Source organism: Lygodium microphyllum, chromosome 14, assembly GCF_053477565.2.
Source record: "Lygodium microphyllum isolate KBCC chromosome 14, Lygodium_microphyllum_v1.1.10, whole genome shotgun sequence".
Lineage (NCBI taxonomy): Eukaryota > Viridiplantae > Streptophyta > Polypodiopsida > Schizaeales > Lygodiaceae > Lygodium > Lygodium microphyllum.
In genome coordinates, this window is record NC_141148.1 from 3,944,973 (window position 1) to 4,089,151 (window position 144,179).

The window sequence follows — 144,179 nt, forward strand, 5'->3', positions numbered from 1 at the left end:
TGGACAAACTACAATGAGGGTAATAGAAGATGAATCTACCATATTGTAGTCCTCTCAAGAATAAGAACTGAGAATGAGTTTGAAAACAAAATTGAGAATGTAGGCTCAAACTAGCCAAGGGATATGGTTCAAACAATGATAATCTACAAGCCTACGACTTAAGACAATCACGGTCATAAACTTTCCCATAGTTTATTAGTTTGAGAATATAGAGGAAGAAGCAACAAGATTTACATAGCCATTGTCACATCCATAGATCCTCAACCTTGTTTGAAAGATCACTAGAAGTGAATAGAGGAATACCAATGGATGGTTTCGATTGACTTTTAGTGTCATCACTATTTGTGTTTGCTTAGAGCATTGGTATTTCTTAAAGGGAAGTAGAAACCAGGAGGAAGAAGCTTGGCAGTGAGAGCTATGGCGGATGGAGAGCAAGAGCAAGAGAGAGAGAGAAACTCTAAGTGGGAACTGCAACAACCACAATGTGTGGCCGAGCCTTCATTTATTCAAACTATCACTAAAAGAATAAAGAATAAGTGATTGTGACAGGCGCCCGCCACCTATAGTGTGCAGTGGCGGGTACTGTCAGTGTAGTAAAGTGTAGTAATACACGGGCGGCTAGGCGGAGGTGCCTTTACCCCTAACAACCTCCCACTTAAAGGCCAATCTGCCCTAGTGAGAGAGAAAAAGAAAAGAAAAGACAGTATAACATGTACACATGTATAATAGGATGAGAAAAAAGACATAATCTCATCCAACGCCCATCAATCTCTTGAGGGAAGGCAAAGTGCTCTGTAGTGAGGCTCTTCGTGAGCAAGTCTGCAGGATTTTTCTTAGTCGGAATCTTGACAAGGTCAACAGACCTGTCCTCAACGACCTTGCGAATGAAGTGATACCTCATCTCAATATGTTTCGTCTTTTCATGGAAGACCGGATTCTTGGCCAACTGAATGGCACTCATAGAATCCGAATGCAGTGTAGGCATAGCATCTGTCATACCAAGGTCTGCAATCAAACAGCCTAACCAGATAGCCTCCTTGCAAGCCTCTGTGGCTGCAATATACTCAACCTCTATAGTAGAAAGAGCCGTACACTTCTGCGCCCTGGACATCCAAGAGATAGCCCCTCCAGCATAAGTGAACACATAGCCAGAAGTGGACTTCCTACTATCCACATGTCCTGCATAATTAGAGTCAGTGTACCCCACGACTTCTGTATCTTGGTTGCCATAGCAAATACACATATCTAATGTGCCCTTCAAGTACCTCATGATACCCTTCACGGCATCCCAATGTTTCTTACCAGGTGTAGCTATATAACGTGCCACAACCCCAACTGCAAAAGCAATATCTGGACAAGTGGCTATCATGGCATACATAAGACTGGCCACAGTTGATGCATAGGGAATCTTGGCCATCTCGGCCCTCTACTCATCTATCAGCGGACAATCGGCCTGTGAAACCTTCACATGAGAAGGTAATGGACAACCAATAGGCTTAACATCCTGCATATGGAAGCGCTCAAGGACTTTATGAATGTACTTCCTCTGTGACACATAGAGTAGTCCTTGAGATCAGAATGCCTCACATCCAAAGACACGCAAATGATCATAAGAGGGGGGCTTGCCTGCCCATACCTCCTCTGCGACCTGAAAGTCAATGCCATTGCTAGGTGAACTGTTAATGAGATGCACTACAGTAGTAACTGCCTCATCCCAAAATTGTTGCGGTAAGATAGCCTAGCTAAGCATGCTACGGACCCTTTCCTGAATGGTCCTATTCATGCATTCAGCCATACCATTTTGGGGAGGGGTGTAAGGGGCGGTCAGCTGACGCTTAATACCCCACTCATCACAAAACTTCTCAAAAGCACGTGATACATGCTTACCCCCATTATCTGACCTTGGGCATTTCAGCCTATTCCCAGACTAGTTCTCTGCTAATGCAAGCCAATGCTGAAATGTGTCTAAGACATTGGATTTTATTTTATGGGATAAGCCCAAACCTTACATGAGTAATCATCTATGAAAGTAACAAAATACTTTGCCCCACCTAGTGATTGACAAGGCATGGGCCCACATACATCTGAGTGCACAAGAGCCTAGGGCTCACCCATGCGTTTCTTACCATACTTTTTATGCGTATTCCTAGTCTGCCTACCATACAAACAATGATCACAAGAATCAAAAGGCGAAGAGTTAAAAGGCGGAAGATACTGCAAAGCACGCAGCATTTTCATTCCTTTAAGGAACATATGCCCCAAATGAGCATGCCAAAGGGATACATGGGGGATAGAACCCACATACAAAACATGATTCAAGGTAGCTCCAGATACAAGTAAGGGATAAAGGCTGCCAGACTTGGCATCTCTTGCAAGCACAAGCCTGCCATGAGTAATCTTCCATGTAGAGTCTCCAAAAGACACAAAATACCCTACATCATTAAGCTGTCCAGTTGAGATAAGGCTGCGAGTCAACACAGGTACGTGGCGTACATCATGCAAAACAAAAGAACTGCCAGAAAGAAATTGCAGCCTAACATCTCCAATGCCCATAATGTCAAGAGACATGTCATCACCAAGACACATAGAACCAGAGATGGTACGATAGATATGAAACCAATCTCTACAGGGTGTCACATGAAATGACGCACCCGAATCCAAAAGCCAACACTGCGCATACATAGAATGTGTCTCAAAAGCCTGTAAGACATTGCATGAAGAAGTTGCAAGTATGTAATCCTCATCTGAATCAGTGGCCTCCATGACATTAACCTCTTTTATCTTCATGCTGGACTTTGTAGGTACAATATTGTGCTCAGAAGACTTTTTCTGCACTTTTTCTTTTCCCTTTTCCTTGCACTTATCATCACGCATCTTATGGCATTGCGATCTAATATGTCCTGCTTGCCCACAATAATGACAAGTAAGATCAGACTTCCATCCACGAGACTTATTGTGGCCACGTGACTTTGACCTGGACTTTTGAGAGTCCTTGCCCTTATGATCATTATCATGCATGCCATGTCTGCCACCTCTAACAGTCAATGCATGTGAAGAGCGGGAAGCATCATTGTTTTTCCTGTTGATTTCCTCTATCAATAAAGCACTCTCAACATCTTTGATTTTCAGCCCATCAAGCTTGTTCGTGCATATGGCAGTATGGAAGACATCCCATGATTCAGGCAAGGTGCCAAGCAGAAACAACGGGCGCAAGTTGTCTTTGAACTCAATACCCTGTGAGAACATATTCTTCATGATAGGGATGTCCCCTGCTTCAAGCGAAGGTTCATTAACTACTTTAGCCAATACATCTGTGACGTAGGACTCTGCTGCGTATAAAGCTCCTAAATCTTTTCCCATAAGTCCCATGCACTCTGATTCTCATCTTCAACAACATTATGATGGACCTCTTCTGAGAGTGACAAGATGATGGTAGACTTGCATAACTCATCAACTTCCATCCAAATATCAGCATCTATATCCTCGGGTTTAGCACCCTTGAAACGCAATGGTTTAATCTGCAACTTCTGCATCAAAACCTGCCATATCTAGGACTTCCAATACCCATAGTTGGTACCATCCAACTTGGCAATGTTAAATAGAGCTGTGTCTTTAAAATGACTAGCCATATTGTCCCAAATCAAAGCAAAAAAGTAAAATTGCAGGTTGTTATAATTAGCAGAAAATGCACTAAAACCACTGCTAAAATTGGCTGAAAGAGTAGATATCACCAAGAGAACCACCTATCCACCAAATATGACCAAGATAACATCAAACAGTAAGCATTACCCTCATACAAGTGCTCGAAATCTGTATATTTCAGCTTGCTGGAATAAATTACAACAGTATGTAAAACTGTCCCAAAGTGAAGCAATCACTGATACATATGTCACTACAGTTGCCAAGTAGCAAGATACATCCAACAGTGAGTGTCAAGGGGCAAGAAGGTACCAAGAACTGTCAAACCAATAACCTGTCAAGCAAGATACATCTCATAGCTCTAGAAGTCATGCATGTAATGGGTCTTGGGGTAAGAGAAGAGACCAAGCACAAGCACAACTGATAGAGTAAGAAGCTCAATGCATAACCATCCAAGATGTATACAAAACTGACAAACCTGTGAGATAGAGATAGGTGCATGTCCCAATAGGCGTATCAAATCAGCCCACTACGGACTAACTGCAGATATAAAGCTCTCAAGAGAGCAAATGCATGTAATTGTCCCACAAGCTCAAGCTCAAGTGTAAGTAAAACTCTGTGTACATCCAAATATGCCAAGAGGCTCCCACTGGAAGTAAAGTCAGATGCAAATAGAGCAAGCAACACTCAAATACATCGAGTGCATAGCATCAGACATTCCAAATCCCAGTAGGGTACATTCAGAGCATAAGTCCCAAGCTATCTCACAAGCAGCCGGCCTTCCTTTATTCAAATTGTCACTAAAAGAATAAAGAATAAGTGACTATGATGGGCACCTGCCACCTGCAATGTGCAGTGGTGGGTATTGTCAGTGTAGTAAAGTGTAGTCATACATATGCGGCTAGGCAGAGGCGCCTTTACCCCCAACAATTTCCATCAGTATACCCATCACTACATTGACCTAAATAGTGACACATATATCAACACAACTACCAATGTCTTGTGATGCAAATAACGATAGCATATTGTGGGAAAAAAGGTTTGAATGTAGAGCATGGAACTTTTGCATTGTGAGACGAGCATGATTAAGAAAAGAGAGAGGGAGAGAGTATGAACGAAAGGAAGGGAGGTTGAGAGAGAGAGAGGGGGGGATGCCATCTACAAAAGAGGAGGAGACAACCAAGAAAAAGAGGTAGAGAAGGAGGGAAGCCACAAAGAAGAAGAGGAAGAAGATCGTGAATGAGGTCTTATTCGAGCTTTGAGGTAAGTTTATCCTTTGTTTTTTCCTTTTCTTCTCTTTCCTCTTTGTTTTTCTTTATGGAGGGATGCATAGAGAGAGATAAAGAGGGAGAGGGAGGGAGAGAAGAAGGGAGGTGGAGAGAGAGGGAGAGAAAAAGGGAGATAGGGGGAAGAGGGGGGATATATAGGGAGAGAGAAATATAGAGAGGGAGAGGGAAATAAAGAGAAATAGAGAGAGGGAGGGAGAGACAAAAATAAAGAGAGGAAGGAAGGAAGAGAGAGAAATGGAGACAGGGAGGGAGAAATAGAGAGAGAGAGAGAGGGGGCGGAGGGAGGGGTGGAGAGATATAGAGGTAGAGAGAGGAAATGGATGGAGAGGGAGGGAGGGAGAGAGAAATAGAGAGGGAGGTAAAGATTAGCAAAAGGAAAGGGATAGAAAGAGGAAGAGGAAAGGGATAGAGAGGTCAAGAGAGAAAAGGGATAGAGATGGAGAGGGAGAGAGAGATAGAGAGACGAAGCTAGAGAGATAGAGAGGGAAGGGATAGAGAGGGGAAGAGAAAGAGAGAGAGGGAGGGAGGGATAGAGAGGTAGAGAGAGAAGTGAGAGGGAGAGGGAGGGGAAAATGGAAATAGGGAGAGAGAAATAGAGAGGGAAAGGGAAAGGGAGGGATAAATAGAGGGGGAGGGGTAGAGAGGAAGAGAGAAATAGAGGTAGAGGTAGAGACATGGAGAGAGAGAGAGAGAGAGAGAGAGAGAGAGAGAGAGAGAGAGAGAGAGAGAGTGTGTGTGTGTGTGTGTGTGTGATGCACGTGCACTTGTTCTCACTCAACACGGTACAGAAAGGTAACACGATATGTGAGAGCTAGGTTGGTATACTCTTGTATTATTCAATCAAAGGACTACACCTTTGTGATGCCACGCATAAGAGGGTTCACCACATTGGGTATAGGGAATCACATGTAGATTGGAAACCAAGTAAGGCTCAAAGTCATTACTACTCCCTATATAGGTGTTTCTGATAGAAACATCATGGTATAGCTACAAAGCCCTTACACTCACCCTCGCTTATTGGGTTGCTTTCCTCAGCAATCCAAGGGTAGAGGTTATTTGACTCATCCTGAGTCTTAACACAAATTCTACTAACAAGCTAGCCAATGTCTACTGGTCTAGGACTTGAGACATTAGCGAGGTCTTAATGTAGCTTTTACTATCAGACTGGTCAGTGTCTGCCGCACTAGGATTTGGGTGTCTTAACACAACTTTTTCTAGCAAGTTGGTCAATGTTGTCTCGCCTATCTAGACTTGTTTGGGGTCTTTGGTTTATTCAAGCTACCATGCAAGTCCACCCTTGACCTAATTACATATGAGGAGTGGAGGTGTTACTAGGCCTATGATGAATTCCATTTGGATTACTCAAGGGGTATTGGAAGAATTGGTGGGATTCTCCTTGAGCTAGATGGCAAAGGCCTTTGCCACGTTCTCACTTTTTCCAAGTGGATTCCTTGAGAGGGCATTGTTTCCACTTAGTGAGGTACTTAGGGTACCCTTTGTGTTCCTAGCGCCAAAGGAATGCTTCTACTTTGAAGGGGCCATTGGAATGAAGAAGTGGTACCTGGGAAGTTGCACCTCAGTTTTCGGAATTGTCAATGCTAGGAAGCCGTGTTTCACCTTCGGGTGGTGGTTTTGTGCCACTGGGAAGATGCATCATGTCTTTAGATATTGGTTGGTGTCCGGGTCGCCATGTCGAGGTCGTCACAGCGGCGATTGACATGACATGGTCGACACGATGGGGGTCGGTGATGTGGGGCGCTGCGATGTGGGGCGACATGATGTGGGTCATTTTGGCACGATTTCTTTGGGGCACTAGATCTCCTCTCTTGCTTCCCTGAGCACTTCTTCACTTTGAGCAAGAGTTTCTCTGATACCAAGTGTGATGCAGCTACACTCGTTCACTCACTCAACATGGCACAGAAAGGTAACACGATTTGTGAAAGCAAGGTATACTCTTGTATTATTCAATCAAAGAATGGTACAACATAGGCACATCCTAGATCTACACCCTCATAACGCCGCACATAAGAGGATTCACCACTGGGTATAGGGAATCACATGTAGAGTGGAAACCAAGCAAGGCTCAGAGTCGCTACTACTCCCTATATAGGTGTTTCTAGTAGCAACGCCATGGTATAACTACAAAGCCCTTATAGAGGGAGAGGGAGAGGGAAATAGAGGGATGGGTAGAGAGGGGTAGAGAGGGAGAGTAGAGAAATAGAGAGAGAGGGGGGAAAGAGCATGTCAATGGAAACCTTATGCTCCTTGGGTCTTATCTACTAAAGATGAGTACATAGTGAAGCAAATCGTTAGGTCTCTCTGTATGTCGATGGGTATGATGCGTTCTCTCAAGTTCACATTTCCTAAAGATGACCAACTAATAGGACTAAAATCCCATGATTGACACAATATATGCCAAGTTTGTTTCGATTGTGATAGTCATTGACTTGATGAAATAAATTTGTATTTCTTATTTTGCATCGATCTATAGTATATAATGCATTAAATTACTGGTAGGGGTTGTCTCACTTCAGAGATATGTTATCTGACTTGTGAAACTTAGTACAATGGAACTTGCAAAAGGAGATAAGGGCATCCTCAATTGAATTTGCAAGGCAAGGAGAAATGGAGATAATTTGTCTCTTTTGAGAAGTATTTACACACAAGCATGCTCATGATACAGACCCACCCCTTAGTACATATTGTGGATGAAGTGAAGATTGCAAGAAAGGTCCATACCTAGTAGATGTTCTTTTTGGATTACTTCATGAAAACCATAAAAGGATTTGTGTAAAAATGGGCTCGTCCACCAAAGAGTAGCATGGTTGAAGGTTCACTAGTGTTGGAGACAATGGTACACATTTTAGAGTGGTTGTAGATGGTGGATTTATATCATAAGATGCTATGGACGCTTGATAACAATAGACTAACTAGAGATGTGATAGTTGGAAATGGGATAGAGAAGAGGATGGATGGAGCCATGGAGAAGAAGGTGATATGTTTTTGTATGTTACACCATGTATCCATGGAGAAGTGGTTAAATAAGTACAAGCCTGCTAGAAGGCAAAAAGAGGTAGCACAATAGAAATTTTAGTATATATACATCAACGCCTTGTTCGATAACCCAAGGGCATGGAGGAGTTGTCATGGTTCATGATTGCAAGGTGGTCATATGATGCCCTGATGACACCTTCATATGAAGGGGAGGAAGTCACTAGGGAGGAGTGGGAGTTTTCGAGGAAATGCAGTCCAAAGGTAAACTCGTGCTTTTATCATTGTTGTAACTAGCAACTGTATGCGATAACTAGCCTAGAAGTTTCAATGTACAATCTAAAGTCTACAACACGGTGTAGTTGCATGGGCTACATTTTCAAGTGGAGCACATCGACAAATAGTGCTAGCAATGGATTATGGTGTCATGGCAAAGTTTGAGCAAGAAAGTCAATAGTGGGCCACAGATTTGAATGAGTGGACTTTATGGAGTATTTTGGCAACCTACAAAGCATAATTTCAATAGATTATCATAGCTTTTTCATAATCATATTTGATGTACAATGGTTTAAAGTGGTGTTGGAAAGAGCACAGGCAATCATCAATGAGGGTCGTTCATGTTAATGATGCGGGATCTAGAGCATGACAAAGGCGATAGCTATGGAGGATGGAAGATAAAGACACAACTCATGTTGACATGACAATGTAGATAAGTGTTACACAAGTGAATTAGGTTTCAAGATTGAGACTTGAACTCATAAACACAATCTTGTGTATGGACAACAATGACACAGACACTTGACATAAGAGACAAGTACTATTGCATTATCATCATATAAAAGTGATAGTTCAAGTACATCATTATATAGAGTTCTTTGGTAGCACTTAATATCCACTATGCATATGGGATTTTGTCTCTCTTCCTAGAATGGACTGCATCTTCCTAGCCTAGCTGTCCTATACAAAGGGACTAGAGTAGGTGTGATTGCAAGTATCTCAACACCCCTCCTCAATCACAACCAAAAGTACAAAGTGTGTAGAGGCTTTAGTAAAAGCAACACCTGCAAAGTGTGGACACACCATAAACATGGCAAAACACCAGAGGCTGTCGCAGAAAAGGCTAAGTATGGGTACCACAAACATGATGGACATCCAGAGGCTGTAGCAGGGGCCTTACAAAGCGTATAGAGATTGTAGTACAAGGATAACTGAGGAGTTTTACAAGTTTATGTTTGAGACATTAGGACTAGAAAACACAAAACTAAAAAAGTTTATCTGAATAGAAGGACTGATGAGGTTTGTCCTTATCCTGGTGGTCTTCTTCTTCTTCTTTTTCCTTTGCTCCATTTTCTTATTCTTCTTGGACTGCAAGTAGATATGCCTTTTGGGATCTCTTTCTTGCATGGCAGAACTTCTCGGTGTGTCCGGTCCTTTTGTAAAAGTCACAGAAGAGCTGATCCTTCTTGCCTTTGTACCTGTTGCCAACATATAATGCATGCTCATCTCTAGAGGTACTTGGTTCTTCCTTAGTTTTTAGCTTCTTTTCCTCTTCTAACAGTGATGCTTGGATATCAACAAGTTCAGGATTTGGCATGCTGATTAAAGTTGTCGATACATTATTATATTCAGGAGGCAAACTCTTAAGTAGAACACCGATGCAAACATCTTCTTCCATTTTAATGTTGATTCCTGCAAGTTGGGTTAGAAGTCCTTCCATGTAATTTAGATGTGTGGCAAGTGATGTGCTGGACTTCATTTCAAGCCTGAAAAACTCAATCAAGAGACCATACTTTGATGATTTAGACTGTGCACCGAACAAGGTGTCAAGTCTCTTCCATGTATCCTGTGAGGTCTCACAGCTATCCACATGGTGGATATAGTTGTCATCTAGCTCCAATTTGATAATGGCCTAGGCTTTGTCATCATTCTTTTGCCAAGTAGCTGCAAGGTCCGCATCCCGAGGTTTCTTCTCTTTGCCATTTGTGATGGCCCAGAGACCCTTCTTCATCAAGATGAGCTTGATGCGGGTTTGCTAGGTGTGAAACCCAAATCCCTTGAACCGAGCTGTCGGTGAGTCTTTTCCCATGCTGGAGAGCTGGAGCAATAGCAAATCAGTTCCAAGATTCTCAGATTTTACAAGTGAAAGAGTAGATTACAATGTGTCAAGAGACACAAGTAATGGTAGTGTGAAAAACACACTATGTCTGACTTGATGTTGAGCTTGAATCTTCCTGTTCGGGTCTTCGATCCTTTGTCGATCTTTCCAGGTCCTTCCCCTCCTTGATTTGATGTTGGGGCAATAGATCAGAGTGGCATGGGTTGCTCCAGGTGGCAGGAGAGAGAAAATGATGAGGTTTTTGAGACAATAGGTGGAGGTGTTGGTTGTAATTGATGCCTTTGGAAACCGTGGACTTCCTCTCCTCCCTGTTTTGGGGGTGGTTCTAGGGGGTGTCACAGAGATACATATGTTGTGATCCCACGACTAGTTGCTACTCCTTACTCTTGTCCAGTTCTAGAGAGAGTGGCTATGGTGCATGTTGTGGAGACATCGCTGTAGTGTTTACCTCCTATCAATTGAGTGAACACTTGTCACCTCCCAAATTTACTACGCCTATAGACACTTCCACTCCTATGATGCAAGGTTTGCTCAAGAGTTTGTGGGTGGTACTCTAATAGATACCACCCTTGTAGGTACACCAAATATACAAGGGTTTTCTAGTTATTGCAAGGAGTGTAGTTGCATGTGGGAGAGGGTGCATCTTTTATGCATAACCATGTCCCAAAACCCTCTAAAAGCTTGCTTAACAAAGCTTGCTCAAAGTCTGTATGTAGTGTGACCTACACTTGATGATTGGAGAGCTTGAGGGAAAGATAAGCAACAAGATGGCCTAAGTTAGAAGGCTCTTGAAAGAAAATTGTGTAGAGTTGGTGGGTAAAGGACATTAACTAGCATAAGCAAACAAATTATGTGGCTTCCTAGAATCAAGTGCAATAAACATAACCTGTGGCACCATAAAATCACTTTTGATAAGTTCAAATGTGTCTTTTTCTCTCCAGTAGGGCTCACCTTCACCATCATGAAAGTTTAAAGAGCACTAATACCTCTAAAAAGTAAAAGCACAAGATAAGTAGAAAACATGTGATTTTATTTGATGTTAAAAGACCATGTAGGCATGAAAAGAGACTACAAGGTAAATGGCATGTGCCCCTTTATTTGGGGCTCCCCTTTAATTGTGCCCCTTTAAGCTTGTTGATCATGTCATGCATGAGTGTTGTGAATAAACTCATCCCTAGATTCATGAGTTTTTGCATCATTAAGGTACCACATAGTACCCCATATGAGTAGTCTAGCCTACCCGTATTGCTTGGGCTCAAGACCTCGTGAAACTCAAACACTAGTTTTGACCAATTGGCCTACACATTCATTAGTTTTCACCCATTGGTCTACACATTTATTAGTGTATATACTTGGACTCATGAGTTTATAAACTTGTGCCTAGGCTCATGGGTTTAAAAAGCCCATGTACATACGTGTGTATGTAGGCCTACAATGTACATATGAGAGAGAGAGAGAGAGAGAGAGAGAGAGAGAGAGAGAGAGAGAAACTTGTGCATGGGCTCATGGGTTTTTTACCCATGTAGATACGTGTGTATGTAGGCCTACAATGTACGTATGAGAGAGAGAGAGAGAGAGAGAGAGAGTTTTTTCCTAGAAAGCTGGGGCCTTCAAGGACTCACATACACGAAAGGACATTCTTCCAAACGAGAAGAGCATTGTGGAGTTGCTTATTACCCAGTATGCAAGGTTCTCTCTCCAGGATCAAGAGGGAGAAATGTTGGAATTTGTTGAAGCACTCTCCCTATCAAGCGTGAGCAGGGTGCATGATTTCGAGTATTCAGAGAATCATCGACTTTGGATGTCACATTCATGGTTACACAAAGTCTGAGGATTTTTGAGGACCTCTTCGACTAGAAATGCTGAGGAGGATTGCACAGTGGGGCTAAGAAGAGGTAGCCCTGTTGTTTGGAAGACCATTAACTGTCAGAGACAACGTCTTTGCTTTGTTATAGTAGAAGATTTAGGCATCACATCCAGGAGACACAGAAGGAAGTAGAGCTTCCATAAAGAGATATGGCGCTTGGATATGCTGAAAAGCTTTCTTACAGAGAAGACATTGGAAAAGTGGGCATGCCCGAACTTTTTGATTCTGCACATGACCTTCAAGTGAAGGTGAGCTCCTTTATGTATGCATATCTTTAATAGCTCCTAGTATCTTTGGGGTCTCTGCAGGTGCCTTTTTAGGCTTCTCTTTATGCCTTCTAGAAGAGTCACTTGTGTGATTTTGTGGCGTTGAGATCACGGAGTGGTTGAGATTCTGTTGTTCATTTCTCACCAATGTGGGATTTGTTTGCCCTTTCCAAAAGAGGCTTACTTCTGGGAAATGGAGGAGCTCCTTTACTCTTTAGGAATCTCCCAAACGATTCATTTTGATTGCTAGATGTGAAGGGCAACTGGATTTGGATAGTGGTTAGCTTATTTCTGATGCTTCTGCATAAAGTTTGAGCCGCCAGGGATCATTGTTGGCTTGATATCTTGATTTCATTTGACCCTTAGTTCTGAGGGAATTTTATTTTAGCATAGTCTAACCACTAAGTAGTTCTGCAATACTTTCATTCTATCTGTGGCTCGTTGCTAAGACATTTTGTTTTCTTGCAGATGGAAGAGCTTGCACATTTAATCAAATCTGTATGTTGACCTTCAATTTAATTCAAGTGTTTTCTGTCATTTTTATTGGTACTCAGACCCTTCAGTTATATGACCACTGCGTCTTTCATGTATATCACAGAGTCAACATCTAGTTGCATTCACAGGAGCAGGGATTTCAACATCATGTGGCATCCCAGATTTTCGTGGCCCCAAAGGGGTGTGGACACTTCAGGTTGGGAAACAACTATCTTGCTATTAAGGATCTCACCATTTTTGGTCCCTGTCCTTATTTTGTTTCTCTTTCAGCATGAAGGAAAACCAATTCCAAAAGCAGACTTGCCATTCCATCAGGCTCGACCAGGCCTTACTCACATGGCTTTAGTGGCACTGCAACGGGCTGGCATTCTGAAATTTGTGATCAGTCAGGTTTTTGCAGTGGACTCCCTTCTAAAAATAGTTTAATCAAGATCATAAGATCTTGGTAAAGTAGGATGATCTAAATGCAATATCTTTCCTATGGTTGCCCATCAAAACAGTTGTACTAGAAAGAAAGTCACTTTTAAAGGATCTTCTAGTTAAGTTTTCTGGTTTTTGTTGTGGTCTTATGCATTGTTTTGCACTGAAGGAAAAAGTTTAATGAAACTTTAGTAACTGTGCAGATAAAATTAAATAGTTTATTTTGTGTGATCGATGCAATAATGTGTACACCTACAAGTGAGCTACAGCTGAGCAATCTCTAACCCTATCTGCACGATCATATAGATGAGAGCAGTCAATTAATACAAAACTGAGGTATGAATTTGAAATCAAGGCACCAGACCAAGGGTGTCACAATGGATTGCCCAAAGACCTACCATGGTTGCAGAGGTGATGGATATCTTCTTTCGAGTAGCCCAATTTAATGGGTCCTAGCTTTTCCTTTGTTTTGCTTTTGAAGACAATATATGAACAACAATACCTATAATCATGAGGTAATCTTTATATGAGCAATGATAATACTAGACAAGGTAATGATGAGGTATATCTGCCATGGAACTGAAAAAGTTTGAATGTTCAATTGCATGTGGTGCCCATATGGTGGATCCAAGTTGACCTCTCTTTGAAGAGGTAGAAGGGGGGTATGCTCATACCATGCAAGGGTTTTTACCTTGGAGGAAGCCTACACTCCTAGATTTTGATCCCTTTTAAGGGCTGTATTTCTCCTAACATGATGCAAATGCATGGGAGATGCAAAGGATAATGCAAGGTGTCATGTAAAACAATATGAGATGCAAAATGCAATGGTGCCACTTGAGTAGTGACCTTATGGGGAATCAATCACTTGCCCTTATGCCCTTTTACAATTATGATAATCAAGATGTGAACAAATAATGATGCAAACATGTAAGTAGAAAGATAGTGACCAAAATCCTATAATACCAAAGAATGAGCTGCTCCCTCTCACCATCGAAAGGTAGAATAGAGAGCTATGGGAACCCCTCTTTTCGTCATACTAATGTTGAAAGGGAGGGTGGATTGAAACCAATCTGATGTTTAAGGTGGTCGAATATCGATCTGTTGATTAGCTTCATCAAAATGCAACCGTAGTTTTTGAATGAAGGCACGAACTCAAGATGAATATTGCCCTGCTCCACCTGCTCTCATTAGTGAGATGGTAGTGGACACCAACACGCTTTCTCCAGCTTAAAACAGCCCTAAAACATGCTTATTAAACTTTCATTTAACTACCAAATTTTCCTAGAGTGTCTGTGTCGCATAAGCTAAACCCTAATTTGGAAGGATCCACTTCTATAAATAGGAGATTGCCCTTCCACTCAGCCCATCTCATCATTGTAGGTCCTCCATTAGCTGGTGCCTTCTCCCCTCTTCTATCTACACTTGTCTTTGGTGGATACTCAGTTTGTGGTGCTGCCAACCTGGCTCTAGCTCGCTCTTGCTGATTAGTCATCTTCAGCTTAGACACTTGCACTTGTAGTTGGTGACTCATTTTAGTGTATCTACACAGTCTTCCAGCCATCGCCATCAGACCTCGGGCCTCTAGATACCTGCATTTGCTGCACACAGCATCTCTATTGCTTGTTGGCGTAGCTCTCAGCAGTCATGAGTCTGCCAAGGAGAGCTTGAATGCCATGTTTTGCAGTTCCAATTGTCACCGTCATCTTCGTGATAATTTACAACCTTCTCCCACTGTTTCCAAGCTGCCATTGCTGTGTGTAGCCTAACCCAGACATACAAATCTGATTTGTAGTTGATCATCACATTCGGAGATTGCGTGTTGGTGTTCAGGATCTGTATAGAGTACGACATAGTCTCCAGCTTCTCTCTTTGTTCTAGTCCTTCAAAGACGTGGGAGTTCGAGGTTTTGTATTTACTCTGCATAGTATGTTACTACATTGAGCATTGCATTATTCATTATTCATTCTTCTTCCATATTCATTGTCTCTAAGTTACTTTTCACCTCTAAGTTCTATTATCACTCTCTGCTTTGTTGTACATTTATGTTTATTTTTTGTGTTCAAGTATTTCTTTATACGTGCTCATACATGCATGCTCATTGAAAAAGTGCATATTGAATCAATGCCGTTCAAACCAACGCTCAATGCTACAAATGAGAAGTAATGAATGCATTGAAGATAGTGTCTAACCTAGCTATAGTGCTCTATGCAATGGTGCAACACAAAGATTCCTTGATTAAAAATGAAAGTCCTTTTCATTTAATCCTCACCTCTTATAAAAAAAGAAACGATTGCGCTCCACTGCACCATCTCAAAGCCCACAAGTACTCTCATGAAAAATTGGTTGTTTGATGATGACTGGAATGTTCCAGCCCTAGAAAGTGCTGTAGATCAGGTCTCTTTGCTGTCCCTAATGGCTAAACTACTCTCTCTCAGCCAGTCTTAGATCAGTCCCAAACACCCCAAATGGGATAAAAATAGCCCAACATGATAGATATGTTGGAAGAAGAAGAGCATAGCTAAGAGAGATGGAAGTCGAGCAGGAGTGAGCGAGAGAGAGTGTGACGGTTGGGGAGGGAGTGAGCAGAGTGAAAGTACGATTTTGTTAGAGTGTACCAATATTGTGTTGGTACACAAAGAATAAAATGTATTTATACTTAGGGCATGTAAAGGGTGCATTCACATGTACAATGTGCATGTACTATACACGTGGGGTTTAAACCGGGCCTTTATCCCAACAACCTCCCACTTAAAGGTCCAATGTGAACCTCTAGCTAACCAACTCCCAGTAGTCGTATGCAATGCTCGTGTTGAGCTTTGCTTAGACTTTTAGTGAGGACATCTGCAGGGTTGTCTTGTGTTTTAATCTTGGTCAATGTGAGTTGACCATTTTCCAAAATCTGTCTGATGAAATGATATCCCACATCTATATGCTTTGTGCGTGAATGATACATGGCATTCTTAGCCAGATACACAACACTCTGGCTATCACATCCCAAAATTGCAGCACCCATAGACATGACGAGATCTTTTGCAAGTCTGCTCAACCATATAGCTTCCTTAGAAGCTTCAGTGGTTGATATATATTTAGCTTCAGTGGTACTTAGTGCAACGATGTTCTGCAACTTGGAACACCAAGAAACAACTCCACTAGTAAGTGTGAAGACATACCCACTGGTGGACCTAAGAGTGTCCAAGTCACCTGCCATGTCTGCATCATAGTAACCCTGCAAACTAAGTGCACCTTGGCCATAGCAAATACTTTTTCTTTGTGTACCCTTAAGGTATTCAAGAATACACTTGATAGCCTCCCAATGTGCTTTGCGAGGATTTGACATAAACTTGCTAACAACTCCCACTACATGAGCAATGTCTAGACGAGTAGCAACCATAGCATACATAAGAGAGCCACAAGCTGATGCATAAGGAACTCCCTTTATAGTATTTGCTTCCATGTCATCTTTTGGGCTGTTGGCTTTGCTAAGCTTGAAATAAGGAGTTAAGGGTACCCCAAAAGGCTTAGCTTCAGCCATGTTAAATTTGTCCAGTACCTTTCCAATGTACTTTTCTTGAGATAAAAACAACAATTTTTGCATTCTATCTCTACGAATCCTCATGCCCAAAATATGCTCTGCATTCCCTAAATCTTTCATGGAAAAGACTGATTTCAGCTAATTTTTGAGAGCAACCAAGCTAGTCTTTCTTTTCCTAGCTAGTAACATATCATCCACATACAAAACAAGTATGATGGGGCTACCATCTGTATCCTTTTTCATGTACAAGCAATGATTTGCATGGCTGCGTGTAAACTCATGAGATAGCATAAAGGTGTTAAACTTTTTGTACCACTGCCGTGGTGCTTGCTTCAGCCCATACAGGCTGCGTTTTAGCTTACACACCGTTTGCTCTTTTCCAGGAACTACAAAGCCCTCAGGCCGTTTGATGTAGATTTCCTCATCAATGTCACCATGCAAGAAAGCTGTTTTTACATCCATTTTTATAGCTCTAAGTCTGAAACAGTAGTGAGAGCAAAAAGCACCCGTAGAGTGGTCATCTTCACAACAGGTGGAAAAATCTCTTGGAAGTCAATCCCTTCCGTTTGTGCATACCCTTTGGCAACTAGCCTTGCCTTGTACTTGGGTTTCCCATCAACTGTCTTTACTTTGTACACCCATTGGTTTGGAAGTGGCTTCCTTCCCTTGGGCAACGACATAAGATTCCAAGTATCATTTGCATATGGAGATTTAATCTCTTATTGCATAGCAAGCTCCCACTTATTGTTGAACTCACATGACTTGGCCTCTTTGTATGTAAGAGGCTCACCCTCATCTGTAAGCATCACATAATGCAAGGAGGGGTCAAACCTATGTGGTTCCCTTCTTACGTGTGTAGACCTGCGTACCCAATGATCAACATTTTCAGGAACTGGGTCTACATTTGGAGGTATATTATTTTCAGCATTTATTGGTTCTTGTAATCCATTTTCAGCATGCTGTTCATGCTGTGCAACACCTTCATTTTCATTTTCAGCACCTGCATTTTCAAAATCAGCAAGCCTATCTTGTTGTTCATGACCTCCTTGTGCTCCTATTTGCTGTCCATCATCATCTAGCTCCAAAATAACCAACTGATCATCAGTTTCAACCTCTGGTACAGCACCATGAGGCTCATTTTTTGAAGTAATAGGTGGTTGCAAACTCTGAAATTTCATCTTTTTCATATTTTCATTAGAGGCTAAAGTACCTTTCCAGCAATTTTGCCTCATTAAACACAGCATTACAGTTGCGAATAATTTTCTTGGACTGAGGTAACTACACTCTGTAGCCAAATTCACCCTTATCACCATAGCCCATGAAAATGCATTTGGTGGATTTTGGGTCAAGTTTGTTTCTCAGCTCATCCCTAACATGCACAAAAGCATCACAGTCAAATATGCGTAAATGGTCATGTGAGGCTGATTTGCGAGACCAAACCTCCTCAGGGATGCCATTATTTAAGGACTTGTTTGGAGAGCGGTTGCAAATGTGAACCGCGGTGTTGAGTGCCTCTCCCCAAAATGCATGAGGGAGATTAGCAATGGACAGCATGCACTGCACTCTTTCACATAAAGTCCTATTATATCTTTCAGCCACCCATTTGAAGAAGGGCTTTAAGGGGCTGGAAGCTCCCTCTTAATACCATGCAAGTCATAAAAGGACTTGAATTCAATTGATGTGAACTCACCCCCGTTATCAGTTCTCAAGCATTTCAGCTTTCTACCTGTCTGAGTGGTCACAAATGCATGAAAAGTTTTAAAAACAGCAAACACTTCACTTTTCTTTTTCAGCAAGTACACCCAAATCTTCTTGGAATAGTCATCAATAAAGGAGACAAAATATGCAGCACCACCCAACGATTTCACGGGCATACTACATACATCAGAATGCACTGAGTCCAAGACATTGGACTTATGAGAGACACCAGAGTAAAGTGAATTTTTTATTTGCTTTCCAAACTGACACTCATTACAAAAATCAACTTTAGAGCCTTTTCCATCAATCCTCTTCAGAGAGGTAAGGACATCAAGTCCTTTTTGACTCATATGGCCTAATCTCTTATGCCATAACTCCAAGTGGCTGCAAATTTCAGTAACTGCAAGAAACTTGCCATTCAAGGCTTTACAGTGCAAACAATACAAAGTGCCCTTCTTGGTTCCTTTTGCAATCAGCATGGAACCCTTTTTTACTTTCCACAAACCACCATCAAACAATGTGGTGTAGCCATGCAAGTCAAGTTGACCAACGGATAGTAAACTCTTTTTAATGCTAGACACATATCGGACATCTTTCAACACAAGCTCTTGACCATTGTCTAAAGACAAGTGTAGAGTGCCAATCCCATCAATGCTGCAAGCATGGCTATTTCCAAGATACACCTTTCCATAACGGCCTGCATTGAATATAGTAAAACACTCCAAGCAAGGAGTTACATGGAAAGAGATACCAGAGTCTACAATCCAAGTCTAAGTGATACCATCATCAACAACTGACAAGAGTGCATCAATGACATTAGCCTTGGTAATCTGCATATCCTGCATATGACATACAAGGGCATCATAATCAGCTGCACATTATACATCAGTCTTTGTATTTGAAAGCTTCTCTATGACACACTAGAGGCCACATTGGCCTTTTCTTTGCCTTTGTTTGTCTCCGATGCATGTGCCTTTTCTTGCTTCTTCTTTTTATCTCTTGCATTCTTCTTTCTCTCTTGTTCCTTCTTGTAATACTTGCAATGAGGTTTCTTGTGGCCCTTTTGACCACAATGATAGCAAGTAATGTCACTCTTTTCCTTTTCTTTGCTCTTGCTCCTGTTTCTGTGTCTTGCATTTGCATTTTTCTTTTCAGCCCTGCCTCTTACATTGTAAGCTGAGTTGCTGCCTTCTCTACTAGACATACGTCTAATTTCTTCATTCAAGATAGAACCCCTCACCCCATCATATGAGAGATTGGGGTTATTGTTGAGTGAAACCACCAAGGTCCCCCAAGAGTTAGGCAATGTCATGATCAAAAAGATCGCTCTCAACTTATCTCATCAAAGTTCAAATTTGCATCTTTGAGCTGATTTAAAATCCCTATAAATGTACTTAAGTGCTCAATTGCAAGCTTTGACTCATCCAGCCGCATATTCACCAACTTGTGCATTAAATGCATCTGATTAACAGGTGTGGTGATCTCATAAGTAGTTTTCGGCTTCTCCCATATTGCATAACCTGTATCTAAACCCTTAATGTCTGTCAGAATGTCATCAGTGACACCCATCTTTATGTAAGCCACAACCTTTTTATTCACTCTGGCCCAATCTGCATCAGACACTAGTGCGGGTTTATCTTCCTGCAAAGCATCCTCACAATCCTTTAGGAACAAAATGCCTTGCATATGGTCTTTCCAAAGGTCAAAGCCATGACTATCAAACCGTTTGATTTCCATCAAACTCTTGATGTCTGAATTGGAAGAGGTTGCAGCCATTTTATCACGAACACAAGAGTAAATGCACTAAATTGTAGAAGCACAAGCTGAACCGGCAAAATACACTGCTATTCTTCTCAACCAGAAGTAAATCTTTGCTGTTTGTACATGAACCAACCACCACACGGGCAAAGAATATAGAAATTTACCAAATTCTGCGCAAATCCCCAAAATTTCAAGTCCAAAATTGCACAAATGTCAGCCAACTGACCCAGCTGAGCAAAACTTTCCCAATACATGAAAAGCCCCAAATTTCTGGGATCCAATGTCAAGAAATTTTACTCAAAAGAGTGAAATTCTGACAAATTTGGCAAAATCCCCAATTTAATTAAGGTCACCGCTCACAATGTTTGCAATTTCTAACTCGAAAATCACTTACAGATATGAATGATGTCAAATCTGGGAAAAGCCCCAAATTTTAGGCTCGATTTTGCACAAATTTGTGGCCCGTGCTCCAACACATGAACCCCCCTGTCAAAGGGAAGCAATTCAAAAAGGATTTGAAAGGAAATAAAGGTTTTAGCTTTAAAAAAAAGGATTTATAGAATGACGGGGGGGGGGGGGGGGGGGTCTGTTGACTCTGCCCCATCACGTCTGCCGGCGTCGCCTGCTTGTCGCCTGTTATGCGACCGCTATGCCTGCCCGCCTTTATGCTGGTTCCCGTTGTTGTCGACGACTGCTGCCTGGCCCCCCCTGTGTGTCGCTGTTGGACTCGTCGCAAACAGTCTGTCAGTCCTGTGGACACAGCTCATGCGACGCCTACTGTGCTGCCGTCGCCTGCTCTTGCTGCTACACGCCTGCTGCCAATTGCTGCACGCCTGCTATTGCAGGCCTAGCAGCCGTCGCCTGGATCTCGTGAAGTGTATAGAGTCTTGGCTCTGATACTAGTTGTTGGAAGAAGAATAGCACATTTGAGAGAGATGGAAGTCGAACAGGAGTGAGTGTGACGGTTGGAGAGGGAGTGAGCAGAGTGAAAGTATGATTCGGTTAGAGTGTACCAACAATGTGTTGGTACGCAAAGAATAAAATGTATTTATACTTGGGGCACGTAAAGGATGCATTCACATGTACAATGTGCATGTACTATACACACGGAGGGTTTAAACCGGGCCTTTATCCCAACAAGATACACTTGCATGCAGCCCAAAATGATTCCAAACTTGACATTTGGTAAATTTCCATTTTCATTGGGGCCTCCACATGCAAAAACGAGTTCCATAGCCCTTTCGCCCTGCCTTGATTAAAATAACATTAAGGGCTGCCCAATGTTAAGAGGATATGAAATTTTATTGCATTGCTTAGCATTTAATTAAAAGTTAAATCAAATGTGCTAATGTGACTTGCATATGTGAGGTGCAAGTTAATTATTTAAGAGTGTGGGACCAAGGATCTCGAGATATCAGTTGGGGGCCTAGACCAATTTATTGGCCACTAATGTGAGTGGTGACATTAGAGACTAGGTATTAATTAATTAATTAATTAATTCTAGTCTAGGGGTCAATAACTGCTCAAGGACATTGGGAGACAAAGTGTCCTAGCCAATTTAATTATTGGCTGTGGAATTATTTTTTTGGGCACTAGAATAATTGTTAAATTATTTTTTAGAATTAATATTCTGAAAATTAATTTAATAAGTTGGGTAATGCTGGAAAATGGGATTAAAAGGTTGCCACTTGGCAAAACTTGCCCATGCAAGTGGGAAAGGCGTTTTTGCTGTTGAGAGAGAGAGAGAGAGAGTCATCCCAGCCATTACGAAAAAAAAAAAAGAGTCATCCCAGCCTTGTGCAAGCTGAGAGAGACAGACATAAGACTGCCATAGTTGTTACAATAGTTGATAGGCCATTTCTAGCCAATAAGAGATCTTCCAAGAGCAGGTGACATGCCTTGAAGTGACTACAACAGTAGGTGACAGCAGTTTGAGGGTTGTTTCAGCCAAACAACATCGTATTCGGTGTGTTCCATCAGTTGAGACAGCTTTCATGGCTATCTAAATAGGGCACCAACAGATTTCTTCCATTATCTCATGATGGAAGTTTGAAAATTCTCTCTTTGACATTCTCTCTCATCCTACAGCAATCTCTCAACTCCTCTCTATATTTAATAGTAGTCTGAGACAGAGAAGACTGCCTAGTGAGATAGACAGAAGACTGCCATAGTTGCTACAATAGTTGATAGGCCATTTCTAGCCAATAAGAGATCCTCCAAGAGCAGGTGACATGCCTTGAAGAGACTACAATAGTAGGTGACAGCAGTTTGAGGGTTGTTTCAGCCAAACAACATCGTATTCGGTGTGTTCCATCAGTTGAGATAGCTTTCATGGCTATCTAAATAGGGCACCGACAGAGTTCTTTCATTTTCTCACGATGGAAGTTTGAAAATTCTCCCTTTGACATTCTCTCTCATCCTATAGCCATCTCTCAACTCCTCTTAGTATTTTATAGTAGTCTAAGATATCAGAGGTGGAGAATATTGGAAAATCTTTGCTAAACCCTATTTATAGTAGAAATCTTGGTTTGACAACCACCTTGGGATGTGTGCTCAAAATTAAGGGCCTAGGACTTGAATTCCAGCAGTCGAAATTAAAGTATTTTAGGAAGATTTAAGAGGTCAAAGGTTGGCTGGTTTCACCCAATCTCAATTTGAAATTCCTAACCTCTTTGAACTTGAAGGTCTTGAAACTTTTCACAAACCTTAGTTAGATACATGGAATCATTTAAATCTCTAACCCACATGATACCAAAAGTCATTTCCAGGGGGAAATTTAATATCCATGGCTAAGATATGTCCTAGGAACCCCATTAGCACATGTCCATAACAACTTTTGTCGATGTCTCCTGTCGTTGCCCAGGCTAAGTATATCTGCCACTGTGACATGCATTGAACTTAATCTCATATGTACACGTGACATGTGTACAACTTATGTGTCACAATAGAAGTATTCAAAGACCATCAAGTTAAAAATTCACATCCTTGTGATACCCCTGATTATCCGGAGATTGTCACTTTGATATGTTAGAAGAACGGAGCGGCCTTGTTCATCGTGAGCTTATCTATATGTTTTTAATAGGGCTTCTATTGAAAGACCTTGCATGACCATTTTGGCACCCTTGTTGTAGGTGCCTTTGTTTTACCCACATTGTTCAAAAAGGATCGACTAGATGACACCAACTCCTCCCTTTGGTATATTGATTACTTTGATCAATGGGCTTTTGATACTACCTTGATATCTCGCCTAGTGGAGGATCCCCATATTGGTTCTTTTGTTGACTTGGCAGCTCTTTGGGATCAGCTCAACTCTTAAGTGTGATCCCCATATTGGTTCTTTTGTTGACCAGGCATCTCTAGGGATTAGCTCAACTCTCACGTGTGATCTTTTCTCTTTACGAGCCTTTTGAATTCAGCACTTATTCATGTTTGTAGGATTTGGATCACAAATAGAGGTTTGGGCAAAGTTGTGTTCTCATTACAAGCTTAAGATCTTTGCCCACCACATCTTCATGGAGAAGAAGCTTTGAATGCTATCCATTGATGACTCTCCTTCTATTAGGGATCACATCTACAAAATGAAGGAATTATGCAATGAGGTTGCATTCCTTGGTTGGACAATATCATCCAATGGTATTGCTATGATTTTCATCTCTCATTTTTCATTTCCAACATGTGATGTCTTCTATACTAGTTTACTCACCTCTAGAGTTCGAGACGCTATTCTTCAGGAGGAGCTTGCTCTACTTGTTTTGGAATATGATGTGCAACACAAGGAGATTGAATCCTATGGATCTAGCTTGACCAAAGCATTTACTATAGGTTTGGGAGGGGGCAACAAGAAGGACAAGAAAGGTAAGAAGAAGGAGCAGAATGGCACGAAGGATGACAAGCAAGGGAAGCCTAAGTGCCCACACTATGGGATAGGCACCCACCCTATTGAGAAGTGTTGGAAAAAGTATCCCCACTTGAAGCACGATATCAAGGATGGAGCCAAGGATTCAAAGGATACATTGGCCATGACTATCGAGTTTGTCTTTGTTCATTTGTTTGAGGTGGAGGATACCACATTTACTTCTTCCTCTTCCAAGAAGCTAGGGCTTGTGGATAGTGGTGCTCATTCCACATGATCTATCGTCAAGATTTGCTTTGGGACCTCTGTGCTAGAGGGGCTACCATCACCTTTGGTGACAACTCTTCTGTGTTAGTTTGAGGAGCAAGAACCATTCCCCTTCTACTAGATTGCCATGACTCTTTAGCAAAATTCCTTTATGTTCTTGATTTTGGATTTTATCATTTGTTTGTTCATAGTTTGACCCAGCTAGGGACCTGCATAGTTTTCACATAGGATGCAGTAACCATCACAATTAGATTTAGATGCCTACACTTCTACACATATCCCCTGACAGCTTTGTTATCTGCTTGAGATATATGGATGAACACCTGTCTCATGGGGTACGATATGCTATGGACAGCTCTGTACATGCTCACACCAGCTATGGATCGAGACAGCTAGAAACGACATAGACTCCCCCCCTTGAAGGACAAGATTTGCTAGCTTTGTCAGATTGGCCAGAGAAAGAGGAGCACATTTATGCAGATGTTCAGTGTATTATGAGATCAGAGGGCGCTCCCATTGCTTGTGTAGAGAGGGATTTGGGCCACTATCTAGGGTGATGGATTTCCAGATTAGAGATGTTACGAGCTCTTCTTACTGGAGCTAATCGTCTCAGAGAGCACCTCTTATGGAATCAGGAGGAGAGATAGGGAGCCACACACTAGCATACACTCGTAGAGTTCTATAGAGCATCGACTACTCCCTCCACTATAGAGCCCTGATCTGATTGATTGGTTGCCCCTCCACAGGGACCACCCTAGACACATGCACAAAGAGATGTAAAGCTCGTTGTCCATGCCCCCGTAGGAGGCATCATTTGCAGGTATAGAGGATATTGCATTGTCATCGGGGGACCATAACCCGCCGCTTCAGCTTCTCTATGTTAGATAGACCCAAGAGAGATATCTTGGGATGAGAGTGCCTCTTGAGCGTTCCACATTGTATCTAGCTTAGACATCATTTTGTACTCATCAACGATGTATTGTTTGTTGTTTATTTTCCCTTTAGTTAGTCATAGCATTAGATGACAACTATTTTGGGACTTGGGGAAAAATCCCTGACTTTTCAGATGTAACATTTTGGTCTCATAGGCCGATTTGGCCTTTTGTAGACGTTAATACAACTTTCTTCTCTTTTTTTTTGTAAAAGGTAATTATATTAATTACGAAAAAAATACAAGATTACTTGATTACAAGATACATGACGACAATCCAAGCCATCATGTGAAGAGGTTCTAAGAACTACAAGTTACAATGTCATGGCAAGGATGGGGAGGAAATTGCCATATGCCAGGGACGGAAGTCCTCCGTAGAGAGCAAATCAGAACGATGGAGAAGAGCTAACTGCCAATACAAGAGGCCCTTAAGCCTCACAATATGCCGCTGAACATTAGAGGCGGAGTCAAACAGAAAAGCATTCCGAATAGTCCAGTTATGCCAACAGCCCCAGTATCGAAGAAAGTGATACATGAGCTTCATATGTGGCTGGGCGGGCGTAGGGTATTTGGGCTGGCCAAAAACCCAATCAAAGGGGCGCAGGGTGATACCAACCACCCCTCGCCAAACAGCCGACAAAAATAACCAGACTTTCTGAGCGACGGGGCAAGAAATAAATCGGTGGCGGGCGGATTCCATAGTAGTGGTGCAAAAGAAACAGGTGCCATTGGAGATTCGTCGCTTGGAAAGAGCCGAAGCAAGCGGAAGACCCCCAATCATCACTCTCCAAAGAAAGACTTTATATTTAAAGGGTGTCTTGTTCAACCAGCCCTCCATCACAGTTGCCCTCCACCATGACCGGGATTTACGCAATCCCCATAAAGCATTCGCTTTAGTAACTAGCCATTGATGATCTTTAATTAGAAGATGATACACTTGGTTAGCAGAAGCTTTGCTCAAATTCAGCCGGCCTTGTAGGTCCCAATCCTGCCAGGGATGATCCGAAGCAAGAGCAGGAAAGGGTTGTCTGCTCCGGAGCACCGTCAAAAGCTGTTCCCATAAAGGCCTATATCCACGAGGGATCCTGAAAAGCCTCCTAGCTGTACAAAACGATATAAGCACATTGCGACTGGCAAGGGTGGCATCCGCAATCGAAGACAAGCCCAAACGTGCCATCCGGTTGAATTGTGGTCTAAGCTCATGTTTACCTTCCCACGAAAGTAAACGCGAGACTGCCAGTAATTCCAATTGAAAAGAGTTAGTAGCCAAGCGATTCTCCATTGGATGCCACTGAGCCTTTTGAAGGACGTGTTTCCAGGAACATGCCAAATGAGTAAGCAGCGATGAAGAAGAACTGGAGAACCGCGAATCAGCATTAAGAACATGCCACCAAGAACTTTGGATTTGGGTATTGCCATGCAGAAGCCCATGGCCCTCAAGGAAATAATGGGCTATAGCGACCCACGGATGATGATCCGAGCACATGGCGCGGAAAAGCGACCAACGAAGTGCCTGCATGTGAGTTTGGGCATCTAAAATAGCTCCGCCACCCATGCGTTTGGGGGTGCACGCATGCGACCACGAGATCCAGGAAATACCTGCATGCAATGAGTCCTTCTTCCATAGCATGAAGCGAATAGACTGAGTAAGAGCATTCAGAGTCGTAGTAGTCCAGGGCAACAATGGCAAGAAATATGTGAGCATTGGCAACATAATTATCTGGGCTACTTTGAGGCGAACATGGAAGGGCTAGGCCTGAGACTTCCAATACATAAACTTAGCCACCATTTTCTGAGAAATCCACTGCAGAAGCTGCTTTGGAGGAACATCAACACCCAAAGGGTATCCAAGATGCCTGACAATGGAGCCACGAGGAATAACCAGACCCTGCCAGTCCAAGGACTGCAAATCCGACTCCGTGCAGCTTAGAAGGGCTGATTTGAGGGCATTGATACGAAGGCCTGACGCCTGATCAAAGAGACCCCAAACATCCAATGCTGTTCGAAGGTTATCCTTGTCCGCACGCAAAATCATAAAGGTATCATCTGCCAGGGATTGGCTAATGAAGTGCTGTCCTGTAGGAAGCGACAGTCCGGCCAACTGAGAAGAGGCGGCCTTATGTGATAACATGGAAAGAACTGGATGTGTCGCAAGGGCAAAGAATAAAGGGCTCAAAGGGCACCCTTGTCTGACAGAACGGGCAAGGACAAATGGCTCAGTAACACCTCCGTTCAGGATGACTCGCGAAGACGCCGCAGCACTAATGGTGTAGATCAGACGAGACATCCGAGCACCAAAGCCCATAGCAGACATAAGTTCAGCAACGAAAGACCAGTCCAGATAGTCAAAAGCCTTTTCCAGGTCCAGTTGAATCAGTACCACCTCCTGATTAGAATGCCTGGCATAATCAATGGCCAATTGGGCATTCAAAACATTGTGTAGAATATTTCGGCCCTTAATGAAACCATACTGGAGAGAGTGCACAAGGGCAGGGAGATGCTTATGGAGCCGATTCGCCATTACTTTGGAAAAGATTTTGTACATTGAACCCATCAAAGAAATTGGGCGCCACTGTGTCAACTTAGATGGCGAAGGAACTTTTGGAAGCAGTTTAATAAGGCCTTGTTTCCATGAAGGAGGCATGATCCCCGTTTCCCACACCTGCTGAAACAAAGCCTGCAATGGTTTCGCTAGTTGGGTAGCGAAAGCTTCAAAGAACTCATTGGTGAGACCATCCCAACCTGGACTTTTATCGTTGGGCAAGTGGAACAAGACGTCCATAACCTCTGCCTCACCAATATCTGACTCCAGAGTAGCTTGCATGTCCTGCGGAAGCTAATTGCGGACCAGGTCATAAAAAACCGAACGGGCCTGAGTAATTTGGGCTGAAGGTGGAGAAGTGGAACCGAGAAGGTCACGGAAATAATTCCTGCACATATGCACAATAGTCTGTGGATCCAGGATGAGGTGGCCTGCTGTATCCTTGAGTCTGGTCAGATTCTCTCGAGCAGGAGAAGCATGGAGAGCTCGAAAGAACTTATGGGTCTGACATGCACTATCTTGCAAAGTCTCTGTCAGATGTTGCAATTTGGCCTGCTGATACGATTTTAACTAAAATTCTTTAATAAGATCGGCCACCCGCATGGCCAGTGCAAGCAGAAATGCATCATCCGGAGTCTGCTGGTAGAACCAAAACCAGCAGGTCCGCCGCTGCCTGTTGACGGCGCCGACAAAGAGAGGCATGATAGATCCCATACTACCGAGCAACCCGCTGCACATTAGAGAGCAATCTTTCAAATGACGCAGTGCCCTGAGAGGAAAAGTCCAAGAAGAATCTGTCAAGCAATTGCTACATATAGCCCTGAAAAATTGCATGCTTCAAGTAGCACGAGTTGAAACGCAAAGGGAGTCTCTCCAGAAATTGCTGGAAAGGGGCAATGGGTTGTGCAAGTAACTCGAACTGCAGAGGGAAATGGTCCGACAAGGCATATTGCTGCAGCACTTTTATTTCGAGCATCTTAGGCAGAAAATCATCATTCTGCATGATATATATACGGTCCAACCGTGACCATGTTGTTGCATACTGGGGCGAATGGAAAGTAAATCCTGTAGAAGACGGGTGTAGCCAGGACCAGAGATCTTGCTTAAGAACAGCAAGAGCCAACTCATGCCACATACGACTTTCCGGCGCATCCATTACCGAGTGCTCCGATGTGGACTGGGAAGAATCAACACACATATTGAAATCTCCCATGAAGAAGCCCCGTCGGCCAAGTGACAAGGAAGTCTGCAAAGTCTGCCAAAGTTCCCGGCGAGATAACGAATCATTCGGAGCATAGAGGCCAAGTAACCATAAGATTTCCCCTTCGAATAAAATTTCAATCACCAAAAAGCGGCCATGAACATCATTTTTAATAAGAACAGGCTAATATTTGGCATGTACAATCATGAGCACACCCGAATAATGCATGGCCTGTGTTCCTGCATAGAACAAACGAAAGCCATGGCAATCCACAACTTTTCCGGTGTCACCGTGACTCTTGTGCTCAACAGCGCACAGGACATCCCACTGATTCTCATACAATGCAGTCCACATGGCATGTTGCTTGTGTCGAGAACAAATTCCTCACACATTCCACGTGGCTATTTTCATGTGTATGCAAAACACAATCAGGTACGAGGCACAGCTTGCCTCGATTTGACTTTGTCGGCGAGAATGTCCAGGACTCCCTCATCCAAGAAATCTGCCAACACCGCAAAAGAGTTCTGAGGACCAGATTTGGAAGTAGACGGCATATCTGCTTGCTTGGGGTTGGAACGTGGATAATGACGGTCCCACGGGGTAATGACGTTGCCTCTGGTATCAAAAGCCAGCTTTGCAGGTGGATCCTTTAGACGATCCGAAGACATTTTCTTGGCGGGCTGAGGACGGGGGGCGGAGGAAACCATAGCAGGAGCAGAGCGCTCGGAAGACAACATTTCCTTCCTACGCATATATGTACGCATGGAATCTTGTGAGGTAGTAGGCACAGTACTCTCCATGCCAGCAACAATCTTGTTGCCTTTTTTTGCACGTACTTCAATCCAATCAGTGGCACGGGAATCCAGACCCGAAACCTTTTGTTTCCCTTTGGCCAGAACTTGGGGCGGGTGGATAGTATCCAGCGACGGAGCATCACACACCATATCTTCCATGGGTGGAGCAACATGGCCCGCATCTGAAATGTGTTGCTGCTCTGGGCATTCGGCCATAAAGTGCCCCAACTGTCCACAGGAAAAGCAATGGCCTGCAAAATTGCCCCATTTCAAACGAAAGTGTAACGGATGCATGCCAGAGCAATTGAGGCGTAACCATGCAGGCCTTTTCCGTGTAGTATCCCATAACATGCACAAGCGGTTGCAATTCACAGCCCTGAGACTGGGAGGGACCAGAACCGTGCCCACAGCGGCCATAGCATCCTTCAATAGCGGCCAATAAACAACCGGACAATTTTCCACTTCTACCCACACAGGGCATTCACGTTGCAGGAGGCGCTGAAAATCTGCCATCGGGCGCCATGGAACCACATGAACCAACCGACGATCAAAAAACAAAGGCAGTTTAGACAGGAGAGCAGCACGGTGCGTCTCAGTTTTCAAGAGGACCTCAAAAAAACCTCGGGACCCAACAAAAATCTCTTCAACACATTCCCCTTGGAGCAGACTCTGCAGCCATTGGCGAATACGGGAAAGCAGCGGGATTCGACCAGTGAAGAAGAGTATCATAGCGCGATCATAAAACACCGAAAAGGAGCGTAGGACAGTTTTGGGGTTGACGGTAGCTTCCAGAACATCGTCAGGTGCAGAGTCAGAGAAGGCTTCTTGGTTATGTTGAACATATTCGCCAAGCAGAGTGTTGGGAAATTCCAGCAGATGCTCCCAGTCCACCTCCTGAGAGTCCACAGAATCCGAAGCAACCTGGGCATAGGAACGATCCTGAATAACACCTATCTCTTCCGAGGTATGCTTGGTACGTTTACCCGCAGGCTGAATGTCAGGACCCGGGGGCATCTCTTCAGTGCACGGGACCATATCCTCCGGTTCCTCAGCATCAGAATCCGGGCCAAGTGCTGCCACCGTTTGGTCTATGAAATCCAGATCCAAACCAGCCATCTTGTATGACGAGCTGATCGCGAAGGAGGACTGACGCACAGTGCAGATCACTGTCGGCTGAGTTAGAAATATGCACCCCTGTAAGCTGGTTTTGCACACAGCGGAGGACGACCCTCAGGACGTCACACGAACAGGTTGCAGGCGTTAAAAGTCTGGGGCGACCACCACGGTGGCTGACTGGCAAGGGCAGCGTCTCCCAGGCGTCGACGGGGCCACAACCACCCTGATGCAGCGGAAACGAGCACAGGCAGCGCAGGTGAGCGGTCGTCAGGCGAGCCGGATCCGACAGGCACAGGCAAACAGGGGCGGGACAGGCGGACAAGCTCACGGCGTCGACGGTGCGCACTGTCAGGGTGCGCAGGTCAGGCGAGGGCAGGACTAGGCTACGTGGCGACGTGGCAACCTGGGTCGTGGGCGACGGGGCGCGCAGGCGACGTGGCAGTCAAGCGACGGGGCGCGCAGGCGACAGGGCGCGCAGGCGAGGGGCCAGTCAGGCGACGGGGCGCGACGAGGCCCTCAGACGACGGGGCGCGCAGACACGCAGACGTGCAGGCGACGGGGCACGCTCCATCGTTCCGACATCGCGTCTCTCTCTCTCTAGCCTCTCTCTCTCTCTCTCTAAACTTTCTTCTCTCTCTCTCTCTCTCTGTTTTTTCAGGTCACCATGGTTGAAAGCAAGGAAAGTGTGGCAATTCGTCACTGAGCTGAAGACATTGAAGAATGGACAGCATACTATGCAATACAGATATTGTCTCCACAGATGGAATGGTGGCCCCACTCATATGTGTGCCCACATCTTGGGGTTGGTTGTTTGCATTAACAACTTGCAAACCTGTCAGATTTTGTAATCAGCCAAAGTGAGGATGAGATGCTTAGATTGGAATGATTCAGAGGGATGGATGTTGTATGATGGTTCTAAGATGATCACTTCCAAAAATTGCTAATCAGAATGCCCTGATTGCCACGCCATCACTCCAATTGTGAGTTGCCGCATTTTCACTTTCCGAGCACTTTTCTGCATCAATCTGATCTGCATTTTTTCTAGAATAGGCCTTTTTTGTGTTTCAACACTTTTTCTTCATCAACCTTTGCTTTGACTGGTGGTTCTTACACATGGGATCTGTCTCTGGTGGAGAACACACTCCGACACCTCCCTCAACCCAATCCACAAGGGTCATTGGCTGTTGGATTGCTATGCCTTTGAGCATTGTCTACATTCACTTGTTTACATTCAGCATTCATTCAATTTCATCAGATATTCTATTTCCCCCTTTTTTGTGTTTATTTGTCTTGATATCCTTTTGTATGAGTTATTGTGTTTTAGTTATGTTCATACATTCGATGTTTTCTTAGTGCAAACACTAGCATATCTTCATAGTGTTGGAGGGTTGAATGATGAAACTGTAGCATTGTGCAACCCCGAAATCTGAAAAGGTGAAAGAGGATCTTTATATGAGGTTGTGACAGACCATTGTATTTAGGTTTTACCAAAAACCCACTCAAGTAGACACACGTGTGTGCCCACCACTGCAAGCCAAATGTTCGATAGAAGGGCCCAAATCTTCCAAGAAAAAGGGCAGGAAATGAATCTGTGACAAGAAGACTCAACCACAGTGGTATAGAAGAAACAATTCCCATTAGAAATACCTCTGTGGTGAAGGTACAAAGAAACAATTCCCATTAGAAATACCTCCGGGGTTAAGGGCCGACACAAGAGGGAGGCCCCCCCACCAACATTCTCCAAATGAATACCTTGCATTTGAATGGCGTCTTATTGATCCATCCCTCCATTATTGCCAATTTCCACTAGGCTTTAGATTTGTGTAGTCCCGAAAGAGAATTGGCTTTGGTGGTGATCCATGTGTGGTCTCTGATCAAGAGATGATAGATCTAATTAACTAAAGAGGTCTGAAGGGTCAAACGCCCTGCAAGATCCTAGTCTTGCCAAGAGCAATTAGAATCTAGAATAGGAAAGAGTTGTTGGTCTTGCAAGAGATCAGAGACTCTACCCCAGAGGTCATTGTAGCCATGCGGTACCTAAAAGACTATTTTGATGGTGCGAAAGGACATCAAGATGCCTCGAGGCACGAGAGTGACATCAACCACCGAGGTCAATCCAAGACGTGCCATGCGATTAATTTAGGTCTGTCCTCCGATTTACCTTTCCACGAAAGAATAGGAGAGGTTGCTAGAATTTCTGTCGGCAATGAATTAGTTGCTTGTTTGTTCTTTAATGGATGCCAATTGACCTTGGAAAGGACAATTTTCCATGAGAGACAAAATGATTAAGAAGACCTGAGGCAGATGTAGAAAAGTGAGCCTCAACATTAAGCACATGGCTCCAGGAACATTGAATCCTTGTATTGCCATGCCAAAGGTGCCGCTCTTCAAGGAAAGTATGAGCAATAAGAGTCTAGGGATTGTTGAGAAACCCTTCACCCTCACGCGCAGTTTGCATTTTTGCGTTTCTGTGTTTTGCGTTTAGGGTTTGCAGCCTCAAAAAGGAGTGCCATCCTAGACTAACTGTGCCTATTTATTGGCCACTCTCTCATTCATTCCTTACGGCTGATTCATTCAATCTGTCACCTCTTCTCTTTAGCCTCTCCACTACCCTCACACCCCTTCAAGAGGACATAGCAGTTCTCCTAACGGCAATTTCCCTACCCTTGCTTGCTTGCTTGTTTTGCTTGTCTTGCTAAGCCCACCATCCTATTTTTTTGCCTTTCCACATATTCACCACATGATTGGCACACACACTCTTGTTCTCATCCTTAGGCACTTATCCTAGTCAGTGCGAGGGATTGGTTTGCTAGTTTTGTGCTTGACTTGGGTTTAAAACTCTCTTTATATTTTCCTATCACTCACTTAATTGGTCGCTGCCCCTATATTACTTATGTATTTAAAGAAAATATCCTAATACAGAAGCATAAACAGAAACCGCACGACAAAGAACAGACTGATAAAAGAACATAGTTAGGGTTAGGGTTAGGGTAACTCAGAGACAATGAACACAATTAATAAATGAAATGATATGACTACTAATAATACGATGCTCATGCAGCAAACACACTCTGCAGTGAATGAATACTGAACCTCGAACTCCTGTATCTCAAGGATTAGGGCAAGGGTAATGAGCTAGAGAGTGTGTCGTACTCCGAACTGATCCTGAATCGCAGCAAGGCAGCCTCCGGATGTCGAACACCAGCAAACGCAGCAGTGAGAAGCTGGATTTGATGCAAACAGCAGTAAGGAGAGAGAAAGACTAAAAACGCAGGCAACAGGTAAGAGAAAGACTAAAAACGTAGGCAAGATAACCTGCAGGAGAGAGAAAGACTAAAAACGCAAGGTGGATAGCCTGCAAGAGAGAGAAAAACTACAGCGACTGCAGTAGGAGAGAGAAAACTGTCAGGGTGGCAGCTGGGGCTTGCAAACGCAGCAGTTTGCTGACGTGGTAGGCTGTACGATAGCACTGCAGATGATTAGTAGTCAGTTGCCAGGCAGAAACAACAACAATTAGTGTGTGGAGGGTTGGAAACAGTTGCCAGATTGTAGGGAACAGTGATGGACAGCAAGGGCTAAGATGTCCTCCGCGAACGGGGTGTGGGCAGCAAGCTGATAACACCAGAAACCTGCAAAAACGAGATTGAGGGAAGAGTGGAGGGCTGGTTGCCAATTTATAGAAAATTAGGGTTCTAGATCCTCTCCCACTTAACTCTCTCGATCCGCTCCCCATTTTAGGGTTTTGGCTAAAATAAGCCTAAAATAAGCATATTTTGGGGCTGTTTAAGTGGCTAAGAGCAATTCTTAGCACAACACCCTCTCTCAGGCCCAAAATAGGGCGAGATAGTAGGGTTGGCGGGGAGGAACACGGAGTGAACTCGGCAAACATGGAGAAGAGAAGAGAAGAGAGAAGAAACTCTGATGAATCAAAGGATGAAGATTTGAATCATGGAGTGAATGTGATACAAGGGAACAAGGGTGTCGTAGCACAAGGAAGATGATGATGACAGCCACGAACCAGGAACCCCAATGTCCTCCTGAAGGGGTATGAGGGTAGTGGAGAGGCTGGAGAGAAGAGGTGATGGATTGAATGAATCAGCTGCAAGGAATGAATGAGAGAGTGGCCTATAAATAGGCACAGGTAGTCTAGGATGGCGCTCCTTTTTGGGGCTGCAAACCCTAAACACAAAACGCAAAAACGCAAAAATGCAAACTGCGGGTGAAGGGTGAGGTGGAGATGCAATGCTGCATGAGCATTCTTTACCATGTAGCATCGCATCTCCACCTCACTCTTCTCTTGTTCCCCTTTTTGGGCTTGAGAAGGGGTGTTGAGAAACCCTTCACCCTTCACCCACAGTTTGCGTTTTTGCATTTTTGCGTTTTGCGTTTAGGGTTTGCAGCCCCAAAAAGGAGCGCTATCCTAAACTGATTGTGCCTATTTATAGGCCCTCTCTCATTCATTCCTTACGTCTTTTGACAGGGATGTTGATCAATACACAAGGCTTGAAATAGTGATCAACAGAGGGCTTGTCAGAGTGAAACAATGTGGAAGCGAATGACCAAGACAGAGTGAACACAGAGAGAGAGAGAGAGAGAGAGAGAGAGAGAGAGAGAGAGAGAGAGAGTGAAACACATAAAATCTACAGTGAAGAATGTTGTATAAGGATGCATAATACACAGGTGCAAAGAGCATATCTGCGTATATCTCCACCTCGAAGATTTCGGTGTCTGTCAACCTCGAGGGCAATCTCTAGGGTCTACAACCTGAAATTTGTGAGAGACAACTGTCAGAGGTTGTTGGAAATAAACCCTATAAATAGGCTGAAAATAATGCCAGAAAATAATCAGGTCAGCCTATTGCTACAGTCTAATTGCTGCTATGTGGCACTTGGCCGATTGCGAGCCATGTGGCACTGCTTATCTCAGGAATGACTCTAACACCCCCTCTGAGATTTCGGACAAGGCAGCAGGCGACGGATCTAGAATGTCGGCGAAGTAGAGCATGGGGAAGTGCCTTTGTAAACAAATTTGCAAGGTTGTCTTCGGTCTTACAATATTCCATATCGGTGGTCTCATCTAGAAGCTTCTCCTTGATGAAGTGGTACTGGATCTCGATGTGCTTCGTCCGGGCATGGAATACAGGATTCCGTGCCAAGGCAATGCAACTCTCATTGTTGCACCGCAGAATAGTAGGACGAATCTGGGGGCAGCCAAGCTCCTTTAACAATCACCGAAGCCTCATAGTCTCACATGTGGTAGAAGACGCAACCCGATACTCTGCCTCAGTCAAAGATAGGGCTACTGTGGGCTGCTTCTTGCTACTCTAAGAGATAGCACCAGCACCCAAGGTAAAACAATAACCTTTAGAAGACTACCTATGGTTCACATCGCCAGCCCAATCCGAATCACTCCAACTTGCAAGAACAAGATCGGAAGCACTTGTACCTGCAGAATAGGAAATCCCGAGGTCGGAGGTCCCCCTCAGAAACCGTAGTATTCTCTGAGTAACTTGCCAATGCACTTGCTGAGGTGCACTCATGAACCTAGCCAAGAGATCTACATCAAAAAAGCCATCACTAGTACTTGGTCTTGAAGACCCATTTGACACCAATCACCTTCTTATGAGAGGGACGAGGCACAAGGCACCAAGTGCCATTCTGCTCAATAGCCTCCAACTCGGCTTCCATCACTTTTCGCCAATGATCAGACTGTAAAGCCTCCTTCACGGAGATAGGCTCTCTATCCTGCATAATACGGGACATCAAACAGTAGTTAGAGCAAACAAGCTCCATATAATATGCTTGATGCCTCTGTGACCTCTACGGTCCATCCTGCGGTTGCCACTCCTTGGGACCCCAGAGGATCTTTGAATCTCGGAGCGTGTCATGGGCCCAACAAGGAGGAGACTGGATCTTGCCTGGCGCTCTCCATCTGCTGAAGTTTCTAGAATGTCCACCGACAGCGTAGAATCAATTGGTGAATCCGGTGGTTGGGAACTAGGCTTCTCATCCGAAGAGGAGTCCTTAAGAGACACAGGCTTGAGAGGAATAGTTGTTGGGGGGCCCATCTATCACCGGGATTTCCAAGAACAGGGTGATCCTCACCTCCCTCTGAGGCTGGAACCTCCACGAACCGAACATCATGGCTCGTGTAGACATCCTGCTTAACAAAAACATACAATTGGTAGCCTTGAGATTGCGAGCTATAGTCCACAAGCACTTGTCTTCTAGAAGTCGCTTCAAATTTGTCACGCTCTGTCTTTGGGATGTGAACAGAAGCATCACACCCAAAAAACTCGAAATAAGAAACATCTGGTGTTGACCCAAAGTATGCCTCATAAGGAGTCATGCCAACAACAACGGAAGTAGGGGAACAATTAAGGATGTGAATTGCAGTAGCCATAGTCTTAGCCTCAGCCCATAGACACTGAGGTGTCTGACGATGCTTCATCATGGTACGTGCCATCTCGATCACATTGCGATTCTTCCGCTTCAAGATGCCATTCTCCTAAGGGGTGTTTGTATTGGTAAACTCGTGGTGAATACCACGATTTGCACAAAACCAAGCAAACTCATTAGAAACAAATTCTCTGCGCTTATCCGATCATAAGATCTTTAGCTTTCGCCCCGATCGGTTCTCCTCAAAGAGGAACCAATCCTTAAAGTTGGAGAAAGCCTCCGACTTTAGCTTCAAGAAATAGGCCCATGTCATCTTGTTGTAATCATCTACAATGAACATGAAATACAAGGTTCCTCGAAGGGATTTTGTCCTCATCGGTCCACAAAGATCGGTAGAAACAAGCTCCAAGGGTGCTGAAGACCGCCTCGAAGCCTTGTTGGGAACAACATCACGAGTCTGTTTCCCACGGATTCAGGATACAGAAGGTTGGTGGCTCACCAGAATATACAGCAAACCTTGAACAAACTGGTCCTTAGACGCCTTCCGAAGGTAATCATAATTGAGGTGGCCAAACTGAGCATGCCAAAGCTCGGACTGTTGAGTTTTGAGAGGTAAGAAGAAGAGAAGTCAAGGTAGAAGAAGACTGCAACTTGTAGACTCCATTCTCCTCATAACTTGAAGAAAGAACCTGTCTCGATCCTTGATCAAGAATCCGAAAAGAATTCACATCAAATTTGACCAAAAGGCCTAGGGCACAAAACTTGTGCAGCGAGAGAAGATGATACCCCAAAGTTGGCACATAAAGTACCTCGGATGTATGGGCACCACCATGCCCATTTGGAATAAGATGCATGTTGCCCTATCCTTGAATAGGAATAGATGAACTATCACTAATGAGAATCTAACCATGAGAAGGCCGCAAATGAGTAACACCTGTGGAAGGAGTCATGTGCTGAGAGGCACCATTGTCAACAATCCACTCTCGAGTGCTTGGGGCCGTTGACGCAGCATCAGAAGTTGTCAGGGTGGAATCCTCAACCACCTCCAAATGGAGGAAAGCAGCTGATGAGGGAGCAGCCACCACTCCGGAATCCTTTGAAGATTTCTCCTTCTTCTCCTTGTCCGGGCAATCCTTCTTCCAATGACCTGTTTTGCCACATGTGTGACAAGTAGACTCCTTGTCTTTGTCCTTATATTTGTCCTCCTTTTTCTTCTTTTGGTCCTTCCCCTTCTTCTGAGAGGATTGGCCAACCAAGGCCTCAAATTTCGAAGCTTTGGTTCCTTTCAGTTGCTCCTCTTGGTCCAAGACCATAGGAACCAACTCTTGCCACTGAAGTGTCTCAGGCTGCCTTGAAGCAATCAAGGTTGAATAAAAACCATTGAAGGGAGGTGGTAACTGTGAAAGGAGAGTTATCGCCATGTCTTCAGAAGTGATCACCTTACCTGCGTTTGAACTTGCATCTGAAGCTGCCTTAGCTTGTTGATATACTCCGGCATGGAGGATGACTTGTTGACACTTATGGTCCACATTTGCACTTCCAAAGAGACTCCCTTTGTGATGGTCATCCGATTATACATGTGATCCCAACTCCAGCCAAATCTCCCTAGCCATCATTAAATGCTCTATATGAGAGATAATAGTACATGAGAGAAATAAAAATGAGCGAATGCGAGCATTGAGTTTATCCCAATGCGCCTGAGCCTTTGCCAACTCCACCTTCTCATTGGAAGAGAGTCAGGAATTGTCCCGCGAAGAAGGACAATTGATAGCCTCCGTAACAAGCTCTCCCAAATCATAGGACTCCAATATGGCAAGCATCATGATCCGCTAGATGTGGTAGTTCTTGCCATCGAGCTTTTGATTTGATGGAAGAGCCGTTAGGTGAGGTACCTTCCGGTCCATGATCGCCTGAAACTTTGTCTCGGCCTCAGAAGACATCTTCACCTACAATGCCTGCACAAAACACAATGAGCAGCCCCCTTTGATTGTGTAAATACAGCCTGCTAGGGCTATGGTTCACTCGTCCCGCTCCTTCACCCGCCGGAGGCGATGAAAAGGTAAAATCTGCACTCAAAGGCCCAAAATGTAGTCTTCGTCCTTCTCTAACAGCAAAAAACAACAGCAGCTTCAGTAAATCTTGTCTTTTCTCGCATGCCCACGCTTGCCTCAACCTTGTTTTGATGTGCAGCCCACCTGCTCGCACTTGAACGCCGAAAACGCAATCTTGTGTCGCGCTGAAATCTCCTCTTCAGATGGGTCCACCACCCTAGGTCAGTCCTTCAATGCTCTGATACCATGTTAAGAGTGAAGCAATGTGGAAGTGAACGATCGAGACAAAGAGTGAACATAGAGAGAAGAGAGAGAGAGAAAGAGAGTGAAATGCAGAAAATCTCCAGTGAAGAATGCTGTATAAGGATGCAGAATTATACAGGGTGCAGAGAGAATATCTACGTATGTCTCCACCTCGAAGAGCTCGGTCTCCGTCAGCCCCGAGGGCAATCTCCACGGTCTGCAGCCTGAAATCTGTGAGAGACAAGTGACAGAGGCTGCTGGAAATAAAGCCTATAAATAGGCTGAAAATAATGCTGGGAAATAATCAGGTTGGCTGCAATTAATGCAGCCGACTGTTGCAGTCCAATTGCTGCTGCAGTCCGACTGCTGCCACGTGGCACCTGGCCGACTGCCAGCCATGTGGCATTGCCTGTTTGGGGAATGACTCTAACAAGGCTGTCACATGGGTCCCCACATCCAAAACAGCTCCAGTTCCCATGGATTTGGGGGCGCAAACATGACTCCATGATATCTAGGATATACTTGCCTGCAAATAATCTTTCTTCCAAAGCATGAAATGGAAGTGGCAGACAAGATTGTTCCAAGGCAACATTGTTTCAAGGCAGCAATAGCAAGAAGTAGGTGAGCATGGGGAGCATAATGGTTTGGGCTACTTTGAGACACATGGAATGGCCAAGCTTGAGATTTCCAATAGACAAACTTGGCATCCAATTTTTGCGATATCCATTCCAACAAGACTCTTGGTTGCACATCAATCTGCAAGGGGTAACCAAGTTGCCTTGATGTACAACCTTACCTTGCCACCCTAAATTTGGCAGATTGGAGGCCTTGCAATCAATAAGGGAAGATTTGGTAGCATTGATTGGTAGGCCCGGCACCAAACAACTCCCATACATCCAAGGTTGATTGAAGATTAGAAGCAACAGCTTTTAGAACCATGAAAGTATCATCGGCTAGTGCCTGACCAACAAATTATTGCTACAGAGGTAGAGAAAGACCAACTAATTGCCTTGTATCCACAAGATATGATAGCATGGAAAGAATAGGGTGAGTAGCAAAGAACAGTGGACATTTGAAGTTAATCTATCGAAGGAGTCTAATCCTTGTAGCGGGAAATCACATGAAAACCTCCCTAGTTGTTGGGTCATGTAGCCCTTGAAAACCACATGACTTAAAAAGGAAGAGTTGAATCTTAGGGGCAGCCTACCTAGGAGACCAGCAAAAGCGTCCATTGGCTACGTAATCATGTCAAGTTGCAAAGGGAAATGGTCGAATAATACAATGTTGGAAAACTTGCATCTCCAAAATTTTTGGTAAAAAGGAGTCTTAATACATGGCATAAATGCGGTCTAGTGGAGACCACATGGCCAAGTATTGAGACAAGTGATAGGTATATCCTGAAGCCAATGGAGAAAGCCAAGACCAAAGATCTTGTTTCATAACATCCATGGCAAAGGCTTGCTAAGCCTTGCTTTGTGGGGTTTTTTTTTTGGCAAATAAAATGTGGCTGATTATATTACTCAAAAAAATTGATTACAACGGAGTGCTCATGCTCAACAGACTAGCTGGAGCTGATGCAAAGTCACAAATACATCATGTATACAAGCCTCTCAAGGCGGTCTGGGGGGGATGGGGGCAAGAAGCCATGGAGGGGGGGTGTATCGCCATCTGGGGCTGCTTGCCTATATCACGAAAAACAGGTCTTGGCCGCCCCAAGTATGCATGAAATGACAACGAAGCTCTTGATGAGCCTTGGGCTCGCCTTGCACGTGATCCCAATGGCCGCGGAGGGAGTGGATGATGGAGGTCCAGAGCTCTACTAAGGTCACCTGTACTAAAAGTCTCTCTCTGCCAAAAGCCTCCTGACACTGCGCCTTCCAGATATGCCATCCAGTAAGACTCCCTATGATCTCCCATACCTCAGAGCGGTCTGTTGTAGGCTCTAGTACATGACGGATGGGTAGAACCTCCAAACCGACCACTGCACATGACCCTGCCTCGATGATGAATATCGTATCCTGCATCCTGGCCTCATACAGAAGGTGACGGCCCTGGCTAACTACTTGCCAGTAGAAAGCTCCCCATGAGATACATCCAAGGCTGGGTGCTATACAACGAAGGATGCGGCATGCTTCTCTCCACACGAGCTGCGCCTCCTCACATGACCAAGGGCAGTGCTTTGGGGTTTCTAGAGGCTGCTCTGTGCAGCACTTACAACCTCCCTCCTTCTGCATCTAGGCAAGCCAACTTCCCACTGCTAAGCCTCCATGTGCCACCAGCCATAAGAAATACGATACCCTCCTCGGTCTCGCTTTGTGGGTTATCCATCAGAGAGTGTTCTGAAGTGGACTGGGACAGGTCAACAATCATGTTAAAATAGCTCATAAGTGAACCCAGTCTTCCTAGGCTCAGAGAACCCTAAAGATGGCTTCATAGGGTGTGACAATGTAACGAGTCATTGGGCACATAAAGGCCAACTAGCCATAAGATCTGCCCTTCAAACTCAGTCTCAATCACCACGAAGCATCCATGACCATCATTCTTAACAAGCATTGGGTGGAATTTCTCGTATATATCCACGAGGACACTTGAATATTATTGAGCCTTGCAACCAACATAAAAAAGATGGAATCTGTGACAAGTCAAAACATGACCAACATCATCATGGCTTTTGTGCTCAACGACACACAAAGCATCCCAGTGGGTCTTATGCAAAATATGCCACACGTCATGTTGCTTGCTACGAGAACAAATCCCACGAACTTTCCAAGTGGTAATCTGCATTTGTGAAATCAAGGGATTCATGGGCGAGGTTGCTCACGCCTTACCTTGCACCTTCTCAGCTAAAGTCTCCAAAATTCTTTCATCCAAAAAATTCGCCAAAACTGCAAAAGCATTCAGTCCCGTATGAAGAGTTTTCATAGGGTAAGGATTGCTTCCATTTGTCACAGGCAAATGAGGATATTTGTGATCCCATAGGGTGATTGCTTTGCCTCTATGATCAAAAGTAAGGTGTGTTGGAGGATCCTTGGGGTGCTCTCTAGAGTGCTCGACCTATAATCTCGACTGCGTGGCCTACTTTGAATTGGAGGGGTCCATGACACTTGTACATGGCAGCTCAAAAGATTTATCCTTTCTATGCCTATATGTATGGAAGGCATCTTGAGTGCTTGGCATGGACCCATCGGTTGCTGAATTTTAACCTTCTTATCCTTTCGTCGCTTTTGTTGGACCACATCCTTCTACAAAGGCCGTTTCCTAATGAGCGGTGCCCCTATCAACATTTCAATATCTCATCCATGAAATGACCAAGCTTGCCACCAGTGAAAAAGTGACTTGCAAAGGTGCCCTAGTTAAGCTTAAACCATAGAAGATGCATGCCAATGGAATTAAGGCACATCCAGTGGGGTCTTTTCCTTGAGTTGTCCCATAGCATGCATAAACGATTTCTGTTGCTTGCCCTCGTACTGGGAGGCACCAAGACAATACCAATTGCCGTAGTTGCATCCCTTAATAGAGGCTAATAATTAGCAGGTCGGCTTTTTAGTTCAATCCACTCTGGACATTCTTGTTTGAGCAAATTTTGAAAAACCACCATAGGTCTCCATGGTACCATATGCACCAACTGCTTGTAAAAAAAGAGGCCAGCTTGTCTAGAAGAGCATCTTTGTTTGTGGCTGATGTTAGCATGACCTCATAGAAGCTCCTAGGGCCCATGAAAACCTTGTCCACACAATCACACCTAAGGATGGAAGCCAACCATTGATGAATCCAAGGAATCAGTGAGGTCCTACCTGTAAAGAAGAGTATGATGCCGCATTCATAAAATGCAGAGAAAGATCGAAGCACTTTTGTTTGCCAACGTGTGCATCCACAATGTCCTACTCATCACAATTTGGAAGATGGTTGTGCTAAATATATTCTCCTAGCAAAGAGTTAGCAAACTTTGAAGGCAGACTTCCTCCTTGGATAGGGTGGTAAATAACTTGATTAAGCACTAATTATAACAAAAATAAAATTCACATAAACTGAAAATGCAAATGTTATACCACTTAATCTTGGACATTGGACAGCCTGTTGGCCCCAAAACTGGCATCCCTTGCGGTATTTCTTTAACTTTTATTGTAAATGGATGGAGTACATTTTAGATCCTTTGATCTCCACTAATCTAAGTGCCACTTGTCAAAACTGACTAGCAAGCCTCCAAGCTAGTTTGCCCCTTGGTTTGCTCGGGGATTGGCCTCCATATTGCTGCTTGAAAGACAAATTCATCCCCAAATATGATCTCGGTTGGTTGGCCTCTTGAATCTCCTTGAAATTTCTCAATTTCAGTTGTTGTTGGAATTCAAGTCCTAGGCCCTCAATTCTGGGCATGTATCTCGAGGTGGGTGTCAAACCCTAATTTTTGCTGTAAATTAGGGTTTATAGTAGAGGTTGACTGAAATCTCTTCCTTTGATAGCTCAAATTGTTGGAAAATGTTGAGATAACTTGAGAGATGGCTAGGGGACGAGAGATAATGCTGTAGAGAGAAATTTCAAAGTTTCATCGCCAGAAACGTTGAAAAGCAATTGTGCCTTGCTCAAATAACCATGGAAGCTTCACCTATAGCTTAGGACCACCAGAAAGACTGCTGCCCGGTCTTATATATTGTCATTTGCACCTAAAGGACCTTGGGCTACTGTTACCTGCTCCTGGAGGGGTTCAAACTATTGTCACATGTTGTAGGACTGATCCTTGGTGGCTGCAAATCACATTAGCAGCTTCTCCTTGCTCTCTAATAGCCTTATTCTCTCTCACAATGGTTGGAATTGATTTTCATAGCCCCTAAATATGGTTTTTCCACTTGCATGGGCAAGTTTTGCCAAGTGGCAGCCTTTAATAGTATGCTGTATAGGAATGCAGAAATATACACGGGTGCAGAGAAAATATTTGTGTGTGTCTCCGCCTTGAGGACCTCAATCTCTGTTAGTCTGGGTGCAATCCGTCTCTGCAATCTGTCTCTGTCAGATCTCAAGGTCAGAATGTGGATCCTAGTGCTAGATTGAACTGCTATAACTAGCAGAGAAAATAATCACAAAAAATGGGCAAATTCAGGTCAGCTGCATTAAATGCGGCTGCATAGAAAACTTGGCCGATTGTTGCTGTGCCACGTGGCACTTGTCTGACTGCTGATGTGGCATCGATTGCACTGTCTGTACTGCTTGCTGCAATACTGCTGTCTAGGGAATGACATACACCCCCTCTCAGATCCTGGACAGGGCAGAAGACAGAGGGATCTGGAATGTTACCGAAGAGGAGCCTGGGGAAAGCGCCTTCGTGAATAAATCTGCAAGATTATCCTCCGTCTTGCAGTATTCCACATCAATGGTGCTATCCAGAAGCTTCTCCCGAATGAAGTGATACTGGATCTCAATGTGCTTTGTCCAGGCATGGAATAGAGGATTCCGTACCAAGGCAATGCAACTCTTATTGTCGCACCGCAGAAGAGTAGGACGAGTCTAGGGGAAGCCAAGCTCCTCCAACAATCTCCGAAGCCACACAACCTCACATGTGATGGAAGACGTGGCCCGATACTTCGCCTCAGTAGAAGAAAGGGCTACCATGGGCTGCTTCTTGCTACTCCAAGAGATAACACCTGTACCCAAGGTAAAACAGTAATCTGTAGTAGACTGCGGTGGTCCACATCGCTGGCCCAATCCGAGTTGCTCCAACCTGCAAGAACAAGATCTAAAGCATCTGTACTTGCTGGATAAGAAATCCCTAAGTTAGAGGTCCCTCTCAAATACCGAAGAATCCTTGGGGCAGCTTGTCAATGCACCTGCTGAGGTTCATTCATGAACCTCACCAAAAGATCCACAGCAAAACAAAGATCAACACAAGTGTTGAGTAACCAAATCAAGGATCCAATCAACTGACAGTAGCGGGAAGTATCTGTTAAGGGAGAATCTGAGTGTGAAGTGGCCTTCTAGTTCGGATCCATAGGAGTAGAAATGGTCCGTCAAGTCTCCATCTCAAAAGTCACCAAGAGCTCTTGAATGCATCTCTGCTGGGGGATGAAGATCCCCTTGTGAGATTGATAAATCTCGTGACCCAAGAAGAAATGAAGAAGCCCCAAATCTGTCATCTTGAACGTCTGATGTAAAGCTGTCTTGGTCTCATGGACCTTCTCTGCATGATCCCTTGTCAAAATCAAATCATCAACATACAACACAAATAACACACGACCAACCTCGGAAGTGTGCACATAAAGCTGCGGATCGGCCTTGGAGTGCCGATATCCCAATTTTCGTTGAACAAACGAGTTAATCTTCTTGTTCCATACATGCGGAGCCTGCTTGAGGCCATACAAGGCCTTCTTCAACCTGTAAACTTTCCCATCTGAGGAACCAAAGCCAGGAGGCTGCTCTACATTGATTTCCTCTTGTAAGTCACCATTGAGAAATGCCGACTTCACATCCAATTGATAGACATGCCATCTCCTATGACCAGCCAGGGCAAGAACAGCTCATATAGTCGCCATACAAGCAGGGGGGAAAAAGTATCATGGAAGTCAATGCCTGGGCGCTGAGCAAAACCTTTAGCAACAAGGTGAGCCTTGTGCTTATCCAAAGAACCATCGCTAAGGTACTTGGTCTTGAAGACCCACTTGACGCCAATCACCTTCTTGTGAGAGGGACGAGGCATAAGAGACTAAGTGCTATTCCTCTCAATAGCCTCCAACTCGGCTTCCATAGCCTTCCGCCAATGGTCAGACTGCAAAGCCTCCTTCATTGAAGTGGGATCTCGATCCTACATAACAAGAGTCATCAAACAATAGTTAGAGCAAACAAGCTTCGTAGAATGTGCCTAGTGCCTCCGTGACCTCTGCGGTCCATCTTGCGGTTCCCACTCCTCAAGGACCCCCTCGATCCTTGAATCTCGGAGTGTGTCATGTACCCAATGAGGAGGAGGCCGGACCTCTTCCCGTCGCTCTCCATCTGCTGAAGACTCGAGCACATCCACCGGCGGAAGCTCCACTGGGGTGGCCGGTGGAAGGGAAGACTTTGAATCAGAAGAAGAATCTCCATTAGAAGGCTCTAGCTCCAAAAGAACTATCTCGAGAGCCCAACTCTCCCTTGGATCTCCAAAGAAGGGGTGCTTCTCACCCCCTTCCGTGGCTGGAACTTCCACGAACCATACATCTCGGCTCGTGTAGACATCCCGCTTGACGGGATCAAACAGACGATAACCTTGGGACTGAGAGTTGTAGCCAACAAAAACTTGTCATCGGGAAGCCGTCTCGAACTTGTCACACTACGTCTTCGGGATGTGCACATAGGCGTCACACCCAAAGATTCTGAAATACGAGACATCAAGCTTAGTCCCAAAGTAAGCCTCAAAAGGTGTCATCCTATCAACGGTTGAAGTGGGAGATCGGTTGAGGATGTGAATTGCGGTAGCCATTGCCTTAGCCCACAGAAACTGAGGTGTCTCTCGGTGCTCCATCATGGTGCGCGCCATATCGATTACACTTCTGTTCTTATGCTCCAAAACGCCATTCTCTTGAGGAGTGTTGGGTTAGCAAACTCCTGGTGAATGCCCCTATCTGCACAAAAACGAGCAAACTCATTAGACATAAATTCACCGCCCTTGTTTGAATGCAAGATCTTCAATCGTCGGCTAAATCGGCTCAAAGAGAAGCTAATCCTTGAAGTGAGAGAAAGCCTCCGACTTCAATGTCAAGAAATAGGCCCATGTCATCTTGCTGTAGTCATCTATGGTCAACATGAAGTACAAGCTCCCCTTCAGGGACTCGGTCCTTATCGGGCCACAAAGATCTATAGATACAAGCTCCATAGGTGAAGCAGATTGCCGCGAAGCTTTGTTGGGAATCGCATCTTGATGCAGTTTTCCACGAATGCAGAAGACACATGGTTGATGGCTCACCACTATGTTCGGACAAACGAACCTTGCGACGCCTTCCGAAAGTACTCAGAGTTCAGGTGGCCAAATCGAGCATGCCATAGCTCGGACTGTGTTTGAGAGGTAAGAAGAAGAGAGGGAAGAGCTGTAGAAGACTTCAATTTGTAGATGCCATTCTCCTCATAACTTGCAGAGAGAACCTTCCTCGATCCACGATCAAGGACTCGAATAGTATCATTGTCAAACTCCACCAAGAGGCCAAGAGCACAAATCTTATGGACTGAAAGCAAATGATACCCCAAACTTGACACATGCAACACCTTGGAAGTGTGGGTACCACCACGTCTATCTGGAAACAGTTACATCTCACCCTGCGCAGCTATAGACATAGAAGAGTTGTCTCCAATGAGAATCTGTCCATGCAAAGGTTGCAAATGGGCAATACCAATGGGAGGAGTCATGTGCCGCGAGGCATCATTGTTCACGATCCACTCTCGAGCTTGGGGAGTTGTCATCGCAGCATCGGAAGTCTTCGGTATAGGGTCCTCAATGTCCGCTAAGTGTAGAAAAGCAGCTGATGAGGTGTAGCCGCCGCTCCAGAATCCTTCGTGTCATTCTTCTTGGTGTCCTTCTTGTCTTTATCGGGGCAATCCTTCTTCCAATGACCGGTCTTACCACAAATATGGCAAGTCGATTCCTTCTCCTTGTCCGCATGCTGTCCCTTCAACTGTTCCTCTTGGTCCAAGACCATAGGAACCAACTCTTCCCACCGAAGAGTTGACTCCCGCCTTGATGCAATAAGAGCGGAATTAAAAGTACTAAATCGTGGCGGCAATTGGGACAATAAAGTGATTGCCATATCTTCGGAGGAAATAGGCTTCCCTGCATTTTGAACCTACATTTGAAGCTGCCAAAGCTTGTTGATGTGTTCCCGAAGCGAAGAAGACTTATTCACGGACAAGGTCCGCATCTGCACCTCCAAAGAAACCCTCTTCATCAGGGTCATCTGGTTATACATTTGGTCGAGCTCTAGCCATATCTCTCGAGCCACCATCAAGTGCTCGATGTGAGCTATCACGGCTGTAGTACAAGACAGAAAAAGAAATGAATGAATTTTGGCATTCAGTTTGTCCCAATGCGATTGGGCCTTGGTCAACTCCACACGAGCATTGGAAGGGAGTTTGGACTCATCTCTCACTGAGGGCCTGTTAATCTCCTCCATCACAAGCTCCACCAAATCATAAGACTCCAGAATGGCCAACATCATCACCCGCCAGATGCCATAATTGTCACCATCAAGCATCTGATCTAATGAAGAGCCGTAAGGATAGGCACCTTTTTGTCCATGATCGCTTGGAACTCCAAATCAGTCTCTGTAGACATGTTCACCTGCAATGCCTGCACAAACACAAAAGCAGCCCCCTTTGACTGTGTAAACGCAGCTTGTTAGGGCTGTTTCCTCCGCTTCCCGAGCCTTCTTCAGTCGTCGGAGGCGATGAAAAGGTAAAATCTGCAGTGGAAGGCCTAAAACACAGCCTTCCTCCCCTTTGAACAGCAATAACCTGCAGCAAATTCACCAGTTGGACTCCTCTCCCGCACACCCACACTCGCTTCAGCCTTGTTCCGATGCGCAGCCCTCCCGCTCACCCTCGAATGTTGAAAACGCAGCCTCGTGTCGTGCTGAAATCTCCTCTTCAAGTAGGTTCTTCAACCAGTCCGTCCAATTTCACCGCTCTGATACCATGTCAGAGTGCAGCGATGCGGAAGCATAGGGCAAAGACAGAGAGAGTGAACACAGAGAGAAGAGAGAGAGAGAAAAGGAGAGAGTGTAACACAGAAAATCTGCAGTGTAGTATGCTGTATAGGAATGCAGAAATATACACGGGTGCAGAGAAAATATCTGCGTGTGTCTCTGTCTTGAGGACCTTGATCTCCGTCAGCCCGGGTGCAGTCCGTCTGTGCAGTCTGTCTCTGTCAGATCTCAAGATCAGAATGTGTGTCCAAGTGCTGGACTGAAGTGCTATAAATAGCAGAGAAAATAATCAGAAAAAATGGGCAGAATCAGGTCGGCTGCATTTAATGCAGCCGACTGCACGGAAAACCTGGCCGACTGCTGCTGTGCCATGTGGCACCTGTCCAACCTGTCCGACTGCTGCTGACGTGGCTGCGACTGCTGATGTGGCATTGACTGCACTGTCTGAAATGCCTGCTGCAATACTGCTGTCCAGGGAATGACATTGCTAACATGTAGGGCAGTGCACTTGTCAAGGAGGTGCTGTGATGATGTGATCAGGATGAGGAGGGGCAGGCGCCATTGCGGGTTCTCTCTCCTTCTCTCCATCTTTTTGAGTTCTCTCTCTCTCTCTCTGTGGGTATTGAAGCATATGTTCAGTGCCTCGATTAACAAGTGCTCTCTCTCATATGGAGTTCCATCCACCATAGCTGATGTCCCCATTCAAAGATCCAATATCCAACAATCCTTTATACTTGTGATCGAGCTCCTTGTTTGAGGGATTTTTGGACATTTGTTCTGTTTAGTTGCTCTTGAGTTATGCATTTAGGTGTGCAGCTTCAACCCTGGCTTTTGGTGATAACCAAAAGTAATGGAGTTCCTGTCCTGCCCCTCTTACCCATATTGGTGTTATTTGGGAATGGCTGTTATTCAAGATGTTTGATGCTTTACCTCATCTCATCCTGATTTGTACTTCAAGGGTTTCTCTCCATTGAAATATAGGCCTTTTGGGCTATACCATGATGGCAGTAATGGCTGTCGTTCAAGATTTTATAGTGGTTCACTTCATACTTGTCATGCTTCACTTCATTCCCCTCATGCTTCATACTTAAAGCGCTTGCTCTGAATTGAAATATATGCCCTTTTTGAGTACTTCAAGGGTTTCTCTCCCTTGAAATATAGGCCTTTTTAGGCTATACTATGATGGCAGCAGTGGTTGTCATTCAAGATTTTATAATGGTTCACTTTATGCTTGTCATGCTTCAGTTCATTCTCCTCATGCTTCATACTCAAAGCGCTTGCTCTGAATTGAAATATATGCCCATATTGGGCTTCTGCTATGCATTACCACCCAGTTTTTGACTTGGGCCTTCTTTGGTGCACTAAGCCTACATGCAAAATCGCATATGCATACTCATCTTGTATGTTTTGCTTTCTGTCTAGTGATTGCTTACAGTTTGAGTCCCTGAGGTTATGCTTAGAGGCTTCTTGTGCATAATGATGTGTGATGCAAAGTGCTCATCAACTAATTCACAATGTGGCCCTAATTAAATTTTGCAGGTGAAGTACTATAGAACATAACAGTGAATGTACCATACTCACTTTGAAACCAAAGTCTATGCCTTTTGTATAGCTGTTTGCATGAATGAGGCACACATGATCCTTGGCATTGACAAGTATACGTTGGGAAATGTTGATGTTAATGGCTTCTTCCTTATAGGAAATTGAATTGGCCTATTGATCGGATAACTTTGAAATAATTTTGGGTGTTTAAGTCTTAGCAAACAAGTGGAGTTAGTGGTTTGATGCTTCTACTGTGAAGATATTCTTGGAAGCTATGCATCATGCAATTGAAGTTGTATATTTCTTTGTTGTGAGAAAAGATTCCTTGGATAGTTAACAAAGGCACTATATAAATGACTTAGAAAGTGAAAGCAAAGTAAGAGTTGAGTGTTTAGTGCAGAAACTTACTTTGAACTTGATCCTTGTGTGTTAGAATATTGATGGTTTGCACTTAAAATCTGGAATTCCAAGGAGTCTTTTAGCGGAGTTACATGGTTGCTCTTTTAGAGAAATATGTTCATCATGCGAGAAAGAGTAAGTCGTCTTAAAAAATATTCATACCCTTTAATGTTCATTTTTTGGTATACCTTCAAGTGCTTGTATATCTTTGTTATGGTCTTTGTGTTGAAGTTGTTAAATGGATGACCAAAATGTGCCAATTCGCTCATTGGGCCAATGAAAGTTTGTTCAAAACATATAGCTTAACTCAGTAATGTATCTTTCAAATTACAAATGACAACTGTAAGTTTTATGACTTTATGATGCAACGTGATGTTTATCACTAGGAACATCATTTCTTAGTGATCTTGTCTTGCTCGTGCACTTCAGTATGCAGGTCCATGCAGTGAGGACTGAGGTAGGGGGGACTCAAGGGCACATGGATCAACACTGGTGTTACACGTGGCTCAAATGAGCAATCATTTATCCGTACCTCTTGGAGGTGGACTGTCCACACTTTTCACTATGGTTGGGCCAGCATACCCACATCTCAACATGGTGTCAATGATTGGCGTCGTGTTGAATTTCAGCATGTGAAACTTAGAACCAAGCAACTATAGGATGTGATTGTTTCATTCATGGGCCAGCTGACTTTTCTCTGTGAACTTGGGGTTAACGACATCGAAAGCAGGCAGAGGTTCACTTGGACGTTTTTAGCTCCTGGGAGAAGTCTTTTAGACCAGGTTTCTTTGACCTAGGTAACATGTGAACAGTGTGTGTCTATTGATAGTTATGAGTTATCTATGCAACCTTCATGATTGACATGTTGCCTTGAAGGTGCAACCTTGAACTTTATGCTCCCTCTTCATATGGGATGGCACTGCACTTTTGCTGGTAGATGTCGCTCTCTTGTATTCCACCGCACTTGTATCTGGTGGCTGCACAGGAAACAGGCAACTTTAACGGTCGGCATGTGCTTCTTCCAACAATATGCTTCTACATCATGCACAATGTCCTAGATGAATGGAAATAATATGTGCCACTCCACATGTGACCCACTTTGTTCATTGACTGGTCATTGTGCAACCAAGCAACACAGTTGAAAACTCTTTGCTGTTAGAAAGAAATTCTGCACAACTAATCAAGCATTAAACTGGTGTAAACGATCTGAGTGATCTTTGATGTATCAACATTATATTCATGATTAGCTTTGTATAAGAAACTATAGAAGTCTTAAACTTCTTTTTCTTTTTATTGTTTGTCATTGACATCAACATTAAGTAAGTGAGATCAGACCAGCAATGAGTTGATTCTTGAATATGTCAAAGGACACAAGGAGGTAGTGTGAAAGCACAATATGGAGTGTCAAGAGATACTGTGCTTGAGTTTGATGATGATTCTTGATGCTTGTCTTGTCCTTCAACTCGAGTCCTTGCTAGAAACTGAGCTGGGAGCTCAGATTAGAGTGGCAAAACCTTCCAATGGAGTGAGTAGAGTGAGACGGAAGAGGAGCTTGATGATGATATTTGATTGAATATTCCAAGTCTTCCAAACACTCCACAAATGTCTTCTCCTTGATGTTTATCACTGAGTAAGTCAGTGAATCAGATCGTGCACACAGATTTAGATGATTGCTTAGACTCCATTGAGTCCCCCTTTCTTCATGAGGCTGTAGATACTTATACATTGTTGCACACAGATTCAGATGATTCCTTAGACTCCATTGAGGTCCCTTCTCTTCATGAGCCTGCAGAGATTGGAGTATATACCAAGCAGCAGAAGAGACAAGCATGGGCTGTGGAGCCATGCCAGTTTGAGATGAGATGGTCTCCATGAGGATCCTCTTATGGAATATCTAAGGCTTTCGTGGATGACTTTTCCACCAAGGACGAAGCCCCATGAGGCAGGATCTCCATGGAGCACTTGTTGGAGGATCAGTGGACTTTCTCATGCTACAGGAGCATCATGTGTTGGAAGAGAGGATTTCCTAGTATAGTGGGACGTTGTTCCCAGAATGGAGTTTTACATATTATGTGCATGTTGTGAGAGCCTTAGAGACACAGGTTGGGTTTTGCATGTGTATTGGTGAACATCGGCTTCATGCGATTCAGGGTTGGAGCATCCTTATGGTAGGGAGGGTTCTATGGGTGTTTGTGATAGTAGAGGAGGCACTAATAAACCTACTAGTTATATATGTCCCTAATACTCAGAGAGAGAGAGAAGACTTTGTTGGACTAATCTCACTTAGTCTCTACCTCATGTTGATCATTGGATTATAGGAGGGGATTTTAACACGGTAGAGGCTTTGGAGGAAAGAAGAGCGAGATGCATTGATATTATTGGAGGAGAAGAGTAGGTAGCTTGGGAGGGTTTTGTCTTGTGCATTAGGAGATAGGACCCTTGGTTCATGGAAGAGTTTAGCAAATCTACAAGTTCTTTGTGGTTTTCCAGACAAGATAGGATAATTGGGGCTAGTATCTTTCTCGATTGGATAGATATTATGTAGACAACTGGGCTTGTGACAGAGGGGGTTTAGTTGGAATTGTTCTAGGAACTACTTTATTGACCATGCTTGATCCAGTTGGTTCTTAAGGAGGGAGTGACAAGAATCGATAGTAATGTTTGAATTCCTATGTATTTGTATTATGATAAAGATTTGAGGGAGAGTATTTCCAAGATTTGAGAGCCAAGTCCTTTTCCCCTGGCTGGATACCTAGAGACTAGGATGATAGCTTGTAGGAGGTGAGCTCCTTTCTCAAGGAGAAGTCTAGGAGCAGGAGGGAAAGCCTCTGAGAGAGAGAGAGAGAGAGAGAGAGAGAGAGAGAGAGAGAGGGGGGGGAGGGGGCATGTGCTAGGGCTTCATTGGCAGCATTTCAAAGGTAGGAGGAAAGAGAGTGAGGATGTAGGTGATTGTTAGAGAGGATATCTGTAGCCAAAGTGTAAATATATGCTATGGAGGAGGCATGATCTGAGTATAAGTACCATGCGAGGGCTTCTTTTTGGACACATGCAAGGGATGTGGTGAACAAAGAATTCTTTCACACTACGAGTCCCAAATACTCTAGAGAGGGTGTAAGGAGACTCAGGAGAGTAAATGGATTCCTTGTCCAAGGGCCACAAGAGGTTGATCAGGTGGCCACGGATTATACTGATTTGTTTGGTTCGACATTGAGGTCTCTTGGCTTTGAGAGGGATAGAGAGATTGCATGTTAGAGCATCGAGAGAGTGGTCATATAGAGCATGAGGAGATACTTGATAGCCCCATTTTCAAAGGAGGAGCTTGCAAAGGCTTTGTTGGCATTAGCATCAAGAGTGTTCGAGGGAGGATGGTTTGGACAAGGCTTTCTTCTTGAGCTATTGGGATGTGATCAACAAAGGACTTTTAGTAGCATTTGAGAAGATTATGCCATTTTGAGATATGCCAGGGAGGTTGTTTGAGGGATTGATTCACCTCATCCCAAAAGGCAATAGATTGGAGATCACTCAATGGAGACCAATCACTTTGCTTGGAACAACATAGAAATCCTTGCTAGAATGACCAGTCTCAGACTCTCTCTCTTGATGCCACATCATTCACACTACCTAGATTGGTTTTGTTCAGGAGCGTAGCATCTTGTGTCACGGGGACTTGAAATTTTGAAACGATCTAATCTTGTCGATAACATTTGATTAAGATATCAATCAAATGTGCAAGGTTGTTTAGCACAGGTGATGCACATGGCAATTATTTCATGGTAACAGGCCATGGACCTCGAGGATGTAGTGGGTGTCAAAGGCAAAAGTTGTAATAAGTTATGCTCGATAGGTACTAGGTGGTATCTGGTCTTAGATTTGGATATAGGCCAATTTATTGGCTACTAATGTCAATGGTGATATTAGAGACTAGGTATTAATTAATTTAATTCATTAATGCATGCTAGTCTAAGGGTCAATGATTGCTCAGGGATACTTGGAAGACAAATTGGCGTAGCCAATTTAATTATTGGCTTGTGAAATTAATTTTATAAGTACCAGAATATTATTAAATTAATTTTTAAAATATTGATTTTGAAAATTAATTTAATAAGCTGGATAATGATGAAAAATAGGATTAGAAGGTTGCCACTTGGCAAAACTTGCCCATGGAAGTGGGAAAAACGTTTTTAGCAGTTGGTAGAAGTCTATTCTAGGCTCTAGCCATTGTGAGAGAGAAGGAGGCTGTTAGAGAGCAAGAGAAGTTGCTGATGTGATTTGTAGCCACTAGGGATAAGTCCTACAATATGTGATAACAGTTTGGGGCCCTCTAGGAGCAAATGACACGAGCCCAAGGTCGTTCTGGTATAGATGGCAGCAAATAGAAGGGGACAATAGTCTTTTTGGTAGTCCTCAGCTACAAGTGACAGCTTCCATGGTTGTTTGAGCAATGTAGCAGTAGCTTTTTAGCATTTCTCGTGATGAAACTCTGAAATTTCTCTCTACAAAATTCTCTCTCATTCCCCAGTCATCTCTCAAGTTATCTCAGCATTTTTCAGTAGTTTGAGCCATCAAAAGAAAAGATTTCAGGCAATCTCTGTTGTAAACCCTAATTTACAACAAAAATTAGGGTTTAACAGCCACCTTGGGATGCATGCTCAGAATTGAGAGCCTAGGACTTAAAATTCTAGTATTTGAAATTTAGGAATCTCAAGGAGATTCAAGAGGCCAATCAACCAATATTAGATTTGGGGCTGAATTTGTCTTTTAGGGAATAGGGTGGAGGCCAATCCCCAAGCAAACCAAGGGGCAACTTGGTTTGGAGGCTTGCTGGTTAGTTTTGATAGCAAGAGGCACTTGGATTAGCAGAGAAGGTTAGAGAATCTAGATTGTACTCCATCCATTTGCAATAAAAGTTTAAAAAATACCACAAGGAGCACCAGTTTTGTGGCCAACAGGTTGTCCATTGTCCAAGATTAAAGTGGTAAAGTGTGCATTTTCAGTTTACATGAATTTTATGCTTGTAATTAGTGCTTAATCAAGTTATTTACCACCCTATCCGAGGAGGGAGGCCGGTTTCATCTTGGACAATATTTTCACGTTTTGGCAATCCACAATGCTTGTATAATCTGGGGAATGTAACCTCATTGTTTTGCTTCTCGATTTTGAGAAGGCTTATAATAGAGTGGATCGGGGATTTCTAGAAGGTACCATATTGAGGATGGGTCTTCGAAAGGAGTGGATAAAAGGGGTATCAACTCTTTACTCATTAGCTCACAACTTGGTTCTTATTAGTAAGGCTAGAGGATGCCTAGAGCTGTTCCAAGGTTGGATGTACTGAGACGCTCTCGCCCGACTAAAAATTATTTGATAACTTGCCTTCCAAATGTACCACCCTATGAGGCTCCCAATGATCTATTAGCAGTTGTGTTCATCATGCACAATCTCGCCACTCTATGGGATCGGCTCAACTCTGAATCCTATTCTTTTTTAAAAAAATAAGCTTACAAGATTTTGTCCTTGTCTATGTGCATAGAGTGACTTTAGGCCGTTGCGGAAGTGTGGTCAAAATAGCCTCTCTCTACGATTAGAAAACCTTTGCTCATTGCACCGCCCTTGAGAAAAAACTTTGGATGCGGAAGTGTGGATAAAGTTAGCCTCTCTCTACCATTAGAAGACCTTTGCCCACTACACCGCCCTTGAGAAGAAACTTTGGATGCTCTCAATTGATGATTCCCCTTCTATGTAGGACCTCGTCAACCTAATGGAGAACATAAAGGATGATCTTGTATCCCTAGATCGGATAATATCTTGAGAGGATATGTTGATAATCCTTTTTACTTGTTTACTATCTTTCAAGTATGGTGTTTTCTACACCGGTCTATTGACCTTGAGGGTATGGGAGACTGTTATTTGGAAGGAGTTAGCACCATTATTTTGGAGCATGAAGAGAATCTCAAGGAGATTGGAGCCAATGAATCCGGTTCTACAAAAGCTCTTCCTGCAGGTTTGGGAGGGGGCAACAAGAAGGACAAGAAGGCAAGAACAAGAAGAAGAAGCAGGTTCACCATTCGGAGTCTTCCTGGGGTTCTAACATAGATTTAGAGAAGACTAAATGCGCACACAGTGGGAAGGGCACTTGTACCAAGGAGAAGTGTTGGAAGAAACACCCTCACCTTCGTTTGGGAGTGAAGATGGCACTAACTCACCGAAGCCCTCCTCTACTTCTTTAGTAGTTGTTACCCATGGATATGTGTTCCTTCATATCCATGAGATGGAGCAGCGTTCTTCAGCGCGTGCCTTGTCTTCAAAGAGGTCTTGGCTTATTGAGAGTGGTGCTTCTAGTCATATGACTCCTCAAGGAGATTTGTTACAAGATCTTTAGATGGGGTCAATGAGACAAGGATGGCCCCTTGCACCTCCTGGAGCTCCTACTTGAGGGATAGAGCTACAGGAATTTGAGGCATTAGACTTCCTATCCCAGTGTTTGAGGAGCTATTGGAGTTGAGTTTGCTGATGACACAGTTGTTTGCATAGATCGGGGCAAGGAGAATTTTAGGGCCTTTCTAGTTGCAATGTAGATTTTATGTAGAGCTCCAAGTGCTCTTTTTAATTGGCACAAATCTGATGGATTTTGGGTTTGAGACACCCAATAGCTACATTGGAAGCCACATGATAATCACTTAGGTTCCTAAGTTGCCATGCAGGCATTGATATTTTGTTAGAGCAGCAGTTGGCATCCCTACTACTTAACATAAGGAAGAAGCTACTATGTTGGACTATTGTGAGATTATCACTAGTAGGGAGGGTGGTAGTGGCAAACTAGGTGCTATTGGCCACTATGTGCTATTGGCTTCCTGCTGGGCCTTCTTGACGTCATGCATTGGCTAGGTGAAGCGAGTCATCAGGAATTTCATTTGGTCAGATGAAGACGGTATCTCCGCAAGGGCTAAGGTAGCTTGAGAATCGAGATGTTATCATTCAGCCCATATATAGGTGTAGTTTGGGGATTATTGATCCAAACAGTTAAGAGTAGAGCATCGATGGTAAAGCTCATTGTGAGCGGCCTTCAACTTGGCAAAGAGCAGTGGAAGAAGCTAATACTATGGAGATTAGAGACTATTGCTCCTGATCATGGTGGTCCATGGCAGCCTAGCATACTTTGGATATCTCAACACATTCAGGATATAGGACTAAGGAACAACTTTGAGGTTAGATTTGGTGCATCTCCTACATGGGCATGGAGATTAGTATTTGTAGGGGTTCTCTAGATTGATCCAATCACTATCAAAGAGAAGTTGAGGCAGCCATTTCTCTTCAACCAACTACTTTGGATAGAGGGAGCTGCACCATTGGAGAGAGGACCCTTCTATCTTGGGGAAGGTTCTCTTCACACGTAGCTTCTGCAGTGGGGGAGAAGTTTGCCTTTCTTGAGTTGCCGATTCACATACAAAGATAGAGACTTCAAGCCATCAAGGGGCTAGAGCCATAACGGAGTGCATCAGGGAAGTGGTACCCCCAAAATCGAGGACTGATATAGAGACTTTGCAGACTTGGATTGGGATCTTCACTAGAGGAGAGAGCCGCCTTGCAATGATAGTCACCAATGGAGAGAGTGTATTTACTTTTTTAGTAGAGATGGATGGAGGGCTTAGAACAAGAGGATCTCAATCAATTAAGGCTCATAGGATGTGCTTGACAGAGGATTAGAGTTGTTGCTCATTGTGACAGAACTTGGTACTTAGATCTAGACCCTCAGACTTGCTTGAATGATAGATGGAGACATTGGGTGGATAGAAGGAGGCTGTTATAGAGACTTTAATGGAACCTTGGGAACGGGTATGGAGAGACCCATCTGCAGAGAGGCCACATGATGTGCCCGTCTTTGAGTATTCCACCAGGTTGGGGAGGAGGATATAGATGAACAAGATCAGAGTAGTGCCAGCTGCAGCTCAAAATTGGATTGCCTAGTGTATATCACAACCTTTCCTAGTAGAAATCTAGAGTAGATTGGAGGACATTTTCAGACCAAGAAAGATCTCTCTTTCTTTGGTTACCAGCATGCAGAAGTCTAATAGTCGGTATATGGCTTGGTTATGGTAGAGATCCTCTCCCTTGCACCAGATGTGGGGAGCATGAGGAGACATAGAGGCACTGCATATGGGATTGCCCAAAGGATTAGGAGGTTTGGAGGAGAGCCCTTAGGATGGTGTTTCATGGCATTGCAGACTATGATTGCTACGTCCTGATTTGAGAGAATACAAGGCAGTTCGGATACTATGAGGAGAGATGCTTTTCTTAGGAGTCAGGAAATGGGATTCCGACACTTTTTTCCTTCTCAAGACCCACATGGTTTGGCATTATAGACGTCTCGACTGGTCATCCATTCAGGCTTTGTAATAGACTTACCCTTGTTAAATAAAATTTTTGATATGAAAGTCCCTTACAGCCTATAGGATTGCTTTGTATCTTGCATTTTGCCTCAGGATAAATTTTCCGAGGAGTCTTATCAATAGAATATTCTCTCCTCTCTGAAAAAAGGAAACATGAGATAGCTTTTATTGTAAGGCTATATATCAAATGCTGATCGATGGCAATATTAGTAGAGTTTTTATAAAAAGGCTTGATCAATGTATAGTCACATTGTGTTTGAATTGTTATATTGTTCGTAGTAGAACCGATGCTTGTTTAAGTGAATGCAATGCTTTGCTGTTTGCAATAATCTGCCAACTTTGTCAGGTATTTGCGAGATTTTGAGGTTGAGACCATAGGGCTGAAAGACACAGGAAGACGGTGTTCGGATCCTTTATGTAATGGGAAACTCAAGGATACAGTACTCGATTGGGAGGTGAGTATGGTGTAAGTGTGCAGTGTGCATTTGGTGTGCTTGCTTGTTTTCTGATTGCTGAAAGGCAGGTTTTTAAGAAGTTGATGATGTTTGAGCTTGAACTTCTGGAGGGTGACTTTGGGATTGTTATCATCTGCTTTTGGTTGTGTTTAAGGATGCTTTACCTCCAAAGGAGCTGGTTCCTGCTGAAAAGCATTGCAAAGAAGCAGATCTTATCCTTTGTCTAGGAACAAGGTACGAAATTGATAAAACATTACATGAGATTCAAAATGGTAGACATGCATGTGGATACTTTTAATTTTCTATGTTAGGACGACTTTCAAGGCAGCCTTTGTGATGTGCTTATCCCACTTCTAGAATAACCTTTACCTTTTCTTTCTAATGTCTCGAAAACATACATAATGTAAAGGTTGAAAAAGGATATCTTGTCTCTATGTTAATGAGATCTTGGAAAAGATTTTCAGAGATGTGATGTTGGCCTTTGAAAAATTTCCAACTCACACTTAAATTCAGATCACAAATGTCTCCTTCTTGATTGAGAGAGATTCCAAAGGATTTTGTACACCAAACATGTAAGGACACATAACGAGCCTACTTTAAATGTCAAAGGTGTGTATGACACAGTGGCTGTTACAAGCGTGTAAAAATTTATTCTGGTGGTTACTTGAGGTGTGAAGTTATGCTAGGGTTTGCATTGAGAAAACATAGAATATAGGAACACGACTAAAACACAGTAGCTTAGACAAAATATAGCAAAAGTGTAAAATAGAGAAGAAGGAACTCTGATGAAACTGAATGAATGCTGTAAATGAATGAATGTCTGTATAGAATGCTCAAAGGCAGAGCTCTCCAACAGTGGATGGCTCTCATGGGAGTGGGCTGATGGAGGTGTCAAGAGTGTGATGTCTACCGGAGATTGACCCCTAGTGCTGTGACCACCAGTCAGAGTTGCAGGAGAGGGAAAGCAGCAAAAATGCAGCTTGTTGGAGTGTGTCTGGTAGATTGTGACCTCCAGGAGCAGTACAACAGCTACCAAAAAAACTTGAATTTGCATACAAGTGTTTCATATTTAGATGCTTTGGTATTGCAAAAGAAGACACAATGTATGATTGAAAAAAGTGGACTCAAATCCTAATGCAAAACCCCACATAAGAACCTAATTAAATAATGAATGGATAATTAGAATGTACATAATGCTTAAGGGGAGAGTTATCCAATAGGTGGTGGCTCTTGTGGGAGTGGGTAGAGGTATCGATGGGTGTCGTCCACTGGAGGTAGATCCAGAGTGCAGTAACCACCAGTCAGAGTAGAGGCTCGTGAAGGAAAGTGCTGAAAACACAAAAACAACCCGCTGCAGATACGCACACAGATCATATTGATGCTGAAAACTGCTCCACATAATGAACGGCAAGGCAGTCTATAGGGATGAAAATGCAGCAGTCCACCTGGTCGTGATGATCAGGAGAGGAGCTGGGAACTCTTGAACAGGGACTGCAGCAAATGAATAGAGGGCTGGAATGATGGCGACAACAGCTGGAACCAAACACAGGTGTGGGTAGCCTTTGGATGATCATGACCCTAGTTGGAGATGATGAGGAATGAGTGGGCAGCAGCAGGAGCAGGAGCAGGAGCTGGCAGCCATGTGATGATCAATTAGGGATAGAGTGGGATACAAGTAACCTAGCGCACACTGTATTTATAGATGAGGAACCAGCTTATGGATCACTTAAGCACATCGAGTGTATTTGAGTTTTGGGGCTGTTTAATGGGCTAATGAGGGTTTAATGTATAGTGTACCTTTTTAGGTTAACATCCCCCCTTAACCATAAAGGGATTGCAAGCGTAGCTGATGGCTGTCTGACCTTAGGAGTACAAAGGGCCACCCCAGAGAGGCCAAGGCATTCGACAAAGGTGCTTGCTGTTGCCCAGTGGCCTATTAGGATCTGAAAAAGGTGATGCAAAATCACTTTGAACTTTTATTTTGTTTTGTTTTGTTTTGTGTTTTCTTTAAATTTAAAAAGGTAATGGTGCCATGGGGGGAAGTCACATAACAGAGAGCATGTACAAAGTCATATGCAAGGGTGTCAATGACGAAGGAATGGTGAAGCACATGCCTATACTCGATCTTGGGAGAGGGCTTTTGTGCTGACCAAGTGGTGTATGCAAGTCCAAATCTCAACCTTGGAAGATGGATCTAATGCTAGTTGAGAATCACCAAATAGCAGTCCACCATGCAAATGGTTCTTGTAAACGGAGAAGGAAGACTAGACACCCCCCCAATTGGAAGAGCAAAGGAAGGGTTAGCCACCAATGCAGTTAGGAGTGGCCCATACTTGATCTTGGGAGATGGCACCAGTGGTGTGACAAAGTGTCGTAGAACCTTGGGATATGGTTCTTGTGCTAGTCGAGAATTGGATGCACAACCACCAAGGTAGTAGTCATGTTGACATGAAAAAAAACAAGCTAGTAGTATAGTAAATGATGGTAAATGAGAAAAAAGTCTTAGTTGAAAGGAAAGAAAGAACGATGCTAGGATAAGAGAAAATGATGCCCAAGAACGGATCTTGGAAGAGAAGATACTATCTCCATGACCATGTTGAGGGAGCAATCTCACCAAGCAAGAACCAAAAAACAAACCTTCAGTCCAGTTAGGAATGGTAAATACCTACAATGTTAGCCTTGAAATGAAATACAAAATCTAGCATGAAAGGATCAGAAAAGAAATGTGTGCAACAAAAGACTTGGAAAAATATAAAAGTATGATTAAGCCTATGGTAGCCTAAAGAAAATGGAGCTAGCCTAAGGTTCCTAAGGATGACCCATGACTCCTAGGAAACTAGCCTAATAGTAGATAATAACTGAATCAATTAGATATACCAGAAGGTAGTGATTGAGGGGAAAGCCAAAATCCACTGCACCAGTGTCCAGCTTGAACATTAATACCGGGGGGGAGAAATTGTGGTACCTCTTTGGGAGAGATCCCTTCTCAACCTCCTTGGAGTGGCACTACTGTTGCTACAAGGGCGTGAGGGTGATTTGGTAATTGGTAATGGCTATAACTTTGATGTGGGTACAATACTTGTAGGTGTTGATGGTGTGATTTTAGGTCTGTGTCTAATATTCTTGGCCTTTAAGTGACAATTGTCATCTACATGGCTGGGTCTTTGGCAAATGGCACAAAATCTATTTTTTTAGGAAAGTAATGCTAGAAAGGTCTTTTTCGTCCAATAAAGGAGATTGAGTATCGATATTGAAACATGGTTCGCATTTAGGATCAATTAGGGAGGGTGGGACTGGTCCTAAATGTTTGGGTAATTCCTTTCCGTTGCTTGTTTCCTTAGATGGAGGGGACTCATCAGTACAAGAGAGGGATTTGTGCTTTTGAGCAACCAAGGAGGGTGGTACAATGTAGAGGAGGGGGATTCGCCAACAACTGGTGGACCAGAGGATAGATAGTGACACACTTGGGATATGGGGGGGGGGGGGGATACAGAGTGTATGGGTGGCGTTCTCGACATCAAAGCACTGAGGTGCAAAATGGTATATCTTTGATTTTCTAATGATGACCTAAAAGCCTAAATGTGCATCAAAGATAATGTGTACTAAGACTGGATAACCTATGGTAGGTCTTAAGTAGGGTTCTAAATTTAATGTAGATAAATCTAAATGTGAAGTGGTGGGAGGGAAGGGCGGAAAATGTGAGGGTGAATGTGAAGCACCAAGCTCATACTCAAATGAAATAAAAGATAAAGGATCACCTTGCGGAAAAGTTGTGATCATAGAGTGTTCTTCAAATCCATATTGGTACCGATATAGGCATCCATGGTGACTTATAAGTGGTTCTTGCATAACTAAAGGAGCAGTATAGACATAGTTAGGATCACACAAAAAATGGATTGTATGAACTTGCCATTGGGCTCGATTGTGAAGAATTTGAACTTTTGATTATATCGCAACCGGATAGTCTTTCCTTTATTGAGAGATAATTAGTCTCGTCAAGAAAGTACCCCAATTGAGGTGCACCTTGTGAAGGAATGTGAAACCAAGAAGGGTTGGAATTTGGTGAACGATCCTTGAAAGAAAGGTTAGTAGATGGAGCATTGTCCTCCAAATCAAGACCATAATTTCTCAACAGAGTCTCCATTGAAGGATTGACTTTAGAAAACATCAGAGGATCCGAAGATGGAGTAGTTTGAGCCATCGTGAGTCAGCATGTGATGTATAGTGTAATCAAGAACAAACCACACACTTCCATGATGGCCTCAAGTAACTCTTTAGAAGAGCACCACTTTGATGCCATGTGGAGATATGCTAGGGTTTGTCTAAGTGCAATGATGCGGAAGCGTATGATCGGATTGAAAAAAAAGAGTAAACAAGGGTGTTAGCATATTTGATGTGTAGACATGTGAATGATGTTTATGAGGGTGGATGGATAAGGATGGATGAGGCGGTAGCCAAAGAGGTCACACACAAATGTATGTGATGCATTCCATAAGCAAAGAGAAGTGGGGGTCTCAAGCTGAAAAAGCTATAAAAGAATGCACTTGGCTCAACTAAAATCAACCAAGTCTATTTTGGTGCCATCATGCCTCTTCACTTGTTCTTTCTTTCCCCATAGCTTATCTTATCTTCTTGCTCAACCATGTTTTGTAACATGGTATTAGAGCCTCTTTCCTTGAGGCTTGTGAGATAGAGAGGCATCCATTGTTGCACACGAGGTAAATAAGCTCAAGACAAGGAGGTGGTACTCAAAGCTTGAGGTTGAAGACTCTCAAGTATATCAAGTACATTTGAGGTATGGAAGAGGCTTTCCTAAGTAAGATACAGCTTTCTCTTGTGCTTATTTTCTAGTTTGGGTTGAAGGCTTCCATTATCAAAAGAAGGGCAGCCATTGAAGCGTTCTTACAAGGTTTGTTTGTTGAGTTCTTGTGGTTATTTGCCAAGCAAGGGGTCAGCTTAAACCCCTTGCTTAAAGGGGCAGCTTGAGCATTCTTACAAGGTCTGTTTGTCAAGTTCTTGTGGTTATTTGCCAAGCAAAGGGTCAGCTTAAACCCCCTCTTAAAGAGGCAGGTTGAGCAGGGGCCCAGCTAAAGCTGAGGGGCTGCTTGTACCACAAGCGGACAGGCAGCTTCTTCACCAAGCAAGGGGGCAGCTTTTGTCTATCAGACAGAGAAGGAAAGACCAAAGAGAAGCTTAGAGCTCTAATCTCTGATCGATTGGTAATTGAGTGGGTTTTGGAAGGAATTGAAGCCAGTTGCTGTGTGTAGGTCTATTGAACTTGCATGACCAATTTGTTTTTTTTGGATAAGGCTTTTTTTAGCCCTAAACCTTAACACTAAGGCTTTGACTCTTCTAACCCTTTTCACACAGCCCTCCAAATTGGTTTGTATTTAAAGCTTGTTCACATTGGTTCTCTCCTCCAAACTGGTTAAAACAAAATCTATTCACATTGCTGCCTACATAAATCAATTTGTGTTGTTCCCACGAGAAATTTAGCTCATTAAATTTGGTCAACTCTTATTGTAAGATTTGAAAGATATCTTGTATCAAGTTAAGACACTGTGGGCAGTAATCTATAACCCTGATATGACCTTTCCATTAAGCATCATGTCAACTCAAGATGTCATTGATAAATTTAGGGGATTTGGGTTCCACACTTGGCAATAAAAAATGATGTATTTCTTATGCGGAAGAGCCTATGGGGCATTATCATTGGGAGAGGCATAACAAGTTCCAAAGAGGAATATGAAGAAAACAATGAGAAAGCATATGGATACATAGCAGTAGGCTTAGGTGATGAATGCATACATCACATTGATGGTATTCCAAGTGCGGAGTTTGCATGGGAGGAGCTCAACAAAGTCTTCGGCACCGAATCCAAGCATTCCAAGGTGAAGCTACTAATGCAACTTTATAATCTAAAGTTCAACCCAAAGGAGGATCTCACAAGTCACTTGGATAAATATAAAGGCATTAAACAACAATTGGCTATTCTAAAAAGAACACTAGATGAAGATGATGCCAAAGCTATTTTATTAGCAAGTTGTGATGTAGATGGTTATCAAAATCTAGTTGAAACACTTTCTAATATGGAAGATTTGAAGTTACATGACATTGAGGCATCCTTACTAGAAAGAGAAAGCAAAATTAACTCCATTGGGATCACTTCAACCACTAGTGACAATATCTTCATTACTACAAGAAACTCAAGGCTCAAATGCAATCATTGTTGATTAACTAATCATGAAGAAAAGATTGCAGAACGAAGGTAAATATCAATGCACAATTTGTAGACGCTTTGGCCATTTTGAAAGGGAGTGCTACTCCAACCAAGCAAATTATGCAAACAAGCCATTTCCAAATTGTGATGTATCTAAATCAAATGAATCCAATGATGTATCTCCATCCAATGGACACCTATTCAAAATCCTACAATTGTAACGTCCACCATTGGCACCGATGATATAGCCAAGGGGACAACTTCCCAAATCAATCCAAAGCTATTTGCTTACATTCTAGTCACACCGCATGCTTACGATAATGATAGGGGACTTGAGGGGAGCAATATTATTTTGTAATCACATTTGTGATAACGGTGGCAATCGGTAATGATTGACCACACATCAAGGGGGGGTTTTGTTAGCATATTTGATGCGTAGACATGTGAACAATGTTTATGAGAGTGGATGAATGTCGTGGTAGCCAAAGAGGTCATACACAAATGTATGCAATGCATCTCATAAGCAAAGAGAAGTGAGGGTCTTAAGCTGAAAAAGCTATAAAAGAATCAACTTGGCCCACTAAAATCAATCAAGTCTATTTTGGTGTCATGATGCCTCTCCACTTGGTTTTTCCGCTTCCCCCATAGCTTATCTATCTTCTTACACAACCATCTTTTGTAACAAAGAGAGAGAGAAAGAAGAAAGAAAGAAAGAAAGTTATATTAACGTCTACAACAGGCCAAGTTGGCCTATGAGACCAAAATGTTGCATACAAAATGTCTGGGAGATTTCAAAAGTCCCAGTGAAGCTAACATTTATGCTATGTTGAACTAAATTGAGTAGGTACAAAATGATATCTAGACTAGGTACAATCTAGAGGTACTCCCAGTGCGGTGTGGAATTGCTCTTGGAGTGTTCATCCTAGGATGTCCCGCATGGGTCGGTCTAACATGGAGAGACTAAAGCGGCGGGGCAGGGCCCTCCGATGGCGGCGTAGTATCCCTTGTATCTTCAACATGCGTCTTCTGTGGGGACGGGGGCCGGCGGGGCGTGGGCGCCAAGCTTTGCCTCTCGCTGTGGCTATTTCTAAGGTGGTCCCCCGGGGTCGGGAGGCCGGTTGGGCTGGTGGGGGCTCGGTGGTGGGGAGGGTAGCTGGTATTTGGTAGAACTCGTTGAGTGTGTGTTGGTTGGTGGCTCCTTGTCTTTGCTCCGTGGTTCGTAGGAGGTGGTCTGTGTGGCATCGTATTTCCAGTAGAAAGAGCCCCAGGCATCTCTGGTCTTTGAATTCCATCACCTTGGAGAGTGGTCCGAATCCTTCGCTGAATAGGCAGTGGAAGCATCCCCGGATTTCGTAGTACATTGGGCATCTACAGATATAGTGTTCCTCTGTCTCTGGCTTGAGATGGCAGAGCTGACAGATTCGGTCTTCTGGGGGGAGGGGGTTGACCCCGTATCTGCCCGTTTCGACCCGTAGTTGGTGTGAGGACGTGTGGATCTGCCCAATGGCACTTCTGACCCCGTGAGACTATGTCGGGTGTAGCCCTTCGGGTGTGCTGGAGATGAGGACTATGTCGTCCGCATATAGTAAGATGGATATCTGTGTCCCTCCCAGGCTCGATCCCTCCTCGCCCAATCTATCTATGTACTCTGAGATCTCATCAATGTAGAGGCCCAATAGGGTGGATGAGAGTGGGCATCCCTGCTTGACTCCGATGGTGCTGGTTATCTCCTTTGATAGCCCTCCTGGTGCCCGAACGGTGCCCGAACTCGGCCCGTTACCGATTCGTATAGTGCCAGTATCCCCCATCGTATTTCAGTTGGGACCTCCAGTTCCTGTAGTCTCTGCATGAGCCTCGCTCGTGGGACTGTGTCAAAGGCCTTGCGGAAGTCCACGAAGCAGCAGTACACCCGTCTTCCATGTGCTCTGCCCTCCTCTATGATGGCTCTCAGTGTGAGGATATGGTCAAGGGTGCAGAACCCCCTCCTAAACCCTGCTTGTCCTGCTGCCCGATGTTGGTGTTGCTCTGCCCACTTGCTCAGCTCGTGGTCCAGTATGGATCCATAGAGCTTGGCTAGTACATGGCCAACCATGACTATTCGGTAGTTCGTGGGAACCATGGGGTCTCCAGCCTTAAGGATAGGTATTATGGTGTTGGCTGACCAGCTGGCAGGGAAGCCTTCGCATAGGGCTCTGTTGAACATGTGTGCTAGGAGAGGTGCGAGTATGTCTCTGGCATGGTTCAAATGCTTTGCTACCAAGCCTTCGTGGTCTTGGGCACGGCCATTTGGAGTCTATCAATGGCGTCCCGAACCCGCTCCGTGTTGAAGAATCTGGATGATCAGGGTCTGCTCCCTGGGGGCCGGGGTAGCTGGGGCTGCTTGGGTACTTGGTATAGTGAGGTTGCATATGCGTGGCAAGTGTCCGGGGAGGTGATGGGCGTCTAGGCTCGGGCTTCCTGAAACGCCTTCCATGCCTCTTTGCTGTCCTGTCCTAAGAATAGCTGGTAGAATTCGTGTTCCACTTTGGAGAGGTAGGCTCGTTTCTTCTGTCGCACTAGACGACGGAAGATCAAGCGTGCCTGTTTATGCGTGTGTACTCCCCGTGCTTCGTCCTGTTGAAGACGGAGCCGGGTTTCCCTACACTCTGCGTCGTACCAGCTATTCTGTGGGACATTCTTGTTCGGAGGGGTGGAGTGGGGGGATGTGTGGGGGAAGTATTCGGCGGCCGAGGTGTGTAGTGTGCCTGCCAACTGTGCTGTGACCTCCTCCAGGGGTGCGTGGGGGTCCATTTCTTGCAGGCTCCAGTAGAGATGGTCGGAGTATGCGCTCGCAGTTAGCCTAGTAAAGTGGTACCTGGGGAATCTTGGGGGGTTGCTTGCTGGGGGGGTTAGGTCATACCTGCAGGTTATGTCAAATTGCAGGTAGGCATGGTCGGCAGCCACTTCGAGTGGGCGAGGTGATATTTTAAAGGGCTGGATGTCGGGGATAAGTGATAGGGGGCCGAGATTATAGTCCACTGTGCTTGCTCCCAGTTTTTGTGTGGGTGCTCCATGTGCCCCCCGTCCGATGCAATTGGCCATACACAGAGAGAGAGAGAGAGAGAGAGAGAGAGAGAGAGAGAGAGAGAGAGAGAGAGAGAGAGAGAGGTCCTTGCCTCTACATGTTAGACTAAAAGTGGCTCAAAGTATTATGATTAGTATGATCTCGTTCTTTCTACCTTTGCTTCCTTGGACTAAGAAGTCCATTTTGGATTTGGTTCAGCCTATAAGATTTATGCTTTGGAAAAAGAAAGGCAATCATTTGGGGCAGGTATGGATCTCTTGGCAGCATGTGACCACTTCGAATAGGATGGGGGGTGCAGCTTTGCTGGATGTTAATTTGCATATGGCCGCTTTGAGGCTATCCTTGTTGCAGAGTCTATGTATTCACTGTCATCCTTGGTCAAATATTGCCAAATTCTTCATAGAAAACATTGGCATCTCTCATGGTAGCACGATTATTCGTGCTTCTTGGTGGCATGTGCTTAACTCTACGAGGCCTATAAAGGTCTCCCAGTCTTTTCTCCTTTCTCATTTGATAGCTTCTTGGCAGGGGATGCTTCGTTTTGCAGTTTGGTGTCCTTCGGATATTCGTAAGGAGGAAAATTCGATGCAAGGAGAGATACTAGCTTCCTGTCACAACTCTATAGAAACAGAATTTGTATCCTTTTTCATTAATTTGTCTATATAATGATTTATTAAATTTATTTCCTTTGCACTAATTAGATATAAAGAAAAGTGCATTGGAGCTGGCCACTGATAAGTGGTCACAGGTTATGGTGGACCCACGCGGTGGGTTAGAGAAAAGAAAGTTCACACTTCCACCTATATGGCCCGATTGGGCGCCTGTGACCAGAACTCATGCATATCAGGGTTAGACTTGCACACAGAAAGGATTGATGCCTTGAAGTGTGGGCTAGATCCACTAGAACAGACAGTTACAATCAACAAGATGGCATGATCATGAAATGTTTGTATAATGTGCATGTGTGGGCTGAAAGCTTGAAATGCACATTTCTTTGTATAGGAAAGTCACATGAAGATTCGGATACCATTTTTGCGATGTACACGGAAAAAGCTTTCATATGACAACCATATTGGGGGGGTCCCTAAATTTTAGGAGATCCCTAAATTTTAGGAGGTCCCTAAATTTTAGGAGCCTCGAATTAGCCTAAAAATGCTAGTCCTAAAAAATAGGGATGTCATTCTAAAAATAGTAAGTTCTGTACTCTGACTGTGCTTACTAAATTTGGTTGTTTCTATTCTTGACAGTATTCAACCCAAAAAGGAAGGCCATAGAGAAGAGACAAGTGTCAAGACACTTATCACACAAGTTTCCAAGTGTTCCACCACTTGTCACATCTCATGACATGTGGCTGGACACTTGTCTTGTGCTACTCCACTTCCCCCTTTTGTACTAGCTCTTCCCTCTCCTATAAATAAGAGCTCGTTTTTCTTCATTCAGCATCATTTTTTCTTTGCTGTAAACTTATGTACAGCACCCACAGATAGCCAGAAACTGGCCCCATCCATCCCCATCATCATCCCCCACTTCTCCATTATCAAACTCCTCCATATTCCCTCTTCTATCACTACTGTTTTACAGGACAACAAGCCTGTAAATTCATTACAGCACCTCCTTCTCGAGCTCTTTCTTCCATTTTAGCAACAAGAAGCAAGCCCTATCCATGTATTGCTGATCAACGATGGAGAAAGGCTGATTTCCCCTCTTTCTTCTCTCATACTGTAAAGAAATCAGTTCTTATCAGTGCATAATAGATAATGCACGTGTGTTTGTACATCTTTGCATGATCTTGTGAGAGTGAGAATTACTTCTCCTCACTCTCAGGTTGATTGTAACTGAGCTCTTTCCTAAGGGACTTGGGTTGAGCAGAAATACATTCCTTCGGGGGGGGGTTGCCCATCTTCAACCCTCAATCTTGTTTCCATTACTTTTACATTTTCATGGCTGTAATTTTGTGAGTAATTTTCATTTTCATCTTTAAGTGTTCATTCTCTTTTATATTAAATCTCGAAAACAAGTGAATATCATAATTGTTAAGCATACTACGTTGTTCGGGGCGTTTACAGTGGTATCAGAGCTTTGGCTCGGTCCTCACCCCCAACACTGGTAGTGCTTTACAATTATAAGTTTGTTTGTTTTCAGCCCTTGCATTGAGTGCTTGAGCATATTTTTTTGTTCTTAAGAGTCTCAATGGATCAATTGAGTGCTATCCTTCAAGCCATTCAAAGTCTTAGAGAGGAGAATCAGCAAATTCGTGAGCAACTTCTCAAACTAGAAAAAGTTGAGAATCCCAAAGAATTCAAGGAAAGAAGCCCATCTACTTCAAGGAGACAAAGCCATACCAATGAAAGGAGCCGATCAAGAAGTCCAACTACTTCTAAGAGGCAGTCCCATTCTACTTCAAGACAAAGAAAGAGATCGCGTCGAAGCTCATCCTCTTCTTCAAAGTCATCTGGCACCTATTCTGATGGATCCTCTTCTAGTAACGAAGAGTCAAACCCTTCTCGTGGAAGACCTCATCATCGTCAAAGGTGTTGACATTCTTCACCCTCGTCTCCATCTTCATCCCCATGAAGCACTTCATCATCTTCAACCTCAAGATCCGAGCATGGACGAAGGCATAAGAAGAAGAAGAAGACTAAGTCACTATCTCAACTTGAAAAGAAGATCAAGTTCAGTATGTATGATGGTTTCCGAAATCCTGATCTTCTTCTGAAGTTTATTTGTTAATTTCAAATTTTGTATGGTCGTGACAAGTATAAAGAAAAAGAAAAGATTAAGTTTGCAGCTTTACATTTAACTGACTTAGCTCATACCTGGTGGACGGGGTTGGAATATGATCATGCTGCCCCAAAATCATGGCGGTCCTTTGTTCGCATGATACAAAGCCAATTTCTTCCTGTTCATTTCAAAAGAGATGTAAAAATGGAATGGGATCGGCTTTGGCAAAGGAAAAATGAGTCACTTGGTGACTATACCAAGAGATTTTGGGAGCTACTTTTGAAGGTCCAACATTTCAAGAAGATCAGCAGTTCGGAAAAGCTTAGGAAGTTTCAAGGAGGTTTGCATTTTAAACTTCGTACTGCTCTTAATCATTATCATTGTTCTAGTCTCAGGGAACTCATTGACCATGCTGAGACATGGGAAATGGAGCACAATGGCAACAAATCATTCCAAAAGAATGATAACAAGAGAGTAGCTGACGATGAGGAGTATTCAGCCCCAAATGAAGGACAAAAACAACGGCAAAAGCAGCCATCAAATCAAAAGAAGATGAAGCCCTATGCACCTCCTAATGCTCCTCAATTTCGCTCCAATCTATACCCACAAGCAAAGCAACTTTCTGAAGAAGAAAAGCAACGCTTCATGAAAGAAGGGAAGTGCTTTAAATGTGGACAAACAGGCCACATAGCGAAGCAATGTCCAAACAAGGGACAAAGCAAGGTTTCCGACAACAAGCCTAAGTTGCCAATGAAAATCAATGCTATCAGTGATGTAGTCGCAAACACAACTCACACTCCAGAGACGCGTAAATTATTAAAAGCTTGGGGACAGTTGCAAGGTAAGCAAGCACTATTATTGATAGATCTTGGGGCGAATGAAAATATCATTTCCTTGCAATTAGCTAAAGAGCTTGGATTAAAGAATGAAGAGATGGACACTCCGGCAGAAGTTCGCCAAGCTTTAAATGCTGATGAAGGTGACACAGTGAAGACTGTGATACCCTACATTGGCAAGCTCAAGTTTCAAATTCAAGGCTATAGTGACGAAGATACCTTCTGTATCGGAGACCTTAATGGTTGCGATGTGATTCTTGGCATGCCCTGGAATCATAGAGTAGATTCAACCATCTTCTCTCAGAAAAAGAAGGTAGAACTCACCAACAAAGGCAAGAAGTACGAGATCCAAGCTGGAGTTTCTGGAGACACCATACCTATGGTAAGCCATATGCAAGTCTCTAGAGCAATTAAGGATTGTGTTCAATGTTGTCTGCTTTATGTCACTGATGTAAAAGATAATATGAATGCTGAAAACCAAGAGCAACTTCAGCTCTTGGAAAAGTATAAAGTTTTTTTTTCGGAAGATCTTCCTTATCAGCTTCCCCCAGAAAGGCCAGAAGACCATCATATTGATATTATCCCGGGCAGTTCTCCTCCTAATATAGCACCATACCGTGTGAGCCGTCCTCAACAAGAAGAAATCAGAAAGCAAGTCGAAGACCTACTCAACCGTGGGCTAATTAGGCCAAGTAGCTCACCATTTTGTTCACCGGTTCTTCTTGTTCAAAAGAAAGATGGCACATTCAGGATGTGCATTGATTATCGAGCCCTCAACAAAATCACTGTGAAGAATCGGTTTCCTATTCCCAAAATTGACGACATTTTGGATCGTCTAGGAGGCTCAAAGGTTTTCAGCCGCATTGATCTAAAGAGTGGTTATCATCAAATTAGGGTAATACCACAAGATGTACACAAAACTGCTTTCCGCACTTCATACGGTCTTTATGAATTCTTGGTGGTTCCTTTCGGATTAACCAATGCACCAGCCACCTTTAATCGAATGATGGAGCGCATCTTTAGAGAGCATCGACAATATGTTGGTACTTTCTTTGATGATAATCTTGTCTTTAGCAAGAATGAAGAGGAGCATCATCAACACTTGGAAATTGTTCTACAATTACTACAACAAAATCAACTCTTGGTAAATGGTAAAAAAAGTGAATTTTTCATGCATAAAATAAATTACCTTGGGCATGTCATCTCTTCTGAAGGGATCCAGATGGATCCTGAAAAGATCAGGATAATCCAAGAATGGCCTCATCTTCATGATGTACATGAGGTGCGATCGTTTCTTGGCTTATGTTCTTATTACCGCCGCTTCATCAAGCATTTTGCACATATGGCTTCTTCACTTCATGACCTTACAAAGAAGAAGATCTCTTTCCAATGGAAGGAAAAAGAGAAGGCAGCCTTCACAAGGCTGAAAACAGCTCTTACTTCTGGACCTGTTCTTATCATTCCAGATCTGGTAAAACCATTTGTAGTGGAAGCAGATGCTTGCGGTGATTGTATTGGTGCAGTGCTAAATCAAGAAGGCCATGCCGTAACCTTTGAAAGCCGCCGTCTAAATGATGTGGAGAAAAGGTATGACATTTATGAAAAGGAGCTCTTAGCAGTGGTTCATGCTTTAAAGATATGGAAACATTATCTTTTAGGCAATGAATTCCTTATTAAAACCGATCATCAAAGCTTGAAGTATTTCAAGACTCAAAAGCATTTGCAGGAGAAACATGCAAGATGGAAAAATTTCTTATCTATGTTTCATTTTTAAATTATGTACACTCCAGGGAAATAAAATGTAGTTGCTGATGCACTTTCTAGAGTGCCTCGCATTGCAACTATTACAGTGGCTCATCATGAAGATTTTCAAACGATGAAGAATACTTATGATGAAGATATTGATTTTGTAGCAATTTGGTCAAATTTACAGCAAGGAGGTTCTCATTCAGATTATTCCATCAAAGACGGTTACCTTCTCATGAACAATCGCCTTTGTGTCACTCTTCCTGTTCGACAAAAGGTGCTTAAAGAAAGTCATGAACCCCCTTATGCAGGGCATAGAGGGAGGGCAGCCACTCTAAGTGCAATTGAGCGCTACTTTTATTGGCCAACATTACGAAGAGATACACATAACTTCATTGAGGCTTATCTGGTATGCCAAAAATCCAAATATGATAGGCAGAAGATTCCAGGATTGTTGCAACCTCTTCCAGTGCCCAAAGATCCATGGGAATCTATCACAATGGATTTCATCTCAGGTATTCCAAGAATACCTCAAGGTCATGATATGATTTGGGTCATAATTGATAGATTCAGCAAACAATCACATTTTATTCCATGTCATAAAACATTGAAATCCGCACAAGCTGCAAGACTTTTCATTCAACATATCTTCAGATTACATGGTATGCCTTCTGAGATCATTTCAGATAGAGACTCCAAATTCACAAGTAACTTTTGGCGTGCTTTATTTGAGAATTTGGGAATCACTTTAAAGTTCTCCTTAGCTTTTCATCCTCAAACTGACGGCCAAACAGAGGTGATGAATCTCACTCTTTTGGATGTGTTGAAAGCTTATGTTAGTGAACATAAGTCACAATGGGAGAAATATCTTCCATTATTGGAGTTTGCTTACAACAATACAGTGTACTCATCCACAGGGAAAGCTCCAAAAGAAATAGTACAGGGTAAAGTGATTCCTCCTCCAATTATTCGTACTAAAGATAAGATTTTTGCTGCTGATGAGTTTGCTTCAGATTTAAAAACCGCAATGGATCAAGTTCGAGCCACTATCAAAGTTGCCCAAGAGCGACAAAAGAAGCAAGCAGATAAACGAAAAAGACCTTTGGCTTTTGAAAAAGGTCAATATGTCTTGCTAAAGCTTGATAAAAGCAGGCTCAAACAAGGTTCTGGTCAAAATTCATCTTTTCCAAAGCTCTCCAGTAGATACTTTGGACCCTTCAAAGTGATTGAGAAAATAAATGAAGTTTCTTATCGACTTGAGCTTCCTGCTCATTGGAAAATACACAACGTTTTTCATGTAAGTTTGCTAAAACCTTACATAGGACCAGAATCAAAGGAACCCATTACTGAAGATCCCCTAGAAGTTGAAGAAACAGAGCAACTCTTGGAACCTGAAAAGATTTTGTTTCTCAAGGATCGAACCACGAGAAGTGGCCTTGTGACACGAAAATTCTTACTGAAATTCAAGAATCTACCCACAACAGATGCACAGTGGGTAGATGAAAAATTCATGAAGGATTACCCAAATATTCTACAGCAATATCAAGAAGCTTTTCAGCTGAGGACAGTTGAATAAAAGCCAGAGGGCTGTCACAACTCTATAGAAACAGAATTTTTATCATTTTTCATTAATTTGTCTATTTAATGATTTATTAAATTTATTTCCTTTGCACTAATTAGATATAAAGAAAAGTGCATTGGAGCTGGCCACTGATGAGTGGTCACAGGTTATGGTGGACCCACGCGGTGGGTTAGAGAAAAGATAGTTCACACTTCCACCTATATGGCCCGATTGGACGCCTGTGACCAGAACTCACGCATATCAGGGTTAGACTCACACACAGAAAGGATTGATGCCTTGAAGTGTGGGCTAGATCCACCAGAACAGACAGTTACAATCAACAAGATGGCATGATCATGAGATGCTTGTATAATGTGCATGTGTGGGCTGAAAGCTTGAAATGCACATTTCTTTGCATAGGAAAGTCACATGAAGATTCGGATACCATTTTTGCGATGTACACGGGAAAAGCTTTCATATGACACCCATATTGGGGGGGTCCCTAAATTTTAGGAGATCCCTAAATTTTAGGAGCCTCGAATTAGCCTAAAAATGCTAGTCCTAAAAAATAGGGATGTCATTCTAAAAATAGTAAGTTCTGTACTCTGACTGTGCTTACTAAATTTGGTTGTTTCTATTCTTGACAGTATTCAACCCAAAAAGGAAGGCCATAGAGAAGAGACAAGTGTCAAGACACTTGTCACACAAGTTTACAAGTGTCCCACCACTTGTCACATCTCATGACATGTGGCTGGACGCTTGTCTTGTGCTACTCCACTTTCCCCTTTTGTACTAGCTCTTCCCTCTCCTATAAATAAGAGCTCGTTTTTCTTCATTCAGCATCATTTTTTCTTTGCTGTAAACTCATGTACAGCACCCACAGATAGCCAGAAACTGGCCCCATCCATCCCCATCATCATCCCCCACTTCTCCATTATCAAATTCCTCCATATTCCCTCTTCTATCACTACTGTTTTACAGGACAGCAAGCCTGTAAATTCATTACAGCACCTCCTTCTCGAGCTCTTTCTTCCATTTTAGCAACAAGAAGCAAGCCCTATCCATGTACTGCTGATCAACGATGGAGAAAGGCTGATTTCCCCTCTTTCTTCTCTCATACTGTAAAGAAATCAGTTCTTATCAGTGCATAATAGATAATGCATGTGTGTTTGTACATCTTTGCATGATCTTGTGAGAGTGAGAATTACTTCTCCTCACTCTCTGGTTGATTGTAACTGAGCTCTTTCCTAAGGGACTTGGGTTGAGCAGAAATACATTCCTTCGGGGGGGGTTGCCCATCTTCAACCCTCAATCTTGTTTCCATTACTTTTACATTTTCATGGCTGTAATTTTGTGAGTAATTTTCATTTTCATCTTTAAGTGTTCATTCTCTTTTATATTAAATCTCGAAAACAAGTGAATATCATAATTGTTAAGCATACTACGTTGTTCGGGGCGTTTACACTTCCTCAAGGTTGTTGGATTGGCCACAAAAAGATTTGCAGCGAGACAAGTTTAATCGGATGGCTAGGTTGGGGTTGAAGATAGTCCATGATGGTATTATTCTCTGGCAGCCCCATCTTTATTCTTTTAGGCGTATTCCTCAGTACTTTAGGGTGCCTCGTGGATACAGGGACATTTGGTCGTCCATACAGGACAGTCTTCAGAGGTTCTCTCCTTTGCCTGCATTTCAACCATTGGATCCTTGGTGTGACTGGATGTTTGCGCTTCCAGACGATTTTGAGAAAAGGTCAACTAATCAGATATATCATCAAATGGTGGAAGCCAAGAGATGGGTCATGGGGAAAGTGAAGAGGTTGTGGCATCGTAGGGACAATAAAAAGAAGTGGCGGGAAAGATTTATCCAGCTTTGGGAGTCTAAGGTCCCGTATCAGGGAAAAGTGTTCATGTGGCGGTTGCTCATTGGGGGTCTTCCAATGAGAGAAGTGCTCCGTGCCCGTAAGATATCTGTTGGGTGTTGTGTTTTCTGCACTACTTGTGATGAGACATTGCTTTACCTCTTTGTCTTGGGCCCTGTTGCATGATAGATCTGGAATTTCATTTCTTGTGTGTGGTTCTCGGTGACTCAGCACCACCTATCAGTTCGTTCGTGGATTATGGGAGATATGTCCTCTATGCCCTCTTTGAGTTTAGACTGTTCCTGCCTATTTCATTTCCTTAGATGGACAGCCTTGTGGCATATATGGCATACTCGCAATGCCTTTATTTTTGATTCAGCATCGGGCATCCATGGGCATGTGGCCCATGTGCAAGGAATAGTGTTATGGCAAATCTCCTCTATGATGTCAGCGGACTTGGTTCTTTCAGATATTGCTGCTCCCTAGCTGTCGATTGTTCGCTCTACTCCAGTTGTTCCTTCTGTGTGATTTGTTAGTACTGTTCATGTAATAGGTTGTTCTGGTTGTTCTGAGAGCCTGCGGGCCTCATGTAAATATTTGTTACACAGAGAGAGAGAGAGAGACAGAGTATGCTGACCTGATGGTCTGATGTAATAGAAAGTAAGAGATATAGAGAGAATGTTGACCTGATGGTCAGATGTAAATATTCACTATCTAATTCAATTATCTTCATGAAAAAAAAAGAGAGGTCCTTGCATCAGAGGTGTTTCAAGTGCCCAATAGGGGGAGGAGGCCAATACTATCCCCTATCCCTTTGCTGAGGCAGCAGTTTAGCATGAAAGGGCTGCTGTAAATGCAACAAAAATAGTTCCGAGATGGCAACTACAAACTCTCCAGCAGAGTGAAATGAATGCCCCATTACCTCAGTGTACTAGAAGGGCTGCTAGGCATGCAACACATGGTGTAGGAGGAGGCACATTTGGCTGATATAACAGAAGTAGATGATTGTGAGAAGCATGTGTTTATGAGTTCACTATTAGACGATGATGAGCCTACTTTCTTGGACGAAGCTCAGAAGATGTACATTGAATGCAGGCCATGTAGGAGGAGTTAGACTCCATTGGCCACTAACTCTACATGGGATCTTGTGGATCTACCACTTGGCAAAAAGGCCATTGGTACTAAGTGGGTTTTCAAACTTAAACGTAAAGCTAATGTTACAATTGACAGGTACAAGGCAAGGTTGATAGCAAAAGGCTATGTGTAGAAGAAAGACATAGAGTATGAGGAAACTTTTGCTCCTACATCCTGTATGAGTACTGTGAGACGTGTGATTGCAATGGCTGCACATTATGGTTGGAATGTACATCAGTTGGATATTAAAACAACATTCTTGAATGGGGATTTGCATGAGGATGTTTATGTATTTCAACCTCCAGGGTTTGAGATTAAAGGGAAAGAGCACATGGTATGCAAGTTGCATAAAGCTCTTTATGGTCTAAAACAGGCTCCTCGTGCATGGTACTAAAAAATTGATGCATATTTGGCTAGCAAAGGGTTCAAAAACAGTCCAATTGCTCCTACTCTATACATTAACAATGAAGGGGGGGACTTGTTGATTATCATTCTTTATGGGGATGCCATGGTGCTCATTGGACCTATAGATGGAAAAATTGCAGATTTTAAGGCTGATTTTAAACATGCATTTACTATAATAGACATGGGCTATCTACACTACTGCTTGGGGATTCAATTCACCCAAAATTAGCATGGTATCATGTCACAGTCACAGTATGTGGATAAGTTGTTACATGGGTTTAATATGCAAGATTGCAAACCTATGTGTACTCTTATGGAGCTAGGCTTAAAGCTATTTATGCATGATGTTGCAATTTGTAGCCAAGCTATTGGCTGCCTAATTTACCTTTGTAACACACAACTTGACATTCAATATGTAGTATCTCAGGTGAGTAGATATATGCACAACCCATGGACCACACATTGGTAAGCTGTGAAGTAGATCTTCAAATACTTGGAAGGTACTCAGTCACATGCATTATTATTTCTCGAGGGGCAAGGGGGGGGGGGGGGGGGGGAACTTGCACTTACAGGCTTGCAGTGATTTAGATTGGGTTGGTGATATAAATGCTAGGCAGTCTACTGGTGGACATTGTTTCTTTTTAGGGCGTTCATGCATTTCATGGCTAAGCAAGAATTAGCCTATAGTGGCTACCTCGTCTTGTGAAGTTGAGTATAGAGCAGCCTTCATAGCAATAGTGGAATGTGTTTGGTTGTGCAAATTATTGGCTGATCTACATATACATTCTTTGGAGGGTCCACCCATTCGTTCTGGCAGTCAGAGTGCTATTGTAGTAGCACTTAATTCTCTGTCTCAAGCTCGCACTAAACACATTGAGGTGCATTACCATTATGTAAGAGAGATGTTATATTGGAGAGATCAACTTGATATATGTACCCACATAGAAAAATATTACAGACATTTTCATCAAAGCATTACCACATGAGAAGTTTGAGTCTTTTTGAAAGCCCTTAAACTTATTACCCTTTGGTGATTGATCATCCTTGTACTTCATGACATTGGTATGGTAGGGGGGGTATTAGAATTTGGTAACTCTGGGTAGTGCCCAATATATTTAGTGTGGTTTAGACACTTATACAAGTGTCAATGTAATGTGTGTACTTAGTGTCTTTAGACATTTAGTTAGTGACACTAGGCACTAGAGTTAGTTAGCCTAACTCTAGTTAGTTGGTGAAAGGTTGGTTAGGTCAACTCATGACCTAAACTAGGTTGTACTTTCACTCTTTCAGTTCAGTTCAGCAAGTACACTCTACTCTCTTGCTGTAGCTCACTCATTGTCACTGTCTTGTTTCTCTCTCCTCCATTGCTGGTCGTGTTTTCTCACAAATCAGCCCTTTAATGCTACTTTGAGATCATATTAGAGTGTAGTGATTGCAAAAGGGTATGATTGGACTGAAAGAAAATGAACATGGAGAGAAGAGGGAGAGAGAAAAGAGACAGTAGAATGTAGAAATCTATAGCGAATGAATGCTGAAATGAAGAAGACAGATATGTACATGGGTTGTTGAATGTATCTATTAGGAGTCATGTGTGTCTTGTGTGGACCTGTGAGCCTCAGTCTGAGTTAGATGAGGACATTAGGAGCTCTAACATTGTATTTGTCTGTCATTTTATGTGTTTTAGACACTTTAGGTGGAGGACACATTAGTGCATTTCTTTTTGTGCACTTTTGGCTATGTTTTAGGGGTTTGACCACATTTAGGGTTTTTCCCCTTTTTTACCTATACATAGGCTGCCCTCCCACTTTCATTATCCATAATTGATCCTTGGTGATTAACCAACCCTCCTCATTCTTTCATCCCCTTGCTACCATCTAGTGCCCACATTGACGTGTAGAGCCGCGTGTTGGGGTTGTTTGTTGTAGCCTTGTACCTTCATCCATTGCAATCACATTGTTCTGTCTCTCTCCTGGGTTGTGTCTTTGTCTCCTTTTTCTCTCCCTGTTCACTTTTCTCTTTCCATGGCGCACTCTCATAGTATCTTTGTGAGGTGATCTCTCTCTCTACTTGAAATGAGAAGTGGAATGATTGGAGACTGGCCAGCCTATAAATAGGCATGGAATAAACTAATAAAATAATCAAGTTGGCTAGTTAAAATTGGCCAATTGCTGCAAATGATGATTGGAGCAATAAATAATGCCAAAAAAAGCTGTGTTGTACCGCCTATGCCATGTGGCATCCTCATAGCTTGGTTGCCCAGCTCTGCCCGGTAGTGCTGAAAATTACTAGAAGATTACAAAAACGCTATCTAACCTATACACAAGAAATGCGTAATTGTGTGCCCTGAGAGTGCTAATTGAATGATAGTAAACTGCCAATGCTTATCTAGGGGATGAATAAATTTCTTATAGGGACTCGAGGGGTGTGCATAGCTAGAAAATGGTTGGAGCAAGTGGTATCCAAGGCCAAGTGGTTTGGCAACAAGTGCCACGAAGGCAGATATGAGTGAGAATATGCCAGGGGACACGGAACTTGAAACTAGCCTTCCTTCTCGGATAGGGTGGTAAAACTTGATCAAGCACTAAATTACAACAATTAATAATTGAGCTTAAACTTAAATACACACATTACCTTAATAATCTTGGATAATAGACACATTTTTGGCCCCAAAATTGGCACCCCTTTCGGTATTTCTTTAACTTCAATGACCAATAAATCAATTACAAGCTGAGATTCTCTGATCTCCTTGGCTAATCCAAAAGCCCCTTGTTGTACAAACAATAAGCAAGCAATTGGGGCCAATTGCCCCTTGATTTTCACCCAGGACTTGCACAAATGGAACCACCAACAGGCCAAATGCTGCCCCAATTCACAATGGATGGCCTAGTATTTGAAATCCCTATCGATACAACAAGTTCAGTGTATGATGCCTTATCCTATTCACATGGGTCCTGAGGTGGGTGCTAAACCCTAATCTTTGTAGAAATTTAGGGCTTACAACAAAAATTCTCTTGCTATCTACAAAATTTGGCTGAGATCTGCCAAGAATGATAGAGATCTTTTGAGTATTGATTGGAGAAGGTGAGAAAATGCCAAAAGAGAGAGAAATTTCTATTTCCCACTGGAAAATGGCTGGAATTGACTGTTGCTTGCTCTGATTGGCCAAGATTGTAGTTAGCTATTGCAAGGGGAAGTGACCAACTATTGTTGCCTGCGTTGAATGTCGTTGCTTGCATCTATAAGCATCGTGAATGTTGTCGCCCACATCACTAGGGTCTCATGCAGTAGTGGACAGTCTCTTGAATGTCTCCACAATTCAAAAAATTGGACCAGTAGCTTCCTCTCTCTCTCTTCCACAGTCTCCCAACTGATTGAATGGTTGAGATCCAACCCAAAAAACGTTTTCTCAGTTTGCATGGGCATTTTTGCCAAGTGGTAGCCTTCTAAACCTGTTTTCTAGCATTATCGAGCCATTAAATTAATTTTCAGAATTGAACAATTTTGAAAATTAATTTCAGCCCTATTGACCTTGCCCAAAATTAAATATATCCATCCATAATTAAATTAGATAGGCCATTTGCAACTTGGAGTGGTCCCCAATCTTTGTTGATCCTTAGATTTACATTAATTAATTAATTAATGCTAGTCCTTAGTGTAGCCAGTGATGCTTATTGGCCAAACAATTGTTCTAGGGTTAAAAGTGACACCAATTGGCACCCAAAGCCCAACTAGCATAACTTATTACAACTTTTTCTTTTGACATTGTAATAAACCTTTTGTATATTAATTGTTGCCAAGACATATTGGCTCAATGATTCCAAATTAATTCGATATTCATGTATTTTGAAAGATGATTTGTATTAGTTAAGTGTTTCAAAATATGATTAAATGTTCATCCTTATATTTAAGGGTGACCAATGGCAAGGACACCCTATAATTATACTTGAGTCGTCATTGTCGAGATATCCAAGAGCAATTAAAAGTTTAGTCGAGCAGTTAAATTGACACCAAATGCTCATGATCGAAGAAACAAACCATGAACTGGTGAACCTATATAATGAAGCTCTCCAGAAGCTAAATTTGATGACTCCTAAAATTTAGGATGTTACATTTTTTGAAAAGTTGCTTAAATGGAAATTTTATTTGTGTCAAAGGCTTTGGAATTTTGCAAGGATAAATTTTATCTTTAGCAGCTATCTCAAATTCTTAACCATTTGTGAGATTTTGAGTAGAAGGTTTGGAAGCTTATTTCTTTAGAAAAGGGACATGTAGCATCTAGAAGAGGACGTGTTATTTTGAAGAGACAAGCACCTCTATACTTGTCATTTTTGGCAAACACTTGTCATTTGTAGCCTCTACTTTCCACTTTTGAGCATCCAAGCCCCATATCTTTATATTGTGGGTCTCTCTCTTCATTTGGAATAAGCTCTCATGCTGAAATTTCCAAGAAGCACTTTCTACTTAGTTTGACCTTGTATATGGTTCAGGCACTCGGTGCCCGTGGTTCGTTTTAATAAATTCTTGTAAAGGGGGAGAGGTCGGTTTTGCTCTCAATGTGGTATTGACTCCTCTCTCTGTGTGTCTCTCTATCTCTCTATTTTCGTGGTGATAATTGATTGAGTTGGTTAAGTTCAAATTATTGTCATTTTCACATTCTTCCTTTACTTACATACATGCATTGTATCCTCGCGGTCCTTGGCTTGTTACCATGAAATAACTACCATGTGTATCACATGTGCTAAACAACCTTGCACATTTGAATAATAGAATAATTAAATATTATGTGTAAGATTAAAGCATCTCAAAATTTATGTCCCCGTGACAAACCTCCCCCGTAAAATCCCTGCAATTGTCCTCGATTGCACTACATTGTGGCAAAGGAGAAGCATATTGCACTGGAATTTCCATAAGGTATCATAGTTACAACATTGGTCATCGTTGTTTAACCACGCTATATGCCCCAAACCTTGCTGAAAATTTCCAGCCAGCATAAACATTGGATTAGCTTAGAATTGTTGCTAGAAATCCATTGGATGTATCCTTAGCTCATGTGTGTCGATTGTTCTGACTTCACAACCATAGTAAAGCATATTCTCAGCATAAACCATGGTTGAAATTGTCAATGGCATTTACTCACATATTGCTGTTCATGGAAGCAGCTTTAAACCATTGAAAACTGAGCATAAAATGATTATAAACTGATTGTAAACGATTTAATTGTTGACTCGTGAAATTAATTTTTTGAGCACTAGAATAATTATAAAATTACTTTTGCGATTAAAATTTTGATAATTAACTTAATAAGCTAGATAATGTCGAAAAATGGGATTAGAAGGTTGCTACTTGGCAAAACTTGCCTATACAAGTAAAAAAACGTTTTTGGGGGCTGTTGTAAGTCTAATTCAACCATTGTGAGAGAGAAGGAGGTTGTTAGAAAGGAAGGAGAAGTTGTTGATATAATTTGCAATGACTAAGGTCAGCCTACAGCACGTGACAATAGTTTGGAGCCCTCCAAGAGTAGGTAACAACAGCCCAAGGTCCTTCTGGTGCAGATGATAGGATACAGAAAGGGGCAACAGTCTTTTTGGCGGTGACAACTTCCATGGCTGTTTGAGCAGGGTAGTAGTAGCTTTTCATTGTTTCTCGCAATGAAACTCTAAACTTTGTTTTTTTTTCGTAAAAAACTCTAAACTTTCTCTCTCTATAGTATTTTCTCTTATCCCCTAGTCATCTCTCAAGTTATCTTAGTATTTTTCAGTAGTTTGAGCTATCAAAGAAAGAGATTTCAGTTAATCTCTGCTGCAAAACCCTAATTTATAGCAGAATTTAGGGTTTTGATAGCCACCTCAGCATGCATGCTTAGAATTGAGGCCCTATGACTTAAATTCAAATAGTTGAAATTAAGGAATTTAAGGGAGATTCAAGAGGCCAACCAATGGATATCAGATCTAGGACTAAATTTGTCTTTCAAAGAGCATGGCAAAAGCCAATCCCCAAGCAAACCAAGGGGCAAATTGGTTTGTAGGCTTGCGGGTTAGTTTTGATAGCAAAAGACACTTGGATTAGCAGAGGAGGGCAGAGGATTTCAATCGTACTTCATCCATTTGCAATAAAAGTTACGGCTAGGGGTGCCGGTTTTAGGGCCAATAGGTTGTCCAACGTCCAAGACTGCATGGTAAAGTGTGCATTTCAGTTTTGTGAATTTGTTAATTGTTGTAATTAAATGCTTAATCAAGTTTTACCATCCTCTCTAAGAAGAAAGGTTGGTTTCAGGATTCCATTGCTGGGATATTATCAGTTTCCTTGACTCGGTGGGTCTGAGGCATCTGATTGAAGGTTAAAAGCTTTGATGTAGTGCTGAAATTGTATTCATTTGAGCATTAGAGCAAGAATTTGTTCAGATAGTGAGATGGGATGAAGTATGGATGATACCGCTCGATCTGAAAATTCACAAAATGTTGGGAAAAATGAAATGCTTGATCTTAGACAGTGTATGCAGCATGGACAACAAGCTAATAATGTTGCTTTAGACCAAAATGTGGGTCCTTCTAGGCCTTTAGAAGCTGATGAGTAGCAAGAGGAAGAGAAATTTGATGACTAGTTTAAAGATCAGCTGAGGATAGCAGCTGAAATGTTTGTGCAATTGGCAAATGACCCTCAATTCATGTGCTTTTTGCTCCCCTTAGAGAGGGCCAAAAAGGTAAGAAGAGGAAATTGTCTTCAAGAACTTTGGGACAACAAGATGCACTGAAGGAAGAGTCAATACAACAACATGATGTTTTAAATGTGGGTAGTGAGCATAAGCAAATGATGCCAATAGGGCAATTGATGCATATGCAAGGCCAACCTGGAAGTGCCAATCCAATGTTTTTTGGACAGTGGGATATGCATGCAACTATGGGGCAGCTAGGTGATTTTTGTGGTGGCACTAGTTTCCATGCTATGGTGGGTTAGGGATCACATACGGGGATGTACGACAACTCCTTATCGTATGTAGCAACCAATGTGTAGTGTGCAAGGCCCAATGTATTTGGGTATGGCTGGTAATATGGATAACCCCATGTATAACAATGTTGGTATGATGTTGGGGCACAAAGTGACAAGTTTGGCAATGCATATATATGTAGCCCGTTCTGTTTGGGACTTATGGTATTAATGCTGGTCATGTGAATGCTTCATATAGTGATGTTCATGAGGAAAAATGGAGCTAGTAATATGTGCAACGTATGGAAAAATGCATATTGGTATGGCTGGTAGTATGTAAATTTCCATGTACTGTCACTTTGCAATGGTCCAGAAGTATGCAAACAAGAATGTTTCCTAATGTATCTGGTGCTCCTAGCATGTCAGGTATACATGATGGGCTAGTCCATTCAATGCAATGTTGCATATTAGTTAAGTTGGAATTGTAGCAATGTGTAAGTGCAAAGCATCGTAATGCTTAAGGGGAAGAAAGGCCTACAACCTAGTGGAGGTTTTGAGGCAAGTAAAGTTAGAGGTAAAGTTCCCATATGTTTCTTGGTGAAGCTTTAGTATTGTTTCGCCAATAGATGCAAAGTGGATGGAAGAATATAACTTGGTAGACCATCCTCTGTTGTTACAACTTTACCAAGATGCCTTTCAGTTAGAGCTGACTTCGGTTCGGGCTCAATCAAATTTAGCAGAGTAGGGGTCTGGAGCATTGCTTGATGCTCAGGGGGGAGGTAGCACTTCCACCCCACCAATTTTGGACGGCTCTCATATGTAGTGGATCTTGGATGTATTCAACATGCATCGAAGGTATTCTGCTATTAGTATATATGCCATGAGATCACTACTCAGTAACTAGTCACTTTGAGATGTATGTAGACGAATATGAGTTTTACTCGGGCACTCGAACTGTACTTTTGCATTAGTTTATGATCAGCTTGGCATGGGTTTTTGCCTCAGTTTTCACATAGAAATTTTGTTCAGCTTTAGCTCCGTTTTAGATCAGCTTGAGAATTGTTTATGGTCACTTCTTTTCTGTTTAGTTTCTTCTTTGCAAGTTTGCAGTGTGGAGAATTCGGCTCTCAAACGCCACAACTTGGCCATCTTGCATAAGAACAGCCCCAATGTTGTGACCACATGCATCACATTGAACAATAAATGAATTCCTTAGATCGGGCAACACAAGTACGGGATTTGAAGTCATATTTTCCTTTAGCTTTTCAAGTGCTGAAATTTCCATTGTTGTCCATCTAAATGGTGCATTTTTCTTTTGCAAAGCATACAATGGAGATGCAATTTCAGCAAACCTGCATACATACTTCCTATAGTAAGAATATAAATCCAAGAAGTTGTGGATCTCATGTACATTTTTCAAAGGTGGCCATGATCGTATTGCCTCAATCTTTGCAGGGTCCCATGTGAATACCATCAACTAATACAATATGCCCCAAAAAGTGGATTTCATGCAAAAAGAATTCACTTTTCTTGTCATTGATAACTAGCCTATGCTTACACAGTTCATTGAACACAATGCCCAAGTGCTTTCTATGCTTCGCCTCATTTTTTCAGTAGACAATCATATCATCAAAGAAAGTGCGGGCAAATTCTCTATGTGGCTTGAAGATGCGATCCATCATACGATTGAAAGTGACAAGCACATTCATAAGTCCAAAAAGTGTGACAAGAAACTCATATAATCAAAAAGATATCTTGAAAGCCGTCTTAGACACACTCTCTAGTCTAATGCGTATTCGATGATACCCACTTTTTAAATCTGTACGGCTTAATATGGCTATCCCTTGCAATCTATCCATAACATCATCGATCCGAGGGATTGAAAACCAATTCTTTATTGTGATCTTGTTCAGAGTACGATAGTCAATGTTCATACACTATGAACCATCCTTTTTTTGCAACAAAAGCACTGGAGAACAAAAAGGAGATGAGTTGGGCTGAATCAACCCTTTTTCTAATTTTCCAGCGTGCTGCCTATTGGGATAGTCCCTTGCAATATGACCCTCTTGTTCACATATGAAACATTTATTTGCAGCCATTAGTTTCCTACGTTGTGCCAATATTTTTGAGTCCTTTCTTTGCTGTTTTGGCCTCTTTTCAGGTTGATTTTCAGATATGCCCCTTTTCTCAACCTTAAACAACTCTTTATTCGGCGTCTCCCCACTCTCTAGAAAGTGGAAATCCTTCCTACGTAGCAAAGCATTTGCTTTAATAGCAGTCTCTATGAGCAGAGACATGCTAGAGATGGTGAATTTTATGCAAAAATGCCTAATTCCTTTAGGCAACCAACAAACATATTTTTCCACTTGCTCGTGAAGGGGTACAAGGCGATAAGATTTCAGATGTCAAGCCATCCATTGTGAATTGGGGCAGCATTTGGCCAGTTGGTGGTTCCATTTGTGCAAGTCTTGGGTGAAAATCAATGGGCAATCGGCCCAAATTGTCTTGCTAATTATTTGTACAGCAAGGGGCTTTTGGATTAATCTTGTATTTGATTCATTGGCAATTGAACTTAAAGAAATATCGAAAGGGGCACCAGTTTGGGGGCCAATAAGGTGTCTATCGCCCAAGATTGATACATTTGAGTTTATGCTCAATTATTAATTGCTGTAATTAAGCGCTTGATCAGGTTTTACCACCCTCTCCGAGAAGGAAGGCTGGTTTTACCCACCCACCCACACACCACAAGGTTCCATGTCCTCCTTGGCAGCCTAGGTATTCCATTCCCTTGCCATGCGCTTCTTTCACGAGAGTTCTATGGCTGTGAGCCTAGCTGTAGATGAGAGTTGCAATTAGGGGGAGTTCACGCTTCCATTGGAGGTGGGAATCTTCATAAGTTGCAAATTTTGGAGTGGCAAGATGCACCTATTGGCTCCTCCAAACGGGCTGAACTATTCTTTCTATGGACTGCACATACTTCATTGAGAGGTTTGAAGAGAAGGTGGTGGTTGTCACATATGATCAAGTGAGGGAGCACTTGTCTCAGAGGAATGATGGATATTAACTGGAGGTTTGGTGCTGAGTTCCCTTACCTCAGTATTTTACATCTTGCTGCGATAGGCAAATATAACATAGCATTTATAAGTGTACACTATCATAGACACATTGAATGTTCATGTTATTGTTGTTCCACACCGTTTGTATAAGTAGCATCTTCATCTTTTTAAGTATGTAAAAAAGGAGCATTTCTTCTTACACAGCACAAATATTTTGGCTTCTGGACTGTGAAGACTTTTCAAAAATCTCACATAACTGTGGAGATATTCTGCTCTTTCAATTTAGCATTGAGCTTGCTTCATTTGATTGAAACAATGATAGTGCTAGCAGCTGGTATGAAACTCTGCAACTACCTTCGTTTTTTGATAAAGTAATGTATACCTATTTATCACTGTCATGACACAGACACTACATAGAAAAGCACTTTATTTTGGTCTCATAGACCTTGAAGTCTCTCAAATCTCTCTTGTTTCATTTTGTGATTGAACTTGGCCGAAATCTTCTTGTAACAGCTTGCAAATCACACCCGCTTGCAATTTACCTCTCAAAACTGTTAGAGGTGGTGGGAAAATGGTTATTATAAATCTCCAGGTACATGGAAATGTTTAGTCTCTTAATCTATGAAAAACATCACTTTAACCTTATTCATGTCTTTCAACAATTGTACATTTATAGTGTGTCATTGAAGATGTTCAATCCCATGTGTGGATACTATGAATGTGGTTCAGTGTGTTGGAATACATGACTATATATATATTCCATGACATGGCTGCATAAGTTAGCAGAAGTGGAAATGACAAAAATGCAAGTCTCCAATAGCGATATTGTTGAGGTGCCCAATGGATTTGGATACACATAAGTCTCTTGCCATGTTTTGCACCAAATATGTATGGTAGCTAACAATTTGTATCATCCCTTCGGATTATACCTTAATGGCACACTGTGCTATCATATGTTGGTGGCCTTTCAAACATTAACATCAATTGTAAAATCCTAAATTTTGAGGATTCAGGACTATGATACCTGTATGAGGATGTACAACTTGCAGAAACAAATTCACTCATGAGCTTTCAGAAAGTCTTGAGATTGAGACAATTCTATTAGAGTCCAAAATTGTATGATCAAGGTTAGTTCCTGCAAAGTGGATAATTTTTGTGTAAAAGTTCCAAACTAAAATTTCTAGATGGAACCTGCTCAAGACATTGATGTAATGGTTCCTCATTGTGTTGGAAATGTGGTGGGCTCAAGAAAGGCAGTTCAGAGAGAAAAAGAGTGCTAATATCATCACGAAAGCAGGCACATATTTGATAGGTAAGAGCATGCACTATGATATTACAAGAGTGTGTGAACTATGATATCACAAGAGTGCAGTGCACCTGTGATGTGGCGGGTTGCAGATGGCAGTTCTGGCAGTCAGATTGGACCAGCTTGATGACACAGCAGGTTTGACCAAATTTATGTTGTGTCAGTCACAGGCAGGCCAGGTAGTGGGCCACTACTGTAAACAGGATCTCATGGGTAGCATCGTTGCTTGGTACATCTGGACAGTGAGATGCAATGTGGTTATAGAGCAGCAGGATGTCTCTGCTTCGGAGAACCTTCACTTGTATTTGGACAGAAATCATTCACACCATCAGAGGTATGTGGGAGAGATTGCAGGGAGATCCTGATTGCATGAGTAGGATGCAAAAGTCCTTCCTACATACCTAGAAGTCTGACACCTTCTTTGATTTAGAGCTCCCCATAAGGTTTGGCCTTAGGTTACCACAGTAGTTATCTCATTCACCTTGTCCTTGAGATCTCCTTTGAGCAGATAGGCAAGGAAATGTAGTCCCATGATGCCTTTCCGTTTATTTTATGTTGTTGGATTTTGTACTTTATGTTTTTGCCCTGGTGATAATTTTGACTGAGCTTTCTGTTTATAGAATTCTCTTCTTGTAAAAAACATTCTTTATTGAAACTCAACATTCAAAATGTTGTTGTTTAAAAGAGTCTGACAGCACTGGTCCTGCAGACCACTCCCAAGGATAAAAAAGCAGCCATAGTGATTCATGCTCGTGTGGATGAAGTAAGTTTTGCAAATAATTTTCAATGCAGTTTAGTTTTCACAAATGGTTTTAGTTTTCATAGATACTTACCTCAATAGATGAGTTGATGGATGGACATATTTCAACTGAAAACATATGTTGTTTCTTTTATAATTCTTGAATTATTCTCAAACTTTCATATTGGTTGATTTGTGTGTGGTTGGAAGGTGTGCACTGTGGGATATTGTGAATGTTGCTGTTGTGTTCTAAATCTAGTATCTGTAGGGTTGGCTCTACTTTAATCGGAAGTGTAGTACTTCCTGACAAGGGAATTCTGTTCCAAGCACATGGATGCTCAATATACTGCTAGCTGGAGTTTAAAAAAAAAAAAAAAGTAAAATGTGGCTGATTATATTACTAAAAAAAAAACAAATTACAATGGAGTGCTCATGCTCAACAGACTAGCTGGAGCTGTTGAAGGTCACAAATACATCATGTATACAAGCCTCTCAAGGCAGTTTGGGGGGGATGGGGGCAAGAAGCCATCGAGGGGGGGTGTATCGCCATTTGGGGCTGCCTGCCTGCATCACGAAAAACAGGTCATGGCCACCCCAAGTGCGCATGAAATGACATGGGAGCTCTTGATGAGCCTTGGACTTGCTTTGCACCTGACCCCATTGGCCGCGGAGGGAGTGGATGATGGAAGTCCAGAGCTATGCTAAGGTTGCCTGTGTAGAAAGTCTCTCTTCGACGAAAGCCTCCTGACACTGCGCCTTCCAAATATGCTAGCCGGTAAGGCTCCCTATGATCTCCCATACCTTAGAGCGGTCTGTTGTGGGCTCTAGTACTTTGCGGATGGGTAGAGCCTCCAAACCGACAATTGCGCACGACCTTGCCTCGATAATGAATATCGTGTCTTGCATTCCAACCTCATACAGAAGGTGATGGCCGTGGCTAACCGCGGCGAAGGATGCGGCATGCTCCTCTCCATACGAGCTGCGTCGCCTCACACGACCAAAGGGCAGTGCTTTGGGGTTTCTAGAGGCTGCTGTGTGCAGCACTTACAACCTCCCTCCTTCTGCATCTGGGCAAGCCAGGTTCCCATCGCCAAGCCTCCCTATCCACCAGCCATAAAAAATACGATACCCTCGGTCTCTAGCTATCCCATAGGTGGGGCCAGAAGGTTAGTCGGAAAGGCGCCGTGATGCTGTGCTCCGCCCAGTGCTTGCTACGTGACGGCGCCCAATCCATATTCTCTTGCATTAGTATGTGTTTGCCAATCTTGGCGGTGTACTCGAGGAATTCAGTGGCTTCTTGGCGACCGCAGTGGCCGACCATAGTCACTCTCTCGGATCCCACTCCAGCTCATCAAGTGGCATGTCCTCCTAGATCCAGAGGTGCCACTCCTTGAGCTCCTACCAGAAGACAAAAGGGTCCAGCCGCCATGTCTTTCCCTGAAGGCCAATTATCCGGATTCTCTTTCATGAAAGGTTGCCTATCCCTTCATCTTGCTGCCCTGTGTTAAGAACCAAACGCCCCCCCTTCTGTACAGTGAAGGTCCCAGGTGGAGCGCCACCCACTCTATTTGCCACTTGCAGGGGGATGCTTGCTGGTAAAAACCTAGTGGCCCATACCTCCCCGGGCTCTATCGATTGTTGTATCGGGGGGGGCAAGCCACTCCTGAGGTATTGCTGCGTCTATCTCCCTTCTCCTCAACTCCACTCCTCTCTGACAGCTTGATACTCCTTGCAATACCTCATCGTCCACCATTTAGTACACCTCCTGCCATGTCCTGATGATACGAGCCGGCGGGCCAGCCTCCTAACAAGCCCACTGGATGTGGGGGCGCTCACCAATGTGTGCCCCTTCCTGATCTTTGACCTGGGGGTTCCAGATCATTGGTTGACGGTCTATCTCCTCCTGGCAGCTTGGGGGGTTTGGATTAGGGCCTTATGGAGGCCTTGCCACATGTGGAGCAAGCTGCGTAGGAAAAGTGTTCTGGGGGGCGGGGTGATCTGGGCTGACGCGAAGATCCATCCCAGGGACGGCCTCCACTCACTGCCAAGCCTCGGTCTACAATCCTGAAGACCCTCCTGCAATAAGACCTTCTAGGTCTGCCCACCTGGTATGAAGTCGCAGACAACTAGCTTACCCAAGCGGGCCATACTCTGATACTTTGGGTCTATGATCCCAAGCCCTCTATCTGACCGATGCCGTATGATCGTCGCCCACACTACCTTGGCCCTGGAATCCATGGAGCCGTCTGACCTTGACGAAAGGAAGTTCCGCACTAGGCAGCGAAGCTGCACTACGCAGGATAAGGAGAAGCACCAACATGAGGTGATGTACCAGGCCGTTGTTGGGAGGACCTAGTTAACCATGAGGGCTCAGCTGGCTAGTGAGAGGTGAGCCGTGCTCCAGTAGGTCAGCTTTCTCTGAATAGAATTAAGGACGGGAAGAAACTCTTGAGCAGGAGTGATGCCAAGTCCCACTTGGAACCCTAGGTACCAGACGGTCTACCCTCTGCTCACCCATCTAAATCCTATGTGGATGTCCCACTCCATTGACAATAAGGTGATCAATCCACACCGGGCAATGATCGGATAACGCGGTGCCCGCCAACTACTCAATCTGGCCTCCACGAGAGCCTCCCCACTCTCCCACATAAAACCTGTCCAACCGCTCAAGCAGGACTTCACCTAGCCGCCTATATCCCCAAGAGAAGTGTAGCGACCTCTCCCTCCTGTGGAAGGTAGGGCCTCTCTAGGCATCGCATGCTCCTACTGCCAGTAGAAAGACCTCCCATGCCTCTTGCTCCTCCCCAACCATACCCTGGTAGTTTCTGCCTCTGTCCTACTGGTCCTCGAAAGCCTCCAGATTGTTGAAGTCTCCTCCAACGATCCAAGAATCCACCTCTAGGATTCCCTCTGCGATCTCCACCTAGAACAACCTGTTGCGTGCCCTAACCTCCGTAGGGGCATAGACATTGAGGACTCCAAGGCACGAGTCCCCAATATCCAATCTGATCCATAGAACCCTCCTTGCCACTATCGTCCCGTGGTCTCGTACACAAGCGGTGAGACTTGGGCCAATAGAGGTGCATACGTCTCCACTCCTGCCATGGGCACCTATGGTGTGGTCCCAGTAAGTGTGTGAGTTGCCTGGGAGTACCTTCTCTACCCGTTGGGCCTGGTTGGGAGTGAGCTTGTGTAAGATGTCGATCCGTTCGGCAAGGACAGGTTGCAGTTGCTGCCAAACAATCAACTTCCTGGCACCACGTGCCCCACTGTAGTGGAGACTATTCACATTCCAGGATGCAAGGTGTAAGCTCATGGGAAAACCTGTGACTGCCGAACAGGCAGCTGTTCGGTGTGGAGGCTGTTGATGAGAGGAAAAACTATGGGACATACAAATACGCTTTGCCGCAGGTCTGAACGGCGAACTCCAATCTCCCATGGTGGCACTTGGCTGGACCATAGGGGTGATAGATGCTTCAGGTGGTACTATCAATGCATCTATCAGCCATGCTGAGAGTCGTGACTTTATACACTAGTAGAAACGGGCTGTGTGTGCCAGGGGCCACTCGATCACATCCTGCGGAGCTGTCCACTGTGGAGGAGCTCGAAAGATAATGATCAAGTGTGGGACCTCGACACCAGTCCACTAGTCAGTGTACCCTGAAATGGTATTTCGATAGGTCCGAAACGGACCGGCTATTTCAGGCTGGGACGAAAACGAGAGACCGTTGTTTCGGCGGTCTTGCGGCCCGTTTCGGGTGGTTATCCAACGCTGAAACTCGTTCTCCTTCCTGACTTCAGACTTGTGCGTGGGGCACTCGTGCAGCTCTCGCCTTCTCCTCCTCGGACTTGCAGCTCCCGCCTCCTCTTTCTCTTCCTTTTCCTCTTTCTCTTCCTCTTCCCCTTCTTCTTCCTCTTTCTCTTCCTCTAAGCTCTTCTTTTTCTCCTTCTCCTTCTTCTTCTTCTTTTGGAATCTCCTCTTCCTTTAATCCATTACCTAGGTCCTGACTCCTAAAGGCTAATCATATCACGACGTCGGAGGCATATTGGATGCACGTCACTCCAATCAAGGGATACGAGGGCTCCGACAGATCAAAGAAGTGGTGGTGCAACTATTGTGGATTGGAGAAATCAGGAAGTGTAATGCGCGTGAAAGACCACTTGGCTTGCATTTTTAACAAAGACATTGGGCCTTGCGCAAATGTCTTGGCAGAAGTAATAGTAAGTGTCTATCTTTGGTGTCGAAAGCGTACGGGTATTGAGCTAGAAGAGGATGAATCAACTCCACATTGGGCTAATAAAGCACAAGTGGGGCAAAGAGAGACTAGTGGACCTAGTGGCGCTAGCCAAATTGGAGGTGCCAGTGGCCCATAAAAAAGAAGTGGATCCATATACATATTGGGTCCAAGTGCAAAAAGTACCCCGTTGCCATCTTCTAGTGGTGGTGGGTAAAAGGGCTCCTTGCATGGTGCAAGTGTCAATGCAGGACTTCAGAGACAGACAATTGTGGAAGCAACTAGGGAACTCATATGCTTATTTATTCGGTATGCTATCCCTTTCAATGTGGCTACTACACACCAATGGAAGAAGACAATCAGGGCAGTAAGGTGCATAGGGTGTGAGTAGGAAGGTCGATCCGCAAATGTATTATGCACATGAGAGCTTCGAAAGGAAAAAGCATCCACAGAGGCTCAATTGGAGCCCTTGAAGGAGACAGGGTGAAATATGGATACACAATATTATGCGATGGATGGTAAGATATGTGTCGAAGGAATGTTTACAATGTTTTGGTGTCTTCATGTAAAGGCACCATGTTCATTAAGGCCATCGATGCCTTTGTCTCAGGTATTACCATTACAGGAGCTTTCATTTGGGAGCACATGCGACAGGTCATCATGGACATAGAAGTCCAAAATGTGGTGCAAGTGGTGACAGATAATGGAAGCAATTGTGTGTCTATGGGATGTATGTTTGAGGAGTTTCCTAGCATAGTATGGACTCCATGTGCATCCCATTGCCTTGACTTGCTTATTGAAGATGTTGGGCAAATATCTTGGGTGGATAACATTTTTAAGACGGCAACAAGCATGGTAAGATTTGTGAAGAAGAGGCCATCCGTCTCACAAGCATGTTTTGAGCCAATAGGACACTTGAGCTATTGAAGTCCTCCACCACTAGATTTGCTTATATGTTTATTATATTGGAGAGGTTGATACAGGTCCGTCCAAATTTGATATGGACCATTGCATGCCAGGAATGGCTCACATGGAGTGAGAGAGACTCTCCAAAGGCTCATGCTTTTAGGTGCAATATTTTAAATGAGAGTTGGTGGGTTGAGACAGAGGCATTGGTGAAAAGTCTCACTCTTATTTACACTGTATTGCGCATCACTGATATTGAGGGAAGTACTTTGGGGCTTCTATATGAGTATATTGATAAAATTGGCGAGGCCTTGTTTCGCAACAGCTTTTTGCTCCAAGACAAGTAAGTTTTTGTTTAACTTTTACACATGTAATTATTTGGTATTAACGACTCCTTGATGATTGATTATTATTTTAACTTCTAAGTTTTTAACTTATTTTATCTATAGGGTTGATGAGATTCGTGCAGTGTGGAATGTACGATGGGATTGGTTCCATAAACCAATCCATGCAATCGCACATATCTTGCATCCCCTTTGGCATAGCGAGGAGCAATATACTAGCAAGGAGTTAGAGGAGGGCTTCATGGAATACGTGAGGCACCTCACAGAGGATGATATAGATATGATGAGAAGAGTAGAGGATGATTTGCTGGCATTCCGCAATCATTCTTTTCATTTTGGCCGATCAACAGCTAGGCTTCGAGAGAGACACAGCTTCAGCCTGTCTCTTGGTGGGAGAAATACGACAATTGTGCTCCTACTTTGATATGCGACTAGTGGCTTTTATATTTTGAATCTTGATTATCTAATGCATTATACAACCTAGGTAACAAGTTCTGTAATCTATTGTCAACTCAAATGTTGATTTTGCGGCATGCATATTAACAATTGCCAATTACTTAACCTCAATCTCTTAAATTTGAATAGAAATGCATTGCTATTCGGGTCCTCTCGTAAGATTGCTAAGAGGAATTGGAGCACATGAGCCCTCTTCTACACCAAAAAGAGAAACAAGCTCACAACTGTCTAGCTAGAGCGTTTAGTATTTTGCCATTGCAATCTCCAACTTCTTGAGAGGACCGCTTTGTCCCTTGAGCCTTCACAGGTAAATTGGTAATGATTAGTATTATGTATAATTAACTTTTTAACCTTGAGTCCTTGACACTTGACATTGCTAATTTGCTTGGAAGTTGGATTGTAAATTGTGATATGTATGAATATTGAACATATTGAATCTCCTTTCATATGATATATCTTTGTTTCATTCACATTTATAAGTGAATGTCGACAAGATTGATATAGAGAAGCTGCGTGACATTCCGCAGATACCACAGGAGGAGCGGGATATCTACTCCATGCTCTATGAGGAGCTATTGACACCGGTGCATGAGACTCGTGCACAGAGAAGGGTTAGAGCGAGGGCCACACGTGGTCGTGCATCACAGACAAAGTTAGAGTCAGAGTCTGAGGATGAGGCTGAGGCTGCTTCATCAACTTCTCGATCAGGCTCCTTGGAGTCGGACAAGGAGATGGTGCATAGATCCCTAGAGTCCGGATAAGTCACGAGTCATGACTCGTGATATACAGGAGTTAGTTTAGCAGCTAGAGTCCAGACTAGAGTTGCTAGTTGCTCATTGATATTGATACTTATAGCCTGTTACTGTCTAGCTCTAAAGGATCGTGTGCCACTGAACTGCAAATTGAAAGAGCATAGTTATCTTTCTTCCTCTCCCACCTCCTAGTTCCTCACATATGACAATGCATGAATGCTATTCCCTGTTGTTCTGAGTCTCGAAACATTTTCTACTGTGTGAATGTACCATATTAGCATTTATGTGGGCTGATGACTATGGCATAGTATAGTAAATTAGCGGCTTGCTGAAGATAGAGTAGTCTCTAAGTGGTCGGAAAGTCTACATGTATACTAAGAAAGGGCAACTCACATGGCTGCCTCTCCTCAGCTTCCTAATGGCTACCATATGACATTGCATGGATGTTTTACATCTTGAGATATACCAACCATTTGGAATATTTTCTTACTTTCCATGGACTCTTGACATGTCCACTCATGTTCCTATGTAGGAGTGATGTAGCAGGTAGCTTTATGTTGGAGTAGGTTGGAAGTGTGTAACAGTGTATAAGCTTGATGGCGACGTCATCTTGTTTTGCTAGGGGTCACTATTTTCTATATACATAGATTGAGTTTCACCTATTATAAGATAGTTATTGAGTAAAAAACATAACTGATCTTTTGACCAGCACCATCACCCTTCTGCAGGTTATTGCTGGAGTAATGAACAAATTAAATCTGCGGATTCCTCCATTTGTCCGTATTGATCGAGTATTAATCAGCTGGTTTTTCACAGCAAAATCTAGTATGTGAAAAGTGAAACTTCTTCTATTATTATCGTATTTGACAGTGGCCTTAGATCAGTGCATTCAGAACAAGATGCCAGTCTCTAAAGCATCTGAATAATCCCTTATTTTTGGTTCTCTTCTACGCTTTGAAGTCTGCTCTACAGCTCTCATGATGGAATTCTTCTTGCTGCTTAAGGAAGCTAGAAAATTCTCAAATCAAACTCTTTCTAGTGTATGAACACTCTTTTGCTCTACAGAAAATCGGACAGCACGTTGGACACTACGTGTGGGCAGCATACATGGTGTAAAGGCTCCTCTTCCTTTCGTTGACTCGGTTGAGGTAATTGCATGTTCTTTAAGATAACAAAAGAAAGATATTCACATATAGGACTTGTCTAGAATCATCTTTGAGCCTCAATTTTCTGCACCCTTACTGATATTTGAAGTCTATCTATATTTAAATTTCATGGAGCATTTCTGTGTGATGCATACTTTTCTAATTAGTTTCATGGAGCATTTGTAAGTGGTGCATACTTTGCTAATAATCAACACTGGTAGTGTTTTCTATAGGTGGAAACATCTCCTCAACCAGGATTAATACATTCTTGTGTCATATAATGGTACTTGGTGAGTGGGTGTCAGATATGTGTTTCTGAAATGGTCTTTCTATCCCTTGCATTTCTTGTAAAAATAAGATAGTGACCAAGCCGTATGACATGTAACCTGGGTTTTATTTGAGGCAGTGACGTATAAATATGGATGTAAACATCAGGATTCTGCAATGTCTACAAATGACCGAGCAACCAGAGAGACAGTAATGTCAACAAATGACCAAGCAACCAGAGAGACAGTAGGGTTTGCAGGGAGAAAGACAGTGTGTATGGCAAACACTGAGAAGAGGAGAAACTCGGATGAATGAATGAAATAATGAAGTGAATCTGATACAAGGGTGCTGTAGTATGAAGGATGCCCTGGAGTAGGAAGACTACCGAAGAATCCTCTGAGTTTGCAAATGCAGGGATGATGAGGTGTCGCCTAGAGTAGGGAGCCTTCAAAGAGGAGCCTCTGAATCACAATGCAGGGACGATGATCGGTGCTGCCTGGAGCAGGGAGATTGCTGTCACAGAGAGTGAGGAACCTTTGAGTCTGCAAATGCAGGTTTGAAGACTGAGGCCAGATGCTGGTGGGGAGTGATGCCAGAGGTGAAGGAAGAGCCAGAAATTGAAAATGCAAATGTAGACAATCTATGATGATGGAAGTGCTAGTAGGAAGTGTGACACCCGACGAAGGCGAGGGGCCAAGAACCAAAATGCGAATGTCTGAGCCTGGAAAGCTGTTGCCAGATGATGATGCAAATACCAGGTGAAAGGTGGAGCCTCCCAGATAGCTGAATACAAGCTGACAAGGCCGCCTGGAGGAGAAGAAGCTGATGCCCACTGTGTAGGAAGGTCGCCGGGTGAAGAATAGGGCAGAAGATGACAAATGCAAGGAATGCCACCATTAGGATGTTGTCACCATGATGAAGGGATGGTCGCCACCTGGAGATGGAGCCTCTTCCACGATAAATGCAGACCTATGGAGGAATGTGACTAGCACTTGATGAATAGGGATGGAGATGGTGGGAGGAGAGAGAAGAGATGAAAGTCTGAGAAGTGAGAGAGTGTAGGTGAGTACAAGTGAAGAATGAAAGGTGGAGCCTTTTCCGCCATAAATGTAGACCTATGGAGGGAGGTGACTAGCGCCTGACGAGCAGGGATGGAGATGGTGGAAGGAGAGAGAAGAGATGAAAGTCTCAGAAAAAGTGAGAGTGTAGGTGAGTACAAGTGAAGAATGGACGGGAGGTGCTATATATATAGGCACAAATAGTCTCGAGTCTCACCCACTGAAGTCTCTCAAATGGTGCTTCGACACTCTTGAAAGACCCTACAAAGCCTTTTTGGGGCTGGAAACTAAAACCAAAAATGGGAATGAAGAAGGGAAACTATACGGAGTGATGTGGTTTCTCAACACCCCCTCTCATACCCAAAAAGGAGTAAAAAAGAGGAGTGAGATGAAGAGAAGAAGATCCACCTTGAAATCTGAGAATGCCACTTGAAAGAAACTTGTGAAGACAGTTAGGAGACAAGATGAGTAGTAGAACTTGAGATACAACCTCAGGTGAAAAGCCACTAGCTCCGTGACACCATGGCAGAAGGAATACGAATGCCTACGCATAAAGTCGCCCTTGAAAATCCAAGGGCCCCGATGATCAAATTAGAGATTGGGTAGAAGGAGAGGAAAGGATTGCTTGAAAGGGAGTCACTCCTTGAAGGTAAATGGGGGTGGGAGAAGAACGGAAAGAGTAGTAGGGTCCTCTGCACAAATGGGAAGCCCCCTTTAAAGCCGAAGAAGAAGGAGATGCCCCCTTTGGGGCCAAAGGAAAAGGATTCCCCTTTGTATCCCCCTTTGAGAGAGAGAGGGACTCCAACTCATGGATCATGGACTCCGAGCTATCTGATGACAAAGGAAGTACCACCGGTTGTGTCGAAGAAGGTATCTAGGGCTTGGAAGGAGCAGAAGCTGGAAAGTGCCTAGAGGTGTCTTCTTGAACCGAGGAGAAGAGGGTGGGGTAGAAGGAGGCTCAAGGTAAGCCAAGGGTGGGAAATAGTTGCGGGCTCGCAATGGAGTGGATTGTGGAGGAGATGTGGACCATGGTAGCCATTGGGCCCAAAAATGGGTGGGGGAAACATCCACGTAGTGTGGTGGTCTCTAGGAGGACTTATTGTCTCGTGAGGTCTTCAAGCCTCCGTTTGCTCATGAGGACTTAGTGTGCGTCGGATGTGGCTTATTGCCTTGAGCATAGTAAGCTGAGAGCCGATGTAGAACAATCTCTATGGCCCAGAAAGGAGAGGTAGCACAAAGTGTGCCTGGTAGAAGATGCATATACTCCGGTGGGGTAGGGAGCAAAGGTCGATGTCGACAATCTTTGGGGGTTTTTGACCGTGCTTGCTGCAATAGGAGCACCCATGAGACAGGCAATGGGTTGATGGAGACGCTATGATATCGGAGTGGCAACCCTAGAGAAAAGGAGGGTGAGGGATGCAACAGAAGTAGAGTAATAACCAGATATTGATGCCGAACTTGCAATCTTTCTTTGCCTTCATTGATGTAGAGGATCTTCGCGGCTAACTGAGCACTTTTGGCTCTAGTACCATGTCAAGAAATCACTGAGCAACTAGAGAGACAGGGAGGGTGGGAGGGAAAAGAAAGATATCTCCTAGGGATGCAGTGGAAGTAGAGTAATAATCAATGTTGATGCCGAACCGGCAATCTTTCTTTGCCTTCATTGATGTAGAGGATCTTCCCGGTTCACTGAGCACTTTTGGCTCTAATACCATGTCAAGAAATCACTGAGCAACCAGAGAGAGAGTAGAGTTTGCTGGGAGAAACACAGAGTGTGCATGGAAAACATCGAGAAGAGAAGAGAAACTCAAATGAATGAATGAAATAATGAAGTGAATCTGATACAAGGGGGCTGTAGCATGAAGGATGCCCTAGAGCAGGAGGTCTGCTGTAGAAGCCTTTGAGTCTGCAAATGCAGGAATGATGAGGTGTCGCCTAGAGCAGGGAGATTGTCGTGGAAGAGGAGCCTTTGAATTTGCAATGCAAGGATGATGATTGGTGCTGCTTGGAGTAGGGAGATTGCCATCGGAGAGTGAGAAGCCTTTGAGTCTGCAATGCAGGCTTGAAGACTGACGCCAATTGTTGGGGAGTGATGGCGGAGGTGAAGGGAGAGCAAGAAACTGAAAATGCAAATGTAGACAATCTTTGATGATGGAAGTGCCAGCAGGAAGTGTGATGCCTGATGAAGGGGAGGGGCGAGGAACCAAAACGCAAATGTTTGAGCTTGGAAAGGCGATTCCAGATGATGGCGGAAACGCCACGTGAAAGGTGGAGCCGCCTAGATAGCCTTATGCAAGTTGATGAAGTTGTGTGGAGAAGAAGAAGTTGATGCCCATAGAGTAGGAAGATTGCCATGTGAAGAGCAGGGCAGAAGATGACAAACGCAAGGAGTGCCACCCTCAGGATGCTGTCGCCATGATGAACAGATGGTTGCCACTTGGAGATGGAGCTTGTGCCACCATAAATGCCAACCTTTGGAGGAAGATGATTGGTGCCTGATGAGCAGGGATGGAGATGGTGGAAGGAGAGAGAAGAGATAAAAGTCTCAGAAGTGAGAGAGTGTGGATGAGTATAGGTGAAGAATGAATGGGAGGTGCTGTATATATAGGCACAAACAGTCTCGAGTCTCACCCACTGAAGTCTCTCGAATGGCGCTTCGATACTCTCAAAAGACCCTAGAAAGCCTTTTTGGGGCTGAAACTGAAACCAAAAATGGGAATGATGAAGGGAAACTTTATGGAATGATGTAGTTTCTCAACACAAGGAAGTCGTAAACCTGTTGTTTCAGAGTTCCTCTTCTTAGGACTGATGGATGATTCCTTTTGCTATCAAAAGATAGGAGAGAATGCATTTGCATGTTTTGTTCCTGTTATTCTAGGGTTCTTATACAAATATCATCAGCATTGATGACTAAAGGGGTCAGGATGAGCTCAGATTGGAATGTGGGAAAGATGCTCACTCGGACATGGTACCAAGTTGTGTATATTTCACATTTACATTAGGTTCTAGAGGAATAAGGGGTAAGAAACTGTTGTTTCAACCATCAAAGATGTGGCTTTGTTTCTGAATGATAGATAAATATAGCAAATTCCTATGTTGCTTTGAGTTTGTGGAATAAAGAAGTTGAGATGAAGCATGATGGAAAAAAAAGTCATAATCTGATATCATATTTGACCAAAATCAGTCCTGTATAGATGCAAGTGCATAACATGATTGGCAGAAAGCTCTGTGCACCTTCACTCATGCAATGAAGTTATACGTAGGGCACTCCCGGAATATGTCGCTGCGCAGTTTATGGATGCAATCATTGGCTGTATTTTGCTGCACAGTTTGTTGCTGGGGTTGCTGCCATCATTACTTCTTTGAATTTTGGAAGAAATGTGTACAAATCTTAAAGCAGCCTTTCAAATTGAACTGGGACTACTGGACTATGCCCATGAGAAGAGCAAAGTAAACTGTACACTTTGTTTGCCATGAGTCAACATTGATTTCGTTCACATCTTTCTTTTCCCCTTTGACTGGGTCTGGATGAATTGCAGAGGCAATGCATGGCACAGCCCATGAGAGGAGGTGAGCTGCTATTGAATTACGAATATGCTTAGAGGTTGGAGAGGCATCACTGGGTTGAATCTCCATTGGACAGTGGGCATCATCCATGTGTTGAGGGTTACTAGCTGTGGTGCTGTGGTAATGTCATGTGGAGATGCCTTATGAGAGGTCATGGTGGCAAGAGAAGAGGAGAGTGGGTGATAGCATGAAGTGAGAGAGATTGTAAAAGAATGAGGATAAAGGAGGGGACTTGTGGAAGATGGGAAGAATGAATGTCTCCCTCCCTTTTCTACTGTTTTCATAGTCCCATGCTCATTCTGTTAAGCTTCTCACTTCCTCGATCTGATTTGCAGTTGGAAAAAACAAAATCTGATTGCTGATACTATCTTTTCTATATTAGACCTTGAAGAGAAAAGGTTGCATCTTAGCTTTTGAAAGGTAAGGGGCAGGGGCAGCTAACTGGTCAATAGTTCCTTGTCAACCCTTTCTTAAAGGATAATAAACAAATAAGTCCACCTCCCTTTCACTTATGTGGGTCACATTGATGCAAAAGGGGGAACACACGATGAAGACGCCAATGTGAGGGTGCTGTGTGGTTGCTGCCCTGTTGTCTGTTGCCGCTAGCTTGCTTGCTAACCACCTGCTGGCTTCAGCCCTTTGACTGGACAGCAACAGTCGACTGGAGCCCATTCCTGGATGGCTGCACCTTGGGCTGTATCCATCTTGATGCGTGTTGCTTGGGGTCACAGAGCAGAGGAGTCTTGGACTGCATGCCTTGCCAGTTTTGGCTAATGTACCAATGGTTATAATGTAAAACCACATGGTACTCTCCAATCTCCTCTGTTATTCACCCAAATTAATCTTAAAATATAAACAATTAAATGATTACCTATGTATTCAAACTCTATGTCATGCTCAATGAAGGCCCCTTTCATTGGCTCAACTATGAGGAATTCTAATGTGCCATAAACATCATTAGTATGTTAAGTATCAATTTTTGAGCTTAAGGACTACGAGCTTGCCTTCTAGTACAACCAGCAATAGGAGCATCCAAATAACTATCTTTCATAGTGTGTAAATACCATCTAGGCATTTGTCTAGCCTCTTGACTGTGTACAAGCTCTTGCTGAATTTCAGATATAGCACCTTGCTGAATATTCAGATCAGCCATGGGCTGATTTTTAGCATTACCCAATGGAGCAGCTGGCAAACTTCAGCTGTATCACCAAATGAAATGGGCAGCAACCCTTCAAATACATCACTGGCAACCTGATGTGTCAAAACCAGCAAGGGATAATTCTGATTTTTCATCGAAAACCACATCCCTACTAACAAATACATTTTTAGAGACAGGATCATATAATCTATATCCTTTGCTCTCACTGTTGTACCCCACAAAGATGCATTTGACAGCCTTGTTATCCAACTTCTTCGTGAGTACCTTGGGAATGTGTGCATATGCAAGATACCCAAAAGTACGAAAATGCCCAACAAAAGGTTTCCGGCTGTTCCAAGCCTCAAAAGGTGTGATATTCTTTAATGCTTTGGTGGGACATCTATTCAAGACATGGCAGACACACATAATTGCTTCCATCCAAAAACTGTGTGGCAAGCCCTTTGCTTTCAGCATACATCTGGCTATCTCCATGAGTGACCGATTCTTCTTTGCAACCCCGTTCTACTATGGAGTATAAGCTGTAGGGTACTGATGAACAATGCCCTTTTGCTTCAAAAAAGAATTCAGCATAGAGGACATGTATCCCCCCCCTCAGTCTGAATGGAGAGTTTTCACCTTGTAGCCAGATTGGTTTTCAACAAGTGATAGAAAAGCCAAAAATGCATCATACACTTCTGACTTTTTCACTAAAGAGTAGACCCAGCAAAAGCGAGAAAAGTCATCAATGAAAGTGACGAAATAGTAACAACCACCAATGACTTTGTCTGCATAGGGCCACATACATGTGAGTGCATAATCTGTAACCTGGCAGTGGCTCTAAAAGCAACATCACGGGGAAACGAAAACCAATGCATTTTTCCCAAAATACATCCCTCGCATAAGTGCTCAGGAGATCTCTCCAAGAGAGGTAAACCATTGAGCTTCTGTGTACGTTGCAAAAGCATTAAGCTACCGTAGTTTACATGCCCCATGTGAGCATGCCATAACTCCACCTGTAACATAGCAGGAGTAAGAGTGGACGTTAAATAGACTGACTGATCAACTGAAAGAGCATCCAATTCATATAATCCATGAGATAGAGTGCCAATTAAAACCAAAGTCATGTGTTCCTTATCCCTCACCATGCATCTGTGATCATCGAAGGTGATTTGCAAACCACACCATGCCAAAGAAGAAAGAGATAACGAATTCTTCTTTATACTTGGCATAAACAAGGCATCTTGTAAACGGAGAATAGAGCCATCAATGATTGTCGCACAATCTTCCCAATACCTCTAACAGGATATGATGGACTATTGGCACATTGTATAGACTTGCCAACCGGGGCTGCAATAACAGAAGCAAACAAATCTCTGCGAGATGTGATGTGCCTAGATATACCACTGTAAAAAAACCATGTGCTTGCATCCTTAGTAGAGCTAAATGCTCTATCAATCCAAGAAGAGTCATTATTGCATGTGTAAAAACAATAGTCCGTGTCTGCAACAAAGGATGCTAACTCAGTAGCAGTGGAAGGTGCATCAGAAACAGACATCCTTGACTCCTTGGCTATGCCCTTTCTACACTCAGTGATGTAGTGGCATGGCTTTTTGCAATAGTCACACTTTCTCTTCTTGGCTTGGGTCCCCCCTTGTTTCTTAATGTGATGTGAAGTGCCTATGCGGAGCATTCTTTGCTTGGCTGCCCTTGCCCTTTTGTCGTGCCATTAAAGCCTGCTCAGAGGCTATAACGTCCACACCACTGTTCATTCATGTCTGCTCTTCCTCTAAGAGCAAATTGGCCAGCTAAAGAAAAGTAAGTGACCGTAGGGCAATCCTCATAGTGAGGTTCAAGGCCGTATGAAAGGTCAAGTATGAGGGTGGCAATGAATTCAAGATAGTAGATATAATCTGTGCATTTGAGTAATACTCATCAACATTCATAAGCTGTTCACGCAAGTCTTGAATTTTATTTAGGTGATCTTGCATAGAAGCACCCTCATCCATCTTCACTGTCTCAAGCTCTTTCTTCAAGAAAGAGATGCGGGTCTCATTCTTTCCAGCAAACATTTGCTCCAAGGTCAGCCAAGCTTCTCATGAAGAAGCTGCAGACCGAATGTGAGGGATAATAGACCACTAAACTGTCAATGCAATCAACGACAAAGCGCATTCCGTATATCCTATGCCTTTTGTGTTGCTGATCTCTTGGGAAGTGGTTGAGTTGGAGTAGGCTGAACAGGCTGAGTTGCCCATTGTCCATATCCTCTTGGAGGAGGAGTAGCAAGAGCCACAACTCCGGGTCTAACTTCTTCATCGCTGACATTATCCCAAAGATTCTTCGCAATCAGCACATTCTTCATCATGAAGGATTAGAGTGAATAGTTGTTACCATCCAACCTATCCTCCTTGGATACGTAAGTAAATACATCACCTCTCTGATTTGCCATGATAAACAATGCTGATCAGAGAGCAAAAGAGCAATGTCTCAAGCTGGACCAACCTGGAAATCTTAGAATTTCCAGAAATTACAACAAGTACCTTGCTGTAATTAGCAAATTGAAGCACACTGTCAAAATTGTTTGAAATGCACACAGTCCAAGGTGCAATAAATGCTCAGCAGAACTGTAGATGCAAAAGCCCCAAAATTTATTGTCCCAAATGTTGAAAATCAGTCTATTCAGACTGTCACAGATGTGCATGTGTCAATCAGTGAGCTAACTGCAAAAGCCCCAAATGTCTGGCCCAAAATGCACAAAATCTCTGCTGTAGTTGTGTCCCAGACACGTGCTGAATTTGAGATTGCCTGCCCAGGCAAAAAGCCCCTTCCCCAAAAGTGAATATGAATCAAAAAATAATTTAAAAAAATCTTGTACCTCCGATTCTGAGCTGCTGGATTGGTGGGTGCAGGTGGAGGTTGAGCTGGAGGCGGGATGGGGGGCTGTGCAATGCATGCTGGGGAGCTGGCTAGCAGGATAGGCCAGGCGGCGAACGGCGGGCAGGTGTGCACTAGGAGCAAGGCGCTTCAGGCTGGGGCGACTGCGCTGGTGGCAAGCAGACAGGTCACAGCTGTGGTGGGCAGGTCTCAGGCAGTGTCTGGGCTCAGGGGGCGGCACAGGGACAGCGTCAACAGGTGGGCGTTGGCTGATTGGGCGGCGCAGCTAGTGGGCAGGTCTCAGGTGGTGTCTGGGCATAGGGGGCGGCATAGGGACAGTGTCAACAGGTGGGTGCTGGCTGATTGGGTGGCACAGAACAGAGGGAGGCGCCTGCTGCAGAGAAGGGACAGCAGGCCTGGCAGGGCGGACTGGCAAATGTGAGAGACATTGGAGCACCCTGCCTGCTGGTGGTTCTGTTGGAGATGGTGGAGCTGTTGATAGCGGCAGAGGAGCTGGAGTCGATGGCTCTCAGGTCAGCTCAGCTCAGCTGAGGCTGAGCTTTGATTCCAAATGCGAAAGCAGGAAGAGATTGAAACTCAGCTGAGAGTGGAGTAGACAATGTAGAGTGTGAGAGCACGACACCCAAAAAGCAATGATCTAAAGTGTAAGGTGCAATTACAAAGTACAACCCTTAAACCTCAGGGTTGTAAGAGGGTGTTCACACCCAAAGTGTGTGAAATACAATGAGTGCCCAAAACTGTGTAACGTAGGCACATAAAATAAAGGGAATAAATCTAGGGGAAAAAACCTCTCGTACGGAGAGTAAAAAGTGCCCTAGTGTCCTACTGAAGATCACTGACACTCCTCTGTTAGCGCAGGTGTGAGTCAAACCCAACAATGTCCCCCATGTCTAGCTGTCTTGTTAGAAGCATCATACCACTCTATTTGAGACGAAGGTGAACCCATCAAGTGTGGACCATCACGGTCCTGCATGTTGCATCTCACGTAAAAGGGCAGGTCATTGCGTTGATAGCAATGAAACATCTACCTAGGATTAAACGTACACACAAGACACAACACAAGCCATATTCACATAGAAAGAACGATAAGGAAATAGACATCAGATTCAGCTCCTTGTCATATAGCCAATGGGCTCACCCCAATCCAAGGACCAACAGCATATTGGGCTACACTCGTGTCATAGGGGCTGGTGACAGGTGTCTCATATCAGGAATGGGAGGTATGAAACAAGTTTTGTGCAAAGTAGAGGAGATAAATAGAAGCTTACATGCAATATTTCTTAAAATATTGGGCTACACTCATGTCACAGGGGCTGGTGACAGGTGTCTCATATCAGGAATGGGAGGTATGAAACAAGTTTTGTGCAAAGTAGAGGAGATAAATAGAAGCTTACATGCAATATTTCTTGAAATATGCCTATATTATGATCAGTGTTTGAAAAATTCCGCCATTTGATATTGTTTAAATAAAAGCCAAGTGTCTTTCTAGTTTTTGAACAATTCGTGGGCTCAACTCTTTTACTATTGGAAAGCTAGGTTTCATTTTCCTCCTCTAGAAATTCAACTTTTGTTTGAAACACTTACATATAAAATGTTTTGCATGTTTCAAATTGTAGGAAGCGGTTTCTATGTAACATTGATTGACACCTAGTCACCAAGTGACCCAAGATTGTCATCGGTGCTTTGGGCACCCATCCTTGATATCCAAGGATGTGACATCCATTTACTCTGTCTTTTGTGTTTACAATTTGTGCATTGTCTCTTGGATTACTTTGCTAGGTATTGCTCCTCTAACCCCAACCACTTCCACATCATCATAGGCACCAACTGCCTTCCCTATATCCACTTGTGACCTACACATCACCACACGCACTAGCTGGCTGTCCAAGCTGTCTGCAAGCTATCCAAGTGCAAATGCTGGTGTGCACCCCTGCAAGTTTGCAAACCTAGTCACTAAGTGACCCAAGATTGTCATCAATGCTCTGGGCGCACATCCTCCATATATTTTGTCTTTTATGTTTACAATTTATGCATTGTCTTTTTGATTGTTTTGCTACATATTGCTCTTCTAACACTACAGCATCACTATGACCATCAAGCACATATGTATGTACCCTTGGAATTGCGAAAGAGAGGTGACCAGAAAGAACTTATAGATTCTTTGATGAAGATGAAGCCTCTTGCAGCCTTCAGATGATCACCACATGTGTTGTGGTGGTGCTGCCCTGCTGAGCAGCAAAACCTAAAACTCGGGGGACAGATCTGCAGCCGAAAACACAGCTTTTCCTGCACAAAATACATGTTAGGACAGCCTCTGGAAGGCCCAATGCAGGCAGCAGAACCATCTAGCATAGAAAGGGCAATCTTGTAATTAGGAGACATGTCTGAATTGGCATGATGCTTGGGCGAACAGATGCATAAGGCAAACGGTGCAGATTTGACATGTGAGGAGCAGCAAAATATGCCATGACTGCAGCACCTCCACTCTTTGGTGATGACTGTAACGTGTCTACTTGTATCTTCAGGACACGTCTTAGCAGTCCATCGGAAAGGATGTTTAGAAAGCTCCACCCGGCACTCCCATGGAATGTTACGAGGTTTGGGATCTAGGGCTTTCCGCGTCTGTCACATAGCAGAAGTATTCCGGCCGTTCCCACTTAGGATCGACCTGAATTAGGGTTTTCCTTATTGGTCATTTCCTAACGGCAACTAGTGTCGGACCCAAGCGAACTACTTTACGCAGAAACGCCAGGTCCGAAGCGGATTCACGCTGTACTTGGTTCAAGGAGAATGGGAAACGAGAGGGATGCAAAGCTCAACCTCTCTGCCATAAGGCATAGTCCCATTCCGTTCCCCTAAAATAGCGTAAATCGGGATCAATCATAACTCTAGGTCAACGCTTTTGTTGTTCGTGTTCTTTGACGATCTTCCTGCTGTCGATCGTGATTTGAGAAAAGTTTCCGGCCAACCGGGACCATCTATCCGTAGGACAGACCTATGGCCCATTCTCCGTACTTTCCTCGGGTTGTCTTAGTTATTTAATTATCTAACACATTAGTTGGACATGTAGCAATCAGCTTCTTTAATTAGGCCGTTAGGCACTGGTTCTTTCATGTAATCATATCACTTGACATAGAAAAACAATATCAGACAAGTTCCTTATTAACAGGTTATCATATTTATCTTAGAACTACAAAGAGTCCAGCTTGTAGGCTTATTCACAATCCGCCCGAAGGCTATCCAACAATCCACAAGGATTACTAATCCAAGTTTCCGCCCGTAGACTAGTATGCGGGCCTCGAGATCCAATCCCGAGTCACGTTAGCCTCTTGTTGTGGGCCTGGAAGGCGAGGGATTCACGGCCAGAGCTCCCCCTGGCACCCAAGCGTCCTCCTGCTCCAAGTAGTGCTCAATGGAGAGACCTTTCGCGGCGGGTTCGGTCCACTTGCCCGGCGCGGTTAACAATCCCCTTGGTTAGGGTCAGGCAGGCAGTCGAGGGTAACTGAAGCTGCCTCTCCCTTCAGGCCTTCAGCCTGAAGTATAGATATCTATTTATCTTTTAATTCATTGATCAAACAAAGCCAAACAGTGCTCTAAAATCTGTAGCAAGCACAAACATTTCCATTGATCGTTTTTGTTGGCAAACTGCTAAGGAATGAATCCTTCCTTTCAAATGCATCCAACACTCGATCCGGGATGACTTACAACTTGGAAAGATCCCCTATATCTTGGGTTAGGGCGTACCCTATTAACCCGACTTGGTCAAACCTTAAGTTCATCAGTTATTTCAGTTTATCGGCTGGTCTTTAGTTTCCAATCAATCTTCTTTACTCAAGAAAGATACTAAATTAGGATGATTATTCATTCTCTTGCAAGATAACTTGCGTAAGAACCTGCCAACCTCATTGCGAGAATTTGGCCATTCCCTTGTGATCCAATCACAAGATCATATGACTCCGTACTTGTTGCGCAAGTGTCGCATCGAACTGTGAGACTTATTCTACGTATTGAACGGAGTCACGAAACAATCTGTTCTTGATTACATTAGGCTGACGTCGTTAGACCTAGGGTTTCCAAGTTCCATCTTGTAAGATTCTTAGGGACAAACCCTAGCTCACTTTCCAATTACATTTCACTGTTCCTACATTCAGTGAATGTGGGCAAGTATTTAAGATATAGGAGTTTCAATTTAGCAATACGTAGCGATTAGGTTACGTATTAATTCCTAATGAATTTCTTGGAATTTAACTCATTCTAAACGAGTACTCCGCGGTTTAGGTATTTTAGGTTTATACCAATTTTTTTAACTCTAGAAGATAATCATGCAATCATTTCCACTTGACTCGTTGTCTACGCGTAAATTGATTTTTCAACCCTAACTTATCGATTTGAGGTCAGGCATAGGTTAGGTTAAATTCCAACTAATCTTCCTATAACTTTGTGAACAAAAATTCATACTAAACAAGTAACCTTTTACTTGATGATTTATGCAGTTGACAAACGATAATTTCCTAGAGTTATGCATCGTAAGAATCATTTCATGCTTTGCACTTTCCATGATGATTCATTGTGAAGAGGATATGGGTTAATAGTGTGATATGTAGTTTATATATCTAGACTTAAACGTAGTATACTATTTTAATGGACAATAATCTAATTTTTTAATTCATTTCAATATATAAAGCTATTTGCTAGAAATGCATTTATGCTTTTTTTATTTTTGCATGTTTCATTAAAAGTATTAATGACTATGTTCCTCCGTCGTGAGAATTTAGGACAAAAATATATCCTATTTCCAACAATTAACCTTGCATAATTGAATTACAACAATACCAAATAAAAATTAGGAAGGAAAACCTGGGCTTGTGGTGGGATGTCCACGTGGATGTCAGGAGATGACCCTTCCGCGGCTGCGCCTTGGACTTTCTTACGAGGCATCGCAATTGTAGTCTTTCCGTCGTGGAAGCAGCTTTACAATTCCTTTTGAAATTCCACCGTGGCTCCCTTTTGCAATAACTTGTACCGTCCGTCGGAAGCAGTTTTAGAAGGCTTTCTCCTTGGAGTAGGGAATTCGAAAGGGGATGTTTCAGAATCTTTCACGACTAAGATCCATTAAGCCATGGGGAAGGCTTAATGGCCTTTGTAAAGACTCGCATGATCGGGGAAAAAAGTGTGGAGTCCCTTACGAGGCTTTTGAGTGGGAAAGGAAGGTGTCAAACAACCCTCAACATTCTTCTTTCTTTTACGTGTGGGAAAAGAAACAAGGTGCGGGAGAGTTCCAAGGGGTATTTTTGCATGGGGCAAGGAAAGGGCTAAGGTAAAATTTTCTTGGGAGAAAATGGGCCCTATAGAATCTCGAGGGAGAACTCCAAGGGGAAAAAGTGGCCTTAAAGGCTATGGGCCTAAGGGTTTTTTTTTTTAGAAAACACGGGGGAAAAAAGGAAAGGTCATTTGGAGTAACCTTTTATGGAGGAGGAAAGCTCTAAGGGAGCCTTAGAGAGAGTTTTTTTATAAAGGGGAAAAAGTAGCCTTTAAAGGCTATACCTTTCGGAATGAGGGAAAAGGCCTAAGGGCCCTTAAAGGTATCCTTGGAGGGGGAAGGTAATCCTAAAAAAAAAAACCATAGGAAGGGGGCTAAGGGAAATTTAAAACACGGGGGGGGGGGGGGGGGGGGGGGGGGGGGGTGGGTGGTGGTGTGTGTGTTGTTTAAGAGGGTTAAAACACGGGGGGAGGGGTTTCAAAGCCCAAGGGGAAGGGCTAAGGGGGGAAAGGGGGCTTATGAGGCTCCTTGGAAGCATCCCCCCCCCCTCCCCCGGGGGAAAAAAGGAAAGGTCATTTGGAGTAACCTTTTATGGAGGGGAAAAGCTCTAAGGGAGCCTTAGAGAGAGTTTTTTTTATAAAGGGGAAAAAGTAGCCTTTAAAGGCTATACCTTTCGGAATGAGGGAAAAGGCCTAAGGGCCCTTAAAGGTATCCTTGGAGGGGGAAGGTAATCCTAAAAAAAAAACCATAGGAAGGGGGCTAAGGGAAATTTAAAACACAGGGGGGGGGGGGGGGGGGTTGGTGGTGTGTGTGTGTAATAAGACCTCTAAGGCCAACTCTTATTGGGAGGAAAGGGGGCTTATAGAGCCTTAAACACAAGGGAGGGGGGGGGGGGGGGGGGGCGGGGGGTTGGTGGTGTGTGTGTGTAATAAGACCTCTAAGGCCAACTCTTATTGGGAGGAAAGGGGGCTTATAGAGCCTTAAACACAAGGGAGGGGGGGGGGGTGTTTAAGAGGGTTAAAACACGGGGGGAGGGGTTTCAAAGCCCAAGGGGAAGGGCTAAGGGGGAAAAGGGGGCTTATGAGGCCCCTTGGAAGCATCCCCCCCCCCCCCCCCCCCGGGGGAAAAAAGGAAAGGTCATTTGGAGTAACCTTTTATGGAGGGGGAAAGCTCTAAGGGAGCCTTAGAGAGAGTTTTTTTATAAAGGGGAAAAAGTAGCCTTTAAAGGCTATACCTTTCGGAATGAGAGAAAAGGCCTAAGGGCCCTTAAAGGTATCCTTGGAGGGGGAAGGTAATCCTTAAAGAAAAAACCATAGGAAGGGGGCTAAGGGAAATTTAAAACACCGGGGGTGTGTGTGTGTGTGTGTAATAAGACCTCTAAGGCCAACTCTTATTGGGGGGAAAGGGGGCTTATAGAGCTTTAAACACAAGGAGGGGGGGTGGGGGGTGGGGGGGGTGTTTAAGAGGGTTAAAACACGGGGGGAGGGGTTTCAAAGCCCAAGGGGAAGGGCTAAGGGGGAAAAGGGGGCTTATGAGGCCCCTTGGAAGCATCCCCCTGCCCCCCCCCCCCCCCCCAAAGGAACCTTCTAAAGCTTCTATGCCACGTGGGAGGGGGAAGCTCAACGGTGACTTGGCAGCGTTTCGTCAGCTGGGGGGCGCGGACTGGGATGACAGAGGCCGATTGGCGTATCAGGCGGCTCCTCCTTGGCCAGGCGGTGATTTGCAGGGTCTCCCCTCAGCGGCAGCAGCTCCACGGGGTCCTCCCTTCTCAGAAGGCCTTCTCTCTCTCACTCACAGTTTCGGAATGGCGGCAGCACTCCCTTCGTCTCCCTTCAAGCGGCAGCAGCCCCATGGTTTAAATAGGGGAGGGGAGGGGGATCCTCCCTCTCCTACGTGTCGACAGCATGGCCATATCACACCTGCGAGCTCCAGGAGCTTCCGCATAGGGGGGGCTGGTGTGTGTGTGTAATAAGACCTCTAAGGCCAACTCTTATTGGGGGGAAAGGGGGCTTATAGAGCTTTAAACACAAGGAGGGGGGGTGGGGGTGTTTAAGAGGGTTAAAACACGGGGGGAGGGGTTTCAAAGCCCAAGGGGAAGGGCTAAGGGGGAAAAGGGGGCTTATGAGGCCCCTTGGAAGCATCCCCCCGCGCCCCCCCCAAGGAACCTTCTAAAGCTTCTATGCCACGTGGGAGGGGGAAGCTCAACGGTGACTTGGCGGCGTTTCGTCAGCTGGGGGGCGTGGACTGGGATGACAGAGGCCGATTGGCGTATCAGGCGGCTCCTCCTTGGCCAGGCGGTGATTTGCAGGGTCTCCCCTCAGCGGCAGCAGCTCCACGGGGTCCTCCCTTCTCAAAAGGCCTTCTCTCTCTCACTCACAGTTTCGGAATGGCGGCAGCACTCCCTTCGTCTCCCTTCAAGCGGCAGCAGCCCCATGGTTTAAATAGGGGAGGGGAGGGGGATCCTCCCTCTCCTACGTGTCGACAGCATGGCCATATCACACCTGCGAGCTCCAGGAGCTTCCGCATACTTTCTATTCCCCTCCCCCTCCAGCACGACTGTCGGCTGGGGGGGATAAGGGGAATTAAAAAAATAAAAAAAAATTGTAATGATACTATTATTTGTCCCAAATAAAATATCCTTTGTAGAGGCGGTTTACGCGTGAAGTTCGGCATGTTACAATGACATGCTGCACCTCTGCTGGAAGATGCCTTGCACTCTGATAGTATGTCAGAATGTGAACACACGGAAGTGTTAAGATGGGAAGCCTAGGTGAATGATGTAAATGGATATGAATTATGAGATGAAAAGACATTTAGATAGGGGCTTGTGAACGGGTGTCAGCCGAGGCCGCTTGCCCATGTAATTTCTATGTAAGGACACCTCATGAAGGCCAGATATGCAGGTCATGGCTACGTTCTAGCATAGGAAACTTGATGTGACAAGTGGAGCCTAAGGATGTGGAGAAACACTAGGAGATTTGGAGATATGTGGAGAATCACTTTTGGCCTTGTGCTTTGTATATAGCGTGCATAGGGCACAAAACATGAATCAAAAATACCAGTTTTTACTTCTGCATCATCTTCTCTCGCATCTCAATATTGCTCCATCATGATTAGGATCAGCATACCGAATTTCAACAGATTCCATATGGAGACCTAGGAAGCTCTTTGTGCAACAGGAATCGCACAAGAATTTACAGGTACAAAGGTCTCAAGTTGCTTGGAAATTGGAATATGGCTTTCAAGCATTTAATCTGTACAAACATGGCAGTAGTTCTTCTAGGAAGAGCTGTGGGTATGGGTGATAGTCTAGATTTTGAAACTGTTACTGTCATGGATAAAAAGGAGAGTGAGTTCTTGAGGTGCCAATATAGTGTTCAGAAGGGATGTTTAGAAAAGATTGAATCCTCCATGCATTGAGCTGTTCATAATTTTTTACTCAATTTGATAATTCACTCTGATAAATGAGAAGTAGTCATAGTCGTGGAAATATTATCCCAAATTTTCTGTAATTTTGCCATGGACATATGCAAGCAACACGCTCTAATGCAGTCTTCCTTTTTACAGATTACATTTCCAGATAGATCGGATTTAAAAAGTGCTATTTTAAAACAGAAGCCTTTTATATTGCGCAGGTGTGTTTTGTCCAAGTGATCCTAGTAAAACCAGAGTCTAGAATACTAGTAAATCTATACTTGTTCTTTTTATGATGGATTACACATTTTTTTTGTTTGTTGGTTTGTGAAAAGGCAGAATGCTACTTTATATCATTACGTTTGTGTCATTTAGTCAAGAGTTCTTGATACAGTAGACATCACAGTGCATGATGTCCATAAATAGCCAAAAGGGTTGCTGCAGTCTGATTGGTATCCCTTCATATGCAGTGAAACTTGCTGGGATGTGTGCATGCGTGTCTTCTTTTGGGGGACCCGGGGATGATTTTCTTTCATCATAGAATTGCTTGAATGCAAGGGGGCATGTATGCAGAAGACCATAATCATTAAAAAAGCAAAATTTAAAGTTAATGGAGGTCGATTTTCTGATGCTAGTTGATTCATTTGTCTTCATCCAGGACAACGGTTAAGTTTTCTGACTTTGAAGTCAATGTGAGGCTCCATTTTGGAGAGGGTGGCTTGAGCTCACCAGCAGAGATACGTCATCTTCTCAAATTTGAGGTAGGGGTTTTGCTGCTACTCAACAGGCATGTACATTTGTCGGAGTGATCAGTATAAGTGGTGTTCTGAAACCCAAATTTGCGAAGTTGCACTAAGCATAATCAATGATGTGATAAGAATTTTCAAGTTCTTTTGATGTCTGTGTCTTCCTTGCAGGGCATGATTGGCAAAAGAGCTGATGGTAACAAGGATGATCTTGTGGAGACATTGAAGCAGGAAGCAGTTGAAGGGGAAGGTCTCGGACGTGTACTTCTTATTGAGACAGTCACTGAAAGTCCATATCGGGGCTTAGCAACAGAGTATGGTATTGTCACAGGTATTGTGAGATATGGACAGCCTTCCTTGTCTCTTAAGGAAGAACGATCTCCTGATGGTCTCAAACGTGTGAATGAGCCACTGGAGGATGTGAAGGAGGATGCTTTTAAAAAGAACAAGACTGCAGTGTGTGCGGCGTAAATTAGTGGCTATATTCCCCGCCATTACAGGAAGGCTAAAAAAGAGTTCATCTCTCTCTCTCTCTCTCTCTCTCACACACACACACACACACACACACACAGGTCCACCCCCTTCCCTCCCCCTCACCGATCCCGTTGTGGTGGGGACCTGTGGGGTTCTGGTTTTGGCTATTCAAGCCCCACAATGGGCAATTTTGTTACTTGTACATAGCCTTTTTGAACACTGTAGAGAGAATTACTGTGAAAACTGGCATTTTGCAGTGTCTGCAGCTCGTTATTTCCGAGTAAAGACACGATATATGTAAGAACAGTGGTCACGGAGGACTATTTTGGGAGCCACTACAAAAGGCTTCACCACAAAAGATTTATTGATTATTGATATTTGTTCTGGTTTTTTGGTCATATTTGATATTTAACACCACCTCGGTGGGCATTTTACTAATATTTAACAAAAGCAGAGTAAAACTATTTAACTCTTTGGTGGGCGAGTAAAATTCTGATGGATACCAAGGGCCAGCCAAACTATAGGAGGGTGAAGATCCTTCCCTCGACTTAGCAACACAGCCTCCCACGAGGCAATGCTGATGAAGGATTTGGTGAGTATGCGGCACGAGATTACATCGATCCCGGCATCTGGTTATGATCCTACGCATGAGCAGTGATGGCGCTATTTCATTGTTCTGGATTGAATGCAAAAGAGGTATAAGCAACCCTACTTAGGACGTATCATGATGGATTGGATGCAGCAGTGGTGTCTCTCCGTCACCTATAAGAGGTCCACTCGATAATGGATGGAGCGGACGTGCAGAATAAAGCCCATATAGGCTTTGGACGCGGTCGCCGGCATTAAAATTTTCACGAAGTATAGGTGCCACGCTTTCACGCATTCTTGGAATCGAAGGAGCGAGAGGAAGTTGAGAACGCTTCAACGCTTTGTTCGCTGCTTTTGCTGAGATGCTTGGCGGAGTTTTATTAGGCACTTTAGAATGTGTAATTGAATCAAGCAATCAAGGCAAAGTATATAATCTTTATTCAGATTTTATAAAGGCACACTAGAGTAATGGTTTTGTTTTTTAGGAGAAGAATTACCCCTCATTAACTACCACATTGTGGGAATTTCCTTTTCTTATTTTGAAGGGCTTAATTCTTTTCCATATCAACCATGAAAATGAGCACAATGAGCACAAAACAAAGAGCCAATATAGAGCAATGCTTATCAACCATGAAAATTAGGGCACACATGATATGCACTCTTATTGATTTATTATTTGGTTTGTTCAAGGTTGAGTTTTGTAAGCAAAGAAAAAGGAGCCAAGTTAGACTCTATTTCTATAATGCTCACATACACACACGTGCACACATATTTACAGTAGCACATCTAATTTAGTATCGAAAATCTAAATTGTGGAGATGAAAAGATTATGAAACCTTGGTTGCACTAGAGGCTAAGTATCAATTAAAGATCTCTTCTAGGCTTGATTAAGAAATGTTACTTTTTATGGGAAGATAAAAAATATCAAAGATATTAATTATTAGATTGTTGACCAAGTCATCACAAAAAGTAAGTACACGATCGACCTCCGTATGTAATAAAGTTGCATTGAAACAATTAATTTCCAATCCTCAATGTGGGATTTATCTTCATATTATGCTTCGATGCATATGGGCCACTTTGTGAGGTAACAAAAATACCTTCTATGAAGAGAATATTGTGGTGATGGAGGACTAAGATTCGATGCTATGGTGTTCTCTACGAGTTGAGGTACTAGTAATGCCATGGAATCCCCTATTGTTTGAGATACATTGACATCTTATTCAAATCCACCTTTGCTTGAATCATTTGATTGTTTGGACGCAAGAAAGTGATTAAAGACTTTGGGCATGTGTAGTTGGATGTATGTTACCTAGGTAGCTTTGCATAGCTCATTTCTTAGAGCTTTTCTTCCATAATAGGATCTACGTCCTACATTTGGAAAAACCTCAAGTGCTAGAATGTAAAACAAGATTAAGTAAAGCCCAAGAAAAGCAACACAACACTAGTATAATGGTGTAGAAGCCACTTATAAATGCGTTAATTTTTGTGTATGGGCTTTACTAAGCATTGGTGCATTGATAAAAATATGTAAAATAAGACATCGGTGCATCAATGATGAAGTCCATTGGAGAAGGAGTTCTACATTTTTCTTATGAATGGTTGTCATCTTCAATAGAAGTAGCATCGGTCTTTAAAATGTTCCTTCTATTTGAGAGACAAAAAATAAAGCATTGATGCAACAATAACCATGTACATGGGAGAAGCTCCACATTTTTCATATGAATGTTGGCATCTTTAATAGATGCAACATTGGTCTTAAAAATGTTCCTTCTATTTTAAAGATAAACAAAACATGCATAGTGTTATGTCCAAAGTGAGAACTAATGCTAAGAAAAGATGGTATTGATACTCATTTTGATGTGACATTAGTTTGTGAACCTATTTTCACAATTGACAATGACATTGAGGTGTGCAATTAATGCAACTTGCATGACAAATTGAAGAATTCATAGTGCTCCCAAAAATATTAAATGCACAAAGAATGCGATTTTGAAACTATGAACACAAAAAGAGGGCCAAAATGTAAAAGCAATGGACATATGTCCCATATTGCACCTCTACATGAGCAAGGAAGCATGCAACTATGGGAGCAAGAGGCACTCAACAACACATACAAGGCTCCTATGCATGATGACATTTGCAATAAAAGATGAGAATTGTGTGTACATCCGTAACTACATTGCAGAAGTAGGATAATATCCATATGTAGGAGCATATATAAATACTCATGTACCTAACCAAAGTGACAAAGTGTGTGCAATCACTTTTTGTGTTGAAAGAGATAATAATATTGAAGAGGAATAAAGTGTGTGCAAGTTTGTCAAAAAAAAAAGACTATGAGCTTGGATACAAAAAACTCCACACAGTACAATTTCGTACACTTAAAACTCAAATAAGCAAAAGTACATGCAATTCAATACACTTCCAACTCCAATAAGCGAAAGTACATGCTAGTAGACATAATGTCTTAATACAACGTGATCAACTTATTCCTTGTCAAGCAATGGTAATTGAAATGGTACACACATGGAAAAATAGAGGACTCGGCCACATCCTGGGGGGTAGCCTAAAGGACTTGAAACCATCCTATCAAAGTGCTCTTGAACCTCAAGTGTGTGCCATGTCAGGGATTTGTGGTAGTTCTTAAGATTCTTTTGTAGCTCCCTTCTCCTATTCAACAAAATCTTGAGGATCCACATAATCAAAAGAAGGAACATGTCCTCAAGAGGCTTTGTTACAATGGGGTCTTCAGCAAAGTGTTCCAGGCTATATTTTACATGGCTCAATAGATGCTGATTGCACCATTCCTAAATCTCTCAATTCTTGATTATAGCCCATCTCATGTAAGTGAGCAATCATTTGGCTTTTAGTTGAGGCCAATAACGTGAGCTCTTTCCTCTAGTCAAAACTGGCCAAGGCACCTATAGCAATTCCCAACTTAGCTTTGATGTCCTCTATGTCGATTGTGCTTCTGTAAGATATAGTGCAAATGGCTTGTTGATAGAGCCCTTGCTATAATGACAGTGCACGTTTATAGGTAGTTGCATGAAGCCTAAATTGACATTCCTTTGTGAAGGAAATGTGCCAAATCTATGAGCAACTGTTGTAACATCTTCTCATAAGCTTTGTTAGCTTTTTGATCAACCTAATTGATAGTAGCAGCCAAACTTGTTCTGATTGTATCATGTAGTCCTGTGAAGGCTACTTTTACCTATGCCTAAGTCTAATGCGCTTCTACTAACTCTCTCGTGAGAGCTTCTGTCCTTAATCCTTTTCCCTCTTTATCTAGAGAAGATCATCAACTCGAGCATGGGTAATTTCCCTTTTCCTCATGACTTCAACTTCTCGCAACTATTTTCTCAGCCCCTCCCCTCCCTCTCCTTGTTGTTCTTTGCAATCTCGGTCTCTGTAAGTCGTGTAACTGTTGGGGTTGAGCGTCACATAAATTCCTCATGTGCCGTTCTCTCTTCCTCATACTTCTTTTGTATCTCCAACCTCTCTTAGATTGCATGTTCTTATTGTGTTTTAGCTTCTCACATAAAATATCTAATGTGCTAAGACTACCCAAATTCACTAATGTCCTTTTGGTGCATTCTTTTGATCTAGTTGAAGTCTCAACAATTCATTGTTGTTTTCGAAAGCGACTATCACATCTTCCTTTTGCATACTCTTTTCCAACTTACGATTTTTGCCTACATGTTTTGAAGAGTGGTCATAAGTATTTGGAAATCCCTTGAACTAATCATTGATTGTTCTTTTAGAGTCTTCCCCACTCCCTTGTCACAGTCTCTTGTGCTCGTATCAAAATTTTCATCAATTCTTTGTAAGTTTAAGACTTCCTTTCTTTTCACGTCTCCTTTGGAGGTCTTTTGCATGGTTGTGGCCTCCTTTTGGATTGGGTGATGCCTTGCTGGCTAGGTGGTTCCCTTTGGGGTACCTTCCTTTCTTACTTCCTTTTTGGCTCATCATCTTAAGTAATTGCTCAATACTTGGCTCCTATTCCTAGCTTGGTCTTTTGTCCTTCTTTTGATCCATCCTTGCTATAGTTGGAGCCTCCTGTAATGACTCGGAGAGACCAAAAGCTGTGGAAGTGACCTTACTAAGAGCACCACTATAATTGATCATGCATAACTTAGCCGCAATATTGGTGAGATTTTCAGTAGGGTTTTCGAAAAGAGCTTGATGTGCCATGGTAAGGGGGTCACAAGCTTGTTCCAACCAAAAATCAGTCAAGTCTCCCTTAGTTATCCTACTAGATAAGATATCCTTTCTGTGTGAGTATCGGGTCTATTGTAAGGGAATAAGTAGTGGAGAACTTGTGCAGTGGCCCTAAGATCCTCCTCCTCTATGGCTGAGAGCAATAGCCCATCTGCAGTGACATTAGGCTTGTTACTCCTTTGTTGATTTGATAGAGAAGTTTTAGAGGTTTTACCATATTATCCTGGTCCTTGGCTAAGACCTAGGGCTTGTTTTACCAAATTTGGTGTGAGTGCCACAACCCCACTTTTTTGTTCTTGTCTTGCCTAATAACTCTCACACTTGTTCTAGTCTTAGAGTCATAGTTTTGCACAAAGCTGTAACAGTTGGTAAAGTGAATAGGCCCACGAGTTGCTCCTAACATAGTCTTCTAGCCCACATTTAGAGATACCTATTGGTAATGTTTTCAAGGTTGATAAGATCATGAAACTTCAAGGCCCTATAGTCCCATAAGTTGGCTTCAAGACCAAACTCTTTGCACTCCTCTAGTGTGAATACAACATTTTCGTCATTATTTCAAGGATCTTGAATGAAGACCATAGTTAATCAACACAAAAAATACATTAAGAGCTAGAACATACATTTGGCTATTGTTTATAAAAATAATTTCCAAAATTGATTGGCCCAAAATTTTCCCTTGCAAATGAAGGGAGTGAGCCCTAAAGTGGAAGCATGAAGCAGAAGCAAGAGCAAGAGAGAGAGACACAAGATGTGGAAACTCCAATAGTCACAATGTGTGACCAGCCTTCCCTTTATTCAAATGTCACTGAAAGAATAAAGAATGAAGTGATAGTGATGGGCACCCACCACCTACAGTGTATATGTGTGCGAGTATGCAGATATTATTAGTGTAACTAATACATAGGTAGCTAGGTAGAGGCACCTTTACCCCCAACAACCTCCCACTTAAAGATGAATGTGTCCCTAGTGAGGAGAGAACAAGAAAAAAAGCCACAAAGTACAAATGTACATAAGAACAATAGGATGAGGAAAGATGTCATCTCATCCAACGCCCATCAACTTCCTAAGGAAGGCAAAATGCTCAGCTAAGAGGCTTTTAGTAAGTAAATCTGTAGGAATTTGGTTAGTTGAGATCTTGACAAGCTCAATGGTCTTGTCCTCAATGACCTCTCGTATAAAGTGGTAGTGCACCTCAATGTGCTTCGTTTTCACATGGAAGACTGGATTCTTGGCCAACTGGATATCATTTATAGAATCCGAATGCAGTATAGGGACCAAATTAGTAATGCCAAGGTCTGCCACCATACAATCTAACTAGACAGCCTTCTTGCAAATCTAAGTGGCTACAACACACTTTGTCTCTATAGTAGATAGGGCCATGGATTTTTGCACCTTGGATATTTAAGAAACATCACATATACCAAAGGTGAAGAAATAGCCACAGGTGGACTTGCTATTGTCTATATGTCCTGCATAATAAGAGTCAGTGTATCCCATGACTTTTGTACCTTGGCCATCAAAATAGATGCACATATATTAACCCTCAGATGAACATCGTGGAAAATCTAAAGTGGAAGATAAGGTCAAGGCAAAAGTGAAACGAAAGACAAAGGCGCACCAAGAAAAATATGGAAATACAAGAAGTGCAGAAAAGTTCTAAATCAAAGAGAAAGGCGCACAAGAAAAAGTGCAAGTCAATATTTTTGTAAAAGAGCGCAAGGCACACCATGATTTATTTTAAGAGCGATGGGCTCTCACCCGTGCAAATTGTAAAGGTAGATGGGTGGTAGGAAGGAAGCTAGGAAGATAGGAGGACAATGGAAGAAATGGTCCTAGTAAAAAAGGGGATAATGTGATGACTGCCCAAAAGGGATTTAGAGTTTTGTATATAAAGTTGAAAAGTGAATGAGAAGCTCATTCTTGTGTGTGGCCAAAAGTGTCTCTCTTCTTATTCTTATTCTTATTCTTATTCTTATTCTTGCTTTCTTGAGCTTGTGCTTGAGAGAGGGAGTGTGAGAGTGTGAGGGAGTGAGTGCATGAGGGTGAGGGACTGTGGTGGAGAAGCTCTCCATCTTCTCCTCTCTTCTTCTCTTCTCTTCTCTTCTCTTCTCTTCTCTTGCTCGTGGAAATTGAGCTTGGAGCATGGAGCTTGAGGATGGAGCTTGTACTTTGGATTTAGAAAAGCAGGTTGGAGTAGTGTAGGTTTTCTCTTTATGATTTCTGTTTACATTTAGGTAGGATAGGAGCAAAACAGTGTGAGCACACAATAGGGTTTCTGCTGTTGTATAACAGGTTGAAACAGAGAAAAGAATGGCAAAAAAATAAAATTTCGGGTTAAATGCTGGTAAGAGGAGCAAGACTAAGGTGAATGCAGACCTGGGCAGGGTAATAAGAGGCCAGGAGCGGCAAGGGAGACTTCATTTTGTATTTCAGTGATTAGGGAGAGCTAGAGAGACTTGGGCAGGGTAATAAGAGGCCAGGAGCGGCAAGGGAGACTTCATTTTGTATTTCAGTGATTAGGGAGAGCTAGAGAGAGAGCTTGCAGGCACAGGCCTACATTAGATCGATTGGAGCATATCAGGACTTTGAGAGAGATTCAAGTATGGAATGCCCTTGACCCACACTTCTCCTTGATTCCTGGAAGTTCTGGTAGCTACTAGCAACATCTATATTTAGATTTTTGGCAGATAAGTGATTGATATGCGTTTTGGCCGACGGAATCGGACGCTCCCCACAATGTCCAATTCCCAAAATTGAACTAGACCGAACCGTCTGATTCCCAGAGTCGGACCGTCCGATCGAACGATCCGACCACATAATTAGACCAACCCATCCTGTCTGATCAGACATACCCTGTCCGATTTTGAAAATTGGACACCCCATGATCGGATGATCACTCGCAGTAGGACCATCCGACTGGTCTAGTCAGACAACCCAGTCGGGGGACCATCCAGCCAATCGGACCAAACTCAGAATTGGACTAGCTCCACCTAGTCAAACCATACGACAGCCAAAGTCGGACCAGCCAAAATCGGGTACCCCAAAATCAGACACTTATCAAAATCAGACGTCCGATTCCTAGAATCGGACGCATGAAAATTGGACCAACCACCACCTGAATCTGACCACTCGGACTCGGACCATCCTATCAGCCGATATAACCAACCCAGAATTGGATGTCTGATTCTGATAATTGGACTTCTAAGAATTGGACCTTTGAGAATCGGACATGTGAATAGAATACAAATTTGACACATCTAAGCCCTAAAACTAACCTAGAGACCGTGTAGAGTCGAAAGCACATCATAGATCTATCGACGAGCTAAAATCTAGAGCAAGTAGTTCAAAACAGATCTACGAATGGTCCTTCAAATTGCACATGGTTTTTAGTGTAATGGCCCTGCGGGCCGGGGGGGACTGCCTCCCCCCCTGGATCCCCGCAGAGGGGGATCTATCCCCTCCGCACCTTCCCCAAGTAGGTTGGAGAGAAAACTCGCACTGTGACAGGTCCTCCAAATTAGATCCTAGTGTAGTAAGGGCTCTGCACAAGCATAGATTCTCACTTGCAAAACAACAACCGAAAGCCCATACTCGAACAAAGACAAACTAAGACCTAAGAACCTCAATGGGCCAATCTAGCCAACAAGGGCAAAAAGGCCATACCACAAAAACATGTATAGGTTGCATTTGGATTGCATCTAGTTAAAATAGAATGCAACAACATCAAGCTACTGCGAGGATGGCTAGACATGAAAATCCTGACAATAGATGCATCTTGAACAATATTGCACAGACGACCCAAGATATCAATAAAGAATCCAGATCTAGTTGTGTAGTTGGGGACTCAAGGGCATGTATCAGAAGGCTTAAATCTATAAGCCAAGACCTGGAAGATGAAGACATAGTACCGCTTGCTTATCTTAGGGTCAAACTCACCGCAAAAAGAGAGCATAGTGTCAATGCTCTCATCAATGAAGGAGCTGATTTTAATATCTTGACCTATGAAGCATGGACCCTACTGGGCCAATGAGAGCTCACACCAACTAATGCAACTCTTAGTTACGAGGAATACCCACAAGCACTTATAGGAAAGTGCAAAATCCTTGTAACTATTGAAGTTGAAAGCTTGCCTATCCTATTCCATGTTCCTCCAAGTATTGCAAATTGTGGAAAGGAAACCCTCCTAGGGCAGCCTTTCAAAAGGGCAATGAAGTGTGAGGCTGATTATGTAGCATAGAGGATACACTTGACACTACCGGGTGTGAGGATAATCATAACCTTTAGCAAGGGTGACCTCATCAAACCTCAAAGGAAAGACAAGGAACATTATGACATACAAGGCAAGCCTAGTAACGAGAGCAAGGACTTGTTGAAAGAGTTGATACAAGCGCATGTTGAACAGAGAGAATTAGTGAGCAAGGCCATGCGTGAAGCAAGAAGGTCAGGAGACAATGCTGAGGACATGCTTTGGACTTACAAATACCATAGAAGACCGCAAAATAAGCCCAAGCCTTATAAATGAAGGTAGGGTTGGCCATTTTCAGCCATATTGATTTGGAAAGTGGACATCATGAGATTTTTATAAGGTAAGCTAATGTACCAAAGATGGCATTCAAGACATCTTTTGGGCTTTATGAGTTTCTTTTCATACTATTTGTACTTAGGAATGCTCCTAGCACATTCAATTGATGGGGGATAGGACCTTTAGACCACATAGAGCATTTGTGGATACATTCTTTGATGACATAATAGTGCATTCAGAGAATGAGGAGCAGCATAGAAAATACTTGGACATAGTATTTAATGAGATACATAAGCATCAATTAGTAACAAGAAGAGTGAGCTCTCTTGTATGAAATCCACTCTCTAGGGCATATTGTATCAGCTAATGGGGATACACATGGATCCATAGCAATTGAAGGCATTAATTTTCAATTGATTTGAGGGGTATCCCATTACCAAATTATTGTGGCCTGCATGAGAGAGATTGAAGACCAAAACTAAGCCGAGATTGTTGTACAACAAGAGGCAAATCATGCCCAAGTAGTATTGGTCATTCATGACATCCATTTATATTGAAGATTAAAGGAGATCATCCTTTATCTTAATGTACTTCAACCTTCTAGCAATACTAAAGTAATACGGCAAGGGGCAGCCATTGTTGGGGCCAATTGGGTGTTGACTAGTAAAATGTGCATTTCTAGATTTTTGTATTTAATGCTTACTATAATTTGAGTCAAACCAAGTTATCACCACCCTTTCCAAGAATGAAGGTTGGTTTCACATTAGGAGAAATATGGACTCTTTTTTTTGCCCCTTGAGTGAATAAACAAATATAGGCCTAACCAATGAGAGAGTCGGGATTCCAGATTCATGTAATATGAATCTTCTAGCCATATCTTGGTCCAAATCTTCCCTCAGCAATAGAATAAGGGGAAATGTGGGGAATACAATGCTCACACTTCCTGGAAGTTTGTGACTCAAATTTTCATTTTCTTATTTTTTTAATGTTTGACTTTTCATTTATCCTCTTGTCAGTTTCCCCCTCTTTCTTAGGCGAAACTCAAATTTATCATATCTATTTCCTTGTTTCTTCTTTTCTAACAAAATTTTACAGTCTCATTGTTGCTTGCCCTATCTGTAACCCTATAAAATTTCATTTCCTCTACACAAACATAGAGTGAGTTTCACATGTTTTATGAGAGCAGAGCTTGTTCTACCAAAGCCCTAAGATTTTCTTCACAAAACTTTACATGTATATTGTTCTCTTCCATTGATTTTCTATGGTAAAGTTTTATCTCATTTGGACAAAACCTGTGCAAGTTATGTGCATTCTCTGACATGTAATTTCTTTTATTTTGGTACTCTAGAAGTCTCTTACAATCAAGAACAATGATCTTTTAAACACTCAACTTCTTCTTCAATATCTTATGGTTTCTTTGTAAACAAAGTTACAGGTATGTTGTCTTGTCTTTTTGCTGCTCCATAGTTAAATTTTATCTCGTTTGGACAAAATGTATGCAAGCTATATGCATACTGAGTTTTCCTTTTTTTTTAAAACTCCAAGAGTCTTCGAGGGTGGAGAACAATGATTTTTTAAAAACTCAACTTCTTCAACATCTTTGGGCTTCTTTGCAAAGAGAGCCACATGTATATTGCCACTTTTTTATGTTGCTCCATGGTTAAGTTTCAACTCATTTGGACAAAGCCTATGTAAGTTATTTATATGCTTTGACTCGATATTTCTTTTATTTTTGTACTCTAGGAATTTGTCTGTGAAGGAACAATAGTCTTGTTATAAGTCAATTTCTTGTTCAACATCTCTGGGCTTCTTTGTGAAAAGAATTACGTGTATAATATTTTTTTTAAATTGTTCCATTTAAATTTCATTTCATTTGGAGAGAACATTTGTTAATTATACACATGTTGATAGGTAACTTTTCTATTTGGTTATCATAGATGTCTTCACAGAGGAAAAACATCAGTAACATGCTTGCAATGGAGGTCTTCAATATGAAAGATAGTGGCGGTAATTGAATTTGTGATAAGTACTATAAGTTGGATTGGATTTTGATACACCCAAGTACTTGAGGGAGTTTCAAGGTTAGGCGTAAGGATGCTTCAAACCTTAGCAAACATTGGAAAGGTAGAATTTTAGAGTCCAAAAAATTGTTTAATGGAACAAGTACAGTAACAAAAGTATTGATCCAACATGTTTATACGCACAAACAAATCTATGTACATGACAAGAACTACATTGCAAATTATAAACAAAACTGTAAGTTTTTAAATTTTATCATTGCTTATTTTTTTGCATCAGAGTTGTTTTTAAAAATCTTTGCAGTGTTCTAATTTAATCTTGTTTTACTGACAGCTCTATATCCATCAACTTTGCATGAATGGTAGAATGTGGAATGTTTGAGCAGCAAGATACATGTTTGGCATGAAGACATAGGTTCTTTGATCTATGATAATAACTCTACAAGTCAACTTGCAACTCAAAATATCTTTTTTTATAATTCATTGTATGTAGTAGAAAGTCAAAGATTGTAGCATGTCCCATTGATGCCACTATCTAGTGGTGAATGGTTAATTGGTAGCTTGGAGTTATCAGGAGCATGTAAGTTCAAGATAAAATTTGACATCAATAGTGCTATGAAACCCACCACAGGCTCCAAAGATATGCATCTTAGTTGGTTTATTCCATTCTCATTGTTTACACATTTGTTTGGTTCATGTGATATTTTGAAGAAAACAAAGATAACTTATCAATGCAAGTGCCCATCCAAGGAATGGACGAGTCACCTATTGGGTGAATCTTGGCAAGTCAAAAGAACACATTTTGATGAGACGATTGAGTGCAAGGTCAACCAATCTGATCTCACATTCAGGTAATTTTTTTTTACTACTTTGAATGCCTTGATTTAATTGACATATGTCTTGCTTAGATGAATTGTTGTGTTGTTCGCATTTACTTACCATTATTTTTATTTTTATTACAAGTATTTCATCGCTAGACAAACTCTGTGCATTCTCTTTCGATATAGAAGATGGTGACTTTTGCAAATGGAGTGGATCAGCTTGGATCAAGATACCCGAGATGAGACACATACAGCTCTCATAGATGTGGTTATCTTATGAAATGGTCATAATCCTTTTATGGTTAGCGCAGAAAGCCATTGGCCCATTTCTTTTCTAAGACAAGAAATCCAATTAATGTCCAATGAGCCCCTCTACAACTTCTATTTCAAGTTAGATAATAGAAAATTTAGGATTCATAGTGAGCAATCCATGACATGTAAACAATGTGCTTCTCTACATATCCTTGAGTTAGTGGAATCCTTGTAATTTTTTTAAATAAAGAACGAATATAAAAAAATTTTAAACTTTTGAGTACTTTCAATTTAGATAATCTTAGTTTACTATGATCAAAGTGTGCGATAATACATATTATAATTAGTCAATTGTGCTGGTTAAAATCATAATTAAATTACAGGCTGGAGTTATATAATCTATGCAATATTGTCTTTGCATAATGATATATTATAGCTCATCTCTTCTACTTATTTTTTAAAATTAAATATTAAATTAGATCCAAAGGATTTTGAAGGTCTTTTAGATTTTTTTTCCTAATTTTTTTATATTTTCTGTAGTTGGACTTGAATATACTCAGCGATCCAAGTATATTTGAGGATACAATAATGTAGAATGAAGCATTTGTCTATGAGTAATTTTTAGCGGTTACTTTAAAGTATTGAAATAAAGAAACTAAGGTAAGAGTTTTAATTTGAAACTTTAGGGTTAAAAAAGAACCTTTATTTAAAACCTAGATACATAAAAGCTATAACTCCAAACTCATTTTCACTTTCATTCTCTACTTCCCTACACTTGTGCTCTCATTCATTTTCTCTTTGTGTGCCATGGCTACCACTCCTGCCTTCACCACATGGATTAGCTCCACACGCTATGCACACATAGGAGACAAGATATACCCTAGGTTTTGCATGACCTTGAGTCTAGAGAGCTCGCTTTCTGTCGTAGACCCTAGCTCTAGTATACTGGCATCATTTTGTGATGCGGCAAACCCTCTCCTGCTCTATTTTGGACTCTGCCTCTCAGATGGGTCCCCATAGATTTCTTATATAGTTTACGTGTATGATCAAGCTATGCAAAGGCAATAAATCGAGCCCTCGTGCATGTGGGACATCATCTCCGCTCTAGAGCAATGTCCACCTCATCCTAGGACCATGCGATGCAACATTTGCCATATATATTTTGTGCACTAGGTGTAAGAGAACAATGAGGAAGACATCAACACACCCTCTCGACCACAGCTAGAGTATTTCGAGAGGGAGCTTGAGGAGATCACATTCGATCCGAGAGTGGAGGCAGTAGAAAGCTTAGCCATTGTGCACCCACCTCCTTGCCCTGTTGATATGCTGACAAGTGATGAGCCACCCCTCGCTTCTCTCCATACTACCATCATCGAGGGGGTGGAATATTTACTTATGCAAGATGTACTAGAAATTTTGGAGCTAAGGGAAGATGAGCTATATTGTATCATGGTGCGTAATGCACTTGATTATTTTATAGATTTTGATATACAAGATGTGCCAGCACATGTTGATGAGGTGGCTTGATATGATGGCACGAGTGTCGATGACATCTCTGCCATTGTGAGCATCCAAAAGCAGATTGAGAATGCGGTGCCACAGTATGAGATCTCACATGAGGAGTTCGAGCGGTTGCAAGAAAGCATTTTTGAACCTCGAACCGACTACATAGTACCTTTCCAAGAGAGAGACAAGTTGCAGGAGAGCAGGCCTGGATGCTCCATTATAGCAGCAGATAGATGATGCAAAGAAGGTAATGTTGTCATATTAATGTTATTGAATTCATGTAAAATTTACCAATAAGGCCTCTAGGGCATCGAGAGTGTGCACATAAAATTTTATTGGGATTGGGTCCCCTAGAGCTGGCTCATGTCTGGGAGACCTGAATCTGCCCCGGAGGCTTGTGTTTGGGGGCCTAAATCTGCAGATTCAGGTCTCCCACACACGAGCCTCTGGCCAGGGCAGCTTTGGGGTCATGATTTAGATTCAGGTCCTCTAGACGCGAGCCTCCGACCGAGTTAGCTCTAGGGGCCCAAACCTGACAAAATTTTATGTGCACACTCTCGATGCCCTAGAGGCCCTATTTGTAAATTTTTACATGAATCCGATGTATATATCTTTAGCACACTCCATGCATAATGAGTTTGACATAGTGAGTCTGACACTGAACTTGTGTGATGCATGACATTATTTATATATATGAATTTTCATCTAGACAAGGTGGCCGATTTGGTAGCCAAGGAAGGGTGCAAGACTTGGTATTGAAAGAGTAAATCAGCTAGCTTATGAGCAACATTATTGTATTCCATAAGACATGCTCTCTGGCTTTTGCTGAGAACTTCTTGAAGTTGAGGGCACTAACGAAGGTTGAGCCCTTCAAGACCATCCCAATGAACTCTAGCTTGGAGAAAGTAGTGTTGCTTCGACATTCGAATCTCCTCTACTTATTCTCTGGTACTAGGTACTAGGTCTGGGCCACTTTTTTCCATGGTGGCCCATGGCATGGTTGCTGGTATTGAAGTCCCCAATGTCATTAGCTAGAAACTACTAATGCAAAATGTGTTGCTGCCTATGATCAAGATTAGCTCTAACCATGGGGAGTCTAGCTCAAAGAAGCCTAGGAGAGAGTAGATGTACTTAGTGCCAAATGATATCTCATCACCAATGTAATATAATTTGTAATATTCTCTTGAAGTAACGAAAACCGATATTTGTTGGATTTTTGTGCAATGTAGTTTGTCATACGCGTTGTTTATTATTGTTTTTTACTTGAATGTTACGTTTATTTATCGGACTTATATGCAATACGATTCATACCCTAAATTGAATATGTAGTGCTTTATCGAGTTTGTGCGCAACATGTATTCGTTCGAACGCATGTAACGATAACTCAAAGACATAAATAAAACAAATAACAAGTGAATAAATAAAATTAAGACATGCCAAAAAATTTGTATTCATATTCATAACATTTTACATGGAATCCATTACAACAAGGGTTTTACAAAATCTCTTCGGAAGCTACATTGCGTATATGTTTTGGTAGTATACCCCTATCATTGTTGATCTCCACGAGGACTATCCTTCCATCACTGGAAGAATTTCACTATCTGCAAATCCCTATCAATGATGATGACTCTCCTTGCATGTACTGATGCATAAACCGAGTCTCCGAACATGTCGATAATGTAAGCTTCAGCACCTTCTTGCAGTGCAAGAAGGGCTTGGGCAGTCCAGCGATCAGGTTGTTGCAAGCGTGTTCCATTTGGGAAGTGCCTCCTGCTGTTCTTCATGAGTATGGCGTCCATAATCTCATGCACTAGCTTTTGGAATGGAGCCTTTCGTATCATGAGGTGTGTGGTCTTCTAGTAATGGCAAATCTCATGAAGAGCCACTGCGTCTAGCTTCCATCGACACTTGCGATGTTGGCGTGGTGGTGGTGGTGGAGCTGGGGGAGGTGGCCTTTGCATAGGATTTCTAGGGGGGTGTCTCCGGGCTGCTTGCTTGGTGCGTGCCATATCTTCTAGGAGGAAAAACTCAAAACTCAAAAGTGAAATGTGTAAAATGAGGTGAAACTTTAAACTCATAGCAAAACTTTCAAAAAACCCTTAAACCTGAATTAATGTATCCAGGATTTGGAAAAATATGACCAGTGATCCAATTGACGTGAAATTTTACCTGTGAACTCTTAGGTACATCAACTACCCAAAAATGGCCTCATCAAAAGTTGATGTACCACACCAAGTGTGTGCAACTGCATATTAAATGTGTTGTCAACCCAACTACGTGAAATATTGGAAACTTAAAATTTCACAAAAAATAAGTGATAGGTCAAATGGAATGTCAAATATCGAATATAGTGTTGCCAAACTGCTAAATACATTAAAGATATAGTGCATTGGCCCATGTACAATTGATCACTGATGTGTGCGTGATTGTGCATTGAATTTATCCTCAACAAAACTATTTTCAAATTTAGAACTTTAAAATACGCACAATGCAAATCATGACAAAATGGAATATCAAATATCAGATTTGGCATAATGAAACCATGAAATACACAGTAGATAGTGCAATGCACCAAGTACAACTACAGCTAGGCAAAATTTAGCTCAATCTAATCAACCTATGAGATTTGGACAGCAGTTCAGCCAACAACGAGAAGGATTTAGAGCTGAAAACAGGTTTCAAAATAAATCTAGCAAGGTGCCAACCTATCCTACAGTATATGCTTCAAAACAGGGCAATATAGATATAATATGATCCAAAAGGAGATTTCAAAAGGGCTTAGGGTGCAAATAGGCAATATCCCAATAATAATAGTAACAAGGTACTTCCTAATGATAAATCCAAGGGTTTATGCTACAAATGTGGGGAGAAACGGTCTCCTGAGCACAAGCAGAAGTGCAAGGGATATATAGCAAAGCCTAATATGTTGAATATTGAAGACTCTGATGAAGAGGAGACACAAGAAGGACATCTTTTGCAAGTAGAGACAGTTCCGACTTGTGATGAGATGCATGAGCATGATGATCAGGACACACATGAAGAATTAGAGCCGGTTAGTAATTTTCCTTATGATCCAGTTGGTCCATTTAATCTTGGTGGATTAAAGATTGACGATCCTTCTATGGTTACTTGTCAGCCCATGTTATGTTCCATATCTCAAGATGCATGGTTGGGTTGTAAATGTGAAAGTACACTTCGGCTTAAGGGCACTATAAATTCAAAGGTTGCCCATATTCTCATTGATACGGGCAGCACACATAGTTTTGTCAAAGCCAAATCATTACATGAGCTAAAGTGATTACCTCAAGAGATAGAAGTTCCATTGAAGGTACAAGTAGCTAATGATGCCCAAGAGTTGAGTAAAGAGATATGTCGATAGACTCCTATTGAATTATCACAGACTTGCACTATTATGACGGACTTGATTGTCCTAGAAATGGGTCCCATTGGCATCATAATTGGTTGTGATTTGCTTAAACAGCTTGGAAAATTTTCTTTGGATCTAAATCAGATGTTTATAATAGTGGCAGCAAGTAAAACTAAATGGCATGGAGAGAAAGCAAGTGGAAATAATCAGTAAGAAGAAGATGAAGAAGGAAATTAATGCTATGTCTTGCATTTTTACACTTCTTCTATCAACGACAGATGAAAACCAGCAATCTACTTCACCTAAGGAGCAAAATCTATGTCTATGTAAACTCTTGGAAGAGTTTAAGGATATATTTCGGCCACCTATATCATTAGCTCCTCAGCGTGAAGTGGATCACCCTATTGATTTAATGCCTGACACTAAACCCATCAACAAACCTTCTTACAGATTATCCAAGTATGAGAGAGAAGAAGTAGAGAAACAAGTTAAAGACTTGCTGGAAATGGGGTTTATTCAGCCTAGTCAGTCACCTTTTGCTTCTCCCGTACTACTTGTCAAAAAGAAAGATGGGTCATTCAGGATGTGTATTGACTATAGAGACTTAAAAAAGAGCACTATAAAGAACAGGTACCTAAATCCCCACATTGATGATTTGTTGGATGAACTCAAAGATGCAAGAATTTTCACAAAGATTGACTTGAGGTCAGGATATCACCAAATCAGGATGAAAGCAGGGGATGAGTACAAGACAGCTTTTAGAACAGAAAGAGGTCTCTACCACTTTTTAGTAATGCCATTAGGACTTCAAATGCACCTGCAACTTTCTAGGCTCTTATGAACAAGATTTTGCAGCCATTCTTGTATAAATCAGTCTTAGTATTCTTTGATAACATTCTCATCTATAGCAAGAGTAGAGATGAACATCTGAAGCATGTTAGAGAAGTCCTTGTTACCTTGAGAAGACACAAGCTTTTTGCAAAGGAAAGTAAGTGTACTTTTATGACTAATGAAGTAGAATACTTGGGTTATATAGTTGGTGAGAAAGGAATTAATAGTTGATCCAAAGAAGTCAGTGCATCAAGGATTGGCCCATACCACAAAATTCTACTTCACTACGAGGATTTCTTGGACTATCTTCTTTCTATAGAAGATTCATCAAGAATTATGCCCATGTAGCAGCTCCTCTTACTAATAGATTAAAAAAAGAAGCTTTCTTTTGGGATTCTACTGCCACTAAGAGTTTCAATGAGCTAAAAATTCTACTCATTTCAGCACATATTTTAGTGTGTCCAGACTTTTTCAAGGAGTTCAGTATATTTACTGATGCTAGTGGCAGAGGTATTGGGGTTGTTTTATGCCATGACAATGGTGTTATTGCTTATGAAAGCAGGAAGTTGGATGATAAAGAAAGAAAGATTCATGTCTATGAGTAGGAAATGTTAGCCATTCTTCATGCGATCAAGAAGTGGCATCACTACATTTATGGCAGTCATTTTAAGGTGAAGAGTGACCATCGTGTGCTGAAATATTTTCTCTCAGCCAAATCTTTGTCCCAAACAAAGACGATGGTTAGCTACACTTCAGGGATATGATTTTGATATTTCTTATATGGCAGGCAAGGAGAATGTAGTGGCTGATGCTTTATCCAGGATGTGGGCATGTTCTGTTTCTAGCATTTCTACCCTACATAAGGATTAGATCCATGACATTCAAGAAGAATATCTTTTAGATGAGCACACTACCAATATTATGAAGAAATTACAACAAGATGATGGATCTGAATTTTCCAATTTCAAATGGCAAAATTGACTTCTTTGGTTTAAAGGGAGATTATATTTGGCCCCTTAGTCATCATTTAGATCTCGAATCTTACAGGAGATGCATTCTTCTCCTTTGGTAGGACATATTGGATTGTTTAAAACCTTTGACAAAATCCATAAATGTTTCTATTGGAAGGGACTTTGGAAAGATGTCAAGGAATATGTGATGTAGTGCTTACCATGCCAACATAATAAAGATTCAAATCTATTGCCTAGTGGTTTACTTCAGCCTTTGCCTATTCCACATGGTAAATGGACTGATATCAGCATGGATTTTATTACAGGACTTCCTACCACTAAGCAAGGATGGAAATAATACTCATCACATGAGTATTGGTATGTCACCATTTGAGGCATTATATGGATATAAAGTCCAAGTACTTTCAGCATTGTTTCATGATGAAGTGAATCCTCTTGCTCGAGAAGAGTTAGAAAATATGGAAGCCTTAATGAAGCAGTGCAAAGAAAATATCAGCAAGGCACAAGAGACAATGAAATCATATGCGGATGATAAAAGAAGACATGTGGATTTTGAAGAAGGAGAATGGGTATTTTTGAAAGTACCTAAGTCTTGTTATGCTTCTCTCAAGGGTGGACATAATAAGCTTGCTCATCGCTATTATGGTCCATATCAAATCAAAAAGAAAGTTGGCGATCTTGCTTACCAACTTGATCTACCTCCTACCACACACATTCACAATGTTTTTCATGTGTCTCAACTCAAGAAATACATTGTGCCTAACATACAAGTTCTTGAAGAATTACCTCCTCTTGATAAAAATGGTTTAATCATCTATGAGCCCGAAAGAATTGTTGGCAAGAGAGAGAAGGTTCTAAGGAACCGTATTGTTATGGAATATCTTGTCAAGTGGAAGGGATTGCCTATGGAAGAATCATCTTGGCAACATGCTACTTATTTGGATAAGTTTGCATGGCTTCTTCAAGAAGATGGTTAGTTCATTATACAGTGGACAGCTTGCTGTATTCATTTTTTGTCATGAAAATAGTTGACCTATCAACATCAAAATTGGATTTTGATGATATGATGGATACCTTATGAAGTATACTTTATTTCTATATTTCATATGCGACAATATGAGATTTCTATCCAAAGTTATGGGTCATTTACTATCACTACCCTGTTCAGGACAGCATTCCAGATTTCCACTGTTTTGAGCTTACTTTGGAGATTCTTCTCAATGGAAGATTATCTTCTTCAATGGACAATTTCAACAAGGATATTCAGCATTGGGCTCTCATTTCTTCATACTTATCATTCATATATCCTTTCACTCTTCAAAGTTTTGAGGACAAAACTTTTGGGCAGGGATGGATTGTAATAAAGCAATTTTCATGTTGCCTTAATTAGGAAATTAGTCTATTTTGGACTGGAGTATAAAAGGCAAAAGGGTGCCAATGTAAATCTTTCTTTGAATCATTTTACATATCTCCACTTCTTGGAGCTTAAAGGTATTTCCTTCCCCACCATTGTAAGGGGTGAGTTCCTTGCAGTAGCCTTCATCAATTGATTCTCAAGCTTCCATGGTTTCAACATTTCTTGTAGTTCTTGGTTGTGAGACATCTTGAATTCAGAAATGGCAAGCTATGGTTTCCAACATTTCTTATTAATTCAACATTTCCTATTAGTTCTGTGTTGATTTCCATTTAAGTGGCAACCTTCATTTCAAATGTGTATGTAGATTGTGAAAAAGTGGTGATAATGTCTTTCTATGTGCCTAATGCCTCTGCGTAGAGAGCTTGGCTTTAGGCTTGGGTTGGACAACAAATCCGTAAGCACCCACATGATCCTCATAGGCGATTGGAACATGATTTGATAATTCATTCCTGTTTTGGGCTGAAATGAAGTCAAATCTCTTCTATACTTTTGGCTGTACCTCTCGACATATTGAATGGCTGAATGAACATTTGTAGGCTTGGCTGCCCCTACTTCAGTTGATAGGTTTGGATCAAGATCAAAAATGTATTTGTTCAATTTGGCTATATCGGAGATGTCTTCCACATACATGGAGAGATTTAAAAATTGACTAGAATACTCCCTCACTGTAGAACCCCTTTGCCTAAGATCATACCATTTTCTTTCAAGCCTTTCCTTCTCAATTGGTGGCACAAATACTTGAGTCATGGCTGATTTGAAGTCCTCCCAAGATTGAAAATTCTCTCCAATCTTGCTCATGTATCTCCACCAAGTACGCGCATAACCCTCTAGGTACAGGGCTGCATAACAAATTTTTGCTTGATCATTACATGGGTAGAGAGTGAAATACATTTCCAATTTGTTGAGCCATTCTTCAAGTTCGATCGGTGAAGGGTTATCTCCTTTAAAATTGAATATATTGGCATTGTCCTTGTATTCCTTGTCATAATGATAGTGTTGCCTATTATGGTTGGTATATCCAAAAGATTTTTGTCTATTAGAATGATCATTCATTGCTTGCTGTCCATGATTATTTCCAAAAGATTGACGACCAAACAATGAGTTTCCATGTGAATGTTGGTTATGAGTGGATATCCCATGTGACAACCTATCTTGTTGATCTTCAGCATGCTGGAAACTGTCTCCTTTTTTTTTATCATGTGTATATTGCCCTTGATCATCTCTTGCATGAGGAACTTGGGTATGTTGAGAACCAAACTCTTTGTAAAAGGGATGACATCCATGTACAAACTCATTTATGTCGTCATGCAGGGAATAATCTTGTTGTCCTTTATCTCTTGAACTAGTAAAGTTGGGCATGTTCCTATTCCATGAATTGGTATGAGGCTAAACTATTTCATTCACCTTAGAATATCCTCCATGTTCAAAAGTAGATGGTATATTCTGTTGGGCTATTGTGAACCTCACATTGCCATGAACAATAGGTACATCTTCAGCATGGGAAGGTGAATTGCTTTGAAATTTATTGCCAAAGTTGCTGAATATTGTGACTAACTGTTCAAATTTGGCATCCATTCTATGGTTTTGCTACTCCATATGAGTGATTATCTTACCCAATTTGTCATCCATTGAATGTGTGAATTGGATTAAACCTTCATTCAAGTTACCAATTTACTTTTATAGCTGTTGGAAGTCATTGGAATCATGGGTAACATTTGTTTCAGATCTAGGCTCATTGTCAAAAGAAATCATTGGCCAATGGGCATCTTCATTTGTTGTACTATTACCCATAAATTATTGTCCTTGATATGTGGCTCCAATGGTAGGCTTAGCTTCAGCATGGTAATCTTCTAATCCTTCATTAATGGATTCCAACACCTGATCTTTCTTCTTGTTCCTTGCCATCATGCAAACTATGACAATTTCAGGACTGCCTGATAAAGAATGGTCAATATCCAAAGCTATTCTCCTCCAATCTAAGTGCTTGATAGCTCCAAATACGTAGATATACCAAATTTACTGAAATAACAACTTTGGAAGAGGTATGTGGTTGCTTTGGATCAAAACAGCGTACCCTATCAACCAGTCCTAGTGCTGTCTACAGTGACCACCTGTCACTAAAATGGCAAAAATTTTTGATCCGTTGGTCCAAATGAAGTGTTCTATAGCTAGGGTTGAAGCTAACTTTTTCCTCTACACATTGAGTATAAGAATCAATATTTCAGAGTGAAATATCCCATTTCTATAATTGATTTTATACGACTGTCCAGGATTAGACAGCAACATGTAATAGCTTGTAAATTCACTGTTTGGACCCTGTTTCAAAGTGAATTTTATACGACTGTCCAGGATTAGACAGCAACATGTAATAGCCTCTAAATTCACTGTTTGGACCCTGTTTCAAAGTGAATTTTATACGACTGTCCAGGATTAGACAGCAACATGTAATAGCCTCTAAATTCACTTTTTGGACCCTGTTTCAAACCCTTTTGTCATGAATCATCAATAACCACTTGTGGGCACTGAAGTATGACCTGGAAGCTCATTCATTCACCTGGAGTCAACTTCAAAGTACCTGTAGACCTGTATATCTGATCAAAATGTCACTGACTGCCTTGTTTGGCTCTGTTTGGTACCATGAGTCTTTCAATCTTCATCCACTCTTTCCCAAGTGGTCTTCCATGGTCCACCACCTGTGGTGAGGGATAAAACAGTAGGACGGGTACCTACATGGGCTCTGAAACTCCAGAAGGTGTGCAAAGTTCCTTCCGGGCCAAGTTGTGCACCCCTACGGAGTCTTAAATAGCAAGGGAGGGTCACCTCTCTTTTGTCTTGATATCTTGTCGACTTCGACCTTTTTCCTCAATCGGAATATACATGGCAGAGCTAGTGTTCTAACAATCAAGGAATGCAAGGCATGGCTAAATCATGATTTTGTCATTTCATGGTATGCAAGAATTGAAGGGTAAAATGTATGAAAACTGAGGATGAGAAAAGCTTACCAATAGTAATTAGTGACTCACTGATTTACTATGCTCACCTTTTACAATTTATTGGATATTCTCAATGGATTGAATCACAAAAACCCCAAAGTTAGAGGTTAAGCAATTCTTAAGTATCAATGAAAGGAAATTGCATGAGTTTGTAATATGGGTTGATCAAGCAACAAAGCAAGGAGTAATGAATCAATCTATGCAATCATTTGGGCATCAATTTATGAATAGGCTAAGCTAGAAATCAGTAAACAACGTCAACAAGCCTTCAATTGTTGAAAGGTTGCTCCAATGTTGTCCCTCCTTTGATATAGTAGATTCAATGAGACCTTCTTGAAGCTGAAGCATACAAAGCCCCATGATTTGAGCCTTGTGAGACAAAAAATTTTGAAGAATTGAGTGGCTACCCTATTTTTCTCCAAATTTGAGAAGAAGAGTTGCTCCAATCTTGACAAAAGCCTTCAATGTCATGTCCTTGATATGTAGGGAAGCTTCAAGAAGCAAGAAAGATCAAAAGCCCCATGAATCAAGCTTCATTTGACCAAAAATTTCGTGAAATACATGGCTGCCCTGTTTTCCCCTTCATAAAGAAAAGAAGAATGCTTCAAATCTCTTCAAAATGCTTCAATGTCGGTTGTAGATGCTTGCCTTTGACCTTTGGAAGCTAAAAGGCATCAACAAGAAGCCAATTCTTCAAGAAATTGAAAGAGTCTTCATGCTGTCCAAGATCCTCCATAGCTAGGGTTTCATGTAAGCTTCAAGAACTCAAAAGGAGGTGAAGAAGAATATGTTTGAGGTCAAGATCTTGAAGATATTGCTCCAAATGATTATGTGTAAGACTCCATAGCTCAAGGGATGAGCTTCATCCTGATTATGTGAAGAAAAATAGCCTGAAATTCAACGCAAAATGCGCTGGCTGGACAGCATCCTACGTGGCATGAAATCTCTGCAATATGGTTATCTACTGTGAGCCTTGGGCAAGGAGAATCAAATGAAGGATGCTTTGAAGGTCATTGAAGCTTGGGAGAAGAAATAGGAGAAGATTTCAGCCATGGAAGCTCCATGGAAGCTTTGGAAGAGAGAGAAGACCCTATCTCTTCAAAAAGTAGTGAAACATTTAGTCTCTTCCAACTCCCTGTAGCCCATTTTGAACCCAGGACCTCCAAAATAACCTGCCAAATGGTCATGACCTGCTAAACTTGGGAGATCTCCACCATTTTTCCCTAGATCTTGGTCAAATGCTTCAAAATAACCATGGTTTGCTGAAGAAGAATCAATTTAATCACAGTTACGGTGTAACCAAACCCTGTAACTAGATCTTTAACTGCAATTCCCTGCCTTTAATGCCTGAAACTAGATAGGAAATTAACACAAAACTAATAGGAAACGTTGAATTAACAAGAAATGTTGGAAACCATAGCTTGCCATTTCTTAATTCAAGATGTCTCACAACCAATAACTACAAGAAATGTTGAAACCATGGAAGCTTGAGAATCAATTGATGAAGGCTGCTGCAAGGAACTCGCCCCTTACAATGGTGGGGAAGGAAATACCTTCAAGCTCCAAGAAGTGGAGATATGTAAAATGATTCAAAGAAAGATTTACATTGGCACCCTCTTGCCTTTTATACTCCAGTCCAAAATAGACTAATTTCCTAATTAAGGCAACATGAAAATTGCTTTATTACAACATTCATGGCAATGACTTATCCCTAACCATCTTACCATTCAAGGGATGCTCTATAATTGCAAAACCCTTTCACGTTCCACAAGCGGAGTCAACATTCATAGCATAAGATCTCTTCAATGTCAAAGTTCATAGTCTAAGAAAGAGCATAGACCAAGCTCCATGCAAAGCTAACAATGCTACCCAAGATGTAATAACAATACAAACCTAAACTAGAGGAGTGGCACACTAGATTGAAAGGTTGAGGTCAACCAACGATCAAACCCTTTCTCCCCCAATACTCCACCCCAAAAAAAGTATACTACAGAGTACCAAGCGAATTGCCCTTGAGTTTATTGAGAATGAATGTTGCAAGGGCTTAAAGAACTTTGCATGCCTCCATGCCTTCTACTTCTTCCTCTCGTTTTGTAGCTTGAGACTCTTGTGCAATTGCTACTTGACCTTCTCCATGATAATGTGCTATTGCTTGTTCACTTCAATATAGTTCAACTCTATACTTTGCCCATCAACCCATTGATTCTTCTCCTTCGATTCACATCAGCCTCCTCACATACATCACTATATCTACCAATAGGTCACTTTGGGGTTGCATACATGTAATGGGAATGGTCATCACATGTCAGGTGGTCACTGCCTACTTCAAAGGGTCTTCACTATCTTTTATTCTCCACGTGTATTACACTGTAAACCACCCCTACCTCTCACACTTGGAAGTGTATGTTTACCTTTGAGGCCATTTTCATAGAAAACAAAAAACTTTTAGTGTTTCTAATCAAAACCATCCCAAAAACTTTTTTACTAGGCTAAAAATTTCATGAAAATTACTATGATAACTGTAGTATGCATTCCCAT

General features: G+C 42.6%; 1 protein-coding gene and 2 pseudogenes across 2 annotated transcripts; 2 read left to right on the forward strand and 1 right to left on the reverse strand.

Annotated features, from left to right (window-relative positions):
* The first annotated feature begins 11,582 nt into the window (after positions 1-11,582).
* On the forward strand, positions 11,583-119,295 carry SRT1 (sirtuin 1). 2 transcript variants are annotated; one of them, XM_087692272.1, is made up of 14 exons: positions 11,584-12,150; positions 12,637-12,666; positions 12,767-12,859; positions 12,934-13,053; positions 51,102-51,202; positions 59,798-59,906; positions 60,061-60,140; positions 89,946-90,024; positions 91,448-91,501; positions 98,899-98,995; positions 99,236-99,318; positions 117,065-117,132; positions 117,570-117,672; positions 117,829-119,294. In XM_087692272.1, the coding sequence occupies exons 1-14, from the start codon at positions 12,052-12,054 to the stop codon at positions 118,126-118,128; spliced, it is 1,416 nt and encodes a 471-aa protein (XP_087548398.1). In that variant the 5' UTR covers positions 11,584-12,051; the 3' UTR covers positions 118,129-119,294. The 2 variants fall into 2 exon arrangements, with proteins under 2 accessions (XP_087548399.1, XP_087548398.1); XM_087692273.1 differs by lacking the exon at positions 91,448-91,501 and having other exon boundaries at positions 11,583-12,150; positions 117,829-119,295.
* LOC148025271 (uncharacterized) lies at positions 67,850-69,207 on the reverse strand (annotated as a pseudogene).
* LOC148025272 (uncharacterized) lies at positions 93,078-98,892 on the forward strand (annotated as a pseudogene).
* Positions 119,296-144,179: the final 24,884 nt, after the last annotated feature.

Coding starts and splice junctions, on each gene's coding strand:
- SRT1 (XM_087692272.1), top strand. CDS start 12,052: ATGGCGCTTGGATATGCTGAAAAGCTTTCTTACAGAGAAGACATTGGA. Junction 90,025..91,447: donor TGGTTATTATAAATCTCCAG/GTACATGGAAAT, acceptor CTGGTCCTGCAG/ACCACTCCCAAGGATAAAAA. Junction 117,673..117,828: donor GTCATCTTCTCAAATTTGAG/GTAGGGGTTTTG, acceptor TCTTCCTTGCAG/GGCATGATTGGCAAAAGAGC.